Source organism: Phaseolus vulgaris, chromosome 3 (genome assembly GCF_000499845.2).
Source record: "Phaseolus vulgaris cultivar G19833 chromosome 3, P. vulgaris v2.0, whole genome shotgun sequence".
Taxonomy (NCBI): Eukaryota; Viridiplantae; Streptophyta; class Magnoliopsida; order Fabales; family Fabaceae; genus Phaseolus; species Phaseolus vulgaris.
In genome coordinates, this window is record NC_023757.2 from 39,348,911 (window position 1) to 39,493,089 (window position 144,179).

Below are 144,179 nucleotides of genomic sequence, written 5' to 3' on the forward strand. Positions count from 1 at the left end.
ATACTTGTCTTAATTTTTGTGGGACAATCAGGTTTAGGGTAACTCATATTTTTCGTGAAGGGAATGTGTGTGTTGATAAGTTGGCTAATTTATGATTTATTCATAGAGAATCATTTCATTGGTATAATAGACTCCCAGCTAGTATGTTCATTCTTTATGAATAGGTATAATCTACCTATATATCGTTTGTGTTAACATATGGGTTTTGGTCTCGTCCCCCCATATTTTTGTATTTTCTTTCTTTTTTCTTTCTTTTTAATAATTTTTTTTTTCATGTGATGGCATATGATTGTTGTTATTTGAGGTGTCAGCTTAGCTGAGATGTCAAGTTGCATAGTGATGCCTAACACGAAAACTTTATAAAAATATATATATATATGATAACATTTGCTATATTTTACTGTTAAGAATAAAAAAATTACAATATATTTTGCATTTAAATATATAAAAAAGTTTTTGGTCCTTCGTTGCTATCATATAATAGCTATAACTTTATCCTTATATTAATTATATTTTAAGTTTTATCAAATAACAGGCTAGCATTTCATTTAAATTTGATCATTTATTTAATCATATTAATTTTTTAATCAAATATTAATTTATTTAAAAAAATAAAACACTTATTTGTATAATTTTATAAATTTAAAATTAAGTTTGTAATAATCAAATTAAGATAAAAATCTAGCAATGCTTTCCATAAAATAATATTATCCTACTTTCAAAAACTTTTAAAAAATACAATATTTTATTTCCTCCTTTACTACTTCAAAGTTAACTATATCCAATAAATTGTATATTAAGCAAAATTGGTCCTTAACTATAAAGATTATAATGCTGTGTTTGATTCCTCTGGAACGGCACTATCTTTGCAATAACAGTTATTTTACCATTAAATTTTCCTTAATCGGTTATAACAAAAAAAAAATAAGAATATAAAAATATTAATATAATTAATTATGAATGTTTGAGACAGTGTTACAAAAGTTAAAGGATTAAAATTGCTCTTTTATTTCTACCTTCTTTATCTTCCTCCTATGGTTTGTTTCTTTCTTATTCACTCTACACGAAGAAAGAAATGCATAGATTATTCTCGTTTGTTTTTATTGTTTACCAGACATTTATCAGCCAAGAAAACCTGAAGATACGAAGAAAATCACATAGAAAGTGTTAATTATTAATATTATTTTTGATGTTATAAACTTATTTAATAATAATAATAATTAGTTATAATAATAATAAATATAATTATTTATAATAAAAGATAATTTATATAATAACAGCATTATGAAATATTTTTATATATATTTATAAAATTCTAATTTGGTTTGATTTTATGAAAATATTTTTATATATATTTATAAAATTTTAATTAACTAAAGTTTATAAAAAAAAGTCACATATTTTATTATTTAAATATTTTTTAAGAAAAAGATAAATTTATAAACTTCTATTTTACACATTTAAACAAAATAAAATTCTCTTTACAACCATCATATCACTCACAAACTTCAATAAACTTTCTTCACAAATTCACTTTGATATACCATAATCCAAACAACCTCACTTTCTTTACACTTTCCTCTAAAATCACTCCAAATTCACTTTCTCAAATCTTCTTCTCAATCCAATGGTTATGCAATAAAGGAGGGTATTATAATATTTTTGCTTATAGTATGGGTTGTAGTTAGTAATCATGGGGTGCAGTATAAAAAGCCCTATTTAATAGCAAAATTCTCTTCTCACCAGTCCAGACCAAATCTCAATGTTTATTTGGTATACTACAGGCCCATAGAAAAACACAACCCTCCACTTTCAGTATCTATGAAAAACAGTTCAGTATCAAATTTAAGTCTACACCAAAGCTTCTTGGCAGTCACCCTAAGAAGAGATTGAAAAGTGGCGGAAAATTTTGAATGATTTTTTCATATCCTAAAAAGGAAGAAAATAGTCATATGAGGTTATATACCTAATGATGATGATTATAATAATAAAAGCTAATGTAACTAAATGAAAATATAAAACACAGAATGGGTAAGATCTGGTAATTTAATGTAAAGAAGTGACAAAGAGAAGGGAAGGAAGGAAGGAAGAAAAAAGGGTAAACCCTAGAAACTGAATAGCCTTACACAGCATAGGAGGAGTGATGATCCAAAATATGCTTTGAAGAAGTAGGGTCCAAAGGAAGGATCCAAAAGGTACAAAAGAGAATATCCAATTTTCCACAATTATGATCACAGATTGAAAGCAATTTCCCTGTGCCAGGCGTTTCTCAATCTCAACTTGTACAACAAAACAGTTTTCATTACGCTCTTAACACTCTGGATTTTATCACCATATCACCATTCCTCAATAATTTGCACACGAATCTTCTAGAACTACCTATCGTAATCAATTTCCATACCATATAATAATTTACTGGGTTTATCTTCAAAATATGCGAGAACTCTGACACATTCAAGATTACCACTACCGCTAATAGTGTGCACATAAAGTTGCCTTTTCTTACACGAACCATATACCAAAACAACATATTTCTTTGTTTTTTCATTTGTCAAACGTTGACTACAGTGATCTCTTGAATCATCTTTGAATTGAATTTGTATAAGCCTAATCCAATCCAACTCAGGTCATTTTCACACATGAATTTACACTCCAAAGTTAATCCAAACGAACCATTCATAATCAAAATGGGAATTGAATTGTGTAAGAATTGTCTCAAAAATTGCATTGAAGGCGTAGTGACATGTTTTGATTTTGATGTGATCAATAAAAACAAGTAACTAGCATGAATGAATGGAATCATTCTGAGTAGATAAGGGTTACATACCCAAAAAAACTCAAGAACCTTTCAAGGGGGAATGCACCATGTCCACACGTATTCTTCAAAATCCTCACTACCCACTCAATTTGCAACATACAGACAACCGATAACCCTTTCACAATTTCAAAATAAATAATAATTACTATTCATCTCATTTTTCATAAATAAATTGTTTTGGAAGAAGCAGTTTTCTGACGCAAAGTCTGTGGTTGGTTCTCTCAAAACCAAATCTTATCCCCGAATTTCGTGCCAGCACCTAAGCAACGCAAAGTGCCATCATCTACTCATTATTTTATAACGCGATAATGAAAAAATTCCCCAACTGCAACTAAAGATATCATTCACTTCCACCGTTTACTTTTTCTCGGACCAAATTAATAAAACCAGTCTTATGTGAAAATGTTTTTTTACAACAATACGATGTGGTTTTTATCTCTTCGATTATACTAAGATATCGTAAACTTGCGTGGAAGATGTTTCTTTGTTAATTAATTAACAACCGTTTGATTAAAAATACACTTAGCATGTTTTAAATGGCTTTGGCATAGCATTTGGGAGATATTTTAATTTGATTTTGAACGTCAAGTTGGTGGCGTCAATTCGAGTACACATGTTTGGGAGGAGCATAACGTGTGGAATATCTATTGTTCCTAACAAAAGTGTTTTAATATATTAGCATTATCATTAACGAAGGGTTCAGAATATAATTGTGATAAAGTGGTAATGCAAAATTCTTAACTACTATTATTATGTGTGGAATTAATCTCATTAACTTTTTCCTGCAAATCACAATCCTGTGGGTACCCTTTCTAGATCAATCTGCTTCTTTCCTTTTGAAAAACATGTTCTTCGAAAATGACAATCATACCACAATTATAGGATTTCAAGTGCCAGAGAGTGAGAGATAGTTATTGCAGGTACAAAAGGTAAACATGCAACTGAATAAATAAAGAGAAAATGAAATTAAAATAAATTAATTCATTGTTTATAGCCATAGAAGCATAATTAGGTTTAGAAGAAAGTGGAAACTAAATGTGGATATGCTTTTCATTATAACAAATAACATGATTTTTATCTAGTAATTAATTTAATAGCATGTTTCGAATTAGATAACACGTGGATTCAACATAAACCGTACAGATAAGAGTTATGTAGTTATTATCGGTTAAACTAAGTCCACTGACTTATAAAATATGATATCTAACAATTATGCGAATATAAAATTATTAGGAAATTAAAGATTTTGGTTTTCATATTAATATATCATTAATTGTTAATAAAAAATATTAATTTATCTATCAGAAATTTTATTAATTTACCTTATATAAATGTAATTAATTTTATTATTACTTAATAAGTACCTTTTGTTAGCAATTAAATGGTATGCTAATAATTTATTAAAATTACTTAATTTTAAAGATTTAAAATGTATAATTATTTTTTTACAAATATCAAAATTACATATTTATGAAAGCATGAATCAAAAGTATATTTAAGTGCATAAAAACATTTTACTGATTAATACATTTATGAAAAAGTAGTTCATGTATGAACTGAGAGTGTATTATATAGTATAATTAAATCTGTAAACTGCATTATATAGTCTAAACATGCATTTATAGCATTTATTAAATTTAATCTAATGTATTTTTTTATATATGATATATGTGGTAAATTTTCATCTGATAGTAATAAAACTGTTTTTTTTAATAATTTCATGCTTAGATTATTAATGAAAAAAAGGTTAGTGGTTTTTTACTAACTGCCACAAAATTAAACAAATTTACTGATAAAAATTGTTCCCTGTTGTTTTTCTGCAGTTTTTTAATCACTGTATATTGTTATAAGAAGATCTGTTGTTATTTTTACTTTTTAGTTAAAATTTATTAAACTAAATTATCATGTTACTCGTGTTTATAGTGAAAATATATCCAAATATAAATCTTCTAAAATAAAAATCAAGTTGTCACCGCAAATACATGCACATGAAACTAAATTTAATAAGCCTATGAATCTGTGAATTAAATATATTAAGTATTATGAGTTTCAGGGACCAAATTTAGAACCGTCTATAATCCATCTACTCTTCATAATTATTAGTCACTACTGTAATTATGAACCATTATGTTTGCTTTGAATGAGAGAAAAAAAACGATGCCACAGTTACCAGTATTTGTTCTTAATTTTAAATTTTCATTTAATTTTAAATTTATTGTTGAAATTGATTAGAACTAGATGATGAGTGCAATTAAATCTCTCCTAAAAAATCATATTAATTTTTTTTCCTAATAAGATATCCACACTCTAAAAATATCATTTTCATTAAAGATTATATATATATATAATAAATTTCAACTTGATGTTATAAGTTTATTAAAATTATTATTTTAATATATATTCAATATGCATTCTGAATAATACAACCATATTTAAATATTAATTTAAAATTAAATTTTAATCAAAATATAGTTTTTTAATAATTCTCTAAAACATTAAAATTACAATAGAAATATTTTCTAATTGAAAATATAAAGTATTATTATTTTTATTAGTATTTTAATTGTTTCTGCTAAGGAGATGAGACCTATAGAACAATTGAAATCTTGGTCTTTATCCTTCGGTCGGACAGGTTGCTGGGTGCTTGACTGAGGTCCTTCTCATCTTTGTGCTTCTCCTTCAGCTCTCGGTACCTGCGTAAGGCACTCCTACACTCAAGTCAGTAAAGCGGGTGATCAGTATTCGGGTAGGTGCACCATAATAAATGGCGTATCTTTCTCCTTGAGATGTGTGTTATTTATATTATTTTAATAGGCTTACCTTATTGGGCCCGATTAGTGGAATGAATCTCACTTGGGTGTATTACCTAATCCTTAATGACGGATTAGCTTCACTGACCTTGATTTGCATGTTAATGGATTTATGGGTCGGCCAGCTAAGCCGACCGTGGTGATTTCCCTCATCTCGACCAAGTTTCATGGTCTCGACCAGGTTTCTTCGGTCTCGATCAACAAATCCGAGTCACGGTCAGAGTGACCGAATCTTCAGTCTTGCCCATACCAGAACATTGATAATTAACGAATATTTTTAATTAATAAATATAGTATTAGGCTTTAATGAGATCCAGGTTTAAGAAATCTAAATATCATAAAATCCATACTTCTCACTTTCTCTCTATTTGGTCAGAAATTAATGATTTCTATAATTTTGTCTTGGAAAATGTTTTTTTTTTATCTATTAGGAGAGGTAATCAAATTATTTGTTGGAATGACTTATGATACTCTTCTAGATGTATTTCTTTTACTGCAGGAGTTCATTACCATGATAGGATCAGGCTTTCCTCTAAATTGGCTAATGCTTAGGATGGTACTTCTTGGACTTTGTCTTCAGAGCTTTATAGGTTACCAGGTATTGATCAAGATATGGTGATCTTGTGCTTACTCATGATCCTAATTTCCTTAATTGGATGTTGGAGAAAAAATGTGTGTTCAATAAAAAAAATGCTAGTTTTTTTCACTCCTCTTCCTTCTTCTTGTGATTGGGGTCCTTTAGTTTTGAGTAATTTTATCCATCCTTCTAAATCTTTAGTTATTGGAAACTTTTTTTTTGGAAGATTTCCTAATGATATTGTTGTTAAAAAAAGTGGGGTTTCTTTGTGCTCCATGTGTACTCTTTGTAGGAGTCATGAGGAAACCATTTCACATTTTTTTTATTATCCTTCTACTAATATAATATGATTTTGGCTCCATCAAATTTTCACTGATTTTACCCATACCTCTACCACTATGTTAATCTCTCTTCTTAAGTCTCTTGACAACCCTTTAGTCAAGCACACCAGGTTGGCTACTATTACCTATTCACTTTGAATGATTTGGAGGGTGATGAATCATTGTAGATTTCACCAAATCACTACATTGACTCGTTTATCCTTGAAAGTGTAATATATTATCAAATACTCATTTTACACACTTTGATTCCTTGAAAATATTTTTTTTTTAAAAGAGCAAAACAACATAAATTGCTACTCAAAGGATTTTGTTATACACAAACTCTTGATGTAATGTAGCTTTGGGAAAATTTGAACTTGTTTAAAAAGCATTGAATTTTGATTCTACATATGAAAAGGGTTAAAGTAAGAAAAAGAAAAAAAAAACAGAATAGAACAATCTAAAGAAAAAGAAACTTTAAAAAAACATTATATTTTAATTATACATATTGAAAGTGTGAAAGTGAGGAAAATAAAACAGAAAAGAAAAACCTGGTTCCTTGTGTTGGATTCACATGATAAGCGTTGGTCAACTTGACCACCTTTTGCGCTCCTAGCTTGACCCCGAACCCAGCCGAACCACTAGGAGTCATTGACCAAAATAATCAAGAAAGTGATGCTAAAAAGGTAAATGTAGCTCTTCAAGCACAACAAACACCATCACTCCATGCACATTTATTTAAATTCTATCATAATTTTTTTTTTTAAATTAAGAGAAAAGAGTGTGTATAAAATTATCATCATGAAATCAATAAGCATGCTACACGTGTGGAATTACTAAGTAACTTACTAAATAAGAAAAATATAAAACAATTATAAGTTTGAAAAATAATTGCTCACACTTAAAAAATTTGATTGTGAAAAGGTGCCACTTAGGATGGAGTCACCGGCAGAAAACTGTAGCTTACGTACAATTGTCGGTGAGATCTGCGTAACTCTTCAATGCCGGACCTTCCCAACCTAACTAGTTTCCAAATGCAAATACCAAAACAATAAACAATTAATGACGTTATTTTTACGTTACATTCTCACCATTTTCGTTCACAATTTAATCATTTTCATCTCGCTTTATCACATTCTATAGTTTTTCTTATGTAGTGATTCATTATGGTTATCCAATCCAATGAAAACTTCTTCCAAAAGCTTAAAAGAGACTACAATGAAACTTAAAAGATTTCATTTTATGATAATTACGTGGAAAAATTAGATTTACGTTACTCATATTTTTCATGAAGGAAATGCGTGTGCTGATAAATTGGCTAATTTATGATTTTTTTATAGATAACTTTTTTTTGATATAATATGCTTCCACCTTGTCTGTTCTTAGAATTCTTTATGAATAAATATAGTCTACCTATGTATCGTTTTTGTTATATGAGTTTTGGTCTAATCCCTTTGTATTTTTGTATTTTCTTTTTTTTCTTTTATTTAATAATATTTTTTCATGTGATGGTAAATGATTATTGTTATTTGAGGTGTCAGCCCAGTTGAGATTTAAGTTACATAGTAATGTCTAACATGAAAATTTTTATTTTTAAAAAAAAAATCATTTTATTAAACTATTAAATCATATTACAAAATGTATTGACATTAATTAAAGAATATGATATAATAAAATAATTTGGATCTACCTTTAGAAATGGTGAAGGAGAGGTAACAGTAACAGGATAGATGTGTGGGTTTGAAAATGGATAGCAACCTGTGTCTGGTCCCATTCGGACCCTCCACCATCCATGACAGCGCATTCTTAGCTTCACTCACTGAACCCTTTCTCCTTGTGTGCCTGCTGGTAGGTATAATAATATTTTAAGTTGTTAATATTGCTGAGACTTTAAGCATTTAGTTTCATTTGAATAATGAAATACTGTTAGTTTCGTATGGCACACTGCAAAGTACAAAGTGACAGCAAACAAAGAGGGTTTAATAGGGGTTTGATGAAGATACATAATTTACGTGTGGTTAAGCTGTCTTTGCAAGCTTGTGATTTGTGAACAAATTGGAACTGGTGAATGTCTGCACATGATACTAGTGAAATGTCTCTCACTCGTCATTTGGACAATAGATTCACCGTCACTGTCATCTTACTGTTCCACCAATATGTCAACTCATATAAATTAACTCCCAAAACTCTCTTATTTAAATAAATTCGTATTTGGTATATTCACATTCTATTTCGTTCATTATACTCGTAATTTATATTTTTAATGAACTTTGATTAACAATAATTGAAAAATGTCTGAAGAGTAATACTCAATACATGTAGAAACCTTTTTAGTTGGATGACTAATTTCATTGATTATACTCGTTTAACTTTTTAATAAATTATTTGAATTGGCTAGAATTTTAACCTATGGTTTTAAAATGACTTTAATGAAATCCGATTTCAAGACAGTGTATCTGTGTTGTGCTGCTAACCTATCAGTACTTGTTTGTTGGCTTGTGAAGCTATTGATGTTAATGAATTAAAGTATTAATGTTTATAATGTCGTTTTTAGTAAGAAAGTATGTTTCAACTATTAAGATGTTTTAGCCTAATTAAAGTCACTCTTTTATTAATTTTTATTTAAAAATTAATGGGAATCAATTCAACTTAACTATCTAATATTGAAATTTGGATTATCTAATTTATTTGCTATAAAGTGAATTAGATAAGGTTTACGTTAACCTGTTAAAATTTGTGGTTTTGATATTTATTGTGGTAGATCTTATTTCTCTGATATTTTCTTTGATTTGGCACCAAAGAATAAGTATGTCATTTAAAATTTATAATTTTTATAATAATTATTTAAAAATAATAATGTGACCGTATATTATTATTATTGTTATATTCTCTAGGAAATCATTTATATTAGAATTTTAGATTTAATCAGCATTTATTCTTAAAACATTATTTCACATTTGGATGTGACTAATATTTTAATTATTTGGGAGTTATAGTTAGTTTTTGGTGATGTGTGTTATTGAGTTTTCTAGAACTAATAGAGAATATAACAAAAAATTGGAATTATAAGGATTATGTTTTGGGAACCAGGGAATCATGAATGTGGAAAAGGTTGGTATAAGTTGTTTTTTTCCTGTTGTTGTGCATAAAATATCTCTTATAATTGTTGAAATCAAATAAATGATTTGGTCTAACATTTGAATGTATTTATGTATTTGAAAAAAAAAGGGTGATTTTAAGAGAATCTATTTAAGGGTCAAAATCAAGCACAAGGTGTTAACTATAATTTGAGTGAGAATAAAAATATAAGAATGGTGGGTCAGAAAGTAATTGCATGATTTGGTTCATTGGAACTGAATGACAGCGAAGTATCATCAACAAGGAATATAATTATAATTCACAAAGTTTGAATTACTTTGTAAAAATTAAAGGAAAAAGTGGGGAATGGGAAAAAGTTTATTCGGGTACCCAATGCTTCTTTTGAAATACACCAAAGCATGTGTCTACACATATATAACAAAAATAAACTTCAAAACAAACATAGAAAAAGCAATATATGTTTTTACATGAAAAAATAAAAAAGTAAAAGGTGCTTTTGCCTTATGTGGAATATATATGTTTGGTGCGTTTGAACCATCAAAACACTCATCCATTCTCACAAACCTATTCTATAACTATCTTAAAGTATGATTTTTATTTAAAATTGAAAATCTCTACCCAATTTTATTTTGACATTTGAGTGTCAAATGAAATCAATCTTATTAATAATCCACTTTCATTAGGTTAGTTATTATTATTTACAATTACAATAGTAATAGAAAGAGAAATGAGTGTTTCAACATTCTTTATTTTCTTTTATGAATATTAATCTTAAACTCTAAATCTTAAGTTATAAACTCAAAATTTTAAACTTTAAATCTTAAACTCTATACCATATTATACTTAAAAAATACAAATAAAAAATTAAATAAATGGTTACATGGAACATTTATAAGGTTTCTACCTTCTTTTATTTATTTATTTAGGAGTTTAAATAATATCACCTATTTTTAATAAAGTATTATGTTTTTATTATTATAATTGTGTTTATGTTCTTGAATGTAAGATATTAGAATGGCTAATTAAATAATTTTATTATAACTTTTATTTTAATTCGAGGAATAAAGATTTATTGATATTTGTTAATGGGTCAAATTGATAAAGATTATGTACTTAATTAAAAACTTAAAAAAAACTTAACAATTAATTTTGTTTTTCTTTCTAGCACCAGTTTTTATATTTTGTTGCATTATTTTTGTTTTTAATATTTCAATATATTTTTATATTAAATGAAATACAAATCTTGTTTTATGTAAATTTTAAGAATAATTTACATATTAAAAGCTTCTTTGTTAAGATATAAAAATCCAACTATCATAAAACAAACTATTCTGCAATATTTGTTAACTATGATCTATATAACTGTATAAAAGAATACAATTTGTATAATTGTTTTTTCATTTTAATTGAAAAGTTATTTTTATTAAGTTAAAATAATTGTATTATTTTTAAATATTTTTTTTCTACAAAATAACTATAATCCCTCAACTATAAAATAATTATATAACTTTTCAATTTTGATTCTGACAAAATTATTTATATTACTTTTGTGCATATAAAAATACGGACAAATGCAGAACACGTGTATTTCAGTTATAGTTGTTTAAAAATATAATTTTAAGAGTAACATAATTTATTCAATTTTTTTTTTTTGAAAGAGCATACAAAATTGATAGTAAAGTATTGTTGTTTAAAATATTCAATATCTTGATAAAAAAATAAAACAACAGAATAAGGAGACATGTAGAGAAAGAGAAACCAGATATTTTATATAAACTATAAAATAAATAGTTAAAAATATAAATATATAACTATTATAATATAAAAACTAATCTACCAGTAACATATATATATATATATATGTATATATTAAATATTATATAGCACTCTTCAAATTTAAGAAGCATTAGTATAAGTATTTATTATTTATTCAACTTCACTTCATTTAATTTTTAAAATATAGGTTAATATGATATTTCTTGAAATAGATTGTTAATAAAAATATCATTTTTAAAAAAAAAATTACAAAGATTGTTAGTGAAGTATTATTTAAAAAAATATTTAATATAATTTGTAAAGATTTAGAAAATAATATTACAGTAAAAGTGATATATTTTAAATGACACCTAAATATTTTATTATTAAAATGAAAATAATATATAAATAGAAAATTCAGTTATTCTTATTTCATTTTAAAAAACCAATATCTCTCTAAAAGTTTCATTTTCATTTTTTTCTCCTTCTCTCTAAAATTATAACATCCTCGTTCATTAGTTTGACTACTGACATTAGACTCCTCACTTTGAAGACTACAAAACTCTTATATCATAATCTATGATAGAGTAAGTTCAATTTTACTATTTTTTTAATCAAATTTTGAATTTGTAGGTCTGTTTCGATATAAGTTCATGTCTGTGTCTCTTTTAGCTTTAGGATTAGTCTTTGTTAACTAAGACTGTTTATAATTTGTTTCCAATATTTTTTATATATATGTGATTTGGATTTTTATTAACTAAATTCATTACGTTTTATGAAATTATCTAGTAGTCTTTTCTCAACATAATTTCACCTGTTTTAATTCTTCATTTGAAATATAATCATCAATGCATAAAATCTCTGCAAATACTTTGAAACAAGAAAAATGAGAAAATATATTGGGAACACAACAAAATAAAAATAAAAAAATTGAACAAAATATGGTGATTATGTGAACTTATGGATACAAGGATAATACCGAGGAAGTTAATAGGTGTTTGGAAAATTGTGTTAGCATCTTGAGTTGTAGTAATACTAATTAATATAATCCTACAATTCTCAGTTTCAAAATTATTTATAACATCATTGCCATTTTTGGAAAATACAAATAAGTTCACACATTGCAGAGTGGTGATAGAAAAAAAAAATCTAAATTCCCATCTTTAACCTAATTCTAGTGGCTTATGTGTTTGCAATCACTATGCATTATCACACACGAGCTTCATTATCTCTGAATGTATTTTTCCTTTCTCAGTCAATAACATGGCTACAATTATTATTTTAAAAATAAAAAATAGAAATATGAGTGACATAAATAAGTTTTCTTTCAAAATATGATGTAACACTCTTTTTTTAATTAGAATATATGAATGACATTTTCAATAGTTAAAGTTTGATCCTCTATTTGGGTTAAGGTGGACAAAGTCAAACTTATTTTTCTTTATCAAAGTTTTTTTTTTTAATCTTAATAGAACATTTGCATTGCGTAACTTAACTCCAATCACTAATTAATTTATACATCAAAGTTCTATTAGTTAAAATTCTAAATTTTTATATTAGTGTACTGAAATTTAACTTCCAATACAATTATAACATTTTAATTGCTAAAATTGTACAACAATATGTAAACATTCTTAACATGATTAATATTATAATTATAACACCTCAAAATATGCACATTTAAATACATTAAAACCACATATCTTATTAATTAAATTGAATATTTAGTATATACTTATGTTACATATTGTAAGTATAGATATATCTGAAACACAATCTAAACATGTAAATAAAATAAAATATTTTTTTATTGTTCTATATGCTTTTTTACACGTTCATGTGTTAATACACCATTATAAACAATCATAAATGCACATAATAAAAAAATAGACTAACTATTCAGTTACACGTATAATAATTAAAGTTAATACATTAATTAGGTTATATATTTGGTCAAAAATATATAATGATTGGTTATTTTGAATTACTAATATTTGTTTCGTACTCAAAATTTAATTATCAGAGTACTTTTTCTCTTCACAAATTATATTATTTGATATAAATACAATGTAATAACAATAATTTTTTAAACATTTATTTGTGATTTATCATCATACTTTAATATTATACATTTTCAAATCTCTTATACATAATATTTTTAATGTAACTCAAATTATACTTAGAAGAAAAATATTTGTGAAATCGAATTTAGGGTTCGAAAATCAGTTACATGTAGTTGACCTTACTCCTATGTATTTACATTCATTGAAAACCATAATCTACGTAATTCTATGAAAGTTTATATGTATTTACATTCATTGAAAACCATAATCTACGTAATTCTATGAAAGTTTATTTAATTAGTCCGCATTGTACAAGAATTGGCCTAAAAAAATGTATTTTTAAAATTAATAAAAGTAAAATTTTGATTTTTTATTAAATTAATTATTGTCCTTATTAAATGAACTAGGCAGATGGTCTTACTCTCATATTCTTATGACACGTACATAATAAAATGTGGATAAAAAAACTTATTATGATGTTTTGATTTTCGATGAAATTTGAATTTAACTGTACTAATAAAATATTTCATTAAATATATACAATTTTTTAAAATAATACATGTATACACATGATTCCTATTCTAATTAAAAAACAGTATCAAATAATATCTATAATATACATAATATTATATTTAATTTCTATTATAAAAATGACTTATGTCTGATAATTACATTAGATTTGATGACTATTGAAACTTAAACAATATATGCATTTCAAAAAGACAACAAAACAAAATTAAATGTAAAAAGACATCAAATCTTATACAATTTCATTAAAGTGTTATAAATTATGGATTGATGAAAGTTTCTTCCTGCACCCCCATACTTAAAAAAAAAATACTCAAATTACCTTAAGTTAAAATTTGTGTTTCTATTCTAGATTGTATAATCCAAAATACAAATTTTATATTTCGAATATGGAATACAAAATTATATTGGGGATTATAGAATATGGAATTGATTAATTTTTCAGAGAATAATGGTGTGAGAAGAATTTTCCATAATTTTAAGATATGTGGGTTATGTGAGCCAATCCGCCCTGTCCCATACTTGACCTGTACGGATTGCAGGCTACGTCAAGCCTATGCGAGGAAGCATGTAGTCTACCCCTATATTTTTCTTATCAGCTTCGAGTCGGTCTTGCACAATCCATCATACATTTGTCATCTCTAACTTATAGCCATTTAAGAGTCTCCCCTTGTTCCTCTTAGATTTTTATTATTTTCGTTACAATTTTTAGTTTGTTATTTTTTTTAGGTTAAAGTAAAATTGAGAAAAAATATTGTGTTTTTTTTTTCTTATATACATTTATAAAAAAAATGTTTTTAAACATTTGAATTTTTTAATGAAAAAAATACCATTTTTAGTTTTGTAATATTTATAAAAACAATTTTATTCAAATATCTTTATTTATTTATTTATTTTACTTATTATTATTTGTAAAAAAATAATTTTAATTTTCTAACTTTATCCACCCAAATAAAATTAGTTGATGACAACAATATATTATTAGTCACATTTTATAATTTCATAGTCTCATTTTTAATAATTGCATATTATATCTAAAAAAATTCAAATTAAAGCAACTAAACATAAAGAATTAAATTGTAATTTATTAGATTTTAAAAAACAAGAAAATGTCATTTTATTAGTAAGTTAATTACTTAAAAATAATATTTTAGTAAAGTAATGTGCCACCTTATTTAAGTGTCATTTTAACTTTAAAACGATATTTAAGTGTCATTCTAACTTTAAAACGATATTTAAAATGGTTCTAATTGATTTAACATATTCTTTGAGTGATAAATTTGTATTTGAACATTTAATTTTTTATTGAGAAGAAAAAACAACTATCCAATTAAATATATTAAAAAGTTAAATCATATAAACTTATATATTTATTATTAATTTTATAATTAAATAGAAACATTTATCAGTTCATAATACTAATAATAACAACAAGTAAGGATAAAAAATTGATGCATTAATTTGTGCTTCCTTATTGGCTTAATCATTAGTTTGTCCTTATGATTAGAGTAATTATCAAAATCATGCAAATTTAAAAAGGAGAAAAGTCCACCTATTAGGGTTTTGTGTGTACTTTCTTCATGTATATATGTCGTGTCGGTGTATGTATCTTCACAATTATTTGTTACGCGTAGTTTCCATGCACGATTCCTTTTTGTTTTTTTTCCTAACAATTAAACAATATATTGTTAAAAAAATTAAGGGACTTGAGGTCATAATAAAAAAAATTAAACTTATGACCCCACAAACTAATTATTAGTTTATCTCTAATCACTTTAGGTGTTCCTCAGTATAAACACACAAAATATTTCCCCTTTTCAATGCATAATGTTTCACCATATTATTTTCTTAAATTTACTTATTTTATTAGATGATTACACAATAAATAAATAAATATATATATATATATATATATTAATTTTACTATTATTATTATTTTCCATACTATGTTTGACATATGGCAAATCAAGATGTTTAACTCTATTGATGGATACAAAAGTTATGGAGAGAATTTATGAAATACATAACCAATTCTTATATTGACTTTACAGGTTTCATATGCAACATCATCTTTCAAAATTTTATAATTTTTTTTTTGTCTCAAATAATAGCAGTTATTCAATTTTTAAAAAAAGAATCTCACATTCTTAATAAATATATATTTTTATTTATTATAAATACAAACATGTGGTTTGTTTAGAGATAAATTATGAATTAAAAAATATTGTATCCAAAACATAATTATTGTTTTTTAAATTAAAACTGCAGTCCGTGGAAATATATATATAAATTAGTAAAATAGTCTTATCCTATCATTCTTAAGAAATAAAATAAATAATTAATGTAGTATAAATATTTTTAATAACAATCATTATAAGTGTTCTTAATAACATTAAAAAGTAACCTAGTATAATACTTTATTTTTAATTGAAGTTGTGTAGTAGGGGCATGAGATTCAGATACTGCTTTCAACACATTTAATACCCAGTTTTATCCTTGTCCTCTTAATACATAACACCATTAATATATCAGTAGCATAATTATCTTATTTGGCATCCCTTTCATGGTAAAATACTAATTATAGTTTGGAATTAAATTCATCATTGAAGAGAAAAAAAAAATAGTGATATCTCAAATGTTCATTTTAAAATATTAACATATGGGAGACAGCAAACAACTAATTAATATGCACAAGAAACATACTTTTTAATATAATTAAATTTATAATAATTTAAAATTTAAATATGCCGTTATAAATAGAGTGTTATAAATAGAAAAGCTACCAAGAATGTTTCTGAATAAGTATTTGGATAACTTATAGAAGTTTGTAATATTTATTTAAAATATTTTTTTATGTTTTATTTATTTAAAAGACTACAGTTCTTTTTTCATCTATAAATTTTGGTGGTTATCCTAAAATATAATAAGACAAATTACACTCATATATTTTGATGCTTACAAAATCCCTTAATGAATATTTTAGTTCAGTTTTATACAAAGATTTTCATTAGTGGAGGTGAGAATCTAACATTAAAATATAAAATGTAGAGCAAAAAGTACCATAGTAGTCTTATTAAATAGTTTATTGTGTTAATAAATTATTTGTTTAATACAAATATTTTATTATTTCAAGAAAAATATATGAATATTTTTAGCAATACTGTTTTTACCAAACAAACAAACTTTAGACTTTTTAAGAATTATAATAAAAATCACAATTTCTAAGAATAATAATTTTCAAACATGACAAATTTTCTCTCATATTATGTCAAAGGAGAAAGTAAAATCATATAATATAATTTTTAACATATTAACACATTTATAAATCTTCAAAGTAATTACCATTCAATATAAAATTTCAATAATTTTGTTTATTTATCAAATTTAAAATAGTGATAATTGTGAGATCCAATAAATCTAAATCCACTTTATTCAATTACAGTTCATAGTCAAATTGTATGTAATTTGATAGTGATTCTTATTTGATGATTGATGTATTGAAATTGAATGTGTTGAATTTTAAAGTTTAAGTAATGTTAACGAAGTAAAAAAAAAAGGCAAAATGAACATTCTTTAATTTGCATTTTTAATTGGACTATATTTTTGACTTCTTAAAATAATGAATTGGTCAAAATATAGTTTTGGATTGTTTTCCAACTTGTTACATGATTTATATATATATCTTATTTATGTTTTGAGCTACTGCTCAAGTAAGCTTCAATCTTAAATACATAATATTATTTTTTAAACAATCTTAAATCTTAAATCAGTTAAGTTATAATTATCTTTAATTAAATATTAAAAGAGAGTATCAACTTTCTAAACACTATTTGTTCAAGATAGAAATATTATCTGAATTGCAATTCATATAATATTTTATTAAATAACGAATTTCTTATCTCTTATACATATCATCACATATTACTGTTATAAAATATAATAATAATAATAATATTTTACTGATATTGTGAACGGGTACCAAAAAAGATTGAACTCCTGTAGTGTTGGAACGAAATTAGGGTGTCATTTTGATTTGGTTATAATTTGTAACTTATTTTTGAGCAGTAAATAAAGAGAGATGGTAGAGAGAGAGGAGTTGTTAAAGTGAAGGAAGTGAAGATAATTATTAAATAATAATGATAATAAGAAAAAAGAAAAAAAAAAAGAGGAGAAAGGAAAGTGAGAGTGTTTGGAAGTGACCTAAAATTGAGATCTGGCATTTAGGTATAGACAAATTACAGATATTGGTAAAATTTTCATATTGTGAGCCACACACCCCTCTTCTGTCTCTCCAGTCACCATACCATTTACACCCCTATCCTCTCTCTCTGTCACATATAAAACCCTCTCCACCTCTTTCCATTCCCTCATTCACTCCTTCCTTCCTTCCTTCCCTCCTTCATTTTCTCCCTCTACACTCTCTCACTCTTTCAGCCATGGGAGCAGTGATTCTCCCAGATCTCGGAACCGAGATTCTCATTCCTGTTTGCGCCGTTATTGGAATCGCCTTTGCCCTCTTCCAGTGGCTTCTCGTCTCCAAGGTCAAACTTTCCGCTGTCAGAGACGCTTCTCCCAACGCCGCTGGCAAAAATGGCTACAACGACTACCTCATCGAAGAGGAGGAAGGCATCAATGACCACAACGTCGTCGCCAAATGCGCCGAAATCCAAAACGCCATTTCCGAAGGTCTTCCTTTCTCTCACTCTCACTCTCTTTTTCACTATTGGGCCTCTGAGATCTATCCTCGATTCTTGGACCTTTCTCTTTCCCTCTCTCTTTTCCAAAAATGTTTTAAAGATTGGAACTTGTTGTGTCGGCGTGGGTTTCAAATTTCTGGGTAGATCTGGATCTTCTCGTGCTTCGCCCTACAACGTTGTTTGGGTTTTTGTTACAACAGCTTTGTTTTAAATTTTTTATTTTTCTATGTTGTTCCTTGTTCGAGTTTTGTTGTTTGTGAACTCTATATTCCGACTCAGAGAGCTTCCATTGTGTGCGTTTTTTAAACCGTGTTATGTCTATTTTCGGGGCTTTATTTCATGGACTCTAAAACGACTATGAGCTGCTTGGTCACCTGGAATATGATTTGAGCCTCGTTTTATTATTTAACTATTAAAAAATCGATTTTTGGTTACGCGATTTGGACCACACATCCAAGTCCTGTGGTAAATTAGTAATTACCCATGTTTAGTGCCGTTTAGTCTTTCTCTGCTCGTTTTATGCGTGTTTTTTTTGCTCTTGAGGACGAAAGTTTGCTTTTTTACGTTCCATGGATAATCGCTTTGATCTTTCGTCTTTAGTAGTATTTATGTTACTTGTTTTTTTTTGTCTGCGGGTTTAGAGTTGATGCTCTATGACCCCTGTCATCTTATATTTCTCAGTATTTGAAGCTTTTGAATAGTAGGAGATGAAAGTATTTCTATGATTAATTTGTAGCCTCGTGGTCCCTCTTTCTAGTTGAGTGCATTACCATGTTTCTCCTCATTCCCTATATTAGTGTTTTAAACTTTAATAAGCTCTATATTGTTTCTTAAGTTGGACCTTGTCAGTGTAGATGATTTCTCTCCAAGAACTCTGTGATCTGTTTTTTTTGACCTGTTATACTTTATATTAGAGTATAGTTGGTTTTTGCTGAAACCATTGCTTGGCAGTAGTTTTGCATTTTATTTGTCCTTTAATTTTGTTGGATATCCTCTCGATTACTTGCCCTTGTTCCGAATTAGTGCTCATTGGTGGATTCTAAAGAATACTTGTGCTTGAACTTGAACAGGAGCAACCTCTTTCCTTTTTACTGAATACAAGTATGTGGGAATCTTCATGGTGGCTTTTGCCGTTTTGATATTCCTCTTCCTTGGTTCTGTGGAAGGATTCAGCACAAGCCACCAGCCTTGCACATACGATAAAACTAAATTGTGTAAGCCAGCACTTGCCACGGCTATTTTCAGCACCATATCTTTTCTGCTTGGTGGCGTCACATCACTCATTTCTGGATTCCTTGGAATGAAAATTGCAACTTACGCCAATGCAAGAACCACTTTGGAGGCAAGAAAGGGTGTTGGGAAGGCCTTCATTACTGCGTTTAGATCTGGTGCTGTTATGGGTTTTCTCCTTGCTGCCAATGGTCTTCTGGTTCTTTACATTGCCATAAACTTATTTAAGATTTATTATGGTGAGGACTGGGGTGGTCTTTTTGAGGCCATAACTGGTTATGGTCTCGGTGGATCTTCTATGGCTTTGTTTGGAAGAGTTGGTGGAGGTATTTATACCAAGGCTGCCGATGTCGGGGCTGATCTCGTTGGCAAGGTTGAAAGAAACATTCCTGAAGATGATCCAAGAAATCCAGCTGTAAGAAATAGAAACCTGAAATTACTTCATTTTATTTTTATATTTAAACATTCTCTTAATCTTTTTTTTATTTGTCTTATTAAATTATTGTGCACTCAGGTGATTGCTGATAATGTTGGTGACAATGTTGGAGATATAGCTGGTATGGGATCTGATCTTTTTGGTTCATACGCGGAGTCATCTTGTGCTGCTCTCGTTGTTGCTTCCATCTCCTCATTTGGGTTGAATCATGAGTTCACTGCGATGCTATACCCTCTCATTGTCAGTTCTGTGGGTATTCTTGTGTGTTTGATCACCACCTTATTTGCAACTGACTTCTTTGAGATCAAGGCGGTGAAGGAGATTGAGCCTGCATTGAAGAAGCAGCTCGTTATTTCCACTGTGCTGATGACTGTTGGGGTTGCAGTTGTTAGTTTTATTGCACTTCCAACTTCCTTCACTATCTTCAATTTTGGGGTGCAGAAAGACGTCAAGAGCTGGTAAGTTTTATATCAACACCTATAAGTAACCATGTTTTTTGGTGAAAAATTTGTTAAAAGATGGATTCTTAAATATTTATACAATAATACATGGTTGCTTTTTATACATGTTGACTCGTAAGACATTTTTATGTTGTCTTGCAGGCAGCTATTTTTGTGTGTTGCTGTTGGTCTTTGGGCAGGACTTATCATCGGATTTGTAACTGAGTACTATACTAGTAATGCATATAGGTAAGTAATTTATGGTAATGCTTTACCTTTTTTACCTTTGTGCAATCATATCATCTGATCTTTAGCTTGACTATTTGTCTGGTTTTGCAGTCCTGTTCAAGACGTAGCTGACTCCTGCAGAACTGGTGCTGCAACAAATGTTATATTTGGCCTTGCCTTGGGATACAAGTCTGTTATTATTCCAATCTTTGCTATAGCGATTAGTATTTTTGTTAGTTTCACCTTTGCTGCCATGTATGGTATTGCCGTTGCTGCACTTGGGATGCTGAGTACCATTGCCACTGGGTTGGCCATAGACGCATATGGTCCAATCAGTGACAATGCTGGAGGTATCGCTGAGATGGCTGGTATGAGTCACAGAATTCGTGAGAGAACTGATGCCCTTGATGCTGCTGGTAACACGACTGCTGCAATTGGGAAGGTGTATATTTTGATTTTTTATACTTTCTTCAATCCCAATTTTGTAAGTTCACGAAAATATCAGTTTTCTTGCTACTTATCTGATATCTGTATTATTCTGTTTTAGGGCTTTGCCATTGGTTCTGCCGCCCTTGTATCTCTGGCCCTTTTTGGTGCCTTTGTGAGCCGAGCATCTATTACAACTGTTGATGTGCTGACTCCAAAGGTTTTCATTGGTTTAATTGTGGGGGCAATGCTTCCTTACTGGTTTTCTGCCATGACCATGAAGAGTGTGGGAAGTGCTGCTCTGAAGATGGTTGAGGAAGTGCGCAGGCAATTCAATACCATTCCAGGGTTGATGGAGGGAACTGCCAAGCCTGACTATGCTACATGTGTTAAGATCTCTACCGATGCTTCCATTAAAGAAATGATACCACCGGGTGCTCTTGTCATGCTTACACCTCTTATTGTGGGGATCCTTTTTGGTGTTGAAACACTTTCTGGTGTCCTCGCTGGATCTTTGGTATCTGGTGTGCAGGTAATGTTTCATCCACCCCTCTTGATTCAGTAGTTTACTCAACAACGTTGTTCTTTGTCCCGTATATTCTTGCATCTAAGACATATTTCCTTGCGATGCTTACAGATTGCTATCTCTGCATCCAACACCGGCGGTGCATGGGATAATGCCAAGAAGTACATTGAGGTAATTATTTATTGACTTTGAGCTGAATAATTAATCGATCCACCCTGCTATTATAATGGTGTCCCGACTCTTAAACTGGTGATTGTAGTTTTTAAGAGTAATCATCCTAATAGAAATCACATGATATGACTTTTAAGGGTAATTATTATGAAATTTGACCTTTTATAACAACAATATCTTGGAGTTGTGTGATGAATATCTGTAATGTCGATTTGATTGTACAGGCTGGTGCTTCTGAGCATGCAAGAACCCTTGGTCCCAAAGGGTCAGATTGTCACAAGGCAGCAGTTATTGGTGACACCATTGGTGACCCCCTCAAGGATACATCCGGTCCATCACTCAACATCCTTATCAAGCTGATGGCAGTTGAGTCTCTTGTGTTTGCCCCCTTCTTTGCTACACATGGTGGTTTACTCTTCAAGATCTTCTAGAGAGTTGAGAGAAAAGAGCGTCGTTCATCAATTTTCTACTATGGCAGAACAAGGAAAATCCGTCCTTTTACCATGCCTTTACTTTTTTTGTTAGTCTTTAACTCATCTGTCGTGTCGACTTCATTGTTTTTGAAACTCATTTGTAGTTTTAAGACACCTCATTAGGTTGAGTCTGCAGCAAAAATTTCCTTGTTACGTGGAGTTTCACGATGATGACGATGATTTTACTATCTTCGCGCGATCATTTCTTAGATGCCTATCAATTGGCCGATTCTATTACATTTCTTCATTTATTTGTATTCTGTTTAGAAGATTTCTGGAAATTGAACTAATTCAATTAAAACTGAATAATGAATTAATTAATAAAAATGAATATATAAAATAAGTAGTTTAATTGTGTTGACTTGAGCTTAAATTTCAGAGTCTAAAATTCAGATAAAACTTTAAAATATCACTCATGGTTTATAATAGAATGAAGAATTAGAACGTTTATTATAAGCAACACCATTTATTATAATTAGAAAGGTGAGAATCATTATATTGGTTGATTGCAAGCAAGATAACTCATGTTTTTCCCCAGTTTTACATTTAAGAAACATGTAATTATGATAAATCAGGTGATATTGAGTTCTTTTTTTTTCACGTATTGCATTTCCTGTTCAGTTAAAAATACCTCAGTCGTTGGGATAAAAGAGTGTAAGCGACTTCAACTTTAGTTAAAGGTTTGGAATGACTGTTACATTAATGTTAAAGAACGAACGTGAATGTGTTTAGCCTTTTTTTTTGGTCTAACCTTTCCAATTAATATTGTTGCCTTTAGCGATGCTATTAGGCCACTACTGTGTGGATACTTGAAGATTCATCACTGGATACAGTTCTTTCTTGCAAACTATTAAAAACTTCAAGAAACAAAACACAATTCTTGGCTCATTTGTGGAAGTTGAATACTGCGTGCTCGCATATACAACTTGTGAGCTGCACTGACTTATTTACTTGATTAAAGATCTACGAATCTCTTGCTACAGACCTATTTTTCATGTTGTAAAGCCTAGTGCCCTGCATATTGCAATCAATCTACTTTTTTATGAGCGAATTAAAACATTTGAAAATTGATTGTTCATGTTGATCCAACAATCTAATAAGACTTCATGAGATTACTTTCTTCCTCCAATCAGTTGGTAGACATGTTTAATCCAATAAACATTCGTTTAGGATAGATTCTAAAGAACTCTGATATCATACTAAAAAAAATGTAAAGATTTACTTTCATTTATATATTATAAAATATTCTAATCAAATCAGAGTTAACATAAGAATATCAGTCCACAAGATCTAACCCAGGACCATCAAGTTGTTGTTTCGAATATGTTCAATGATATTTCTTAGATATATTTGCAATATGCCCTTAGATGTTAATGTACCTCTTTACTGTTATTGCCTTGTCTTTGTACGATTTTCATGTCATTCTTATCATTAGGAGTTGTAAGGAATAGAGCTTTCTATATGTTGTGTCATTAGTGTTCATTCCATATAGAATATGTAATAAAAGAACTCATCTTTGTCCCTTTTCCTCATCTTCCCATTTTTCTGATAATTAAGATTATAATTTTGTAGATGTTTCCATACTGTGATCTTGTCTTAGACACGAGTGTGGATGCTAAGTATGGAAGTAATTTGTTCCTCATGGATATAAAAGATAGTGGGAAAATTGCCATGAATTTTGGTTGAAAAGATGTATTTAACTGGCCTGGTGCATTTTAATGGCGATTTTAATTTACTCTTTCATATTATTTGTGTGGTGAATTTTGAACTGATTTTTAGTGGTAATTCAAAGCTAGGACTCCAGAAGTCAAGTTAGGGACCACTCTTTAATGTCTAGGTTAACCTAGACAGCAAACACACGAAATAACTTTTCTGTTACCATTTTGAAGAATTGCTATAAAACGGATTGAACTTGCTAACATTCTAAACGAAATTTCATTACTAGTTATGGTTTCAAAGCAACCATACATGTTTATCTTTTATAGTCTGATTTAAATAACGAAAACATCAAAGACTTTTCCAACTAATTCAAATTTGAAAGTCTCACCACCTCTAACTATCTGCAATTTTGAGAGTCTCAAGTGGAATCTTTCCCTCTTGATAGCACTTGTAGTTGATATGACCATAATCTTTAACGCTTCTGTATAGCCTGGGCCGTGACTCATCTATAAGACCTTCTGCAGGTCCAATCTCGTTCCCCGGATCTGGCTCATTGAATATTGCCAAAGACATCCTCATCTTTTCAGTGTTTGTCACAACCCTGTGCATTATGCTCTTGAATATTCCATTACTCATGATCTGCAACAGTGTCAAACTTCATTAACATTCATCAACTAAACACCGATTCCACCTCAAAAACTAATTAATGACGCACCAACAACAAGTAAGCAAGTACAAAAATAGTATTTTTTAAGCTTGGTGAATTTTGATAAGTAGAATGATTTTTTGAGACAGAGCCCAGTTTACCTGCATTTGATCGCCCAGATTGACAACAAAGGCATCAGGCATTGTGGGAACACTGACCCAATTGTCATCTATCAGAACTTGAAGACCTTCCACTTCTTTGTCTTGCAATAGGACTGTGATTCCTGATCTATCTGTGTGAGGTTTGACGCCAAGAACCAAATCAGGCCTAGAGCAACGTGGATAGAAATTGAACCTCGCCAGCATCATTGATTCTTCACCAAACTGGTCCAGGAAGCTACCCTCAGGCAAATTCAGTGACCTTGCCATGCATCTCAAGAGATAATCCATCATTGATTTCACTTTCGTCGAAAACTCCTCCAATTTCTCACTGTATTATAAGAAAGTTGAGCTCAATAATTACTTTAGTATGTACTTGAAATTTCTCAGGACTGGTTGAAAGGCAGTACCTAAAATCAGTAGGATTTTTTGGCCAAAGAGAAAGCCTTCGTACTTTTTGTGGAAAAACTCGAAGTGATAAACGATAGGACCAGTCAAGGACCTGCTTGTCTGAAACTACTCTGTCATTCCCATATCCTTCAGATTCATTAACAGCTCGGCCATATTTCTGCTTCTCCTCTTCTGGGAGTGCAAAAAATTGTTTTGCAACTTCACGTATTTTTTCAAGGTATGAGCTTGACATTCCATGCCCAATTGCCTGTTGGTAAAAAGCATGTCAAATATGCTCACTATTTGAAAGATGAAAGCATTAATATCCCTATCACACTCAGAATAATCTGAGAATAGTGGAAGAGTCCCATTTTAGCATCAAGTTAAGAAGTGCATCACATGAAAGTTATCACCTTTTTCATCTTAATAACTCTTAATTAAAAGGGAACTAGAAGTAGAAAATAGAATATGCAACATATGATGACTTATGGTGCTTTAGACACATGCAAGTATGCAGAGATGAAGTTTTTGTAGATCCACACCTGGAAGCATCCAGCTGAACTTAGAGCAGATCTGAGGTTCTCTAGCTCAGCTTCTGATGAGAGGAGACTTACATCAATGACGGGTATTGGAATCAGTGCAGAAGAATCTTTAGATCCAAAGGTATTTCCTTTAACAATATATTGCGATGGTGGTTCATCACCTTCAATGGACATTTGTTGAACGCCCTTGGACACTGATTTCTCCTCCGAAACGAGTAGATTGCCGGCCATATGTCTTTCTTAATTGCTCATCTACCAAGTGATGGTTTTCTACTTTGTCAAATCAGTCATGGGAAATGATATTTGACAAAAATAAAGTCGTATAGAATTTTTGGGGTCAATCTAATTGATTTAGATATAAAAATATATATAATTAATTGTATTGTACGACACTTTTAATTGTTAAAACTAAAATCAAGTTGAATGAAACTAACCTACCTTTTAAAGGTAATGTAATCATAAGTAAGGTAACTAATTAAAATAATATAAATAGTACACATTTCAAGAAACAAGATATGTCATTATTACGGTATATTTACTGAGTGTCGAACATCCTTTTTACTGACTTGAGTGTCGGAGTGCCTTCTGTAGGTACCTTTTTCATTTGACATTCGTCCCAGACTGGGAGCCGAAGGAATAGCACGAAGGCGATAAGGATTCCAGTGAAACCCTAGCAACCTGCCCGAAAGAACGAAGAAGACTAAAACTTTAATAGTTCTCTAGGTCTCATCTTCCTATCAGTGTATAAATAATAAATTTATGAAAAATAAAATTCTCAAAATTTCATTTCCCATATTTTATTTCATAAGTTAGTGGTGTCAAGATATAGAAAAACTCTGTATTTAATTTGTTTAATGTAATACAAAACAATGTCAGCAGTTTAGTGCAATGGCTATGGAAGAATATGAGCTGTAATGTTAAACTGTTTTAATGAACATGGACTTTCTATTTGGCAGAAAATTTTGCACCTAATATTTTTAGTAACCACTTTGTGTCAGAGAATAATTCTTTTACGGAATGTTTAAAATGTTTTATAATAGAATATACTGTTTACTAATATAAAATAAAGAATTTGTTGAATTTTTTTAGTAATTGAATTATTTGAAATTTAAAAAAATCAGATTCCATTTTGACACTAAAGTTTAAAATTTCTCGTATTATCAAATTTATATTTCCTTTTTTATATTAATTCAATTTTGGATTTTTTATATCAATCCAATTTTGGTTTGACTGGAACTTTACTAAAATAAATATATTATTAGCATAACTAGATGTTAATTAAGTTTTTTTAATTAATTAATACAATTTTTTTTATTGTTGTGAAATATTTTTGTTCGATATTAACTATTTTTTTTATTAATGTTAAATAGATTATTTTTTTAAGGATGTGAACTAAACTTTTTATTATTAATATTTGTCGTAATCTTATTTTAATATATGAAATTATTATTTTCTTATTATTAACATTGATATTATTCTTTGTTAGTAGTTTGTTGTTTTTTTTTTTATTGATCGAGATAACTTTAACAGATCTTAAGTAAAATTATTTTTTTCAATATCAGTTGGGTCAACTAATATCGATCAAACGGTAAAAAAAAATATTCAACCAACAATAATACTAGTATAATTTTGATGAAGGTTAACTTAAACAATTATATTCGACACCAACTAATAACAATTTTAAAAGAAACAAATTCACCAATTCAAATTGAGATTACATTAATTAGGGTTGTTGTAACTATGTAATCTTACACTATAAGAAAATCATTAAATATAAACTTATTTTAGAAAAAAAATAATTAATTGTTATATTGACAAAATTAGATATTACTTTAGAGACTAAAAAAAATTATTGATATCTAAATTAGTTTTTATTATTGATAAATAGTTTATAAATTGACATCTAATTATATACTAAAGTTTTAGATGTCAACTTTAAAATCTAATTGGTATCTAAAACCTTAGTATCTAATTACATATCAATTTAGAAACTATTTATAAATAATATAAATTAATTTAGATACTAATAATTTTTTTAGTCTCTAAAATAATATCTAATTTTGTCAATATAGCAACTAATTATTTTTTGTCTCCAAAATTAGTTTCTATTTAATGATTTTCTTGTAGTGTTAGTTATGAGATTGCTGATAAAAGTCTCATATGAACCTTTGTTGAGAGGTGACATCATGATATCAATAGTTTCCATTGTGCAACCTTAGTTATGAGATCGTTGATAAATGACCTCATATCAGCCTTTGTTAAAAGATGACACCACGACAACAACAATTCCCATATCCTTATTGGTGAGATGACCTTTATTCTGGATCATGCGTCCGCATTGCTCCATCTCTCCATTGTGGGATAGTTCTGTATGTGTGACGTTAAATTTCACATTAGTGTCATCATATTTGCTCAAGCTTTTTGGAGATTTTGGTCACACCGTAACAAAGTTGAGATCGAGTTGTGGTGCTAGAAGCTAGTTATGCTAGGTGTATGAGGAATCCATCATACACCATATATTGGAGTTTGCAACTCAAACTTATTTGTTGCATTTGGTTGGATACATAATTTTTTTCAATAATAGTGTAACATCGGTTAGCGTGTTGTACTTGTCGTTATTTGACAATTTGAGGATGTGTGATGTGTATGCATGGGGAGTTGCCACCACTCACCCTAACGTATGACCAATTGAGTAATGCTTACTTTGCACAACCAAAGCAATTAAGAGGTTATATTACGATGTTAGAGATAGATAATATACATAATTTGAATAATTTAGATTTTTTCAATTAAATATATGAATAATATTCAATTCATAATCGATCAGACGTGAATATATGATCACTTTCCAATGATGGGCATCAATGATATCACTCCACATACTGGAAGCTCCTCTCTAGAGTGTATTGTTATGTCGTTAGATGACATATATTCATATGGATGGTCTTACCCATGTTGTGATGCTCTATATTCCTTACGATGACCATCGATCTAGTCAATCATTTGAGGTGATAATCATGTTTTTTAAATATATATGACTCGGTATATGCTCGCAATGCCATTTTCCCAAGCATGTCTTACCCCAATTTGGGTTAGAGTAGACGATTTTTTGACCTTATACACCTTTTCGAAGGAGGTGTATTTGTTGTCATTGATGGCCAACGGTTGTCCTTTACTTACCATCTTGTTATCGATGTGACACTACCTTCATATCTCTTAGCATGCTTAGTCGGATACATGCATTGATTCAGATGAGTGTCTCATTCTATGCGCTTCCTCGGACGACGAAGATCAACCATATGTAGTGTCACGTTGTCGAGCATATAATCTAGATATGGTCAGGACCATCATCACAACATAAATATGCTTGTCCAATGAGTTATATTCATTATTACGTTACCAAATTTTTTTATTTGTTATCTTTTAAGTGCCTAATACACTAGTTCAATAAATATAAGGTATATTTAAGAGGATCATTGACATTTTGTAGTGTACGATTGACTGCCACATGTTCACAAAGTATTTTAGTGAATATTGTTCTTATTAAATAAATTATTTGTTTTAAAATTCAAAAATACTCTTTAAATAAATTAATTTTATTTGAAAAATAATTAAAATAAAATATAAATACATTTTAAAAAAATAAAAAAAAAACGTATTTTAAAATATACAATCCAAACTACATCTTATCTTGTGTGTACAATTCTAAATATATCTTTTGTATTTTAAATTGTATATTTTAAAAGACATCTTTTATATTTCATAATATATAATTTAAAATATACTTTTGAAAGAATAATTTTATTTTGAGATCATTCGATGGTGCAGATCGTAAAACCTTTGCATAAATCAGAGTCACAATTTGAAACCATTCCACGAAGCAAAAGGAGTGACCCAACTACACTGTTGCGGAATGTTAGGCTCACCTTGCATTTTTTTTTTGCCATATTTTTGGGCACATTCTCCGGACTTGTATACCTTCTTCCTACACTTTCATATTTTTTAATTTCAACAGTAGCCTTCTGCCTTCTAAGTATATTTTAGGATTTTTGTTTTGGTGAAGACTTTGAAGAGCGTACCTACTTCCCGATCCGAAAATATCTTTTAAACTGTAGAATCTAGAACGCATTACAATTTTAATTATGTTTATGTTTTTTTAAATAAAACTTAAGTTAATTTTTGATTATTTATTTTTTTAATAATTTTTAATCTTGTGGGTCGGACATTATTCGATTATGGCTAATAAATCCAAAGTATGGACAAATATATATCAAAAAGTAGATAATTTTTTTGATATGGATCAGTAAATTATGAAGATAGTGAAGATGAATTGATTCCAAAAAATTATGTTAGTCATTTTACGATAAATGAAGTAAAACATAGTTTACAATAAATGAGGTAAACCATATTTTATTGATTTGTATTATAAGTTAGAGACGTGATATTTTTTTAGGTTTTTCTTACTCTGAGATGGCTTACTCAAATGAGTGTGTAGGGTGACATTTGGACATTACTATTTTTTGTTTCAGAAAGAGTGTTTTGAAATTGTTTTTGTTTCTTCAAGATTTTCTAATATGGGAACACTTTTTTTCTTAGGAAACAACCTCCATTGTGGAATGATTTTTCTGGTTTACAGATTTGTGATTCCAATTTCTTTTTCTCTTTAAAATTACCTATTTTGAAAGTCATTCCTAAAATCTGATTCCCAAAAACCTGCACGTCCTATAACCATCCAAAACGGTTTAACACAATCATTTCTTACCTCCAATAGAGCCTTCCAAAACACACCAACATCTCCATCGTAACTCTGCCGAGCTTAACCTTTTGCTACATCAACTGCAACATGTAAACCAAGCACTATCATGGTAGCCATGGAAGCTGCTTTCAAAAAATAATTTAAATATTTCAAAAGAATGGGGTGAGGAAGGAAAAATGTAAGGGTGCAGGAAGAAACACCCCTTTTAAATTTCATATATTTTTTAAGACCTTTCTTTGAATGTTTTTAGAATAGTTAAAAAAAATATTTCGAAATGAAGATATCAAAACACGTCATAAAAAATATTTTTTAATTATTTTGGATTAGTGATTTCAAACACCCTATACTGTAATTTATTTTTACGACTTAACGTGTGTATAACAATTTTAATATATATCCTATAATTCTGAAAATAAAAAAACTCAAAATGTCTGAGAAACTTTGGGTGAACCAGATTTGGACCTGATGATATGGTACTAGATAATTATTTTTTGCTGCCATGGCTTCTTCCTGCACTTTCATGGAAATATTATGTCTGAAATATCCATTCAGAAATATGTTTAGGACTACACCATCCAAAATATATTTATGTATCTAAAGATACATTTTAAATGACATAATTTGAAATATATTTTTTTTGATTTTTTTTATTATTTGTAGATATTACAGATTATATATTTTAAAATATATTTTAAAATATATTTTAAAATTGTATAATTTAAAATTAAAATATATTTCAAGAATTTATAATATATTTATAAATAGTATAATCTAAAACTTAAAAGTATATTACGACTTGTATAATTTGTATCTTTTTCTGAAAGTGGATTTACAGCTTCAAATCTAAAAGAGTAGAGTTGGAGAAATGCAAGAATTTAAACTTTGTTGTTTGCATTTTGTGCATGTTGAGGAAAGCCCTAATTTTGTCTTGATGGCAGGCAAAGAAAAGAATTCGAAACTCGCACGACATAACTAGGAAAGGCAAGTTGAACTTTGGAGATGAAGAAACAATAATCAAATGTAGACAGCAATTGTCCGAATATACATAAGCTTTTTGGTTCTTACTTCTGTTGTAAGATGCTCTCTTACTAAAATACTAAACTATGCTCCCTTACTTCTGTTGCCGTAAACCCCGTTTTCTTTCAAGATTCCTTCATCATGGCTCAACTCTTTATTATTATTGAGTTTACCCACTTATGTTGGATTGATTGGGTTTCAATGAGGATTATGCATTATACCAATTTCAACCTGCATCCTGCTATTTTTAAAAATTTAATTTTTTTATTTATTTTGAATTTAAAAATATGGAATTCAAAAAATATAATTTGAAAATTAAAATTTCATTACAAAAAAATAAATCTAAAATAAAAATATTTTAGAAAAAAATTTAGAACACAAAATCTGGAAATATATTATTGAAAAGAATTTTCAAATTTCAGAAATATATTGTGGAAATCTAAATTTGGAAATGTATTCTAGAAAAGGGATTGTAGAAGTATTTTTTTTATCTGCACCCTCCTTTAGGGATGGCAAAGCGGGCCAGCCCGTCCCACGTTTGGCCCGCAAAAATGCGGCACGGGTTGGCCCGCTCCGCAAAGTTATTGCAGGCTAAAATTCCCAACCCGTCCCGCATAAGAGCTGGCCCGCTGGTTTGCGGGCCAGCCCGCGTTCTTTTTTTAAAAATTAAAAATTTATTTATTTTACATTTTGTTCTTAAAAAATTGTCAGATTAAACCTATATATTTGTTATTATCAAACCTAATTTTTTTTTCTTCCTTTTCAAATATAGTCAAACATCAAAACATTAAGATAAATATCAAATATCACTATTCTTCCACTTTCAAAACATTAAAAATACCTAATTCCAAAACATTAAACATAAATATTAATTCAAAAACATTAAACATAAACATTATTGACATTCTTCCATTTTCAATAACATTGGATGCCACTTTAGAAGAACTTTCATCCATTTTTTCATAATTATAATATTCCCTGTCATCTACATATATTAAAACAATGACAATTAATTAATTAATTTTTCATAAAAATAATACAATAAAAATAAGATAACTTTTGGCTCAATTGAAGGCTTGGTCATGGGTAACTTCTAAAATACCCTTTGTTTGCTTCTCCTTTTCTGACTGGTGTCTTGCTCCTTTATCGTGTTTGAAATCGATTTAATTGGCATGACCCAGTTTAGGGTGATAGGTATCTTTATTTCAATGGTTGTTGGTTTTTGTGGGCTGTTGGGTTGGTGTCTGGGTTGGTGCGATGCGATGGAGCAGCAGTGGCGTGAGTAAGCGGAGTCGCAACGGTGTTGCCGAGAGCGTTTGTGTGTGAACCGTTTGGGAGCAGCAACTGATCCCCTGTGAGATGTGAGCGCTATTGTGTTGTGTTTCTTTCTTTGAAATTTTGTGAAAACCTAATTATGTTACCCTGCGGCTACTAAGTGCCAATTATTTTCTTGCGGGTTTGCGGGCCAGCCCGCCCCGCCCCGCTACTGGTCCACGCAGGTTGCGGGCTAATGCGGGGCGGGCTAATGCGGGTTAGCGGGTTGAAAAGTTCAGCCCGTCCCGAGTTTTTTAACTGCGGGCCGCGGGTCGGCCCGCACGGCCTGCCCCGCTTTGCTATCCCTTTTAAGATAAATTTTGTCATTTGCAGAAGTATTTTCGTTATTTTATTGAAAAATCTAGTGTAGGTTCAAATCGATTGATATGGTGTAGACAAAAATTTGTGAGTATTATGTACTTATGTATTTACCCCTCCTTTTAGATGGTATAATGAATTACTTAAATCCCTAATGTTTTTTGGACTATAAAATTTAGAAAAGTTAGGTGAATGTTTATATAAACATGAGATATGTTTCAAAAGGTTTGGATCATTTAAATGTTTTTATAATAAATAACGGAAAGGATAAAATAATTATTTTAAAACTATAAGGATGCAGATAGTGATAACAGAGTGCAGAAAACAAAAAGCCCGAAACATTACATGCATTACTATATATGTTTTGGAAAAAAAAATTATAAATATGTAAAAGAGTTTCTTCCTGTACCCTTATGTTTTTCTTCCTGTACCCCATAATTTTTAAAATTCCCAAACTAGTCTTGACTTTTTATTTGAAAAGGCCATCGTGGACGAGTTGCTCACTGTTCTTCTTCTTTCATTGGTGGCTCTGATGGAAGCTCATTTTAGCTGCATAGAACAAGATGGAGAAAGTGGGTTGCGTTGCAGAAGTGTTGATTAGCTTTTAATGGTAAAAATTGAGTTTTTTTTAAGAGGTTGGGTAGTTATGGTGTTTTTAGGTTTATGGAAATCAAGGATTATGCTACGAATGGATCAATCCAGAAGTGAAAATATGATATACGGATTAGTCGTTCCATAAGTAAAGCTTTATGTTTTCTGAATGAAGGGGTGTTCTATAAGTAATTTGTTGACTTACGAATTGCTATATCTGGAATGCAGTTTTTTGACTTACGGATTGGAGAATCCATAATGCATTTCAATCTGGATAACTTTCGGACACACTCATCCAAAAAAATTTAGATAACTCAATTCAGGACTATGTTGCAGAATCACGATTCCAAAAAACAAAAACAATAAGAATAGAATGAAGAGACACCACTAAACCACCACCAAGCGAAACACGCCTTATGGTCATGTGGGATGAGAGGAAGTCGCCGTGCACAGAAAAAGACAAAAGTATAGGAAATCTAGTTCTGTGTCTGAGTGAGGAAAAAAAAGAAGAAGAAAGAGTGTGGGTAGTATGTTTTAGGGTTTTGGGATAATTTTGTCTTTAAATAGTGGTGGGGGTGCAAGAAAAAAACGTAAAGGTCCAGAAAGAAACTCCCAATATGTTATGGAGTATGAGTAAGAGTACGCCTTTGTGCATTCGAAATCTCCATTTTGATGTGAGCCACAAGCAGCACCACTTCCGTGGCCACCTCTTACAGCATCGATGTCAATATTACCCACACGCCTCATGTTTTTGTTATGTAATGACACTCCCTAACACCAAAATATTCTTTCTTTATCTTTGTTTTTTTCTTTTTCCTTTGCTTTCTGCAACTTGAATAGGCTATTTTAACCATCATGGCCTGGCTCAAGCCGAGACCAGACCATTCTTGCTTCATCTCACACACTCACAGACCATACTCACACACCCCTTTTATCAGAAAGACATCGTTTCCACCTTTTCACTTCCACCTCTCACCTTCCAACCACACCTTAAGGCTCAGAATAGTTTCTAGCGCTCAACAAAATGCCAAAGAAACCCACAGAGTGGCCAAGGCCAAAGCTCTCACGGACCTTCAAGTGGAAGAAGAGGTGGAGAAGCAGCAAGACAACTTTTCTGGGACCTGGCCACCTTGGAAGAATCTTCCCCAAAGATACAACCTCATCGCCACCACATCTCTCGCCTTCGTTATTTGTAACATGGATAAGGTTCTCACATGCTTTTGCAACCCCACAAAGTAAAATTGCTTCTTGATCACAATTGGATACAACCAAGCAAGCAAATGAAAGCACTTTTTTTGCTTGTTTTTGTTTTTAATTAAAAGAAAGCATTTTTAGAATATAATCAATGAATTGCATCATTAATTATGCATGTGATTTGATTTGATTTAATGGGGTGCAGGTGAACTTGAGTATTGCCATAATTCCAATGTCTCATCAATTTGGGTGGAACTCGACAACTGCCGGATTGGTTCAGTCCTCCTTCTTTTGGGGCTATGCATTGAGTCAATTGCCTGGGGGTTGGCTAGCCAAAATATTTGGTGGCGGGTTAGTTTCCAGTTGCTATACATGTTCTTTAGTTGCTATATTGCTATTTGCTTCCCAAAAGATTTATCTTATGTCTAGACTTTTAAGCACTTGTTGGAGAGAAAATAAGAGAAAAAATAAATGAATTTTTCCATAAGCTTAAATTAGTTTATGTACAAGTAAAACAAATTAGAACAGTTATATAAGAGAATTTCTAAATACTAACTTATACACAAGTTAATTTTAGTTTATGAAGAAGCTTTTGTCCTCTTAGTTTTGTCTCTTACAAGAAGTTTGTCCGAACATAGCTCTATTGTAGTATATAAGGAAATATTTTAGTTTAAAGTGCATTGACATTGTAAATATTCTTTATTCTATTTTTCAATCATGGATTGACATAATAATTTTTTTTTACTTTGTATTATTTTAAAAGTTATATACAAAGCATCGTTCTAAATTGTGGTTTGCAACTGTGGTGTTCTCCACAACCGCAATGACCCTCATTTTCAGTGTGATTTTCGTTCACACAAATTATCACAATATACCTATCTTCAGCATTGGTCTATTTTACTTTTTATCTAAAAAACAAAAATTCAAATTTCAATCTTCTATTCTAACTTCTAAAGTGCCAATGGTAAAATGAATGTGACCATGTGAGATGTTAGGTGAGTACAAATGACACCGCATAGTGATGCATTGGGAAGACATGAGATGTACTAATCCATAATTTGAAAAAATATTGCAACAATTAGAATAATCTATAAAATTCTTATTGCAATCATCTAATAACTTCATGCTGCAGTGGTCACAATCTGTATTGCATCTACAACCGCAATTTATAGCCATGATCCAAAGTGATCCAAATTGTAAAAATCTTTACTCTAACAATGTACTAAAATTAAACTCTCAAAGAAAACTGGAAAAGTACAATACTCCGGGATGATAGGGAGCAGACTTGAGGTCTTTAAATGACTTTTTAAGATGTTATTGGTTTTCTACTTTTCTTTGCCAAAAGAAAATGAAAACACTTGGCATATAAGTTTGAGTGAATACAGAAGAAATCAAGCTGGCCACTTTAATTTGGTCAGTATAGATTTTGTAAAATAATTCTGCTTTATTTTTCTAGTTTACCTCTAATTTTCCCTTCTCTGTTTGTGTACTTAATTTATTACTTTTAAATACGAAAAAAAATGTATACTGATGCATCTGGAAGGAACATGCAAAGCAATTGAAATGCCAAAAGAGTTTAGTGAAGCATCATAAAGTGCAACTATTATGTAGGTTCTTAGTGGCTTGTGATTTCACATTAACTAATAGAGATTATAAAGTTTGGATAGCCCTCATCTTACACATAAATTGTGGGTTTGATTTCGACCAAAGTCTAAATTCTAAGAAAGTGTGGATGTCCATATTAGATCCATTGTTAGTTAGGCCAACTGTATTGCTTTAGGATTCCTGGGTGAGGGGGTGTGGTGTTGAATAGGGCCCTAACTCCAAATGTGAAGATGGTTTATTTTTCAATAGTTAGGCCAGGCCAGCGGCATTGGCATGCTCTAAGGTTCAAATTAAGTTGAACCAAATGTATACCCTTTTGCATATTGCACTGAAGTTTTAGGCACTTTGATCTCAAGTTTTAATGTGTAGGAGTAATAAGATTGGGACTTGCACCAATTTCTGATTATTCTTTTAGGAAGGAAATGGTGGTAAATGATTTGAGTATTATCCAGCAGTATAATGTTGAATTGAAAATGAAACAATGAATCAGTGGTTTGACCGACTTTGAAAAAATCAAATCTTTAAAATGCTTAGCAACAAATATCTTGTCATGTATCTCTTTGTAATCAAGGCTCAGGATAGACATGTTAGAATATACTTGCAAGGCATTGAACTTTAATCTCACATTGGAAATACGAGATTCTTGTATGGAGTTTATAAGGCTTTGGAGTCTCCTACTATCTTTTGTGGTGTAGTTCTCCCTAGGTTCTTACCTATCTGTATCAGAGCTTTTAATCATGTCTCTCAATTGCTAACGAGATGCAGGTGGTGATACCAACGTTGCAATGTTTTCCTAGATTTTCCAAAGGGCTAGTGCATAGCCAGCCCACATGGGCCTTAGGGTTGTGGAGCGTGGTGGGATATTATAATCCAACTGTAAGGTATGAGACTTGAGTCTAACATTGAAGTGTGAGATATTATTGTGGGGTTTATGAGACCTCGTGCTCCTACTAGAATAGCTAGCTTTTGTGGTGTGCTTCTTCTCCCAAGATAATTATTAGGATGTGTCTCTCTCTCTGCAGGTAGGAATTCTCATTTCCATGAAATGGAGGCAGAACTGGAATTATCATTTTTGCATACCAAACCAAGCATTCTCTTAATGATAGTTTCCCAATAACTTTTTATAATTTAATGTCTTTTCTTTTCTAAATCTTTCTTCTTTGTCCTTTAAGTCATCTTAAAGAATACCTTTGTTATTGTGCAATGCATATTCCTCACATTTATATACGTGGTGAAATTATAATTACATTCCAAAGAGAGGTTCAAGATTACACTGAGGTATTTACAAGACGGCATTGACATATATATTGTTAATGAAATAATTTTCTGAGCATTCTTTTATCTATTATTCACAAAGGTATCCATCTATGTCTTCCTTTTATTAAATGGGAGCCAATTGAAAAACTCATGTTCAAGTCCTAAAGAAAGAGATAGTAATTGGACAATTACCTCATTCAGAGTTGGAACTAATATTTCTATTTAGTTTCTGATGTTACACTATTATCTTTCTTTTTCAGAACTGTTCTTGAGGTTGGGGTACTAATATGGTCAGTGGCTACCGCTCTTGTTCCTTCTCTTGCTGGATATATGCCTGGCTTACTATTGTCAAGGGTTTTGGTCAGTAATTTCCTTCAACCACCCAATGCATCTTTCTTTTTTGCCGATTTAAGGTCTACTTACATGCATGATTCCTCGGGTCTTGCGAAATGTTATTGTTTTGATATATTTATCTTTCGACAGGATTTTCTAATCTTCTGTGTGTGTCTATTGTGTTTCTTTTTTTGTACATTTATTGCTATTTAACCTGTACCCTGGTTAACATTTGTTATTCTTTTTCAACACTACTAAGCACTTCTCTTCCATTGCATATCTAGGTTGGGATAGGCGAAGGTGTTTCACCATCTGCTGCTACGGATCTTATTGCCAGGCACGTAAACATCCAAATATGTCAGGATCATTGATTTTCTTCTAATTAGTATTTCTTTTATGATGTGTATTTCTTTACATATTTCTTGTCATTATGTGAAATTTTTTACTATTTGCCTGTTAACTAAAATTATTTATTGTTTTAGTTCCTAGAAAGAAAATTTGGTGGAACTAAATTTTTTGTTTCATTATAAGAATCCTAAGGAACATAAAGATGTAGAACACTAACAGCAATTGTTTGGAGCTGGACAAAAATACTTTAAGTTAATCATTTCATTCACCTAAATCAGCTACCCCCCCAAAAAAAATAAAAATTGATAAAGCATCTTGCTTTATGATTTGAGGGTTAGGTCCTAGGTGAACATACTGTTATTAATTATGAAAAATAAGTCTTTATGCCAACTATGATTTTGAGTGGAAAAAATTCATACTGTTGTAAAATAGTTTGGTTCCTGCCACAGATTTTTGACAAATACTATACATGCCAGCCAATTATAATATTTTTTTTTTATCTTTTCACGTTTTAATTGGTAAGGTTCATTGGCACATGCAGGTCAATACCATTGGAGGAACGCTCACGGGCAGTAGGATTTGTTTTTGGTGGTTTGAGTGTTGGAAGTGTTATGGGGTAGGCATTTTCTAGCTTGTAGTTACGCAGGATTGTAATTTTTTTATTGTCTACTCTCAATTTTAACACTGTAATATCTGTCAGGCTTCTTTTGGCTCCTCCCCTTATCCAAAATCTTGGTTGGGAATCAGTCTTCTATTTATTTGGTCTTTTGGGGATTGCTTGGTAAGTTGAAATGACTGTCTATTCACTTGACTATCTATCAATTTAAAATATTAATTTTCCTATGTCATGCGTTTCAAACATGGTTGTTTGATTCCAATTATGACTTGGTTTATTGACATAATATTTGAAGGTTTTTGGGGTTTCAAGTTCTTGGAGGTGAAACACAATTAAATGCAAAATCTCTTTCATGTGAGATCTTTATCTATTTTAATTTTTTGTGCCTTCTTAATTTGAGCTAAAAAGTATTTTGTTATTAAATCAATGATGATAAATGATGCCTTTCTAGTAAAAGAAGTTTTACGATCTATTAGGATTGATGAGTTGCTGGAATTGATATTTATCAAGTAAATGTTTACTTTATCATCTTATCTGTTGGAAACATTTTTTTCTTTTGAAAAATACTTTGGAGGTCATCCTTACTATGGTACTATCTGCCTGCTTAATCTGGCTTGGTCTCAGTGGAGAGTTGTCACTTTTGCTTTGCTTTTCATCTTCATCAACACTGCTGCAAAATAGAGTTTTTGCATCAACTCATAGCTTGGTTTGCTGTTGTTTTTGTCAATGCTAATCATTTTGTGAATTTGGCTCTTCTAAATTGAAAAAATCACTTTAGAGAGGAAGGTGAGGCAGGCATCTCAGCTATTAATGTTAAAATCAAGGAGTAGTTTCTAACAATCGATAATTTGTTATACATGTGGATGAAATTCTTAATTGATTTTATTGTGGATGTGGAGATCTCTTACTTTTCCTTCCAAAGTGAGAGCTGACTTTAGTGGAGTCAAATTCAATAATAATCATTTAGTAGATGTCCAATGTTACCTGACATAAGATACGAGTTACCTACATATTTACCAGGTTATTCAATAATTAATGTTGAGTAGCCCCCAGATAAGTTCTGAGCTTGCAAGCATTGGTCAGTATATGTTTGGCCCTCAAGATAAAAAAAAAGTGTTAAGATGTAGAAAAAGAGAGAGAATCAAAGAACACCCTAAGGCTTTTTCTGGTAATGGAAGAATCCCCTTTTCAAATGTGAAACAGTTTTATTTCTGTCCCCAAAAAGAATTCCTATTCGTTTGTAAATTATGTACATGACTTTCACCCTCCAAACTCTTCTAACAACTATCTGTTATACCTAATCTAATTTCTAGTATAAGTATATAACCAGTAATCACTTAGGCTGTGTTTGAATAACCGTGTTGAAAGCCAATAAGATGTGAGAGGACAATGTGCTTTGAAAAGTTGGCGATTTTGATAAAACAGACAGTCTAATTGTTATAATCAATCTTCCACCCTCTGCTGTATAACCAGGATCATGTTGCTCCATTTATTCAGTATCTGTCTTCCTTCTAGAATTTACCTTAAGTTTTGGAACCTCTTGCTTCCTAACATCACGTAAGTAGTCTAGTGCTCAGAATCTGTACTTTTAGTTAAGACTTAATAAATTATAAATGAAGATAATATCTTTTACTATTCATTTTTCTTATGTTATGCGTAAAAGGCCGTTTGCATGTTCACATATAAGTTGTCTTTGTTGTTCAGTTCAGGGCTTTCATTCTTTGGTTTACTTATTTGAAGCCTTACGTGGTTAAAGTGGTTGTTTTTAACTTTTGACTTTCACTGTCTCGCTGCAGCCCTAGAACCCGTGACAAACTCATGGAAAACTTCTCTGACAGACTTAAATGGCTCTTTGAAGGTATGAGTAACGAAATTTATGGCAGTTTTGAAGCTCATTCTTTTGTGTCATTTTGAATGACCCTATGAATGATTTGGCAGTTCTGCATAATGGCTCTAGATTTTCTTATATTTTTTTATTGGTTGTTAGTTATTAGAGAGATTGTTCTTGCTTGTTGGACAAACGCCTCTATAAACACCTTAAGGAAGAAAAAATAAGAGGAAAAATTGAAATTAGTTTCTCCATAAACTAAAATTAACTTATACACAAATAATTTGTAAAAGTTCTCTCATATAGTTTATCTAAATTTTTATTTTTAGTGCATGAATAAAATATTTTTAGTTTATAGAGGAGTCAATTTCATTATCTTCTATTTTTTCCCTATAAGTGCTTTTGAAAACCCATCCAAACACGCCCATTATCCTTATCTCATTTAGCTACAATTTAGAATTGTTCAGAATTTTCATGGTAATAATATATATATCTATATGTATGTATATATGTATAGTATGTTTGTTTTTATGAATGGATGGATGTTCATATTTGGAGGTATTTTCTCAAGCAATTCCAAAGTCCAAGTATTCTGAGGAGTTTGATTTTTTTTTTTCCAGTGTGTAAGACTTACACTGGGTTAGATTGAGTGAATGCTTACAATATCTTCTAAGTAACATTGTTTTGTGTCTGTTCTTATAATACAGGATGTACCTTGGAAGGCCTTTTTCCAAAATCGAGCTGTCTGGGCTATGATATATGCTCATTTCTGTGGTAGTTGGGGTCACTATAACTGTCTATCATGGCTTCCCACATATTTTAGGTACCGTGGGAGCATTTAATGCTTCACCTGTTTCCACTTTTTATCTTTCACTGCAACCAAGCCATCAGGGAGTCATTTGTGACCTTTCGCATGAATAATTTGTTTCTTTAATTTTTTTTCATTTTAACATTTACTCATTCGTGAAATTTTGCGTACAGAAATTTAAGTAAATTATCATATCATAAATAAGCTAGAAAGAAGCTGGATTCGCCTTTTATTTACTCTAGTTATATATATATATATATATATATATATATATATATATATATATATATATATATATATATATATATATATATATATATATATATATATATATATAGAACTTGAGGAACCAAACTTATTTATTACATTTTAGAATTTTACACTGTCAGGCAATTTCAATTTGAAATTTATGACTTTACTGTTGAGCCCTGTTGCTTTGAGATGATGCCATAGTGCTGATCATACACTTCGACTGCTTTGTTTTTAACAAAAAAGTTCCTAATGTTAAAAGATTGATTAATTTGGGAAAGAAAGTAATTTTATAAATAATTTAGGGTTTAGCAATTAGATCTTCTGCATAAAGAATAGTAAATTCTATAGTTCTCTCACTTGAGGTTCCCCAGTTATGCTCTGGAAATTTTGAAGTTATAATTTCTTAAGTTTATCTTTTTCTTTTTCATTGTTTGGAGAGAAGCAATTTCAGCTTTAGAATTTTCTCAGGTCAAACAAATTCAGTAAAGAGTTTTATGGTACTTTGCTAATATTGCTTACAGTTTTGACCAATGGAGAAACTAATTCTGTTCATCTGTATGCTATGTAGTGAGGAGCTGAATCTAAATCTGACTGAAGCTGCATGGGTAGGACGATTATTTTTTCTTTCTTGTGTTAGTGTTTATTCATTTTATTCATGTCTTGAATAGGGAGAGTAGCAGTTTTCATTCTCTATGTCTGTCATTGACAATGAAGGAAATGTAGCAGTTTTCATTCTCTATGTCTTACCACTATTTAACAGTACTACCAAATTATGCAATGTCTTTTATTTTTCCTAATACAAATCTTCAGTGGCCTCACACCATCTCCTTTAGGTAGCCCAAAACTTGGCCAAAAAAAAAAAATGTCAGTAATGAAATAGCAAATTATATGTTCAATAATATTAAACTATTTAAACTTAATAAGTAAAAGTTTTGAAGAGGAAACAATCATTACTATGTGATATGTTCCAACCTTACTGTTGTGCCCTGGCTTTCCCTCAATGAAAATAACTTTTTTTTCCAATTCAATATGGACTTTTTTTTTTACCAATATAACCTAGTTTTCAATGGCTTTGCAAGTTCTTGACAATGTCTAATTTTAGAGGGGTGACTGGACTAACTAAACACCAGGCTAGTTGAACCTACCAGTTTAGTCCTTTTTTGAAAAAAAAGTTGATTGAAAGTTTTTATTTTTGGAGAGGGATCGTGCCTAATATTCACATACATAGAGACATAGTAACCATTGGGGATTGTTAATCATTTCAGGTGTCTATACTTCCGCCATTGGCCTCAATATTTGTGACTGGTCTTGCAGCACAGTTAGCTGACAACTTGATTTCAAGAGGAGTTGAAACCACTGTGGTATGAGAGGCACTGAAATGTTATTTGTTATTGTTGTTTATTATGTGAATAATTACTACTTATGTTATTACAACAAATGTACTCAATGGTAAAGTTGACATCATATTTTGTTAAAAAATGGAATTTGATGTTCTGTAGCCATGAGTCCTTCTCTAATGCTAAATTTGGCATCCAAACTGAATGTATACACAATGCATATTAGGGTAAAGACCAGACTACTGACTACACTCGCTGGATGTAGGCACAGTAGATGTTGTGGCTGATGACCCAATGAAGACATCTCAATGACAACTGACAAATTATTTGAACATATCTATCTTGACTTTTATTCTTAATTTCTCAGTTGCCTGAATTTCTTTAAAAATTATGTATAGGTTCGAAAGATCTGCCAATCTATTGCATTTTTGTCCCCTGCAATCTGCATGACTCTTTCCTCAGTGGATCTGGGGTTACCGCCTTGGGAGGTTGTGGGGATTCTCACAGCTGGTTTGGCCCTCTCAAGCTTTGCCTTATCAGGTACTGCTTAATCCAGCAAATATACCTGTTTGATTCATATACTTTTCTTTGCCTTCACTTTCTGTATTTTATCTGCTTCTCCAGGACTATATTGTACGCACCAAGACATGTCACCCGAATATGCAAGTATACTTCTGGTATGTGTGCTTGCACTTCTATTCTTTTATATGAAATTGAAGATTGTGAAATGTTTTTGACAAAACACCCTAAAGAACTAAGGGTCTATTTGAATAAATTTTTTCTCAAGTACTTTTAAGAGGAAAAAAATAATAAGAACCATAAATTAACATTAAGTTATGCATAAACTAATTTGTAGAAACTTTCTCATATTAATTTCTCTAAAAGATGATTTTTAACATTATAAATTATTTCATTTCAAATCTACGTCAGTATTTTCATTCTGCAGTTTCTGCACACATCTTTTGTTATTTTTAAGTCCTTCAACACTCACCCTATAAGAATCTTGAAGAAGGTAGCATCATTCACCCATCAAATTTTTGGAAAAAAAAAGAAGGGACACAGTTATTCTCTGCTTATTTAAAACTATATTGCTTTTATTTTTCTGAATAAAGGATTTCAATCTTTAAGTTATCCGGTTCATGTTAAGGTCTAATGTACTGTTAGTTTTAGTTTGTTATTATAAACTTTTGATGGACTTATGCTCCATCCTAAGTGTGAAGAGTATCCAATTTTCCCAACCCAAAAGAAATTTCTCTTCACCTAAGATGTTGTTGAGGACTAACTTGAAAATGCAGAGACTAAATCATACTCACTTTTTGCCGTTAGAGGTTGGATTGGAGCCATATCCATAATTTTTTGTAAATAAAATAAATATCTGATTTAGTTGCATCTGACTTTCTTTCTTGTTCTGTTTTCTCTCAGGGTATAACCAATACTGTTGGGGCTGTTCCTGGAATTGTGGGTGTAGCCCTCACTGGTTATCTTCTTGACATAACTCATTCATGGAGTGTAAGTAGCTGATAATGCTAGTTGTTTTCTCAATGTATATTGTATATCATCTCATCATGTGAATTTGATTTATATTCCATCTCTGGCATGTAGATTTCACTATTTGCACCATCAATCTTCTTCTATGCGACTGGTACCATGGTATGGTTGGTGTTCGCCAGCAGTAAGCCTCAAAGTTTTTCTGAGCACAACTGATTCATGTTCCAATCACTCTGTATTCGTGTGAAGCGGAATTTTGACACGGGGGCACATCCTTTTGATATATACAAATCAGATCATTTAAGTACAAAGAAAGAATTTTATAGTTATTCCTCTGTATGTATGTATTCTTGTTTTCAGTCGTAGGTTATTATAGCATTTGTACATTTTTCATAGATGATGTTATGGTGGTTGGTCACCAAAAAATGTATTGACGAACTTAAATCCTTGAAAGTCAATAATCAGTTTTCCTCTACCAACTTTTGCTGCTATGTTCTTCTCTTGCAAGTTTCAACCAGAAAGTGACCTTTGAACAATGAATAATTTTAACATTTTAAGCTATTACATCTCTCTTCAAACTCTCCATGCATTTTTTTTAATTTTTTTTTTTTTATGTTTTAGGCCATATTACTTGAGCTTTAGCTGTGAGGTCCACTGATCATTATTGATGACCTGCACCTGCCCTTCTGAGTTTTCTCTTAATCTCATTAAAAGATAGTTTTCAATTGATGATAAAAAATAGATACAAATGTAATTGGATGAAATATATTGGAATCTAAGGAAATAAATAAAAAGTCATTTCTTTATTGGATATTCTATAATGAACCAAAACAAATTTATTTCATTGTTCGGAAAAAAAGATGGAATTTTTTTTTTCTTTCAATTTTTAGATTATGTTTGTTTTGAATATAGTACCCTTAAGAGGTAAATTTTTAAGAATAAAATGGTTATTACATAATTTACAAGTTTTATTTATCATGTGCATTTCAAATTGGAGTTAAAGAAAATTTGGACTAAACAATGGAAGATAATTTATGTTCTATTTTAACAAACCAAACAAAAGATTAACTTTTTCTTTCACTTTATCCCTTTCGATTCCATCTTGAACCATTAATCTAAACACTGTCTAGATAATAGTTGAAAAAAGAGAGAAAATATTAGTGATACACTATCTATTATTATTGGAAATTATTAATAATAAGAAATTTTGTAGGTCTTATTTTTTTTATTCAATTAATATCACTTATGACTTTTTAGTTTTATAATATACTATAATTAAGTTAAAAATCGTGTTTAAGATTTTAATAATTAAGAGATAATAAAATAAATTTAATTAAAAATTGCAATGAAAAATTATTAATATAATTAAATGTTGTAGTTTTTAATAAAAAAATGTTTTACAATTAGAAAGTGGTTGTTTAGATTCATCTATAACAAAGTGATTGTTTTCATTCATTTATTACAAAATTATTAGTAATACCGTTGTTAACAAAGGACCATAAAAGAATACCTTTGAAATTATGGTCTCAAATTTAAAAAACAAGCTATGGGTTGGTAAATTAATAAAACTTGAAGCCTTAAATGTCTTATCCACAAGTGGCAAGAGATTAAATGTCATTTTCAATTTACTTGACATTTAAAATTTGTCATAAGAACTGAGTGGTAGGCATTAGAAAACAAACAACCAGTCAAATTCCTGTAGGGCCCCATTAGGGGAAGAAAAGATAAGATATCAGGAGTAAACTCATAACACAATTTTCATGTATTCATTCTATCTCTTATTATATCAAAACCACCAAGTGAAACCAATTTTCGGATTCACCTATCTGCATGCTGAAAGAAGAACATTTGGTATATGAGCAAATACAATAGATAAAGGACCAACAGTTATTGGTTTTGTTGAGTCTACATATACAGGTTCCAAAGGAGGAATTTCACCAGCTGAATTTACACTTAAAGCTTTTCCATTTAGCAACATGATTTGGCTATGTATATTTCTGTCTGGTGCTGTCAAATGGTATTCTCGTCTGGCTGGTTCATCCACTCTATGGTGAGGTAACTTGTTAAATGTTAAGTCCACGTTGACTTGAACAGAGGTGCTGTTGTCCAAGTTGAGCAATAGTATTGTGATCCCTTTCTGTAAGAGAGTGTAAGGTCAGATTTCAAGTATATCACATCTACCATATACAAATACATACACACAACTTCTTCACTTACGGATTCCTTTGCACAGTGTGCATAACTTCTTATCTTCTTTGTACCGTAGAAGGTGGTTGAAAGGACACGCCCTCCCATGAGTCGGTGCCATAGAAGTGCACTGTAAGAAAGAAAGCACATAACCACAAAAATGTACTTCAAATGGGACCCCACTTAATAAAACCCCTTGTTCTCTATAAGAAATAGGTTCCTTAATAAAGTGGCAAGCAATTAATGAAGCAAATATTTCACACATGGGATCACAAAATCTGAATTATTGATGATGATGCTCATTGTTCAACTATTAAAATCAATTTTTAGTACCTATAGTAGTCTGGATTTGGCATGAAAGTACTAGTATTCAGTAAACCATAGTTTCCTCCTATCAAAGTTTGTCTGCAGTATGTTGTGGTGTCATAAACAGCTGACATGCCAAGCTGGTCCAAATACCTGTGTTTAATATGATAGCTTTAGAAAATAAAAATGTAAGGAATCTCTTTTGATATTGACAAAGCAAGGGGAATTACACTGACCAGAAACTGTTGACAAATGCATCAGACACAAGATGATGACCACTATTATAGGCCCCTCCTGACTCACCAACCCATGATTTTACCTTGTGTGATGATGAACTTTGAAGTATACCTTTGAGCCTGTTGAATGTGTTAGCCTCTCCATCCAGATAGAAAGGGTCAAGAATTCTTTCAGTTATGTGGTCATCAACTCCTGTAAGTAGCTTTGAGTTAGAAATGGAGATTAGGAAAACATGATAAATTTAAATCCAGTTTTGGGGAAGATACCTGGCCCAAGGTTATAAATGTGGTGGGTGATCACATCTGCGGATTTATTATATTTGCTTATAAATTCCTTGAACCAATTGAATTCAAAGAAGCCTCCAGGTGCAACAACAAGTGGCTTTGGCTCAATCCCTCTATATGCACTTTGAACTATATTTCTTAAAGCAACTACATCAGAAGCATATTGATCTGCTGTAACACTTACCCCAATTCCATTTCCACACAGTTCATTCCCTGCTCGTAAAAAAAGGCTTTATTCATCAAATTGCTTATACAACAGCACAGTTAATTCTAAAGAAGCAAAGTTGTCATTTTCTTTCTTTCATAAAAAAAATTGACAATTACAACTATTTATATAAAAAACTTAATTTTGTCAGTTTAACTCATGCCGTGTGATAAAAGATAATGATAGCCTTAACCCTTAAGATATATCCATTTTCATGCCTAGTCTTATTGTTCCAGCTGCACTTGCTACTTTTACATTTGTAATGAGCGCAGCATACTCTTACCAAGTTCCCAACCATGAATGTGGTACTTCTTTCTGACAGTGTATCGTATTAAAGATTCAGCATTGGTGTAGTTCCAAGGTCCAACAGCAAAACCAGACTTTATAGATTTTCCAGCAAGAGCATTTAATCCAAAGATAGCCTTAACCCTGAAATATGCCTATCATTGATGTTAAACTTGTTAAAAACACAGTTGCCAAATCAACAAGTGAAAAATGATTTTACCCTGCTTTCTGGAAAAAGCTGTTTAGCTCATCCCACCTAGACATCGGTAAGCACCCTCCAGTGAAACCAAACATTTCATCAGCCTTAACAAAAGGAGTACAGGGTTGCCGATTATCTTCAGTTCCATATATGACCTTGTCTTGCAAAGTGCCACCTAATCTAAGTTTCAAGGATGAAAAGGCTGCAAAACATTCAAAGGCAATGATACCTTAATAAATTCCCAAAACTACAATGAATCATTCAATAAAAGAACTGAAAAACGAAGTAAATTGCTGCGAAAACAACCCAGATGTGAATCCTCTCATACCTTTTATAGCATTCAACAAAGTTTTGCTGTTGAGGTCCTGCAACAGATAAAAATTATAAGATGTAAATTCCCTCTGACATTTAACAACTATATCAGATTCTGAAGTTTGTGACATGACTGAAACCTTTATTGGTGGTAGAGAGGATAATCTCATCATTGCATGATCAGAAAATTATAATTTGCAAAAATAAATAAATGTTTTTGCAGAAATTACTTTTCAGCTGAGCTAAGACAACCTAGACATGCATTCTAGATAGATTCCAGCATCATTCCGAAGAGGGAAAAAAATTAACCGAGCAGAAAATGTTATTTACAAATTAAAAGGAAGAAGATGCAAAAACCATCTTATTATTCTGAAGAAAAAAAAAACTTTTGGCAGATTCAGAAACCGTAAGAAAAAACAATAAAAAATGGAACTAACCAGATTAAGCAGAGAAGCCTGACCCCAACTACATTTTCCATAGTCACATTTCTGAGGAGGCCACCAATCCAGAGTTGCACAGATAAAATCATTATCAATCCTTCCTATAGCACTTTTCCCATGAACTAAAACAATCCCTTTCTCAACTGCTCCTCCTCTTCCATACACAGCACCCACTCCAATGAAGCTTAAGCTTGCCAAGTACATCCATAGACACAGACCCAGAAGCCTTATCTGACAACCCATTTCCAGATTCAGCAAAATTCAAGATCTTTGTGGCTTTTCTCAAATGGGCTGCTAAGAACTCAGGCTTTGCTACAGCAGCAGAGTTTATTTGCTGACCACAGAGACAGAGGAGTTCTGATAATATAATGACATAAAACTTCCTTCACAGGAAAGTTATGTCATGCCTGGCTGTTGCAAATGCTGTTGGAAAGACACTTCATTTCATGTGTACAATGCAGCACTTATAAACTTCAGAATGCCTACTCCATCTCATCTTTTTACACATATCAGTTTCAAAAGAATCTTTATCTCCATAACCCAATTAATAAACACTCAGGGCTTATTTTTAATAATGCATTAATTATAATATAATTATTATTCCCAAATTAGCATTAGAAAAATGCAAAATCTCCTTTTGCATGCCTTCTCCTCCAGCTCTCTATTTTTCTTTTAATTTCAATAATATCCTTAAAAAACTAAAGTTAACAAAATGCATATTAACTTCCTTTTTTATAAAAATATATATAAACAAAAAAATTTAAAAACTCAAGATGTCTCAAATAAATATTTTCTATAAATAAATAAGTTAATAAGATGTCAAGTTTAAATTAAATTATTTAAGTTAATTTGTGTTATATAAATATAAGTTAATATTGATTACATTATTTCTTTTTGAATAATGAAAAACCTGAATAAAATAAAACTAAAAAAACGTATTTAAAAAATATGTTTAATTTTTTATATATATTTTTAGTTATTCTTTCAATATGAAATTAGAAAAACAGTGAGGTGTAAAAGTATAAAACAAAACTAAAAAAAATCTTTTCTCGTCAACTTTTTCACAACTCAAATGATTGAAATTGTTCTCTTAATAATAAAATAGAAAATATGTGGCTGAAAAATATATGAAATACAATTAATATTATTTAAAAATGTGAGATTATCTATCAATTTTTACAATTAATACAGCATGTGAAGAGGGAGGCATGGAGGTAGAGAAAAAAATTGTGTTAGAAAAATTGAAAAACTCATCTCGTATGAAACTGTCCCTTTTATTGAGCCACTTGCTTTGTTAATGATTAATAATGAGCAAAATTCTACTTATTTTAATTAATTTAAAGTGGTTTAATTTGATTATATCTTTATTTTCGAGACACTGTAATTACTAACCAATTGAACTTTATTGTTTACCATAATTACAGTGATTTATTATTTATTAATTATCATAATTAAACCAGTTGTAGACTTCCTAGTTAATCACTGTAATTACTAAACCAAACGAACTCTATTGTTAAAAAAAAATTATAATTTCCTTTTTTGCTTATACTTTACTTATAAATAAACTATGCGAATACCAGTGGAGAAAACCATCATTCCATCCATGTTAGTGGTATTTGACAAAAAAATTATAATGATAGCTATTTCTAAAAGTAAATAATAGTAGTATTTTCATAAAAAAAAATAAGAAAAGAATGGTAGGTCTATGTAATTTAAAGAAAATATCTACTTGTTTTCAAGTGAAGTTTAAATTTCTAATTTGAGAAATTTATAATTGAAGAACAAATAAACGCAACTTTTGTTGCTAGTGGGGTCACGATCAGGAAGAAAGTACAAAGACGGTGAAACTGCGGACAAAGAAAGTTTCTCTGTTTTCAACCCCAGAGAAAACAACATCACCACTTGCATTCAACAAAGATCAAAAATGGTATCACTTATTTCTATTTTGCACTCCGCAACTCGAATATTGCATTTATTCTATGTTTTGCTTTGATAATTTTGATCATATCAACATATTCTTTATAGGTTATATTAAACAGTAATCATAAATTTTAAATCTAAATCAATTTTATAAAATTAATTTATAAGAAGATATACACTCACATATATTATTAAATATTTTTCTATAACTTAACTCTTTCATGATAAATGGTTGTGTAACGTAAAGATATGGATATGATGGTTACGCTTAACCATCTTCATGTGACATATAATTTCATTTTTTATTTATGTTAAAGTGATTGAGAAACTTTTTAAGCTCTGAAATGTTTGTTTGCTAAATCCTTTAATGTCAATATCTGGTAATGACGGGAACTTGGGATGAACTAAGCGAGGAAGGGTTGATTTGGTGGTTGCATTCAGACATTGCTCTCATGGCCACAACTTGTTCTCTTAGATTGCTATTGGATAACGTTTTTGTGTCAAACAATTTTTATGAGGTTTTGATTACAGTTTAAAATAATCATTTTCTGTTTTTGTTTTCTTCTGACACCATCATGTTGAACGCTTGCATCACCTATATCAAAATCTTTGGTCCAAAAAAAATTATCTGATTGAGTTATATTTTGTTTATTGTCATTAAAATGATTAAAAATATAGGACTGCTACAATCTTCACAAGGAATTTTCAAAACAGATTCTTGCTGGTTCTGTGAAAGTAAAATGGTTAGCTGGCATAAGAAAAAAGAGACCAATGGGTGATGCATATACGTAAGGCTTCAAAATATCAACAAGGCTAACACGAAGTCCTGAAATTGGTGGCGTGCCCACCTACTGTTTGTTGTTTTGCATGATGAATGCATAGATGGTATTCATGAAACTAATATTATGAAAATTGAAAGCCTAAAAGTGTTCCAATTTTATGAAGTAGAAAGTGTCTCTCTCAGTTGTATATTGCCGCATTGAAAGTGCAATCATCTACTCCATTATCAGTATCTGGTGGTCTAGAAAAGCATTGATTTGTTGAGCTACTACTATACCTTCTCATATGCATCCTCCAAAAAAAGCATCTACATGGGTAGGGTTGATGGATATAATTGGTTGATTGGGACCATTTTGAAGTTGCCCTTGTCCATGTTGTTTTTAGTTTTAAAGTATATCCTTCGTATTCTCAATTAGACACTTTGGATTAGGATGAATGGGAGCAGGGCCTACACAGTGAACTACACAAACCATTATTCTTTGTTGTTTTGTTTTCCCTTGTTGTAGAGGGAAAGGTATCATTGTTTGGTGAAATATTAGTTCAGTCCAAGCTGGCCTTAAAAGTTACAATTACAATTCAACAAACACAAATGTGTTACTTTTCCTACTTTCAGTTGTCACCCACTGCGCCACATTAATCTTCATAAATTATAATTAACAATATCGACAACTTGGTATCTTGAATCACAACTTTTTGAAGCTGTCTTTTGTTAATAAAAATATTATTTCAACATGAGTTTTTTAAAGTTGAATATTTTATATATAATGGATTTCTTTTGTATAAAACTAATTGGCAGGGTTTCATTATGTGGTATAAGATATTGTACATTTGAATCTATTAGTAGGTGACGTTTTGCGAAATCCGAAATATATGAAAGAGTGAAAAAGTAATGTGGTGCACACCCATTGTTTCCCCCTTTCTCTAGGATTTGCTTTTCAAACCTTTGACCTAAAAGAGGGAACTTTGGGGAACCACCACGAGTTAGCTACCTTAATTACAATTTTATACACACCTGCCCATAACCAATACATTAATACTTTGATGTTTAGAAAAACAAAATGGGTTTTTTTACAATTACATCCCAACAAACGTGTATAGGGTCGTAGGTTTTAATTTCAGTGTGATTATTAAAAAATTATAATAAAAAAAACTTAAAGGATTTTTGTTGGCCCAGTGTGGTTGTCACGGTTCTGTAGCTTTGAGTTGACCAACTTTGAGTTCATGCAAGTGTGGGAGTTTTGAGATTGATGTTAACTCTTCTTGCACAGTAAATGTGTCATTACAAAGGTTGAGACGACATCTTTAAAATTGTGTAATTTTTTATTAGATAGTCTCAGGTACATTTAAGAAATGTGTTATGTGTTTACAGAGGTTCATATGACCTCTTTAAAATTATGTAAATTTTTATTTGATAGTTTCAGGATACTCAGAAGTCTTTCATCTTTATGGACAAACTCTTTGTCTTGATCTGAAAAGAATAAATGTATATAAAGACATTCCAAATACTCAAAACACTATTCAGAGATAATCACCAATGCAATAATAAAGGTATAATAACCCGATATAAACAAAAATCAACCTCTATTTGGAAAATTCTTCACTTTACATTATTTTTATTGGATTTTTACATATATGGATATTTATGGGTGACCTTAAGTCTTATATAATCAAAGTTTTGTCATTGCTTACACTTAATATTTATCTTAATTTAGCTTCAACCATTTTATGTCAATTTTTTTTATAAATGTGGTACAATTTTATATGTTAATTATAAAAATAAACAAAATTTTTAAAAATTATCATAAGTTGTGTTAAAATATACAATTTGAGTTAAAATCTTATTAAACTCAAATTGTGTTACTTTCACATAACTATAATTCAAAAAGTATCACATTAATTTCTTTGTAACAAAGTAGTAAGCATTGACACGATTTATTATTTTAATAAATTTTAATTTTTTATCCATTTTAGTAATTAAAGTGTAACATTTTACCATGTAAGTAAAAAAATATAGAAGTAGAAGTAATCTAATTAATTAAAGGTAGTTTCAATATCCGTTTAATACAAAATAAAAAAATAATAATATCGAATGGTGATAATTTATTAAGAAAAAAATATATCATTGGATATTTACCTTACTAATGGTATAGGTTTTGAAGATAAAAGAAAATGTGGGAAACAACATTGTAATTACTTTTCTAATCACTTATGTGTAATTGTATGTATTTTTGTGAAATTTTCCAAATAAAAAATGAAATTTACGTAATTTATTAGCTTTTCATAGAAAGTTTGTCAAATAAAAAAAAGTGCATAAAAAATAGGGTTAAAATTTGTTAGACAATATTATAACATTGGATACAATATACTTTAGAAAATACAGCACACTGAAATTCTTGACTGAAAAAATAAAAAATAAAAACGTCGCCAAAACGCAAGGGGACTTTCAAGTTTGAAGTAGGATATGCATTACCCATCTTGCCCCCCCAAGTTTGAATTTGATTTTGACAGGATTAAGTTTGTAAAAATTAAATTTGACATTTTTGAGAATGATTTTAAATTATGCCTTGAAATGTCCTAATTCAGTGTTTTATATTATTTTTAAAATAATTTTAAATAATTTTGTACTAAAAAAATTATCAATATTATGTATATATAACATAAATTTATATTTATAACGATATTTTTCATTTTAATATATACTGTAAAATGAATTTTAAATTATAATTTAATTTTTAATATTAAAAGTCATATGTATATAAACATGAAAATTAAATTGACGTGGTTATCTTCATGTATTATAAATAATATATATATATATATATATATATATTCCAATGTTTTAGACTTATATTATTTTTAAATTATTCTATATAACTTTTTTATCTATCATTTTATTTTTATCAACAAGTAGAATAGTTTTGATAATTTGTTGAAAGTAAAGTAAAATAATTAAAAATAAGTAAAAAAAAAAAAATCAGATTTTGGTTAAGCAACATTAAAAAAATTGTTTGTGGGTTTTCTTAATTGAGTGGACATAATCTTAGAATGATATATGAAGAACAACCTTTGTTTAAGTGTGTTTCTTCATCTTTTTTTATATATTATAAATATAAAACTAGGAAGAGATTTTACGTAATTTTTTAATAAACAAAATAGATTTGAAATTCTCATTAGCCACAAACTTTCATCATTTGGAAATTGTCTTTATAATAAGACAAAGAATAACTAATTTCAATTTTTATGAGGATTGGATTAATGAGACTAAATTAATGTAAACATTTTTTCAAAGGTTTATTTCAATTATACTATTCTTCTATGTTCTTAATATTTGTATTAGTTTGATTACTTTTATTCTTTAATTAAATTTGTATATAAGAAAATATTTTTAAATCGGAGAAAACATATAATTAGAATTAATTATTTGAATAAGATCTATTTAAAAACTCTTATTTTATAGAATTAATTATAGGTTATAATTTACAATTAAAATTACAATCAATTAGCTTATTTTAATTTGAAGAATTAGATTTAAATAATTTAATGAATCGATTATATGATTAAAATTTATTAAAATGTTTTTTTTAGTCATTTATATAAGGAGTACTTGTGTGAAATTCCACCATAACATTACATGTCAGTTTATTACATCAAATCCTTTCTTTTCGTGTGTGATTTTTTTTTTCCACTAAGGATTTAACATGTTTAAATTGTGTGTTAATTGTTCAATAACCATTTAATTTATGTATTTTTATTTTTTTAAGATATATAGAAGGATCTAATATTAATTGTGTCTTTTTTAATTATTAATTGTTTCTCCGTATAGAGGTTAATAATTTCAAGTTTAAAAATCAAACCATGAAGTCTTTGTTATTCCTTCCAACATAACCAGATACCATATTAAAAAATGGACTTTAGGTCTAATTCAACCTCATAAAACCGACTTATGAAATGAGATTTGCACCCACTTATATACAATGAAATATTTTCATCTCTAGTTGATGTGAGATCTCCAACACTTTATTTTTATTATGTATAGTTTGATTTTATTTAAAAATAAAATATTTAATTTTTCAAAAAAAATAAAATAATAAACAGGCGTCATATAGTATGAATATTACATTTCTTTAAATTTTAATATTTAGACTTAAAAATGTATTTCACTATTTGTGAATAAAAAGACAAGAATCATAGGTAAGCAAAGTTATTGTGTTTCTGATGAATCCGTTTTTCAAAAACCAATCAGCACATTGATTGGGCTCACAAAAACACATGTTGGAATGACTCCAAAGATGATTATGAAATGGCCTTACATGCTTCATAATTGTAGCATAAGGTTGCGAAAACCCGCATTCCAAGTCAAAATAATTTTATTCAATTTTTGAGTTAGATAAACATAAAAATAACTCATTCAAACTCGTTAAAAAATAAAATTAACCACACCCAAATAACATCATGATACCTAAAATAATTGCTCATGAAGGTTTAATACCAAACTTCTTTTTATATTTATTGAAAAAAATTATGAGAATATTAATTATTGATAGGTATTATGTTTATAATAATTTCAAGATAAATACCTAAATAGTCTCTGACGTAAATTCTGTGTCACGGTTCTTCTTTTCTGTAGATAAAATTATATATTTATTTTTATCAATAAATAAACTTGTATATAACATAATCTTTATACAAAAAATAATCTTATTCAATCTTGATATTTCTCTTTTTAAATTATAAAACTTAAATACATAATTACATATTTACCTTTGAATTCTGGATTTAAGAAATTATAATCCTTGTTACTCGAACCTGTCAATGAAAAATATACTGTTATTTATCTTTCTTTGTAAATAAGAGCCACTTTCATATTATGTAATATTTTTTACACATCCATTTACCTTCATATTGAAATCAGTACAATTTGTCTTGCACCATAGTCATTGTCAAAATTTTATCACTTGTAACTTTGATAAAGTATAGAATATTAGGATTGAATGAAAACTTAATTTAATATCACTTCTTTAAACAAAATAAGTCAACAAACTAACAATGATAACTTTTATAAGAACACATTCATGATTCATCTATGAAATCATCACTAACACACTTTTACATATCATGAGCTAGATATTGCAAAGAAATATTATATTTCTCTTGGAAATAATAAACAAGGAGTTTTTTTTTTCTTTCTATTTTTATAAGAATATCCCTAAACATACAAATAACAAAACGAAAGTCTTAGATTATTCATATTGAGAGTTTGCCCATTTCATATATAAGAATAAAGAAGATTTTTGTAAGTTAGCTCATAAAACAAACTAAATGAGAATGATTCACACATAAATCGTTTTACTACCTAAAATACTATAATTTATGAAGGAAAGAAGGGCAACAACTAAAATGCATAACACAAAAAATTATTTATCCTAGAGACAATCATTTCCTTCATTTAACAATGTAAACGTAAATGAGAACATCGATTAGAATGGAAATCAAAGAAAAAGTTCCTTACATTAAGTCTTCGATGGATTATTTTTAAATTAATTATACACATTTCAATATGTTCAGAGTGAAAACTAATCAAACCATCTTGAGAAAAATTTGGTGACAAAACCTACTCTCAACATATATAGAAGAACTAATTATCATGCATTTAACAACAAATTGTAGCTATATAAGAACAAAAAACCACACAATCTTGAAGAAAAAGAAGAAGTTTGTCATACTCTAGCCATACACTATGTCTAAATTAATTACATACATTTTAATATGTTTAGAGTCAAAACTAATCAAACCATCTTAAGAAAAAATTGGTGGCAGAACCTACCCTTAGCATTATTATGCATTTTAAAGCAAATTGTAGCTAAATAAGAACAAAAAACCATACAATCTTGAAGAAAAAAAGAAGTTTGTCTTACTCTGGACATACACTATTTCTAAATTAATTATATACATTTCAATATGTCCAAGGTGAAAACTAATCCAACCATCTCAACATGGTGACAAAACCTACTCTCAACATATACATAAGAACTTATTATTACGCATTTAAAAGCAAATTGTAGCTAAATAAAAACAAAGAACCACACAATTTTGAAGAAAAAAAGAAAAAGTTTGTCATATTTGCAACAACTCTTTCTATCTTGACACTTTTCATTGACAAAATTGCTATGCTTTTTATTTTATCATTTCCTGCAATTGAACCCATATATAAGACTTAAGGAATCTTTGATAGCGACAAAATTAACTATTTAAAATTAAAATTCAAATATAACCTTGAACTTACAAAATAAAAGAAATAATTAATTAGTATAGAACGTGTAATCTACCCAAAAAAAGATCAACCTCAGGGAAGTTCTGATGGTAGGCAAAGTCGTCCACATACGCTTTCAAATTCAAATTCAATTTAAACAATGGAACAAAAAATCTCCATTAGACAAAAGAACTTATTGATTTGGTCTGACCTTACCAAAATGGAGAAAGACAATGCATAGGGTTTGCATAGTAGAGTTTGTAGCATATAGAAAAGTACTTTGTTCTTGAGATAGAGATAAACATTTAGGCTTTGTTTGGATTAGGGAGTGGAAATGAGGGAGTGAATTTGAGATGATTTGAAGAGAAAGTGTAAAGAAAGTTAGAGTATTTGGATTAAGGTAAATAGAGGGGAAAGTGTATGAAAAATGTATAAAAGTTGGTGAGTGATGTGATGAATGTGATTGAAATTGTATATTTTTTAATTGATAAAAATGTAACTTTACACATTTGTCCTTATATTTAAAAATTGATAAAAAAATTAATTTGATTGATTATTTGTGAAGTTTTTATAAAGTTTTTTACTTGATTTTAGAAAATTTTAAATATTTTGTATACTTATAATTATTTTATAAATTTAAACTGATATTTATAAAGTTTTTTACTTTATTTTTAGAAAAAAAATATTATACATAAAAATATCAGAAAAAATTTAAATATTAATAAAAAAAATTAACTACCAGAAAACTCATTCAAACTTTCATTAATGAAATTTCATTAATGCTCAATAATATACTCATGTGATTAAGAAAAAACTTTGAAAAATCAAAAGGCAGCAACATTCTATTAACATAAATAAAATAAATTACAAATTCCTTCTTCTCCACATTTCATTCTCAGAATATTACACTGCATGGCACGGGCTGCTATGGCAGGGGTTGTTGGCACATGTTGCTATAGAAAATAGGTAGTAGGTGAGGTATGGGTAATATGGTAAAATCAAAGAGTTTCTCTTTTAATATTCTCAACCCTATTTCACATTCTTCGCTTTTCTTTGCTCTCTATTACCCACAAATTCCCAAATACAAATAAGCTAATTTTTTTCCTTTTCAATCCGGGTGAACAGTAATCACCCGAATACAAACAAAGGTTTAGACTTCTTATAGCATGAATTTGGCAAAGCTTGAGTAGACACAAAAGTGCAGGGTTGTTGCACAGGAGAACAATTAGTCTCTCTGTTTGTATATAAGAAGATAGGAAGATATTGTTTACGCGGATTAAAAAACGAAGATTCTTTGTGTTTGATTCTATTGATTTGCAAGGAAAGAAAAGTGGTGAATGGAAGAAAACGTTACCTTCTACAATGCCAAGAAACAATAAGAAAGACAACTGGCTTTTTTTTTATTACATTTTTATCCTCCTCTACAACAATATAAAAAAATTATCCAAATATATAATATAATATAAATAAAATAGTATTAAATATTCAATAAATTTATATTATTAAAATATTTAATAATATTATTAATATAAATAAAATAATTGTTTATAATAAAAAATAAATTTATATGATAATATTATAATTTAATAAATATATAAATATAAAATAATAGTATTTGTTATATTTAGATATATTATGGATTAATTTTGTTTTAATATACTAAAATTTATTGTGTTTCTATTTAGTATGATTTTTACAATTATGAATATTACATTTTGTAATTTAAAAAGAAAAAATTAACTAAAATTTATACAAAATTTTATTTTTTAATTAGTAAGATAAGGGTAAATTTGTAAATTTATATTTTTAACATTTTAAAAAAATAAAAAAATCTCTAAAATCTATCCTATCATTCACAAACTCTAATAAATTTTGTTTACAACCTGACTTTCTTTATATTTTTCTTTTAAATCACTTCAAAAATTCATCCATCAAATCATCACTCTAATCCAAACAAAGCTTTAGAGAAAGTGTGTGGATTGGTGTTTCACAAAGGCAAAGCGTGGATCATAAGCCTTTGGTGTAGGTTGTCGCAGAGGAGAAAAATCATAAAAGTGTGAATTAGTGTTTCAGAAAAAGAAAAGCGTGGATTAAAAGCCTTTGGGTGTAAGTTTCTACAGAGGAGAAAAATCAGAGAAAATGTAAATTAGGGTTTCAAAAATACTATTTATCCTAGTGAAAAATTAACCAAAGAAAGAACCAAAGGTGTTGAGCCAACCACACATCTTTTGTTTTTGTGCCATGTGTCCGTTTTTGGTACATTTTGTTTTTTATTTTTTTGTCCAAAAATCCTACTAATGACATGTGTCAAAAACTTCTGTTTGTGCTCCTCCAATTCTATTATGTATAGATTCCATTTTTTTATTTATTTATAATGATTGGATTTAGCAAAACTAGCATTTCGTCTATTACTTCAAAGAATCCTTTTCTACTTCCTATAGTAATATTCCAGCAGCTTGCACGACAAGAGAAAGATATTCCTTAAGTTGGTGTTTGGCGAGCCCCGTTTCTCACGTTGGTATTTTTGGAATCCTCTTTCACTTTTTGACTTAAGGTAATGGAATGATTGGTGGGCGAAAAACCTCACTTACTTCTTAGCATAATCTTCAGAAATTAACCGACGCACCTGTGACTCTCAATTAAATACCTGTAGATTTATCTCCACATTATTATTTTAATTTACACAATTAAATCCCGTCATAATATTACACAATGAAGGTAATTCTTTTATAAATGGATTTTGTTACAAAATATTGTCATTAAATCCATTTATGTCTCATACAGTCCAAAATACACATCATAATCATATCAACGGGATTACTCTCAACCTTCTCATATTCATTATACTTTCTATAAACTATACCTATATTTTATGCAGATGGAGACCTTTTCCTCTTCTTATGATCAATCACTTCATATCGTTGTTTACAGAAAAATCATCCAGTCACCACCTCGGAAATCATACGACTTCATCTTAGAAACAGATGACAATATATTAGAACCAGATTCAAAGAGAGACTTGTGACATAACACGAATTTGAGAATGCTTCATCAATGATTTCGTCTGTGAGAGAGAAAACTTACATGAAAAGAAGGATTGTGACGAGAACTTACATGAAATGTGTTATGTGAGATTACTGAGAGGGGAAAGGAGAGAGCAAGTCTAAAAAAATGGAAGAACAGTCAAGCCGAATGCTTGTGGCCAGAAATATTTTTACTACTTTTAAATGAGTACTACGTTGCATAAATATCCCTATCCCAAATTAACTGAAGTAAAACAGCTTAATGAGTTGTTGTGTAAATTTAGTGTAGTTTTTTACGCATTTTAACTATAAAGAATTGTTAATCCGTTAGCAGATCCCAAATTTTATATATAGACACACTCGAGTATTAATGAATACTTTATATATTTGTTTTTGCCTTTTTGGCATACTACCTGCTACAAGATCGATAGATCCATTGCACACAGTTATACCGTCTCCATAAACTTGGTTAACAAATCTGCAGCATAACATTCACGATATAATTATGGATTAAGCAGTTACATTTTCAACTGCACATACTTATTTTAATATATATTCATGCCCCCTGGATATGATTTTCGGGGTTGAAGGTTTAAAGATTTGGATTGGAAATGTAGTCATTTCCTAAGAGCAATGATGAAACAAATGTGTATGGCGGATCATTCCTTGGAAAAATCCTTTCAGCGCCAGCATGAGTTACATAAAAGAGCGCATGCGAGGCCTGGTTATAGACTGTGCCCCATCTACGTATATGGTTGTTCCAGTCATGTAGCAGGATCCATCACTGATTAGATAGATGACCGTAGAGGCCAGATCATTCTTAACATCAAGCCATCTCTCAAGTGGTGCCGCCTCCTTCACCAATTTCTCTGCTCTTTCCCTTCCCACGGATAATGGGAATTCATCCTGCAGGTGCAGACCTCGGGCAATAGCATTGACTCTGATCTGGTACTTCCCTATCTCCAAAGCCGAAGCCTGAAGAGAAAAAAGTAGTATTAGAGAGGGATAACATCAAAGTGTACCAACCAGCCTGTCTAACATTTCCAAATGTGATATGAAACTGTTGGATTGTGTGGTAGCCTTAGTTTAATTATTCACCAGTAGTAAATATCAGAAGTTCTGTGCAGAAGAACAGGAAATTTTAGCATAGTGTACTACTGGTATGGGCCTTAACTCTAGCCAAAGTGCAACAAGGAAAGTTCATGGTCGACCAAGAACACATAAGCTGAAGTTTATCTTGTCTTGTAGCACTCTATTGTAGCTACATAAATTTGTTAAGCGGCCAAAAGCATTCCAATTTGGCTCACCTCTTTTCTCTTGCTTTCTAAAACAGAGCAAAATAATTCAATAAAACAAGCACCACATTGGAATCGGTGCTTTCATTTTTAAATTTGATCACATCCTTATCATCCAATTCAATAACCAAATCAGATCCTTTATATGCACGAATTTTCTACAGAAGTTTAGAATAAATAGCATATTTGATGTATAAGATAGAAAAAATGAAGGTAAGAGAATTACAAAAATGATGGGGATATATTAAGGTATATGAGACTGAAAGGGGATCAGAAGTTTTTATAGTAGTCATGAGGAGAACATAGGAAGTTGCTCAAGGAAGTGGATTGACTATCTCAAGCTTCAAGGTTAGAATCCATGGTTTGGTTGTAGGGTTTTTATTGGTTCATTCTTGATTGAATCTTGGAAGGTTTCTTGATGCGTTCTTTGTGGGTCTTTGTAAAGGTTAATACGGAAGCTCAAAGTAGAAGATGAGTTCATGAACTCATGGTAGGGAGGGTGTTTAAGGTAGGATTGGTGAAGGGTTTTTGTCGCATGTCAAATCCAAGTAGGTGGTTGGTGTTTTTGGGTGGCCAAAGTATGGCTATATTATGCACACATTCAAACAAAAAGAAAGAAGACAAAGAAAAGGAGAGACTAAGAAGAAAACGAATGAAAAGAATAAGGAAGAAATTACCTTCCGAAGCTAACCAAGATTATGATTCAAAAAGAGGCTAGGAAATAGAAGAGTCTTGCACCACTCCAACTGGAGAGATAAGCAAGTATAATGATCACTATTTAAGACTAAACTCTCAAGATAAGAATGCTAAGGAGAGAAACTCTCTACTTCTCACAAGCTCTCAAGCTTAAGTACAAATGTTCTCAAATTACTTTTTATTCAAACCAAACTAAAAGTATTTACAAAGTGACCTTAAGACACTCGTTATATACGAGGCATGTGGGAAGGGAAGGAGGTCAGACACTTCCTTTCTAATACATGTAACCAAACACAAGGTTATTAACTTAGAAGTCTTTCCTAGCTAACCTTATACCTAAACAAAGAGTTTATTACACGTTTTTATCTACTTTCTTTAAGATTTTTTTCACTATATAGAGCTCTTCCTTTACCTCCTTCTCTTTATCTTCATCCATAGTTAGAAGTGGTCACTCCACATCCATGATCACATCAGATTAATATATTTTTATCCTTCTACAGGGTGAGATAGTGAAGAAGGGATTGCAATTGAATCATCCTTCTGAAAATTCTTATTTTTTGAATAAGCAACTAAGGCATAAAGAGTGATTGGGGTGTAATTAGTTTCAAATTGCATAGAGAACCACGTTCTCTGAACATAATGTCAACAAAATTTTGTAAGAAACTCCATTACACTAGGACACATCGTATCTCTAAGTCATGAGAATCTTACTTCCCTTTTCTTCACACACTAAAATCCTGTTTGCATAAATCTTTCTATAAGAGAAGAATACGAAAAACCAAAATAAATCTAACTTTTCCTGCAAAGTAAAATGCACTTCAAAAGTTAAGCTATATATGTTTATTTGAACTTACGAGAAAAGGTTAAAATTTTTCTCTTTTTTTCTCTCGCTTAATTAATTATCGAAAAACTTATGCAAACAAAACCTAGATATAAAATACACGAAATTCGATACACTATTAGACCATATCAATCACAGGGATAATGATACCTATAACACTTATACCATCACATTACAACCTCCAATTTTATTATTTTAATATTTTTTTATATCATTTAATTACAAATTTATCTTTTATTATATATATATATATATTTATATCTAAACCCGTGAGAGAAAGAATTGTATAGAACTCTCTCAAAGGATATCATTTCTCCAATCACAATTACGAGGTGATATGTAGAAGGAAAAACTAAACTAAAAAAAAAGTTATAACTAGTCTTACCCTCACTAACTGCTGCACTCCTGCCAAGACAGAGGCATATGCAGCAGCTCCCGGATACAACCCCCTTTCAGCGCCAAGTATGGAAGTTAAAAAGACGATGGAGCCCCCGGCGTTGAAATCCCGCATCCTTCGGCCAACAGCTTTTAACAAGAACCATGCAGCCATAAAATTTATCTTCACTATTTTCTTAAACTCACTCTCAGCCAACTCAATATGCTCTTGCATTTTTCCTGTCAAGAATTATCAGAAGCCCAATTCAATTAAGCTCAGAGGTCCACGCTACAGTACCTCATTCATCAATAATAATATCACTCTATTAATTTACCTTCGTAACTGTAACAGTTGACAAAAGCATCCAATTTCCCCAAAATCTGGCATGCCTTATCAACAGAGTGATGGAAAACCGATTCGCTTTGGTCTTCCATGTTCAATTCAACGACCTGCACAGTGCCTCTGTCGGATAGGGAGAGGGAATCCATGATTTTGCAGGCGATGCTCCGCAGGCAACTCTCATCTCCCAGCAAAACCAACCTGAACGAATCGATCATGCATTAAGAAAACAGAAATTAATTAAGGGAGAAATAACAAAAAGTGATTGGACGCGGGAGATTTCACCTGCACCCTTGCTTAGCTAAATGGAAAGCGATGCCCTGCGAAACGTCGTCGCCATTTGAGGTCAGAAGCACTTTCTTCCCTGACTTCTCCATTCTTCTTCAACCACCTTCTGCTCCAACTATCTTTCTCAATAAAATCCTAATTAGCACATGAAGACTTGTTGATACCAAACTCATCAAAATTATTAACCGAACAAGTAACTTGCATTGTTAAAAGGTCATGGAAAAATAATTGACAACATGAAAAATGCATATAAAATAATATACAATTTTTAAAAATAAAAGTGAAAATTTTGATAATGATACTTAAGCAGAAAATAAAAAAGAATTCATTTAATTACTACATATTATAGTTATGAATCAAGATTTTCTTATAACGATATTAAAAAAATTCGTTTAATTACCACAAAAATACTCTGATTAACATTGAGAAAAAAATGATGAAAATACATACCATGACAAAAATTTATTCTTTCAAAATGTTAACTTTATTTAGAAAGAAAACATAAAATTAATTACAGACAATAATTAATATCGTAGAAAATATATTTATATTACATTAAAAAAATACCACACAAATGGTATTGAAAACTACATTGGTGCTTTTACAAGTTTATTTAATATTTTGAAATCATTACTTTAAAATACACTTAATGAACAATAGTAACAAAAAATATATTTTATTATTTTTGTATGTTAGGCTTAGATAATCGATTATTATATATTTAAATAGTTCTTATTAATTTTTATTGATAAATATTAATGCATTCATTCTCAAGAAGAGAATGGGAGGGCATTTGAGATAAGACTATTTCGCATAGGAAAAAAATATAACATATAAAGATGTAAAAAGATATAGATTTTTAAGGTGTTATGATCTGATGCCAAGAGAAAGTGTCATTTTGGCTCTAACAACAATGGTAGGGAAGCCCGTGAAGGTTGATATTTAATCCATTGATGATGCCTCCCAAGGTAAGTTCACAACAGTTTGCTTAGTTTCTTAACTATTTGTTCAAGATGACTACCAAGGCTTTTACACTTTGAGCACAGCCATCAAGAATTTGCACCATGATGCACTTGGATAAATGCATGTCTTTGTAATCCTGTGTCCTTTCTCCCTAGGCTTATTTGTGTCACCTCAAGATGCTGCTGTCTCACATTAATCAACCACCATTAGACTTCTTTTCGTTCAAAAACTAGAATCATTCTCAAGAATCCTAGCTCCTATACCAATTGAATATAAATCAGAGTTATAAAAAGAAAATTTTCTGTTAACAATAGTGTTCAAATAGTTCCAAAACTCTAGATCTAGAATCTCTCACAACAATCTAAATTCACTCTTAAATCACTTGATATAATACTTTCTCATTGCCTCTTCGTATTTATATAGATCACAATGCATTACTTACCAACCTCTAACCAATTAACCTATTATAACCTGCTAATAGATGTTACCTAACATGAATATGTTTGTGCAATGAGCAGTTTGGACAAAGTGCTATGCCATGGCAAGCTATGACAGCTGCAATTAACGGCCATGGCTCTAGCAATGTGAAGAGAAGAAATGGCATATTTGAAACTCCGACCAAAAAGAAAGGGAAAAGGAAGTAGGTACCATGACCTATTTCTTTTGGCTCAACTCCTAATTAAGTGATCTACATCTTCAGGAACTTCCATTCTTTGACAACCTTACTCTTGGGGTGAACAAACATTTACTCGTACTTTTTGTTTTCTACTGTGTTTCCTTTTCAAACAGCCTTTACCCCTCATTGTCACTTTTTTATCATGATTCTACCATAGACTGCAATGACATCCACTGTAAATGATAATGATAGTGTAACATGAGAATACATTAATGATAACGTCCATAAATTATAATATTAAACCACAACAACATGGCGGTGACAGGTAAACCTTTGTCCTAATACCTAAATTTCACTAAAATCTAGAAAGCACTAACAAAGGCAGATAACAATTTGTCTACTAGTATAATTCTCATTTCCTCTTCTTAGTAGGTGGTTGAGGAGATTTCTCCTCGTCTTCTTCCTTCTCATCTTCATCATCTTCTTCCTCATCGTCTTCATCAATATCATTATCATCGTCGTCATCATCTTCATCATCCTTGTCATCTTTTTCACCTCCAAGGTTGGCCTCGGGATCATCATCAGAATCATCTTCCTCCCCCGCTTCATCACCAGAGAAATCCTCGTCATCATCATCGTCATCTTCTTCTCCATCATTTATGTCATCTTCATCATCATCATCATCTTCTTCTGTATCACTACCATCCTTATTTTCTTCAGAAATATGTTTTCTCTTGTATGGTTGGTCAAAGGGAAACCTAACCAAGAATTATTAAAAATAAGTATAATTGGACATTCCAAACGAAAACAACCACAACACCATCGAGGAATATATGTTCACTATTACCTTCCATCAATTGGTGACACTAAGTTAATTACAGCCGTAAGAAGAGATCCAGTCTGAGGAAAAAAACAAAGAAATTAAGAATCTTTACATCAGCGCCAACATAACAGATTGTATAGTGAAGAAGTTACAATTATGACATACAAAAAGCATACATGCAAGTATACTTAGATCTCAACATTGCAGTTTGACAATCTGTACACAACTTCAAGCAGATGTGCAATGACACAGAATCAGTACCGTGAATACATGTTGCAATACATTTTTTGGCAGAGCTCTCTACTTTGAAAAGGAGAAGAAGAGGGACCGCAGGACAATCGGTACAGTGAATTACAGAGATTATAAAGAAGCTAAAATTTCACGTTTTGACAAGTTGAAACAGCAAAACCATCAAACATATGGTGCAGACATAATCAAAGCAATACACGATTTAGCCATCCTTCTTGACATCTTGCTTGACAAATTATTGGTGATAAAGACAACATTGGAGATGAAAAAACAGTATATTAGTTATAGCTAATACTAAGACATATCATAAACCACATAAAAACATGTTGAGTAGCAGCAGTACGTAACTTTATGTAAAACATCACGGAAAGCTAACAAAAAATCAGCAGCACGAGTGGTGTCAGAAACACAAAAGAGCTAGCTTCATTCAGCCGTTATTCATTGGAATGAAAAATGTGGTCTAACCCCTTTATAGAATACGAAAGTCTCATTCATGAAATTACACATAACGGACTGTCATCTGTCATTCTCTGACACCCACCACCGAAGAGAATGAAGAAGAATAAGTATATTGAGAGCAGTTTTCCTCCACTGTAACAAAATACTATCTCATTTCACCAACTCTTTTTCTAACAAAAACAAAGTTCTACATTTTACAAAAAAGCAAGCAAAAAGGTTTCGGGAAGAGGTGAACAACCGTATTATTCTTACAAGAGGCTCTAAAAGTATAAGGAACATTTCAGTAAAAGACTTGAACTAGAAACTAAAACACATGGAAAAAATGATGCAATCCCACATAAGCAAACAAAACTTGTACAAAAGTTGTAGCAAATATATATAAGTTGAAGGAATTGTGAACTTCTGATAATGAAATTTGAAAAAAAAAGGTTTTTGAAAAGTAATACCATGGTGAGAATAGTGAACAGAGATTTGACAGTGGTAAGGAGAGTATGAACCATCAAAGCCTCCCCCAACGCATGCTCAAAGGTGACAGTCTGAACCTCCATTGTTTCTGCTACACCTCAAATCTGCTATAGCATTTAACCATGAAACCCAAAATATATAGAGACAGGTGACAAGAACTATCTGCGGGAAATGAGGTTGGTCCCTTTAGGGTTTGAGATTCAAATTGAGGTTGCAATTTTCAATTATTACTTGCCACGTCATCTGTATTACCATTGGATAATTTTAAAGTGATATACAAAAATATATTATAAGAGCAAATTAAATTCAATAAATGCATTCAAATTTTGTATTAATTATTTATAATATTATATAAATATATATATAAAAAAAATATTTCAAATTTACTTTCATTGAGAACTTGATGATAATTTTTTTTATTGTAGTTTTAACAATTTTGATTAGCCATAAAATAATTAAAATCATTTTTCTAAAATAAATAGCATCCAAGATTAAAATAAAATTATAAGTCTTTTAAACACATTTAAAAAATCCAAAAAAAAAGTTATTTTGTTATTAAGGGTTAAGGATATTGTATAAAAAATACAACATGCAATGTGGAAAATTGCACAAGCAAATAAGTTCTTAAATTAATGAATACATAAAATAAATCAGTTATGAACAAACAAATTGTTTCTTTCAAGAAAATAAAAGAACAAATTTAGGGATTTATGAGGAATTTTTTTAAAAGATTGTTTTAATTTTACTGTTATTAATTCAGGAATATACCTAAACCAATAGGTTTATTACGGTAGAAAACAACATTAACAACAGTTAAAAAGAGCATATAAAAAAGGTTTTACAATCATCGTTAATTTGGATGTAATTATAAATCAAGAATTTATAACGACGATTTTAGACCCGTTGTTAATTCATAAAATAATAAAAAATAAATAAAAAGTTGGCGCGGAAATGGAGGGAGGAACTTTGGTGGAGGTGGTTGGGTGCAAAGGTCGTGGTTTGGGTGGTGTCGCATAGAGCTAGACCGCGGAGCTTGTGTGTTTTTGGTGCGGTGCAACTAGAAGTGAGAGTGAAGGTTGCAGTGTCGAGCGAGCTGGCGCTTTTTGGGTGTGGTGCGGGTCGGGTCACGCGGTTGGAGTGATGGAGGTTGCGTGATAACGTTTTTGCGGTGTGGTAGAGGTCACGGTGTCGCGCGGTTGGAGTGAGGGTGAAGGTTGCGGTATCGCGCGACTGGAGTGATAGAGGTTGTGCAACAATCAATTGCACGATGACGATTTCGTGGTGTGATGGAGGTTGCGGCTGGAGTGTGGTGGCAGAGAGACGAGTATATGAGAGTTACAGTGAGAGAAGTGATATTGAGAAGAATGAGCGTGAGACAAACTAAGAGACGGAGACGCGCGATACAACATTTTCATGAATTTTTTTGTTCTTTCCAAAACCATCTTTATATATCTACAAAACAATTTTTAACGACGGTTTTTCAGAACCATCTTTATATGTCTCCAGAACCATTTTTAACGGCGATTCCCCTTAAAACCATCGTTAAAAACACAATATAATTACGAAATGATCATTACCTTTTTTTTACGACAATTTTCTACTAACTGTCTTTATATGATATCGTGGTTTTGATATTTTGTACTTGTGGTTTAAAGAATTATTCAAATCAAGATTAATTGGCTTAATTTTAAAAATTATTTGTCTTGTAATTTATTAATCTCACATATGCATTGAATACATATTTTGATAGCTAATAGAATTATGGTAACGTAGTGTGTATGAATTATCGTATAAATTTTATTTTCAGAATCATTTGATGCAGTGTAATATGTTGAATTTATAGCAAATTGAACAAATAAATTATACATGTAATGATTATTACAAATATTTTATTCAAAATTACAATAATTGTCCTGTTAACTAATATTTAATTTGATCAATAATTAAAATTACAATTGTATAACTTTGAAAATTAAAAGAATTATAAAGAACTTCAAAACCTTGATGAATTTCAACAATTTGCATTTAATTGAACAGGCAATTATAAAGTTAAATATGATAAACAAACAAATAACAAAATTAATATATTACAATTACAATAACATTTGTTTTTTTTTTTTTATACTATATTTCCATAAGTTAAAATAAAGAAGTGTTAAAAAAGACTAAATAAACTGGAAAAAATATGGAATCACTAAATTTAAAGTTTGTTAATTTTAAATTCCTTTTTATTGATAAAAATAAAATTATTTGAGTATATTTTCTAATTCACTTCACACGTTTCATCATAAATTTATTCATGTTACACTTTGAGAAAAAATATTTTTTACTAATTTCACGGTTTGTTATTTTATTTATTTACTCTTCTTTTTTGCATGACTTAAAGTTACTTTCATTCTTTGTATTATTCACTTAAATATTGTTACACTTTAAATACTTACACATAATATTTTAGAATTTGAGCCTACTGTAAACTTGTGTATAAGTCAATATAATAAATTTTAGAGAGAAAAAAATCTGTTGTCTCTTAATAGAAGGCCATTTAAATCACCATCAAGAAAATGTGATTTTTTTTTGGGCATTACTTCCTTATTTGTTGCTCCTAATTTTATTGTTGATTTTTTATGAATTTTAACATCTTTACTCACAATAACTTTTTTTTTTTGTCATTTAGAAATTTTGTATATTTTGAAAATGTTGTTGTAGCCAATAAAAACTTTATATTCAACCTTGTCAATTTTATCTCTTTTAACATGTGGAATATCATATAAAGAAACACCTCAAATTTTGTAAATTTTGTTTGCAACCAAATCAACCTACAACCTACTAAAAAATACAACAGTATTTGCCGTTTTTATCCATAACTTTCTTCTTTACTTTACATCGTTCAAGAGCATAAACTTGTTAACTCCAAAAATATTTTTCATAACTGCAAATAAGTCCCTAAAAATTCTTAAAATTACAAAATCAACCTCTAAATATTTTTTAATAACTAAAAATTGGTCCTTACTTTGTTCTTATTATTTTCAACTTAGTCCTTTAATACTTTAATAGTTGCAGTCTGGTCTAATTGAAGTTTTAATAATTTCACTAAGGTTGGTAATGAGCTAATTAAATTGATTCTAATAAACACTTTTAAACTTCAATTATTTATTTGAGTTACAACTATTAAATTTAAAATAAAACTTTGTTTCATAATGATTTCCAGTATGAATATAATTAATACAAATATCTCAACTAAATTTCATACTGATTTTGGATTCCATCTAGAAAACGGATAATAAAAAATATACTATCAATAATCCATATAAATAGATGTTAGAATACATTAAAAATTATTTGAAATGTTTTTTAATTGAAATACATAATTTTGGGTTTAATAAGGGTTAAAATAGGATAATTGTGTATTGCAAATCCATGAATTGTTTGGTTCCAATTGAAAATAATAGAAACAAGTGATTTCTCGCAAATTTTGTACACCCTTCATAAGAACAAACTAAGAATATTTAAGTTTAATGTAAAGGATAATTTGGAGAAGATTTTTCTTCTTCTATTTCAATTACAACCTTCCAAATATAATTATTTCTTTTACAAATTATCTTTGTCCTTTTATGCAAAATTTTGCCTATAAACACAATAACATCTCTCACACCTTCCTCACAATTTCCAGAGAAAGAAATGTGTAAGGTAAGTTTTTTTTCTCCTCTCCTCTTATCTTCTTCTTTTAGTTATTTAAATTCTTAGTCATCTAGTTTCATTTCATTAATTATTTATATTCTTCTTTAAGTTTGACTCTATAAATATGATTTTTTCTTTTTTTAAAGCTTATCGTTGGACAACTTAAATAGAAAAAATACATTATTTTGAGCTTTCAATCTTAAAGTAACATTTACTTTATTAAGGTAAGAGGGTTAACCTCAATCTCGAACTCTTTTTTTTAAATTTTGTTTGACAAAGCCTTCTTAGCTCAGTGGTAAAACGCGTGACTTTTAACCACGATTTGTGTTTTATAACTTTTATTGATACAATGTAGTGAGACTTTCTTTCTCAAAATTACAAGCTAATTACGTAGGGATTTCATCAGTATTAAGTTAATTGTATACAATATCGTACAATAAAAGTATTTGCGAGTTGGTATTAACTATCTCAATGTTGTTTTGTGCGTTCATGAAATACTGAGTTTGTTGCTATATGTAATGCCGCTTGATTGTCACAGAAAATTTGAGTTAGCAAGTTACATGTCACATTTAAGTCCTGCAACCAATATCGCAACCAAACTATCTCCAATCCAAACAAGTATTGGTCATCGCGCGGTATTCTGCTTTCACTGATGATCTTGATACGTTTGTCTGTTTTTTTGACTTCCATGAGATAATAGAAGGACAAAAAAAATGCAATACCCAGATATTGATCTCCGAGTTGTCTGACAACCTTCCCGGTCTAAGTCACAATAAATTGTCAATGTCAGATTGTTCTCGACGGATGACAATAACAATCTTTGTCCCGGTGATCCTTTGATGTACTTTAGGACTCAAATTGTGGCATCCCAATAAGGTTTATGTGGAGCCTGTATATATTGACTTAGGGTCTGAACCGAAAATACTATGTCAGACCGAGTAACTGTGAGGTATATCAGTGGTCTCATGAGTCGCCTGTATTTGACTGGATCCTTTAATAACTCTCCGTGTGGTGTGAGTTTTAGGTATTGCTCCATTGGAAATTTGTCTGGACGAGTACTTGTTGTGAGTCTTGTATCTTGCAAAATATCAAACGCATATTTTCTTTGTGACATGTAAATACCAGCTTTGGAACGGTAAAATTCAATCCCTAGAATCCAAGATCTTTAATGAGAAATTGTTGTAATAGACAATCTTTAACATGCTGAATTTCTGTCAAATAATTTCCTAACAAAAGCATATCATCCACAAAAATCAAAAAGGCAGTAAATGATGAGTTATTATGTCCTGTGAATAGAGAGTAGTCTGTCTTGGACGATTGAAATCCTGCAGATTTAATCACATGAGAAAATGATGAAAACCATGTTTGGGATACTGTTTGAGACCATAAAGGAATTTGTTGAGTCGACATACAATGTTCTCCCCTGTCGATGATGCCCAGGTGGCAAGTCCATGTAGATAATTTCATGCAATGTGCCATGTAAGAAGGCATTTTGCACATCTAGCTGGTGAATAAACCAATTTCTGGCTGCTGCAATAGTCAGGAGACACCTCAAAGTTGTTTTAATTTTACTGTTGGTTAAAAAGTTTCACAATAGTCAACATCTTCCATCTGAGTGTATCTCTTTGCGACAAGGCGCGCCTTATATCTGTCGACGCTGCTATTTGAGTTGTACTTTATTTTATAGACCCATTTGCAGGCGCGCCTTATATCTGTTGACGCTGCTATTTGAGTTGTACTTTATTTTATAGACCCATTTGCATCCGATGGGTTTCTGCCCAGCGGGTAATAGTGTCAAGGTCCACGTTTGATTTAGCTGCAAGGCGGAAAGCTCTTCGTCCATTGCTTTTCGCAAATTTGGATCAATGATAGCTTGAGCATAAGTGTGAGGTTCTTTGGTGGTTGTGATATTAGCAAGATATGCACTATGTGTAGAAGAAAATTGTGAATTAGAAAGAAAATTGTGCATAGGATACCTGGTTCCATTCAGCCAGTCTTGGGCAGTGGTCGAATGATTGGATTGAGATCCCGTTACGTAGTCTTGAAGCCAAGAATGTGGGGTTGATGTGCGACTGGATCGTCGAATAGGAAGGGTGGTTGGAGAAGGTTCAATAATGGGTGCTAGACTTTCTGACGTTGGAGAAGAAGGCTGGTCTGCTTGAGGTTTAGGTGCATTGTGACGAGTAGGAGAAGAAGGTTGGTTTGTTGGAGGTTCAGATGCTTTGTGACGAGTAGGAGAAGAAGGTTGGTTTGTTGGAGGTTGATCGAGTGAATGTTGGACAGGAGTGGTAAGTCAATGTTAGGACAAAATACCTTGTAATGGAGGCGAGGATTGCGTTTGGGACTATTGGCAAAATGGGAAAACACCTTCATGCAAGGTGACATACCGACTTGTAAAAATAGTGTCTGCATCTATATCAAATAATTTGTATCTTTTTTTTATTGAGAGGATAACCAATGAAGATGCATTGTCGAACATGCGAATCAAATTTTTGCTTAGGTGAAACAGCAGTTGCGTAACATAGGCAACCAAAAGTGTTTAGGTGAGAAAGTGAATGTGGAAGATTATATAGCATCTCAAATGATTTATTTTTTAGTAAAGTGATGACAAGCAATTAATTATATATGTGGCGGTTAAAACGCATTGCCCCCAAAATTATAATGATAAATGAGACTGAAATAGGAGGGTTTGTGTTGGATTTAAAATGTGTCTATGTTTGTGTTTTACTACTCCATTTTGTTGAGGAGTATATACATAAGTGCGTTGACATTCAATACCTTTTTTGAGAAAAAAATTACGCATTGAAATAAATTTCAATACGTTGTCAAGATGGTTTTAATAAATGCTTGAAATTGATTTTGTGTAAAAGTAATGAATGATTCTAATAAATGTTGGGTTTCGGAAGACTTGTGAGTCATAAGAAATAACCAACTACATATAGTATACTCATCAACTATAGTAAGAAAAAAACGATTTCCAAAATGAGTTGGGGTTTTATGAGGACCCCAAATGTCACAATGCAATAGATTGAATGGAGAATGAGATTTTATTGTGTTTAAAGGAAAGAGTAGCCTTGTTTGTTTACCTTTGGGACAAATCCTACAATTATTATGAATGGAAATGAGATTTTGATTGATAGGTAGTAATGAAGATGCAAGTTGTAGATGCGCCGGAGAAGGATGTCCGAGGCGCTTGTGTCATAAATCAGGGTCGGTCGAAATTTGAGATGTGTGGGCTTGGTTTGAGATGCATGTTGTTTACCCGAGCCAATCATCCTCCCCGTAGCCAAGTATTGTAAAACGCGCAACCATGTGGAAAAAGACGACACAACAATTTAGTGAACTGGTTATCTTACTAACAAACATGAGATTTAGATTAAAGGAAGGAACACAAAGAACATATTTGAGAGTGATATTATCATTGAATTTAATTGTGCCCGTAGATGAGATGGACACAGTTGAGACTGTGGGCACATTAATACTTGGAATAAATGATGATGAAGTGTGTGTGAAAAATTGTGAATCAGATGCAATATGATTGGCTGCTCTGCTATCCAAAATCCATGGTTTCGTAAAAGCAGAATTAATAGATGAGTTATGGGAAAGCAGACTTGCAGCACTAACGTGTCATTTTTACGGTTATTGTTGGGTGAGTAAATAGTCTTTGTCAATTGCTGAATTTGCTCAACAGTAAAGCCTTGTACAAGGTTTCTATCAGACTCGTTGGTGTCTTCTTTGCCAGACATGATCTCTTACTTAACGGATAAAAATTAGAGAGGTTGTCAGAGAGCACCGATCTGGTGCTCTAATACCATATAAGAAAATTGTATGTAAGATGATGGTAGTAAGAAGAAAAAAGATGTTTTTTTTATTCTCTTGTGTGTATTTACATCACTCCATACTCCATGTATACGAAATATATATTAGTCATGCTAATCACAAGCTAATTATGCTAATTATGAAATTCTATCGTTATTAAATTAATTGCGTATAATTGTGTACAATATCGTACAATAATTGCATAACTATATTTTCTACTTCATTTCACATATTTCCTTGTACATTTCATTATAACAAAGGTAAGAGGGTTAACCTCAATCTCGAATTCTTTCTTTTAACAAATTAAATTTTTGACAAAGCCTTGTTAGCTCAGTGTGGTAGAGCGCGTGGCTTTTAACCACGTGGTTGAGGTAGTGTGTAGTAACGTGGTAGAGCGCGTGTTTTTTAACCACACGTGGTTGAGGGTAGTGTAGTAACGTGGTAGAGCGTGTGGCTTTTAACCACGTGGTTGAGGGTAGTGTAGTTCTCTTCTCTTCCTTTCTTAGTTATTTAAATTTTTAATCATTTAGTCTCATTCCATTAATTATTCCTATTCTTCTTAAGTATGACTCTATAGATATGATTTTCTCTTCTTAAGAACAACATTTACTTTATTAAGGTAAGAGGGTTAACCTCAATCTCAAATTCTTTCGTTTAACAAATTTTTAACAAAGCCTTCTTAGCTCAGTGGTAGAGCGCGTGGCTTTTAACCACGTGGTCGTGGGTTATTGTACGCAATTAATTTAATAATGATAGAATCTCATAAATTTTTAAATATATTAGGTAAAAAGTTGAATCAAAATCTCTATTTGAAATATTTTAATTCAGTCACATTTTTTTCTTACACTCAAATACAAAAAATATCATATAAATAAAGAGATGTATGGTTTAAGAAAAATATAATAACTAATGGAACGGGTTAAAATAAAGTAGAGGATTGTTGTGTCGTTTTTACTCCATATGGTTGCGTTTTGCAGGACTTGGCTACGAAGAGGATGATTGACTCGAGTAAACAACACACAAACTTATACTACATGTCCCCTCTTCCAAACTAAGCTCACGCATCTCAAATTTCGACCGACCCTAATTTATGCGTGTCTACAACTTGCATTATACTACATGTCCCCTCTTCCAAACCAAGCCCACGCATCTCAAATTTCGACCGACCCTAATTTATGCGTGTCTACAACTTGCATCTTCCTTACTACCTATTAGTAAAAATATCATTCCCATTCATAATAATTGTAGTATTTGTCCTAAAGCTAAACAAACAAGACTACCATTTCCTTTAAGCACAATAAAATCTCATTCTTCATTTAATCTATTGCATTGTGACATTTGGGATCCTCATAAAACCCCAACTCATTTTGGAAAACGTTTTTTTTTTCTCACTATAGTTATCCCATGATTAATGGATCTCTACCTAATTAGCTTGTAATTTGGAGAGAGAAAGTCTTTCTATACTTGTATATATTTCCTATACATGAAGTGATGTAAACACACATAAGAGAATAAGAAATATCTCTTTTTCTCACCATTCTCTTATATATCATTTTCTTATATCTGGTGTGTGGGTTTTTTCGTTCCGCTTCAGTTCAACTCTAGATCTGGAGATCTCGAAATGTTGAAGATGTTGTAGAAAATTCGGTGTTGTTTGTGGAAAGTTGCAGAAGTATAGTATCAGATGATTGTCTCCTTTATCCCGCAACAGTTTAGCAAGGAGAATGGGGTTCCGCTCAACAAGGGTTTGCAGTTTCCTCCTTTCCAGCGGCCTCCTCCATTTCTAGCAGGACAACGCTTAAATCTGTGGAGCAGTTTCACTGTTTCTCCATCTATAAATATACGTCTCTTTTGCTCTAGAGAAACATCAACACTCACGACCTCTTCCTATTTTTCTCTTATTTTTCTTTCTCTTTTCCTTTCTATTTTTTTCGCTATTTTGAGTTCTTACTATTTTAAGAGTTGCTTGCTAGTTTTCTTATCCTTAGTATTTTTTGAAAATTTATTGTTGTATCTTAGGGACCTCGCAATACACTGCCGATAAGTTCTTACGGACAGTGATCACTCAAGCCTCAAGAAATCAATCATGTTCGCGTTTTTAACTTTTATTTACTACAATCGCAGGAACTTAATTACAACAACTCTACACCGGAGACGTCAAAACAATGTTTCTACAACTCATACTATTTTTGCGAAACAGTTATGAACGTCTCAAAAATTGAAGTTTTAACTGGTCATAATTTTTGACACTGGAAAGAACACGTGTCCACCTTGTCGGACATGTATGGAGTCACTTTTGCACTTACGATTTCTAAACCCGACTCAAGCACACTTGTGAAACAAATTGATGTTTGAACTCATGCGAATAAAGTATGTTGTCACACCTTACTCAATGTATTATACGATTTGTTAGATGTTTATTGCTCTTACAAGGAAGCAAAAAGATATTTGTGATTCCCTTATTCCCAAATACAACGTTGAAGACGTAGTTGGACAAAGGTTCGTGATTGAATACGATAACATCAAAATTCAGATAAACAAATACCACAAGTTGCTTGAAAATATCAAAGTAGAGAGCATAACCTTGTCTGATGAATTCGTGTATGAACTGCTGATAGAAAAACTTCTGCAATCTTGACCTAACTTCAAATAACAACTGAAGCATAGGCACAAAAAAATGTCACTGCCAGATTTGATCACTGACATCATCATTGAAGACACCAACATAAAGGAGGAGTGTGTTGCTGCAATGGGCCAAAGCCTTGTATGCCAAGGTAAACATGGTAGAAGACAAACCAACTCTACAAAGGTACTAGAAAAAAATGATCACAAAAAGAAATCTAATAATAAATATTTTCATCCCAATGGAACTACCCCCCACCTTCAAGAATAAGAGAAATTACTTTATATGTGGAAAGCTAGGTCATCATGCACCTCAGTGTAGACATAGGGCCAAAAACGACAATCCTTCTAAGACAAATATAACTGAAGGGGAAGATATCATTGTTGCAGTCGTTTCACAAGTAAACCTTGTGACCAGTGTGAGTAAAATGGGTGGCAGACTCTGGGGCTACCAGACACATTTGTGCAAACATAAATGTATTTACCTCCTACACAAGTGTGGGGAATGGAGAAAAACAAGTTTATCTAGGTGATTCTATGACAATTCCTGTCCTAGGAAAAAGAAAGGTTCTTCTAAAGCTCACTTTTGGTAAAACTTTGGCTTTAAGTGATGTGCTACATGTGTCATCGATTAGAGTTAATTTGATCTATGTAGCATTCTTGGGCAAAGTTGGGGTTAAAATGTCATTTGAATCTGACAAGATTGTTATGATAAGAAAATAATGTTTTTATGAGAAAGGGATATTGTGATCAAGGTCCTTTTGTATTAAACATTTATGAAGTTATTAATGAATATGGGGTCTTATGCTTATATTGTTGATTTCATATGATATGTGACATGCTAGATTATGACATGTGAATTATTTGTATGTTAAGAAATTGCAACGTAGGATTAATCAACTTGGATGACAAACAAAGTAATAAATGTGATATATGTGTAAAATCCAAAATAATAAAGAAAACATATCATTCTATAGAATGTCAAACTCAATGTCTTAGTTTCATTTATACGGAACGTGCTAATTTAAAACAAACCATGTCTAAGGGTGGTAAAAGTTACTCTGTAACTTTTTTAGATGATTTTTCAAGATACACCAATGTGTATTTAAATAAACATAAGGATGAACCTTTTGATATGTTCTTAATTTATAGGGCAAAAGTAGAAAATCAAATGGAATAGGAAAATTAAAAGGACTAGGTCAGATAGAGGTGATGAATATGTTTTGTTTAATGATTATTGTGTTAAATAAGGCATTATTCATGAAGTAACCATGTCATATTCACTTGAATCTAATGGAGTAGCTGGAAGAAAAAAAATTGACTCTTAAAGAAATGATGAATGCGATGCTTATTAGTTCTAATGTTCCTAATAACCCTTGGGGTGAATATATAATTACAACATGTTTTTTGCAAAATAGGATACCATATAAGAAAACTGGTAAAACAACCTATGAGTTGTGGAAAGGTTATCAACCTAATCTTAAATACCCAAGAGTGTGAGGGTGCTTAGCTAAAGTGATGTTACCTGATCCTAAGAAAAGAAAAATAGGTTCTAAAACTTTTGATGGTATGTTCTTATGCTATGGGGAACATAATGTTGCTTATAGATTTCTTGTTCTTAATAGTGATATAATTGAACGTAACACGTAACATTGTAGTAGAGACGAAAAATGTCGAGTTAGTTTAAAAATGATTAGCTTAATTAAACGAGGAGGTGTGAGTGACCTCTAACAAATGATATGGATACAAGCCTCTTAGGAGGAAGTTAATATTAATTTTGTCTTTTCTTATTCTAGCATTTATTGACTCTTTGTTGTATGTTCGGTCTCTTTGGCTAGACATATGATGAGTGTACTACTTGTATATATTCAGACTCTCTGCTTTTATTTAAGTAAGGAAAAGAAAATAGAAGAAATATTCTTTCTCATATTCTTTGCATTCTTTTTTTCTTTTTTGTTCATCTCAGTTTTTTTTTTATAATATGATATCAGAGCTCTGGATGCTACATTTACTCATGAGTGAAGTTCTTGATCCCTCATAAAAATTTTGGTCTCCTTACCATGTTAATTCATTTGATAATATTTCCTTTCTCATTGTCCCTATTATTCTTGAGGGACCAAACTATCATCATTGCTTTCATTTATTTCAAATAAGTTTCATTTCAAAGAACAAGATATGTTTAATTGATGGAATCATAAAAGCTCTCACTCATACCAGCTTATTGTTTCCAGCATGGCAAAGAGTCAATATGTTGGTTGTTTCTTGGATGCTCAAGGTTGTCTCTCCACCCATCATATAGAGCATCATTTGTATTGAATGATTGAAGGGAGATATTCTCACAAGGAGAAATTATTCATGTTTTTTATCGTTAGGAAATGATTTCTTCTTTCAAACAATATTCTAATAATGATGAGCAAAATCATGAAGGTTCAAAAACCAAAGTGCAGTCTCAACAAATTGGTTTTACTCTTGAGCAGTATCAAACATTGTTAGCTCTTTTACAACAATCCAAATCCAATGACAATCTTTCTAATCAAGTCTCTAGTATTTCTTCCAACATGACAACACAATCTGGTAATAAAATTATTTTTTCCTTCAGTTATTGGATTCTTGACAGTGGTGCTACCGACTATATTTGTTCATCCTTAACTCATTTCACTTCATATCATCAAATTAATCATATTTATGTCAAATTATCATATGAAAATAAAGTCATTGCCAATTATTTTGGATGTTTTTCTCAATCAAAATCATGTCATAGACAATGTTCTGTATATTCCTTGTTTCACTTTTAATCTTCTTTCAGTAGCAAGGATGACCACCATAAGGTTGTTTCTTTCTCTGGCTTATATCTATAATTGGGAATAAAAACAATTAGACATAAACAATGTTTTTTTACATGGAAAGTTCAAAAAGATGGTTGCTCCTCCTAGATTGACTTCTATTCAACTAGGACAAGTTTATAAATTAAAAAAGATTTCATATGGCCTTAAGCAAGCCAAAAGAGAGTGGTTTGTCAAAGAGTTATCTTTTTTGCTTTCTATGGGATATACTCAATCTACAAATGATCATTTCTTGTTCATTCTTCTGAAGGATCTTTTACAACATTATTGGTGTATGTGGATGATATAATATTGGCAGAAAATGATAAAGAGGATATTGGGCGAATCAAACAAGTCTTGAATCAGACATTCAAGATTAAGGATCTTAGGGATTTAAGATATTTTCTTGGTCTTGAAATAACAAGAAATAAGAAAGGGATAATGATGAATCAAAGGAGATATGCACTGGAATGGTTAATCGGGACAAGTCTTTTCGCCTGCAAACCTGCACTTTCTCCAATTGATAATCATGAAAAATCATATTCTATTGGAAGTGTTCTTTTCACAGATGTTCAAGCCTACAAAAGATTGACTTGAAGGCTCATGTATCTCACTAATATCCGACATGACATAACATTTTTTGTGCAATAATTTCCTCAATTTCTTGTTAAACCTACAATTGCTCAATATAATGCAACAATTAGAATACTCAAATAAATTAAAGAAGCTCTGAGTCTTGGTTTATTTTTCTCTTCCAACACTCTCATTTAAAAGCCTTTTGTGATAGTGATTGGGGAACCTGTAAGCCAATCAATGATTATTTTTAGTGTGTAACTTGGAAATTCTCTCATATCCTAAAAATCAAAGAAGCAAGGAACAATATCAAAGAGTTCATGTGAAGTTGAATACATGACAATTGTCACTGTTACATGTGAAATTCAATGGCTAACTTATCTTCTTCAAGATTTCAAAGTTCCTTTTAAGCAATCATCTCTTTTATACCGTGACAATGACTCAACAAGAAAAAATTGCAACAAATCTAGTGGTTCATGAGTGTACAAAACACATAGAAATAGATTGTCACATTTTTAGAGAAAAAATGAAGAAGGTTCTCATACTTTTGCTTCCCATTTCTACCACAGAGCAACCAACTAACATTTATATCAAAGTATTGAGTCCTCAATCTTTCAAGAGTATTTGTTCCAAGTTGGGTCTAATCAATATTTGTTCCCTAGCTTCCGGGATAACAAATGATATAGATACAAGACTTATAGAAGGAAGTTAATATTAATTTTGTCCTTTTCTTATTTTAGCCTTTATTGACTCTTTGTTTTACATTTTGTTTCTTTAGCTAGACTTAGGAAGAGTGTATTGCTTATATATATTCAAAATCTCTGCTTTCTTTTAAGTAAGGAAAAGAAATATTCATTCTCATATTATTTGTCTTTTTTTCTCTTTTTGTTCATCTCAGTTATTTTTTTTTATAATAGCTCCTTTATTCACATGCCTTTAAAAATGTGTTTATGGAGGTTTTAGATATGTTTACTTTGTAGACTCTGATATATTAAAGTTATATTATCCAGTAATCAAATTCCACATGTATTTTTTTTTTTAAATTATCAAAATGGATAAGTTAGACTTCTTCACAATAAAGTAGTATCTATATGATATGATTTTAGTGTATTCAAACTGATACGATTTTAATATAATTAAATTTTAACTAAAATCGTGTCACAACTTATCCATTTTAATAATTTTTAAAAGATTTACCCATTTCAATAATTAATAAATAAAATTGCACGAAATTAGTAAAAATCTGATGTTACACCTCTATTACGTATACTATTTTTTATCATACATCTATTTACTCAATTTCCTTAACATTTCCCTTTAATAACTAAAATACTTTAAAAAATATAAAACATATAATTTTATTACGATTAAATATTTTTTTTTATATTTCTATAATTTCCTTAGTCCAAAATTTAATTTTTTTAATATTTATATTAAAAAACTATTAAAATAATTTATTTTTTATTTTTTATAATAAAATATGTTAAAACTAAATTCATATAAATGATATAATATTATAATACAATTATTTTAAAAATTCGTTTATTATATAAAAAATTCCTACGAAAACATATTTAACTTTTTTTCATTATTATTACTACCCAGACGTGACCCGACCCGACTGTGAAGGCTAATAAGAACAGGGCCTAGTTTACTTAAACGGCGGAGAAAGAGAACGAGATAGAGCGTTTTGCAAGTTAGAAAATGCTGAGAAGAAAGCCAACAAAAATCGAAGTCAAGATCGAAGACAAAGAAGAACTCGAGGAAGCTCGTCGCCGCAGCGCTTCCCTCACCACTGCCACCACTACCGCTCCTCCTGGCACCTCCTCTCTCCTCCGTCAGCTGGACCGCGGCGGCGAAGATCCCTCTTCCAAGGCGCATCGCATCGGCCTCTCTTCGTAAAACCCTAACCTCAGTCTCTCTCCTTTCTTCCCCAATGGAGATCGAAGTGAAGCTGCGCCTCGCGGACGCCAACGCCCACCGCCGCGTTACCACCCTGCTCTCCCCCTTCCACGTTGTCACCCACCTCCAGCAGAACCTCTTCTTCGACGGCGCTGGGTCCGAGCTCTCCGCACGCCGCGCTGTGCTGCGCCTCCGCTTCTACGGTGACAACGAGCGGTGCGTCGTTTCGCTAAAGGCGCGGGCGGTGCTGGTGGACGGCGTGAGTCGCGTGGAGGAGGACGAGGAGGATATGGACCCGCGGGTCGGGCTCAAATGCGTTGCGGAGCCTGGGAAGTTGGGATCGGTGGAGTCCAGGGTTTTGCGGAGGGTGAAGGAGGAGTTTGGAACTGAAAAGGGGTTTGTAGGGTTTGTAGGGTTGGGAGGGTTTGGGAATGTGAGGAATGTGTATGATTGGAAGGGATTGAAATTGGAGGTGGATGAAACTAAGTTTGACTCTGGAATTCTCTACGAGATCGAATGTGAGAGTGCTGATCCTGAAGGAGCTAAACGGCTCCTTGAGGAGTTCTTGAAGGAGAACGAAATTGATTATTCTTACTCTACAGTCTCCAAATTCGCCATCTTTCGATCTGGGAAACTGCCTTAGTCAGTAAAATTTGTTTTCTTCTGAGTTATTCCATGCTCTTGCTGTTAAAGAGGTTAAGAATAAAGCAAACTCGTGTCTTCTGAGTTGCTAATGTTATGAATTTGAAGTGCCTAGTTCTTTTGTTTATGGATGTTTGATTTATTGTTTTTATATTGCAATTAGATTGGTCTTTCATTGGTTCTAAAATGATGCTAACTCTTACGTAACTAGTAATTTTGATACGCATCATTACCGCAATTTATGTTAAGACAAATCTTCTCCTTTTGTTGTTGAGTTGAAGACTGTGTTTATGTATGTACTGCGTAGTTCTAAGAAAAAGATAGAAGGCTAGAGGGAAAATAAACTAATTTACCATTATGTATTTGGGATTTAGAATGGTTAAATGCAAGTTAATACAATTATTTTGCTTAATGTTTAAAGGCAAACTTAATGCTCAATCCTAGGATATAGTCTTTCATTGCCCATCTAAGTAAAGATCATGATCTTGATAGTAACAGGAGGAGAAGAGCTATTAGTATTGTGCTTCTGTGATGTGACTTGTCTTAGGGGATCAGATTAATAACAAGCAGCTAATGCTAACAAAACATGCTTGCCATTGGCGTCAAATTTACCTTAGTCATACTAAGGAGTAATAGAAGAGATTCACTAAATAGGAGTAGAACTCGAATAACTTGTAAGATAATTTTTGTGTAAAATCATGTTATTGTTACATAGACTACCGAGGGATGTGATAAACAAATTATATTGTTAAGTGTTCATTATGAAAATAAACTAATTTACCATTATGTATTTAGGATTGAGAATGGTTAAATAAGACTATACAATTATTTTGCTTAATTTTTGAAGGCAAACACAAACTGAGAAGATGCATGGTCCTTCTGTTTTCGTCTTGTGAAACAATGCTTAATCCTTGGGTTTATCATTGCCGCAACTAAGGAAAAGACCCTTGATTATGCTATATTAGCGATGGATGCTTCTATGCATAGCTCTAAACCAGGACAATTTGTTACTTCTGTCTTTTCTTTCTCTGTTTCAGAGCTTTGCCTCAGTGTCCTAGTCAGAAGAGGTAAGGGCAAGAGGGAGACAACAGAGGAGTTAATTTTGCTGATCAATGCAGGAGGACGGAATGGAAAAAGAATGTAATAGGATTCGAGATTGTTCTGAGCCTATGAGAAACTGCTCTGCACAAGCTATTCTTATCTACTAAGCTGGGTTTATAATATCAGTACGAATAATGTGTTTGACAATGTGTGGCAGAGAAGTATTTGTAAGGAAATGCATGCACATTTAGTCCGTGGTGAGCAACTATGAGACCATGTTCTTTTTCTTGTTTTTATGGTCCAGTAGGCAGTGAAGAATATCAATTGGGTGGGGTTTTGTAGCTGCTCTGCTACTGTTGACAAAGTGTTTTTCCATTTGAGGTTGAGGACATAACATATCATATTCAATATAGCCTGCTTGTGTCACGCCAATAAGTTTTTCAGTGTTTGTAGTATCCAAACTTATGGTTATGCAATATTAGCGGTTACTGATATTATAATGTTAGGATTATTCAAACTTAGTAGATAGTCTGTGTAAGCATGTAAGTATAAAGATACTGAGGGGTTGAAAGGGGAGTGTCAGACAATTTAGATCTATAGCTAAGGAGTTTTGTTTATCCAAAAGTAATCCTTTCTTGGCTTTATGTATTATGTGCTTATAGTTCTTCTTGAACCATTTAATGATATATCTTTTGCTTGGTGATAAAAAAAAGGAGTCCATAACAAAATATCTTCAGTGAATTATCCATCACAAATTTAGGGATATTGGGTAAGGAGAAAATCTATTCTGCTCCTTCCATGTGTATGTTCTGCATGACTTATTTTAGGGAGGTGATTTTTCATGAATAAAATGACTGTATTGGGATTCATCTCAACATATGGAAACGATTAAGATAATTTAAGCAAATATTCTTTTGATGGTTTTTACCTAAACACCTTTTCAATAAATATGTTGCAATCAAATTATTTTTATTTGATATTTTTCTAGTTGGATACTTAATTTTCTTCATAACCAAACTATTGTGGACAAGTTTCCACCATTTTCTAATCATTATTAGTACTTCTCAAAATTGCAGTTTCATATTGCTATGAGTTTAATCTTCCGGTAGTTTTCCGGGAAAAAGTTTCCACCATTTTCTTAATATTATGTTTCATAATTTCATGGTAAGAGTTTTTAATTTTATCATTTAGTTTTTGTTGTAAAAATTAATTTTAAGTTTTTTAAGTGTGAAAATATTCTTAAACACATGATACTTTTTTTTTGGGGGGGGGGGGGGGGGTGAGTGAATCTAGTTTTATGATTCTAGCTAGCATTGGTGTTACTTTGTTCATTCTTTTACTTTTACTTTTTAAAACTATGTATTATGGGCTTACCTTAAGACCTGTTTGATTTTATGAAGGTATATTTCTTATTTCTTATTTAAATGAAGAGAATAAAAAAAAAAGTCAGCTCAGCATTAATTTTTTATGAATTTTTTATTTAATATAAAAATTTAATTAAAATTTTAAATTTATTAATATTTAAAAAAGAATTTTTAATTAACTCTTTTAAATTTATTAATATTTAAATTATTTATTTTTATATAATTTTTATATATATAATATATAAATTATTTTTCGTTAAGTAACTTGTATTTTTTTAAAATTTAATTATTGAATTATATAAAAAATAGGAAATATTACAATATAAAATTTTGATAAATAGATATTCACAATTTTGGAAATAGTATATATTAAGCATACAATAAAGACACAAAACTTTCTTAATTTTTTCTTCTCTTTCCTCTCATTTAATAATTTTTATATTGATTCTCATTACTACAGCAGGAACTTAATATATAAGTTTAAATAATATAATAGTTAAAAGAATTTATAATTGAAGGAACACAACATATATATACAAAAAAAAGTATTAGATTTTTTTTACATAATAATTTATTGTAATAAAATATTAAAAAATCGTTATTCCATTTGGTTTCTTTATATTTTAGGCTAACTGGACAAATGCTTTATACTATATTATAGAATTTACGTTTTTTTTTCTTCAAAACATCAAATAAGTGAGACTGTTATGCTAAATCTATTATTAAACCAAAGAAATAACATTCTAATACAAATAATGAACTTATTAATTTAAAATAGCATTAATAATGATATTAAAAGTTGAAACGAAAGTGCTTCTCAAATTATCACATTACTTCAAAACATTCATAAATTACTCTATGTATATATCACATAAATTTAAAAACATTTCAATAATGAAATTGGTAAAATACTTAACTTAATTACTTCAAATTCAATCCTATACCATTAATTTTCTTTCTTGTAATTTTCTTTTGACTTTTCATTGTTTAAAATTTGATTGTACTTTTTTTTTGTTAGATAATTTATTTCTTCTGTAGCTCTTTTGTCCAGATTATTTAAATCCGGTTCATATGCTCTAACAAAATTTTAAGCATATGGACTCATGAGGAAGTTGGATAGTAGAATACTCCCTCAATATTCATCTGGTTTTACTTTTTATACAATTGGGTTTCAATAATAATAACTATGATACCACTAAATGATGTAGGCAAAAATTAACTCAAATAACAGACAATACATAAATTGAACTTTTATATGTGGAGACGGCTCCACTTGAAAGTTGAAAGAAACTTTTGTTCCGAGAACTAAGATTGGCTAGGACATTATATGGCAGAAAAAGAAAACACTGTACCATCTACAATTTTACTTCCTCTTCTTAGCAGGTGGCTGTGGAACCTCTTCTTCATCTTCTTCATCTTCATCCTCTTCCTCATCCTCATCTTCTTCATTATCTTCATCACCATCATCATCATCCTCATCATCTTCACCATCACTTCCACCTGCACCATTGGCCTCAGGATCATCCTCAGGCTCAGCCTCTTCCTCACCTTCACCTGATAAGTCTTCGTCTCCTTCCTCATCGTCCTGATCATTTGCGTCGTCATCATCTTCTTCCTCCTCCTCGTCTTCATCTGAATCACTAGCATCCTTGTTCAAAAGGTAAGTGTGTTTTCCCTTGTAAAGATCACCAAAAGGAAACCTGAGAAGAATCGGCATACATCAGAACTGCAAATGTTTCCAGACATAAAGCATAACTATATTTTCCAAAGTGTTGCTTAAACTTATTTTCACCTTCCATCTATTGGGGTCAATTCTGGGGTGATGTCAGTCAGCAGAGATTCGGCGGTCTGGTAAACAAAAAGACATAATCATTTGTACCCACTACTATATGAAAGCTTGAACTACACTAATGTGTCCCATAAAAATGAACCCAAAGGTAGAACACAAACCAAGCTCATGACATACACAAATCATAACCTGTGGCCTAATTATTGTATGGACTTATTATTACAATAAGAAGCTTTATCAGTAGCTTCCCAAGCAAGCAGTCATGATGCAAACTGAGCTCCGGATATCACAGTTCCCTACTGGACACAAATCATGGTCATACAAAGACAAATACAGTAAAATATCCATGTCTATTTTCACGCACAGAATGCAGAATATAAATTTAGCACAATTAAAGGAGAAGAAATTTCAAAACAGAAAAATATAACTAGTGTAGGCACACCTCACATGAAACCCCACATTAACAAACTGTCCTACTGTTGTTAAGCTTTGTAAACGTATTGCTAGAATCATTGGTTAATTTTATGAAGGAAATGTATAGTCCATGTGATGTTTATATGGAACATCAGGTTCTAAGGTATCGGTGAGCATGATAGAAATAAGTAAGGCTTTACACACAGACAAAGGCACGGAACACTTAAAGCCAATCCAGCAAAAAAATAACCAATGCATAAGACATGTTTAACGTAAAAAACTATCTTAATCAATTAATAATAAACCGATTGCTTTTAATTTGATCTGAACAAATAAATGACAAAGATGATATTTTAAGCACTCCGTATTAACAATAAACAGCATTGGCTTACACGAAACAACAAATAAACTGTCATTCTTTCGCACCTGACTAATTTTTTTTGGTTTCTGAACACAAATAAACTGAACAACCGCTGTAACCAAACACAACCAGCAGTCTAGCTGCATCAAGGAACAACAATTATGAATAGGGTTTAGCTACAACCAAATCAACCCCCAATCCGCACAAAAAAAGGTACTTTACACGCTTTCCCCCTACCCGAATGAAAAAAAAAATCACTATAAGCTCCCATTGACTTTGACCACAACATATAACGGTATGACTTCAGAAAAAAAAATCCCTAAATTCCTCTGAAGACAAAAAGTAAATGAACGAAATAGATGTTAAAAGTCATGCCAGTAGAAAAACTTTTGATGAAACCAAAAGAAATATGAAAGAGGATGCGAATTATTGAATAGAAATACCAATTGTTCACGGTGTTAACGATAATTACACAACACGGATTGGGCATTATAAGACTTAAAATTAAAAGGAGAGGGTTTGAAAGGAATACCAGAATAAGAAAGCAAAGGAGAGATTTGGCGGCGACAAGAATTGTGTCCACCGCTATGGCCTCCACGGCAGAGGCGGTGCGCGTACTCTTCTCCACCGTGATGAGAGAAGATAACTCCTCCATAGTTGTAAACTAAATATTCAGAAATAAAAAGGAATGAAAACGCACAGAGAGAAGAACAATCTGAGAGAGAGTGATGAGAATGGACGAGGTTACGTTGGAGTGTCTGACTCTGAAAGTGAGAGACTCGAAGTGGGGAAAGGAGTTCGGTCCGGTTAGGATAAACCCTTAGTTGGTCCAGTTAGGGTTTTTTATTACAAAAATTGCTTATGTCACCCCCAATGTTAAATAAAATAATAATTGGCTAGGGTTATTTTATTATACGAGAAAAATAAACTTTTTAGGTATTTAAATTTAATATAATATAATTATTAAAATTCCAAATTCAATTATATCAATTAATTCGCATACTGTGAGGAACTGAAATGCATCTTTATATATGTACATATAAAGAATATTAATTGATAAACTAATATTAATTAAACAGCACGATCCTTGGTAAAAAAAAAAACAATAATAAAAGAAGTTCTTTATATAAGGAGAAAATGTATTTGCTTTCCTTTGATTTTGGTCTCTATTTAATAACAATGGAAAATTTTGTTTCTTTGTATGAAATCTACCATATTTAAAAGTACAGAGCACTATCCACTATTTTAATGTATGAATAACATATTTTACCTTTATTATTTTGGTGCAAAAAAAATAATTTTCATAAAGAAATTATACGGAAACTAAATTTAGATTGTAGTGAAAGTGATATTGAAAGTATTTATAGAAAAAGAAAAGTTTAAATAAACTTATGGCTAATTTGAATATAATGGTTACTAAAAATATGTTGATGATTAATGAAAAAAAGAGGGTTGATGAATGTAAAGTAAGATGCATGAAATGAAAGAGTTTGGTTAGAGAGAAAAATGGGAATAGAGGGAAAGGAAGGGTGAATAAAGTTAAGAATCGAGGGAAGAGAATCGAGTCACAATCAAACCAGGTGGCGTGGCCTGGTATAATCATATCTATCAATAGACTCTTCGCTCTCAACAAATCTGAATTGCTATTGTCTCTTCGATTCCTCTTTGTATCGTCCTGAGAGGGTCAACAGGGACGGCCATGACCCAAACCCTCTCTTTCTCTCTCCTTCGCTCTTCTTAGCCTTCGCAGAAAAACCCTAGAAATTAACCAGCCAATCCTCTATTCTCCATTCCCCGATTTTCATTTATTGTATTATTTTGCTTCAATCGCCAACCCCTCCTCCAAGTCAACGCGGGAACCCCTCAATTTGCATTCCAAAATCTCGATCTATGTCGTCCGAGATCGAGGTCGTCGAGGAGGTGTCGCGCGATGAGCAATCGCCGGCGGCGGGCGTCGGTGATGGCGTGCCGGAGGAGAGCCTCCGTAACGACGTGTACACGGCGGCGGCGTACGGGGATTTGGAGAAGCTGCAGAGATTGGTGGAGCAAGAGGGTTGCCCCGTCACCGAGCCCGATGGGTTGGGTTACTACGCGCTTCAGTGGGCTGCACTTAACAATCGCACTGCCGCTGCTCAGTACATCATTGAGGTTCTTTGATCGGTTTGTTGAATTGCGTTTGCTTACTTTTGCTTCTTGAGCTTGTCCATTGGTTTCACCCTTTGTGTCCTTTATGCATCCGTTGTTTTGGCATTTACTGAATTAGTGTTTTTTACTCCAACAAAAGAAAATAAAATGTAGGAGTTAGTTACTCGTTGTTGTTGGTTAAGGAGGGGTGTAGATGTAGAAGAGAAGATGATTTGATGATGAGGATGAGGGTCATGCTTTTGGCTTGAATTTTTCAAAGTAGCTTAGCGCAGCTCGTCTTGGCTTGTTGGTTATGTTTATGTTATGAAATGGCTTCGCTTGTTTGTGGTGGAACTGCATGCATGAATGGAAATTTGGCTTCATAAATCGTGTGGAATTAGACCTTTTTTCTTTCTGTTGATGTGGCGTACGAAATTGAGTGGTTGGTTTGTGGTTGGCAGCATGGGGGAGATGTGAATGCAACGGATCATACTGGCCAGACGGCCCTACATTGGTGTGCAGTTCGGGGTGCTATCCAGGCTGCGGAGCTTTTACTTCAGGAGGGTGCTCGAGTGAGTGCTGCCGATATGAATGGTTATCAGGTTAGATTGATCTTGATGTTTTAATCTTTATTAAAGTGATTGCTGGTGGGGTAAGGCAATTGAAGTATGTTTTTAGCTCTTATACCTGGTTGTCTGCATCTGGTTACATCTGCGAAATTGGTAGTTTAGGGTTCTTGTTTTACTCGAAGCACATGCGTGCAGCTGTAAATGTTGTTTACTAATTGTGATGTGCTTGGACTCAGACAACGCATGTTGCTGCACAATATGGTCAGACATCTTTCCTTTACCACGTTGTTTCAAAATGGAATGCTGACCCTGATGTCCCTGATAATGATGGAAGAAGCCCCTTGCATTGGTAATAAAAGATCCACCGTTCAACCTTTCTTTCTATTGAAATGGATGTTTTCCCTTTTCTATTTGTTCCTCATTTCTCTGTAATCAGGCGGCCAATACGTGAACTGATTCTCTGACATATTATTTGTTGAATGTGTCCTTTGACACTATTTTTACCTATTTATGATGCCCAATGTTTACCTATTTTTACGTATTTCGTCAAGTAAACTGGCAGTGTTGTTGGTTTGTTATTTTAAAGCAGACCATAAACCTAAAAGTGTATTTGGTAGAGTTAAGTCAGAACACTATGTAGAGAGCTGTGCCCAATTAGCCCAAGTTGAAAAATCTTTTTAGCCTAGAGGGTCTTAATTAATTGTTCTAATAAGTAAATGCTTCTTATGAACATTGTGAAATTTCTCTTGGCACATTTTCCATGTAAAATAACCCAGTATGAAGGATTATTTTGGAATTTAAAGGCCAATAGATGGACTACTTCATTTCTGTTACATTTGTAAGCATGTTCATTACATTTATCCTTGGAATTCTCTCAATAATACATTGGTCATATTTTCATCCAATTTTTTTTGTTTCTCGGCATACAAAGTTGCAGTGTTACTGAATTAGTTTCCTCCGTGCTATTTGTTGGGTTGCACATTCGTATTTCCCTTCTAAATAAATTTTGAATTGTTCCGCTTCAGTGAAATTTTTATATAATTCTTCAATATTTTAGTGCTATACTTTATGCTTCCTTTCTCACTTGAATTTTAGGGCTGCTTACAAAGGTTTTGCCGATTGTATACGTCTTTTATTATTTCTCGATGCACATAGGGGACGTCAAGATAAAGAGGGTATGTTTTAATGCTCTATCCCGAACTCCTTTTATTCTCCTCTAACTATCCATTCATTAAATGATGAATTTATCTTTTGATTTTCAAAGCATTATTATAGTTTTTTTTATTATTATTATTATTATTATTTTTTTAAAATTTTTTCAGGTTGCACTCCTCTTCATTGGGCTGCTATTAGGGGCAACCTGGAGGCTTGTACTGTGTTAGTGCAGGCTGGCAAGAAGGACGATCTGATGGTGGCAGATAATACAGGCCTTACACCAGCACAACTTGCTTCTGATAAAAATCACAGACAAGTTGCTTTTTTCCTTGTAGGTGTTTTATAATCAACACAGTTTGATTTGATTAGTAGTTTGCTTTCCATCTTTTCAAAATATTCCCACCCCTTGTCATTTGAAAATTGGACTGGCTCTGGCTTATTTTCCTGAAAAGCATTTGTGTTCATTGAATTTATAGGATAGGTGCTTGGACTATGTATTTTTATATCTTAACCATTTATGGATATCATCTAGGGAAATGCCCGAAGGCTGCTTGACAAACGCTGTGATGGGAACAGCCGACTTGGAAGAATTTCCAAATTAGGACTTGCGCCCATCCTTTGGTGCATAATTTTTGTGCTCTTGGTTACTTATATTCATTCGGTCATCTTGGGTATCTATCTTGGCTTCCACATATGGAATCAATTATGTCTGCATGTGAGCACTTGCATGCATAATTTATTTTTTGCTTTGATGGTTGTCTCACTATCATTTGTATCTTAACTTTTCCTGTAGCAACAAAAATGCCAAGGCTTACAGCTGCAGCTGGTCTTCTTGCATGGTTTGGAGTTTTGCTTGCAACTGTTGGTTTGGTTATGTTTTACAAGTGTAGCTGGTAAGTGATGTGGTCTTAAATTTTACAACTTCTTGAGAATACCCTCTACGCCATTACATACAAGAACAAGATCTTTCTTGAAGAGACCTCTCTAGGATTTTCTTACTGCTGTTATGTAAAATCTCTGTATTTGGATCAGGATTATTGGTGGTTTGAATCTCTTGTTCTCTAGCAATATGTAAATTTTGCAATGTGTTGTCCACAATTGCTTTGATGGTTCTAATCCTCTTTTCTATACAAATTGTTTAGAGAAGTAGTGGGAAATTGAAGTGTAAACCATAGGATTTGAGAGGGATGTATGCAAAGAAGAGTTTTCAGGTGTTATCTCTGACTGTGACATTAAGGTACAAGTACAATTATAAGACCTGCAATGTGGTATAATATTGGGTGGGTGGTAACAAGACAACACCAGAAAAAAATCATTGTGGTAGAGATCATAATGTTGCATTGAGTGAGTGGACATACATGATAATATAGGATTGGGAAAGAATAAAATCTTGCCTTAGGTGGTTTTGATATATGTGGAGTAGACTCGTAGCTCCCTAGTTAGGAAAATAGAGCATTGATTGGATGAAGGGTAGTTCTGATGCTTGAGGCAGAATGAGATAAAAAAATTATATGTCAATAGTTTGTCCATACACTGTAGACATCAAAACTTTTTGGCATTGTTTGAATCATGTTGCAGAAACTGGTTTCTGAGAAAAGTCTTGGTTTCTGTTACCAAAATCCAGATTAATAAAGACTATTATGTGTTATTTTATGGTACAACCAAGTCTAATCTAAGAATCTCTTTCCTTGCTACCTAGGATTGCTAGATAATACGGTCATGGGTCTCACAAGTATGACTGAAACCTGTATATTTACAACATTTCTATTCACTGATGCCAACTTCTGGGTGTATATCCTTAGTAGCTTGTCTTTGAAAGTAAATTTAGTCTAACTCAATTATAAAATCAACTTATAAGGTGAGGTTAGTCCTCACTTATATGTAGGACTCAACAACACAATTAACGCTGATGACTGAACATCTTGAGCACGATATTAGATATTTGTGGGTGGTATTAGACTTTAATACCATCTTAGAAAGTGAGGTCTGCCCTTGCTTATATATATATATATTGTATTTTGACTATCTCTAATTGATGTGGGATCTTTAACATATATTCTCACTTAAGTACTAGACATCTCAAGCGTTTGACTAGATCTTTGTAGGTTGTCTTGTAGTGGTCCGATAGCGATATCGAGTGACATGATAAATCCAATAAACATTGTTAGGATATGATTTGATAGCATCTTAGTAGATTTAGGCCTAACTCAACTTTACAAGATTGACTCTAAGGTGAGGTTTGCACCCACTTATACACTATGAGCACTATTTCTAGTGGGAATTCCAACAACTCCCTCATGTTGAGGACTGAACACCTTAAGCCTGAAACTAGATATTTGTGTGTGGTCTGATAACGGTTAGATAGCAAGTAGTCTAACTAACCTTACTAGTTAGAAAGTTGATTTAGGCATAATTCAATCATATAAAACCGGCTTGTAAGGTGAAATTTGCGCTACTTGTACATTGTAATTTGTTTATACTTCTTCTAGTTGGTGTGGTATCTTCAACATTTCATTGTTAAAATGTTTGATAAATATATGGTAAGTGTCTAGTAGAGCTTCTCAACAACTCTTTTCGTAACCTTTTTGTTTGACCTCTATAGATAACAAATCAACGACATTCAATCTAGGGTGGTATCAATCCAGAAATAGACATTCTATATATCATATTTAATTTTCACTTGCTGATTCAGTGAATATCCCGTTTCAAATTGTTTGTAGATGCCTGCCGCATTCTATATTGAAGCTCTCTATCATTTGTTTTATAGTGTTATTTTATTTTTTGTTTTCTTAATATCTCATTCCCCCCCTCTTGCAGTAAGGATCCTGGTTATATCAGAATGAATATGCATGACACTCATGAGACAAAAGATGATGTGAGTTTTTTTTTCACCTAATATCTACTTCAATTTTGTCAACTTCTCCCTCAGATTTTATACAGTATAGTATATGGCATTGTCTTAAAAGATTGGATGATTGTGACAGGAGCCTCTTTTGAAGATTGAGATAAATAATCCTGCTTTACTTGCTGGAAACTGGTCCCAGCTTTGTGCAACTTGCAAGGTTCTCTTTGCTTTCTTTTGATTGTCTTACTCTGAAGTCTATAAATGTCTTGCAATCATAGACTACAAGTGCCCATGCTTCTTTGCATTGAATGGTTTCTAACAATTTCATGTTGCCTTTTCTTTAGATTGTCAGGCCTCTTCGAGCAAAACACTGTTCTACCTGTGATCGTTGTGTGGAACAGTTTGATCATCATTGTCCCTGGGTGTCTAATTGCATTGGCAAGGTACTTCTGGATGCATTTTTGTTTTACATGCATTGCATTTGACTGCTAATTGAATATTTTAAGCTTTTTCAATGTATCATTTACTTAAACAATCTGGGACAATTTGTTAAATTCTGTCCTCTACCTTTGGTATGGAGCACACCTAGTGAACCTCTAGCATGTGGCATGCCATTTTTTAATAAATGCACCTTTTGATATCAAGGGACACTCCTTATTTGGTGATCTACATTACGTATGGGGATTTTTATAGTGCGGACAGTTAATCTTCTAGTGATTGTTTAGTTTAAATCTTGCGATATAGCTACAAATAAAATTGTTTCTACTTTATTTGAGTCTGTTCATAAAAATCAAAGTATGCCATTTATATTCAGTAAATAATAAGTGTTGGATAGGTTATACTATTAATATTGTCTAACTTTGTTGCTAGAGCTATGATGATTACTAATCCTACTCACTGCGACGATTTTTTTTTTTGTTCTTCTCATTATCTTTAATTTTGATTGAGCAATTATTCTTTTTTTTTTCTGGCTGGTTGAAATAATCTGATTTGATCTGATTTTGTTACAATTATTACTTCAGAAGAACAAGTGGGATTTCTTTGCTTTTCTTATTCTTGAAGTTTCAGCTATGTTGGTTACTGGTGGAGTTTGTCTTACAAGTATGTGTCTGCACTGAAATTGAGTTACTGAGTTATGCAGTTCATTCAACTGCTCTTTAAACTGCTGATGAAAACTAAATTTGTGTGGGCAGGAGTGTTAACTGATCCACTTGCACCTCATTCATTTGGGGCTTGGATTCAGTATGTTGGTAAGAATCACACTGGTGCAATATCATTTCTAATAGCCGATTTTTTCCTCTTCTTCGGTGTGTTTGCTTTGACTGTTGTGCAGGCTAGTCAGGTACGTCTTATTTTTTGTGTGTACAATTTTCTCCTGATCCTATGCACGTCTTTATTCATATGTTTTCATTCGTGACCTAGATATCTCGCAATATTACAACAAATGAGATGGCAAATGCAATGCGTTATAGTTATCTCAGAGGTTCGGGTGGTAGATTTAGAAACCCATATGATCATGGGATCAAGAAAAACTGTTCGGATTTTTTGATCAATGGTTACAATGAAGATGTGGAGTGCATTGAAGAATTAGGTCGGACAGAGGAAGGTGTAGGAATGATGAACATTGGAAGAAGCTCAAACTTAGCAAATGGAGACTCGCATACCCGTGGTGAATATGCAAGGGGCCATGGAAATGGACAATATGTCATTAATGTGAATTCCAACAGTACAAATTCCAAAACACATAATGGTCATGTTCATTCTTCTCATTGTAGTCATAATAACCATGGCAAAACCAGAAACGACAGTGCTCCCTTGGGCTTAGGTCTTGGACTTGGACGGAACAGCAGATCTGTGACATCCTCGTCTTGATATTTTCATTTCATGGTGAACCTAACCTGTAATGTATTATAGGCACGTGTCTGGGTTGGTTGGTTGGTATGTTTACGGTAATTCAATCTATTTGTGGCTCTTGTCTACCACACCCCCTGCAATTTTTGTGCTATTACATTTAGTCATCCTATTCATTTTTCTTTTCTACTTCTGTATCTAATTTAAAAGCTGATAAGTATCGCCTTGAAAGCTATATATGAATGAAATTTGAATGTATTTGCCAGAGGTTTTAACCTCTCTTAAATTGCAAATGTTATGAGAAAAGTTGTTCTTTTCGATAACCTTACATATCTACTTTATTAATTCAACTGATTAGTTAAAATTTCATAGAGCCAATTTTGTTTTGTAATTTTATATACAATTTAAAATAATTAAAGATTTAATATATAGAAGGTAATGTAAAATATTGAATGATTGAATTAAAACTATGTATATACTGTTAGCACCGAGTAATTTGATTTAAGAATAAGAGGTTTAAAGAAGTACGAATATTTTATTAGTTAAAAGTTTATGAAAAGAAAAATTAACAATTTAAATTTTATTTCTTAAGAATATTTCTTTTAAACCAAATTTTTTATACCTTTTCTCTTAAGATTTTAAGTTAATTGTTTATAATTTTCTAGATCTGAATTTGTTACAAGGATGTTAGCAAGGAGGAGAGGATGATCAAGTGATTAGAAACTTTCTTTGTCTTTTTTTTGGAATATTTGTTTGTTGGATTTTTGCATGTATTTGACTAACAAAGATGAATCTCTACTACTTCTTGGTTGTAGTATTATATTCTGCTTGATGATTAGAGTTCCTTGTGGACAGATTTGAGCTCTCTTTGAGCCAATGACAATGGGTTTTCTAGGTAAGGAATACTATTTTGGATGATCTTAGTTGATGAATATGAAATATGCCTATTTTTTTATGAGTGAAAGTTTCAGTAAACTAATGTTGTTTTACATGTCTATAATTTTTTTTATTTTATCAGAATCTGAAATACTTTTGTTGCATTTGTGTATGGTGTTCTTTCGTGCGTGCATAATTTGAAGTATTTTTGTTGGATATGTAAGTTTGATGTTCCTTATATGCATGTTGAGTTTCGATCATTGTTTTATATGTTGAACTAAGGTTCTTCTTTATATGTTTAATTGTAGTTTTCATTTTATTTTAGTCTTATAAGTAAGAAATTTAATGTTGTGTCTAAAAGAGTGGGATAGGAACGTGTTTTGAAGTAACGAAGATAATTTTGTTTATAGAATTATTCTTTGAGTCACTATAGTAAGTGTTTTGTTTGTTATCTTCATTAAGCGAAAACATATTTGGTTAAGTGCGGGTTTCGTTTGAGTCACTTTAGGATTTGTTTCGTAGGATATCTTCGCTCAGTCTACTTTGCAAAAGCAAACGCGCCTAAGCGAAGATATCGTCTAAGTCACTCCAATGAGTGTATTATCTGATATCATCATTTAGTAGAACTATTTTCGTTCAAATAGAGATATTGTTTAATGTTTATGTTACATATATGTATGTTTGTATGCAAAAATTATTGAATTGTATGTTTGAAAGATTTATTGTTTTAGTTAAGTGAATTATAGTGTACACATATAATTTGAATGTTGACATGTATACGTGTGAATTGAGGTCACAAATCTAGGATGATATGTTAATCATGAATGAAACATGGTTTAAGAAAAAATCTAGAAATTCTTTAATTTCACTTATGGTCTAAGTCACGTAAACTAAAACATCAAGTTGTGAGAATTTGAAAGAGAATTTATTGTATTGTTAGAACACATGTAAGGGTTTAAAGAGTGAATTAGAATACATATTAAGGTCAAGATATGGATGTATCTTAAACTTGTCTTGATTCATCTAGTCGATATCTGCATATATGAAAGTATTAAAATGTGTCAGGTGTTAAATCTTGAGTTGAGAATGTTTAACACAAAGCTTTCGAAATATGTTCTTTTAGAAATTTAAAATTTATAACTTTTTAATATTCTTTTAGAAATTTATATTTGTATTTTGTATTTGTTATTTATGTGTTAACCTCTTATAATTATAATTATATTGTATATACAAACAAAACTCATGTTAGAATTATTCTGTTTTAGTTTAACAAACTAAATTTATTATATTTTTTTAATTTGCTTTGTTTATATACAAGTGATAAATGTGATATTTTAAATGATTAGGTAACTAATGCACTTTATATACTTTACATATAATAATTGCATGATTATTATTATATAATCACGTTAAATTTTGATCATATTATATACCTTAAATCCATTTTCTTATTAAAAATAAAATTATAGTATGTATATGTTTTTACACTAGATATGTGTCCCACAAGTTATGAATTTTCATTTATAAATAGATGTAAATTGTAAAAGCATATTCAATTATTATTCAGTTTTAAAAAAGATAAAGTTTTATCCTTATGATCTAACATGATAACAACATTATTGTATTTTTGTATTCATAAAAATAGTTTTCTTAAGAAAGTTTAGGTTAACTATAATGATCTATTAAGAAATTAACTCAATAGTTTTATTTTTCAACTTTTTTATAAGAAAAAATATAAAAAGTCAAATTAATTTCTTTGTGAAATAAAATTATTTTTTATAAAAAATTTGTACAAGTTTTATTATATAGTTTCTTTAAATTTTTATTTTTAATTTGTTTATAGGATAATTTCAACTTCTAGAAAAATCAATTTTTGTTTTTAAATCCTTATAAAAAAGTGTTCAAACAAATTTTAAATGAGTTTTTCCCAGGTAATTTTTTTAAAAGTTTAAATATTTTTGACAAATTAACATTTGATTTTATCTGAAGAAAAGGATAATGATATAGGACATTTAATGTGTGAAGAGACAGATGGAAAAGACAATGAATGGGAGGTAAGCTGTCATTGTTTTTATAAAGATATTTTGAGCATATTAAGATGAAAATGACATGAATATTTTTGGTGCATTCATGAATTAAAATTAGACATTGATTTTGATATCATGCTTAATAAAAAAATACACTAAGATCAATATTGTTAATATGAAAAATATGTATAGAACTACATATAACTTTGGTCCATATTTCTTCAATTGGGGGAGATCTGTTAATTGTTACAGAAAAAATAATACACACTTTACCAATACCAAAATAGGATGAAGGATTAAAGGTGGCGCACCACATGTATCAAGATTCATATATAACTTATTAACATTTTTTTTAATAATACAATGATAGTAACATCTAAAACCATCAATAATATTTTAAACACTAATTAAGTTGTTGTTTAACTAATGATCAATAAAAAACTTATAAGATTCTTTGAAAAATATTTTAGAATAATTATTTTAATAATTAAATATAAGATATATACGGTTTTTTATAGGTGATAAGATTTTGTGTGCACATTACTAGTATTTTTCAGGCTCCCAAATATTTAATACATGTTTAATTATTGATCGAAGTAGCATAGTACAAAAGATATTTTGATTCATACTTAGCATTTGATTATTACAGATGATAAATACTATTAAATTTATATTTTTGGTGTTGGTAAACCTATTGTGTTAATAAATCTATTTATAGAAGGAACTATTATATGTTGAATGGTGTATCCTTAAATATATATCACAATTTCTAGTAATTAAATGTAGAGAATATGTTTTTTTCTTTTTAACATGGGGTAACTATTTTTACATGGAAATGAAACATTTTAGGCATGCCAAAAAAATAGGGAAGATCATGGTGATTTGGATATAATTTTCTGTATTTTTTTCAAATTGTATATTTTAGAATTCATCTTATATTATATCCTAGAATATTTTGAATCAAGATTAAAATTAAGAATAAATAATGTATATCTATGTAGATATTATTATGTTGTTGCAGTAATTAGTGTATTGCTTAAAATAAAAATTTAAACATAAAATCATTTGAAATAAACAAAATGAATCTATAGTTATCATTCTCTTAAAATACAATATTAAATTAATAAAATAATTACTATAAATAAGATAATAGTTATAATAAATAATACATTATAACGAAGAGAGTGAAATAAATTGTAAACTCAATTTAATTTAAATAAAAATTGTCTTTTTTATTGAGTTAAACTCAATTAAACTTAATACAATTCAATCCTGTATAACTTAAGTAACAACATATAAATTTTTAATATAAGATATATATTTAATATGATAAAAAAATATTTCTATTAATATTAATTATATTAATATAGTTCTTATTTAATTTAATCAATTATTATATTAATTAAATGTATATTTTTTAAATATTAAATTATTTAAATAATAATCTATTTAGAAAAAGAGATTTAATTTTTTTAATAAAAAAATGGTATAAAATTAAAACTAATGATCCAACACAATCGGAGTTTGATAAAGGATAAACGGAGTTGGATTAAGTATAATAAAAAATAAAATAAAATTTAACTTAATCCAATTAAAAAAAATAAGATGACGAGTTTGACCGAACCTAACTAATGTGGTAACAAACTAATTTATTATGAATATTTTAAATGATTTTTCGATAAACAAATATAAAAGTCAAATAACTTATTTTTAAGATATAAAATAATAGTGTGAGCTTAAATTATTCTTCTAAATTTTTTTAATAACTCAAATATTATTATCAGTATTGGTCATATTTTTTCTCTGAGAATTACTTATGATAATAAACATTTTACTATTCTCTTAAGATTTAGGAAAATTACGTGAATAATGTAGTGGGGTTAATAAAAAAAAAAAAGGAAGAAAGAGAGTGAGAGAGCGGAAGGGGTGGACGTGGGACCCGCATGCACGAGTATGACCCCACTCTTCTCGTCTATTCTTATCTCTACACTCTCTCACTCCGCTCTTACTGCCACGTGTCTTCCATCACCCCTTTTTCTCCTGCTTCACTTCCGCACGCTTTTCTTCTCTTTTCTTCTCTTCCCTTCTCCTCTGCTCTCTGTTTTTCTGTTTCAAAGGTTCCTCATCAAAACCTAACACAACAACATCACTTTTTTTTTTTTTTTGTATTTCCTGCTTTCAAGAACGCTTCATTAATCAATAAACCTTACAATCGCTTTCTCTTCTCCTGGAAGAGAGGTACAGTCTCTGCTTCTGTACAATAACAATAATCAAATAATAATAATAATAGAAACAATCTAAACGGAGGAGTAATCTTGATCGTTTGAAGACTTAGGTTTTTTCTCTTCGTGGTGGTGGTCACTGAAGTAGTACCGTATGAATTATTTTTTGAATTGCCATAAAAGTTGATCGACGTGCTTTTTTTGTTGTTGCTATTAGTGTTTTGTGAGTTTGCTGTTATTCTGTTTGGTTGATATTAATTGTGTGATGGTTGCTTGATCATGATCACTCATCAATATGAATAATTCTGCGATGATCTTTTTCCCACAAAACTTGAACTGTGGTTAGTTTGACAGAGTTTGTTTTGTTTACTTTATTCGTTTCTTCATGCAGTTCAGTCCAACAACACCAGAAAATCGTTGAAGTGGGATGGGAGCTTGAGTTTCTTTGGCATATTTCATATGCGTATGTGATCAAAGGGTATCTATAGGCAATTGAGTGATGGGAGGTATCTCCTCTAGGAAGAGAGATCAACACGTGGTGGAAGATGATTTACAGAGAGGAATCTCGGGAAGATATTTTAGAAGTGGCAGAAATTTACGTTCCAAGTCCAATCAATGTCCCGGACGGGGAACCTGTCCCTCCCTCATGGATTTGTGCATAAATAGGATACGCGAGGTGCATGCATCTTGTCACCTTGTTTGCTTTTGATTTTTGTTATTTTTTTTCCCTTACATGGTTGCTTGATTCACATGTTTTGAGTTATAACAGGATTTTCACAAATACAATTCCTTTTCTATTCTTCCGAGAGACATTAGCCAGCAGATCTTCAATGAATTCGTCGATTCTCACTGCCTAACAGAAGCTTCTCTCGAAGCTTTCCGAGATTGTGCTCTTCAGGTACTGTTTTAGATGCTTGGTGAAATTGGAAGCGTTGCCTTGATCCTAATTTTCTTCTTACGAATTTCTGTTACAAAGATGACCCTACTTATGTTTTTTGTTCTGCATGGCAGGATATTGACCTGGGTGAATATGGTGGAGTGCATGATAACTGGATGGATGTCATCTCTTCCCAAGGGTTGTCTTTACTTTCAGTTGATGTTTCTGGTTCTCAGGTGACAGATAATGGACTACGACTCCTAAAGGATTGCTCAAATCTTCAAGCATTGACTCTCAATTACTGTGATCAATTTTCAGAATATGGGCTCAAGCACATTAGTGGTAGAGTTACAATTCTTATGATCAGTTTTTCTGACCAGAACACGTCTAGTTTATGAACATAGGAAGAACATACAAATGATTGAAATTAGTTATGTAAGTTTTCTGTCTTTTATTTTGTGTCTTTGCTTGTGGTATACAGTGCAGAATTATTCTTAGATTAAGGTTGTTTTTCCTTATTGTTGCTCTAAAAGAAATATAAATAATGAAAAGAAATCCTAACTGAACATTATGTAAAATTGGAATTACGAGCTATGGTTTTTGAATAACAATATTATTTGTTCTGAATCTTATGGTAGCAAATGGGTTAGGTTTACTTGCTAAAGGTGAAAGAGTTCTGTCAGATTAACATAAACAATTAAGAACCCAATTTGTTTCTGTAGGTCTTTCAAACTTGGATTCCTTGACTATCAGGAAGAGCAGCAGTGTCAAGCCTGATGGAATGCGTGCTTTCTCCAACTTATTTAATCTGGAGAAGTTGGACCTTGAGAGGTGTTCAGAAATTCATGGTGGATTTGTTCATCTTAAAGGTTGCTGCTATCCTTCATTCTTGCTCATTTATATGCAAGAAGTTAACTTATTTCTAATGTAATTGATATTTTATAACCAATCTCACACGACTTTAAAGTTAATGTGATTATGGATTTTCATCATTATTGGTTAATGGGGGGTGGTTGCTGTTGCCTGTGCTTAATGGTAATGATAAATTAGGGGTTGCCAATGGAGGACTACCAACAGGAATTGATCCCTGGACCTTCGAGTCAAGAAGGCTAATTGATCCTACCAGTCCTCCCAGCCTTCATTAGCTTCTTTAAGGGGCTCATTATTTAGATATTATCCTGCTTAGGGTGCTCTTTTATACAGCATAATTATGAAATTACTAGGTTATAGATTTAATTTTTGTCTCAATAATACAGGTTTGAAAAAGCTTGAGTACCTCAATATTGGATTCTGTAAATGTGTTACGGATTCAGACATGAAGTCTATCTCAGGTATTGATCATAAGATGATATGGTTTTTATCGTAGTTATTGCATTTCAGGTTTATTTATGTTGTACAAAGGCAGTATTACTGTGTCTCTGCATTGTGTCTCATTCATTTGTTAGTTATCTGAGATCAGCTTTTTTATGACATTGTAATCTAGTGTGTTGCATTTATTCTTATTCCTAGTTAGCAAATAACAAAAAACTGGGTGGGGGCAACACTGTTCTCCAAATTTGACTTTCTAATTTTTTGTTTTTTGCTTTCTTTCTCAGGCTCTCCACTCACTCTACTAATAACCCCCCTTAAAGAGTAGCCTTACACAAAAACCTATCTATTATGTGTCTGCCTTTTTGTGTGATTAAGAAATGTACACATAAATATGAGTATTTTGCTTTAACAAATACACCAGACAAACTTTTAAACTGCACATGCCGCAATTTTTCTTCGGAAATCTTTGGTCTAGACTTCTAGAAACTTTAACTCTGACGGGTTGGTTGAATGGGACAGCACGAGGTTTTGCATTTGACTAGTTCCTGGCTTAAGCATCCACTTGTCTCCTTGGGTTGAGGTACTTGTAAATCTTTGCAAGTGCTGAGTTAGGAAGCTTGCCTGTCTTGGGTTGGAGGGTGAGTTTTTTTATAAAAAAAACTTCTAGAAACTTTGTTTTGTCTTTGGTTATTGGGGATGCATGTGAAACTATCTTCTGAAAAATACTATCCTTCACCAATGCATAACTTCCGAATAGGGATGACAATTGCACCCAAACCCAACAGTTACTTGCAAAATACACCCGTGAGTTTATACTGGAACATGTGGTTTTGCAACTTAAATCAATTGCTGCATTTATCATCAGTTCTTTTTACTTCTAGAATCAGGAAGCTAGGTCTTAATATTTTTGAGCTGACTGTTGGCATATAACGTTTCAGAGCTTATAAATTTGAAGGAGTTACACATTTCCAACAGCAGTATTACTGATATTGGGATTGCCTATTTAAGAGGTATATTTCCAGTGTTTGGCATCCATTACAAGTGTCTTAAGACTCTATAACTGTTGCTGCTATTTTGCACACATGCCATATCTCTATTGGTCAATATCCATTGTCAAATAAAAGTATCATATAATTACTATCATCAAAATAGGGTTTCAGTATATTGAATAAGTTCATAACTTTGTTTGCTCTAGGTTAATTCTGTTTTCCCCATTATACATTGCCTGGGTATTTCTTTCTGGCTTACAGGTTTGGGGAAGCTTACCACATTAAATGTGGAAGGATGCAATATTACTGCTGCATGTTTGGAGTCTATTCATGGTAAAAATCAATTCTGAACTTATCTTTTTAGTGCCATTTCATTTTATTTTTCAATTTTAGACAGCTGTTATGTTTTCTGGAAGTTACTCTGCAATTCATGAGCTTCCTATCATTTTTATTTGGATAATTAAGGATTTGACTAGTCCGGCATGCAATCAACTGCTGCTAAAGTGGGCAAAGGCTATGTTTTAACTTGGAAACTCATTTTCTTAGAATTCCAATGGTTAAATTCTCCTAGTTAGTTCTTTAACACATTTTTTTTATACAGCCTTGGCTTCTTTGGCATGCTTAAATCTCAACAGATGTGGTATCTCCGATGATGGATTTGAGAAAATCGCTGGTAATTTTGATATAAAATGACCCAGTTTGAGGACTTAAGAGTGTCATGTTCTTACTTCTTGCTCTAAGGATGGCAAATCATTGGATTCTTGGTTTTACAGCATGTTCTTTCCTGCAGGTCTTAAAAGCTTGAAGAGGTTAAGCCTGACATTTAACAGAATCACTGATGCATCTTTAGTTCATCTGAAAGGTACTTAAAACATCAATATCTCATAAGACTGACTATTTTATTCACATGCTGCTTTCCTAAATTAATAGAAACTCTTGTTTTTTTTTTGCTGTTTTTACTAATTCTGCAGACTTTTCCCTTTGTGTTTTAATTCCTTTTACTTTCAATAGTTTTACATGAACATCATAACGTGATTTTCATGCTTTTCTATCTGCAAAATGTCCTGATTGTTACAAACTAAAAGGAGAGGTGAGAAACCACTTCTACATTATAAATTTTCCTGAAGAGTCCTTCCTTAGACGCTGACATGTCTAATGAACTAATTCAATTTTTGAAGTAAACGTATTGGAAATAAAGGATGTATGAAAGTCCAATCTTAATATCTCTTTTCATTACTCATAGAAATTACTCATATAAAAGGGCACACGAAACTGAAAAATTGGAAAGAACCTAGAAATTATCAGGTGCATAATATTTATATGCTTAAAATAAATTGCCCATCTGGTCCCTAAAGCCCACCAACTTTTAACATGTTTAAGTGCTTGTGGAATTACAACAACTAGTTTTTATATTCTACAAGTTCGGGTCATTATTGCTACTGGGATGTTGACTATCATCAATCATCATTTATACGACTTGTTCACTATCACTAAATATTTTTTTCTTTTTACAGGCTTAACAAATTTGGAGTATTTGAATCTGGATTCCTGCAGGATAGGTGATGATGGGCTTGCTAATTTGACAGGTTTGCACTATATTTAAGTAACCATTTTCCTTTTGTTAGATTTAAATGGTCATTACATTGTTCAAAGTTTGAATAGATTTTTCACACTAGTTAAAAGTTTTATTGATCTGTGCCTGGCGATTTGACACGAGGCATTGAGGTTTTATTTGCCTTTATGCCATTTTTAGCTGAATGTTGAATGTCATGATTCTTAAGACAATAAAAATTGAGATGGAACAGAGCCATGTGAAACTTGGCTCATTCCAACTTGAATATCTGAATTGCACTTATAAAATTGTCGTGGGGATTTAAGCAAGCATTTAGCCTTGACAGTGTGTTTGGAATGTATATATATACGTTCTTGGTCTTGGTCACTGGTGGCTTTAATTCAGTTTTGCGTATATAATATTTTTAAATTTCCTTAATTTGTTCTATCAAAATGCTTTCTGAAGGTGGAAGAAAATGAGATTTTAGGAATTAAATAATTTCATTTGAAGTATCACCTATGGTGTGAAATTATAGTTATTTGTTCTTTCAGGCCTCACACTCTTGAAAAGTCTGCTGTTGTCTGACACTGACATTGGGAATAGCGGGCTGCGTTATATATCAGGTTGGTTATACATACCTGTATATATGGTTTTTAAATAAAAATATAAACTTTATTTTTGAGTTTTTTGGCAGACCAAATTCAAATTAGATTATTGGTATGTTACTATATTTGTTGGTTATGCTTCATGGTTAGAAAATATTGGCTTGCTAAGGCTATGTCTATGAGGTATTCTATATATCATAGCTCCTTATTTAGTTTGTGGATGTCAGATATTAGTAAGAAAATTGAAATTGTTTGCTTTTTTACCATTTTTTGCATTAAATCATCATAGACTATTGTATTTACCCAAATATGAGTCATTTTTTCTTAATTTAAATCATAAGTGTTATCAATCTGGCCCGGCAGTGCTAGGATGAGGTTGCTGTTTATGAGATTTTAATTTGATTCAAAACATTATGTGGTTTCAGGACTTCTTTCATTAAAACTAAACATTGTCAAAATATGAAATTTATCTGTTTGTGTAGTGTTTTGTAGTTACATCTACAAATGCACACTTACACTAGTGTGCCGTTGGAGATCTTTACTGACGCATGTATTGATTATGTGGTTCTTGCTTTTATCCAGGTTTAAATAAACTCGAAGATTTAAATCTTTCATTTACTACAGTAACCGATAGTGGCCTGAAAAGGCTGTCAAGATTGACACAACTTAAGTCACTTAATCTGGACACCCGACTGATTACCGACAAAGGACTTTCAAATCTTATCAGTAAGCATTTTTACATTCATTTATCCACTTCTTTTTTCTTTGGGTTCTAGTACACCCTTATCCATCTAGTTTAGATTGTGATTTTAGTTTCCCAGGACTTTTCCAAGCAAATCTGGTCCCTCTAATTTTAAAACCTAAAATCCTCAAAATCTTATTTTCTATTAAAACAGTTGGGATATTTGACGGATTTAGGATATTTTATATTTAAAGCTTTTGATGTCAGAATATAGAGGAAATTTGATAAACATATAAGGACTAGTAAGGGGATATTAGGGTTTGAAGAAAAGGAAGATTTTGGATTTCTTTTTGTTTTTGGTTAAATTTTATATTTTAGTTGGCTGAGTGTGGAGCCAAAAATATTGGAAATGATTTATTTGATTCAACTTGTAAAGAGTTTGAAAATTTTAAGTAAAAGGAAATTGACAGAGGAACTTAATTGACGTAATTACAAAAATTGGGAAATTAAATTCACTCTAAAACTTATTTGAGGACCAAAACCATACATTAGCTATAGTAGAGGAACTAAAAAGTAAGTGCAACTAATATTTTTTAGTCCCCTTTTTATGCGGCTTCACCCGAGATAAGTTTTTTAAATCATTTGTTTTGTCATATGAACAGTTTTGCGTATTTATAGAGGGTACTAGCTCCTAATTGTGAGTAATCATCAATGTTAAATATTGCCAAGGTGTGATTCTTCTACTTAAACCTATTACCAATCTCTACAGTTTAATCACCTTGCCCGGGCACATATTGCAAGTGAACATTAGATCTATGGTTTAGATTGTTGATTGAAATAGAGGTTTTAATTTTGACACTACCCTGTATACAATGAATACAATTCAAAACTGTATCAAACCAAGTGGGGACGGAACCAGCCTAGAGTAGTACGGGGGCAACCAAAAAAGTTTAAAGTAATAAATATATATACACAAAAATTTAATACAATATTTTTATAGATATAATTAAAACATCAACTACATTAGTAATTTATTAAAATAAAATATATACACTTATACATAAGATTACATGTTTTGAAATAATAAGATTATAAATGTTAATAATTAGAGTTATATGCTACTATTTTTTTCTTCTAAAAAGAGATATAATAATTATGGTTCAAAAAAATATAATAAATCACAATATGTTATTTTACTTATCATACATTTAAGAATAATTTTCTTTTGAATTTTTGGAAAATGAGAAAAAAGTAATGTTGTCAGTGTCTTGAAAGCAAATTTTGTCAAAATTTTGGTATATTTCAATAACTATTTATAAAGAAAAACATTAAAAATAAAAATGAGTAATTCTCAAATAGTTCATCTAAAATATTAAAGAACAAAATTATCTTCACAAAAAGTATAAAAAGTAGAATATTTGGTTAAAACAAAGAATGTTATTGTGTTTTATTTAAACTATAAAAAGAAAATTAATAAACTAATTATCTTAAAACTAAATTACTATATTATATATTATGTTATAGTATGTTATATTAAAATAAAATCTGAAAAAAGTAGGGGGGGATGTCCCGTCTCTGAAACCAATCATGTATTGATCCTTTTGTATTTGGGGGCTATGTGTATATTTACTGTTTGATTGTCCATACTGCTATGTAATTAATTTCTGTGGAAGCTATGATTAATTTTTCTTGTACCGATTGCTTCAATTCTAGCTGTCTCATTGGTCTTGTATTTAACAGGTCTGAGTGGATTGGTAACATTGGATCTCTTTGGAGCACACATTTCAGACCAGGGAACTGCATATTTACGATGTACGACTGTATGCCATTCCTAACAGTATAGTTCTCTAATCTACCTTATTGCTAGTTGACTTTGTTAACTATCTTTATAACTTAGTAGTCTACATTTGAAATGGAAGTGCATCGATAATAATAGGGGTTTTCTTGCCATTTTCTTTTTAGGAAATCTTATGCTTATCACGTAGGTATTGGGCTACAAACTTTGAATTTTTCATGGAAATGTTATAATCAGTCCAGAAAATAAATTTAAATTTGTTTAACTGGAGAAACGAGTGGTGCAAATTCTAGCTATCTAGTGCAAGTGGTTTATTTTTTATGACGTTTTCACTTACACTTACAAATTTGATGTTGAATCTTTTCTCTGCGTGTAGACTTTGATGGCAACCTTATTTTATCTGACCCCTCTAGAATTAATGTAAAATAGAACACTGATTGGTTTCTTTATATGTGTGTGTATATATATTAATTTCTCTTCTTTTAGCTAGCATAAGGACTTAGTGGAATCTGCAATAAGTCCGTGTTTATTTCTTTTTGCCTGTACTTTGAGCAAACAGTGTAATGACCCAATACAAAACACCAATAAATGGAGGCAGTACTACTTGGCAACACCATTCAACACCAACTCACTCTTTTTTTCATTTGTTTCTGTGTATCGTAAGAAATGAGCACTGATTAAAAATAATGGGAAAATACGGGTTTATGACCCTGTGACTAAGATTACTGGTTATCTTGCTGGCTTAAATTTTAGTTCCTCTTTTGTTCTCCATCTTGCAGCATTCAAGAACTTGCAATCCCTTGAAATATGCGGTGGAAGATTAACTGATGATGGCGTAAAAAATATAAGAGAAATTGTCTCCCTGACACAGCTAAACCTGTCCCAGAATTGCAACTTGACAGATAAAACTTTGGAATTGATATCTGGTATTTTCTGCTTCCCTTCATTACTTTATATACCCCATAAAACTTCTTCCAAAAATAATTGTTTGGCGGATACAGACACAGCTGTAACTTGAATGGCTAGTCAATGATATATTACCTCTTGCAAGTTTAATTTGGATTTTAATTAAGCACCACATGTAGCGTGCAATTGGCACGATTCGCTCAATTTTTGTGCAGAACTGTTGTTAGCTCTAAGCACTACTGGAACACCTAATTCATACCATTTATCATTGGCAACTGAGTGCCCGGATAATCATAATTAAGTATGAAAATGAAAAAAGAGAAAATTAGATGGGGAATATTGTCTCTATTGGTTTTTAATTCCTCCCCTTGCCCTGTAATTAGATCAAATACAAATTTGTCTTGCTTTGTTAACACATCTATCTTATGTTTCTTTATATCTGAATACAGGCATGACAGCACTGAGGTCGCTAAATGTTTCAAATTCTCGTATAACCAATGAAGGACTACGGTATCTGAAGCCTTTAAAGAATTTACGCACTCTTACCTTGGAGTCTTGCAAGGTTACTGCTTCTGAAATTAAGAAGCTTCAGTCCACTGATCTTCCAAATTTAATAAGCTTTCGGCCAGAATAAACCAGGAGGAGAAAATTCTGTTATCTATCTGGTGAACAACTTTCTGTACATATTTATGGCCAGTGTTCCAATAGTTAAGAAAAATGTACATAAAATTGGCATGCAAGAATGTAATTATACTCTATTTTGCATGCTAGTATGTTCCCGTCTAAGAATAATTGTACATATATCTTTCTTTCCCCCTTTCTCACCTGGATTTATATGCCTGATGGGGCTATCTATGTTGTCTGTGTATAATATGATAACATTCTCACGCATGTGTATGTTTGGACCAGTTACTATATCCGTAAAGTAACGAACTGTAACTGGCTTTTAGTTACTGGCTAATGTTTGTGGGATGCATTCCATATTTTATGATTCATTTTATTGTTTCATCGTCATACCATGTCTCAGGCCGCGAGCATAGCAATGTTGGAATTACCACTGAGCAAAAAGAGAATTCTGCTTGTTACGAGGCTCGTGTTGTCAACTTAACCCAGTCAAAATCAGTTATTCGATGCTAGTCTTTTAGCACGCATACTTACTGATGAGGGAATCAAGTTGCATGTCACTTAGTTGCACAACTGTGGACCAGTAAGTGGATAATTTTGTTTCGAAGTGTGAACTCAGAGGCCTAGACTCTTTGGGTAAAACTTATGTTTTGAAAATCAGTATCGAACTGATGTATTGATAATACTAATAGTTAGATTATAGATAAAACAACAAAAAAATGTAATATTATAATTTAATACTACTGATAACAAAAAATCGCGAATTTTATCATTTTTTAATATTAAAAGTACACGTAAAAAGTAAATTTTTTTTTGAAAATAACAAGTTAAAATGATAAATAACATACTTTAGGGAAAGAATCAGATTAATATTTAAAGAATATCTTTATAAATAACCATGGATAAATCATAATTAAAATCACCCTTGAAGAAATTTGAAACATATGTATTTAAGTAGAAAAGGCACTGCAACCGGTAAGTTTAACACACTAGAAGGAAAACTGAGAAAGAGACTACCTCAGCAAAGATCAAAGAGTAGATTACACATCGATAAATAACAGAATAAAAAGGAGCATGCATCTCCCGTTGCTTGATTTTGTAACAAATTTATCATCTTAAAAATCTAATAACTAATTGAAGGGAAGGTGAAATGAGCAAAAGCAGAAACTAAGTAAAAGGTAATTCCTGCTAAGCCTTCTTCCCAAAGTGTAAAGAAAACTTGTAGACCCTTGTTTCTTGGAAATGTAAAGACCATTAAAAGAATATTTCTAGTATATTGGTGAACCCACATTCTTAACAGTAGCATGAATAACCTGCAGCATAGACAAACCAAGGTTGTCATCAAAGATGGCTATAATGATATTATCAACAGGGTAAGCAGAAAAAGAACTCAAGGAGGATAAATAATATAATTAAGCTATGACAAACATGTACAGAAGTAAAGCTTTCTCTGTGAGCATTAACTTGCAGTGGAACAGAAAACATCATTTTTACAAACATGATGTGATTCTAGGACCAGATTGGAGAACTTCAATGTATATAGTCCTTTAATAATTGGTCCATCTACTACGACAAACAGGGTCATAAGCAATGACAACAGTACAAATTGACAGTGTATATGATAACAGTATTTATCTAGACTTTTATTTTGCGTGAAGAACATATTTATCAGAAATATCATCTAAAACCTTTTAAACCCTTTTTCAACCATTTTCTACTGCTACCAAGCATGGATACCCTGAGGAGCTTATGTGCTGTGAAATGTATTTGCAAAAGAAACTGCTCCAGTAAAGTTTACGCAAGTAAAAATTCAAACCATTAACAGCAAAAACTTCATGTAGGTGCAAATGTTTTCTACAGCTACTTATGAATGCTCAAATCTGTAAGACACTTTTGAAAGATGCAGTCATAACATATAAGTAATTAATGAAGCAGACATGGATAAAACGAATGCTGTTAGTATGGGCGTCAGATTCTCAGTTACCTTCTGATGACAATAGCATTTCTGGCACAGAAGCAGCGTTGGTCGTGTAACTCTTCAAGTACTTGAAGAAACATATTCAACTCATGCAAGCTCAAAGGCATGATCAGTTTTTGAAACTCGCCTTCTAAATAAGGGTTCCAAACGAAATGATAGAACTCCACTCTTCCACATTTTAGCTTTGTACATCTCATTCCATGCCTGTACTATTTCATCAATTTTGAAGGCAAGACCTGCCAGTGAAAAAGTTAACATATATGATACATCATTATATCTAAGTAGCTATATCAATTTCAAAGACGAGACCTGCCATTGAAAAAGTTTCCAAGTATCTTGAAAACATACCATCTACTGCAGTCTTATTTGAACAGTGGTTCTTCAAAATTACAGCTATATCTGTTGGAGAAGCTCCTGCAAATTCAAATTTCTCAACTGAAACCGCAAGAGTTTCATGCCACATAGGTAGCCCTGATTTGAACTCCACAATTGAGCGTTCATATAGAATGGTACCCCATAGGAGATTTATTTGAGACCTCATATGTGCCTCCTGTACTGCAAGTTCATCTAAGGACATAGTTTTAAAAAGCCCATCCAACCCCATGTTCTGCAAATCCAATATAGCACAGTTTGAATTAGACGTTTTACTCAAGTTCTGCTTTTCAGATTCTTCCCATATCTGCATTCCTCTCTCAATATTTTCTTCAGCATTGTTGTAAAGATGAAGAACCTCAGCGGAAGGCCATGTTAATAAGTCTGCATTACTACTGAGTGCATGATACCACGAAAGTTTTGCTTGCTCAAACTGCTGCAGCCCCAGCGCCAAGAAGCCTTCGTGAAAATCTGACTTCATTTTAATGGCCGAATCATATTTTTCTCCTGCCTTTAAATACTCTTCCAGTGCCCATTCATATGAACTTTTTATCAGTTCGCATAGATGCTCTTTAGAAGAGTCTTCTGTTTTATATACCTTTTTCCTTGCCTTAGACATATGCACATTTCCCCAGTTGAACAATGCAAGGGCAGTCATCTCTTGGAACTTATCTCCTGCCATGTCAAATAGGCCTTGTGCTTCTTCGCTTGTAACAGTCTCCTCCAGAGCCTCGGAATAGAGCTTCATACCATGTTCGTGAAAATCCAAATATATGTCAGATTCAAAACCAACTAGGTTCTTGAACAATTTGGCAAACTGAATTATCCAATCCTCAATGCAAGAAGACCTAACAATTCCATTTGCTTTTCCCACACAACCATTCTCATGTGCAATGTTAATGCCAACCACTTCCGCCTCCTTCACTTTAAATTTCTCAAAAAGTGGATCCTGCTCAGGAGTGGCTTCTACTATGTACAGTCGTATAGAACTATGAGATCCTGTTTCAGCCCATCTTAATTCATCATCAGAAGTGATTGTGACTAAATCACCTTCTTGGTCCCTGTATTTGACTAGAACAGCTCCTAGGCTCGAAAATCGGTCTTGAATAACTTCTCTTAACTGGAAGAGGCTATAATTGATAGGCAGTTCAGCACATCTTATATCATCACCAAAAATAAGTTTAACTGTTTTGTTAGCAACGTGTTCCCTTCTACCATTACTTCTTTCCTCTATAACTTCCTTTATATCAGCCTTCTTCTCATCAATTTTTTCCTTGGCCTTCTTCTTCTTGGATCCCTTGATCTTCTTCTCAACGACCACAATACTGCCCTCAGCCTTCTCCTCAGATTTCTCCTCGGTTTGCCTTTCTAGAATTTTGTCATCAGGAGCCTTCTTTTCCTCTTTATAGCCCTTCTTCTTGCGCATTTTCTCTTTCACTACCTTTTCTGGAGTCAAAGCACTAGGAGGTTCGACATAATCTGGAGGCAACTCAATTACTGTATCATTAACTCTCAATCCTTTCTCCTCAAGTGCATTTTTCACTTTTTCTGAGATCTCTAATGCCATGACATTATTTGGTTCCATCTTCAGAACAGTATTGACATCTCTTAGAGCTAAATCCAGCCTATTTAAAGCCTCATAGCACCTTGCTCTCTTCAACAGTGCTTTACCATATTTGGGTGTCACTTCAAGAGCCAAATCACACTCATGAATAGCCCTTGGGAACTCACTGACCCCCTTCTGCATATAACATGCAGCCATGTTGCTCCGCAGATAGGACACATCAATATGATTTCCCGGAAGTAACTTGAGGGCTTTCTCATATTTGAGTATAGCTCCTTCTAGATCCCTCTTTTGGAACAGCTCGTTCCCCTCATTCTTCAATTCTTGAGACATGGATATAAACACCATAGTATCATTATCATATGCTTTGGGGCTGCTATCTCCCATTTTACTATCCTCCCTTATTTCTCCTATTTGCTTCATTTTCTTTCTCATTTTCCCACTCTTACACCACACTAATTTATTCCAGTCAAACCAAGAACACAATAAAACCAATAACAAGGCCTTCCAAAAAGAAAATAAATATAAAGGCAATCTAACATGAAAGACCTTCGGATATAATTAACATGGCATCATCCAAAAGCCAAGGAAATGGTGGACAAGATAACAACAAACAAGCATTTTATCATAACCAAGGTGACCAGGCTCATGGAACATAGCCTCCTATGTGAAGCCCGTGTGAAAGTTGAAGAAAAAAATCTTTAATTGGAACAAGTTCAAAATCTCAAAGTGGTGTCCGTGAAGATTGACTGGGTTGTCCTCTTACCAAAATGGTTCAAGTGACACAAAAATTCACCACAGACGTATCCTTCTCTCTAAATTATTATTTGTTTGAGCTAATGCAAATCCTATTTCAGAGAGACTTCAGAAAAGGTGAAACAAAACCCAGAATTTGGGAAGAGAAATAAACTTATCTGGGTGACGAGTTATGGGAAAAAGCTTCGAACTTTGCAGCTGCAAGGAAAACCAAAACACAATGAAACAGCAAGGAAGTTTGAAATGGAAGAAAACGAAGTCGTGTTGTTGCTGTTCTTTTGTAATGTGGAAGAATGGTTTTTCATAGCCTTCACGTTAACGCCACAAAAGCATTTGACAAAAGAAAATCACATAACGTGAGCTTCTTAACTGAACTCAGAATCTGATATCACATGGCAAAGTATTTTTCTTTTTTCTTTATTTTTTTAATATGGTGGGTCCATTCTATATTCTTGTGTTGCTAATGAATTAACCATTAATTGACCACCTTCATAATCATGGGAAGCACATAAAGTATACGATTGTTCTTTTCCTCATCCAATTTAATCTGCAATAATGATTTCACGTGGTTCTCATCTAATTTTGGTATGATTTTCGGACAAAAATATGATCACAACATCATTTAACTAAACACTCAATTTGTCACATCTAGATAAGTAGCTAGCAGAAGAAGGATAAATAGTATGCGGTAGAAAAAGTGTTATGGCCCAAGAGGAGGGATAAGAAAATCATGATGAAACACCAATAAGTAGCCCAATAGCAAGGAGGCCGAAAGAGAAACCACCAAGTCTAAGTATTTTGAAGATTAGACAGAATAGTATTTTCTCAAGTTGTTAGGATTCCATAAATTTGTTTTCTGTTGAGGCATATCCTTATTCTGTTTTGTTGAGATGGTATTTGCTGTTTTTTGGCTATATATATGAAAACTTTGAGAGTAATAATAACATAGATGTGAGTTATGACTCATTATCTTGGCATAAATGGGAGGTTACTTACTATTTGACAATTAATTGTTATTAAAGGGAGGATAATTGCCACAATCAATGGAAGGTTAATTGTCACAATCAATTGCAATCCATGGGAGGTTAATTACCACAATCAATGGAAGGTTAATTACCATTAATTATATTTATTATTGTTGTCTCCTAGAACCACTATATATAGTGATTCCTATACTCTTTATTTCTGCTTTTGGGTGTAAGTGTATTGCATTTTGGTGTTTTCATTGAGATTGAGAGATGTCATGCCTACTTCAAAGAGTGAAGAGAAAATAGATTTTATTTTGCGGTTATTGCAGAGCCAAAGAACCTTCCAAGAAGCAATGAATATTCGTATGACCAATTTGGAAACTCAGATAGCACAAGTAGGAAAAACTGCAAAGAACACCCTTCAATATTTTACTCGAAGGTCCTTGAAACTGGATATGCCCCGTTTTGATGGGTCTAAACCATTGGCATGGATTTTCAAAATCAAGCAATTCTTTGACTACCACCGCACTCCGAATGATCAACGGCTTCAATTAGTTTCTTTCTCCATGGAAGGAGAAACTCTCGCTTGCCTTCGAGGTTCGTTTCGTAAAGACTTTCACAAAGAAGCCCTCTTCAAACTATGTCAAACTTCAACTGTGCGGGGATATCAGTATTTCTTCGAATTGCTAGCAAATCGTACCGTGGGACTACCTCCTTCTTCCTTAGTTGCTTCGTTTCAGGATTCAAAAAGAGGTGCAGGCATTTCAACCGATCTCAGTCGGAAGCAGTAAACTTAGCAAAACTACATAATAAAAATCTGTAGAAGCTGAAAAAGAAAAAGAAATACTGGTAACTATGTCGGCGTTGATGTGTTGTGCATTTGTGTGTGTGGCAATGTTTGCTTGCTCCTAAAGTAATAACTTCATTCTTTTATTCATAAAACTTAAATATAAAATAAGACAAATCTTCATCTACGTCATTCTTGACAGCTCTACATCTTCCAACTTGTTTCTGCACAAAGAAAAAAAGAAAGAAAGAATGAGAAAGGTATATTAGTATATTACTGTGTTCATTCAAAAGCATCATGTGACTTAATAACTTGATCTAGGGTTTTTATTTATTAGAGTGAGATCGCTTCTTTTTTTTCTTTGGCCTAGATTCTCTATCTACACAATAGGTCAAACATCAAACAAAACTAAATATCATGAAAAGGAGCATTAGTCTCAAACTACTACTTCGTCATCTCCGAACGTTGCAGGCAAAATGAATTGCACTCATGGCCAAACTAATATCAATTAGGTTTATTATGCCTTCAACTAATCTTTGTGCCTTTTTTTCCTTTTAAATAATTATGAGGACTTTGCAATTTGTTCTCTGTCGAAGTTAAATATGTTGTTCTTTCCTTCTTTTTAGAGTTTAAACTATGCTTCTCTTATTAAAGATGGGAATAATTTAATATTGCCCTTTATCGTAGTTGGTAACATGGATTTTAAATTCACCCGTTGTCTGTCAAAATATTTCATAATTTATTAAGTTTTGGAGAAGTAAAAGATAAAAAAGAAACAAACTACAAAGTATCGGATTAAGTTAGGTCTCACTCTAACATAATCAATATAGTTCAAATTTAATATTTCATAATTTATATTCAATTATTTAGTTTATTGAATTAGTTATATATGGATTATTCAAATTACAAGCTAATAACATATCAAATTTAGTTCATATTGAATCAATTCTAAAAAATATATTTTTACTTTAGTTTTAAAAAAATATAATGAATCTTTAAAAAAATCACTTGTATAGTTTTAATAATTATTTTTTATAATTAACTATAATATCGAGTTTTGACAGATAAAACTATGATGACATGTAAATAAATAAAATATAAACACATAAATATTTGGGCTCTCAAAACATATTTTCTTCCTCACAAAGAAGATTAAATATGATTTTAGTTTCAAAAAATATTATGTTCTTCGGTGCTAGTTTGTTAGCACAAGAAAAAAAAACTTCATTACCGTTATAACTTTAGTAAATGTTTGGAACCATTTTATAACAGTTTTATATAGAAGCTAAAATGCAGCTACTACCTACCTAATAAGAATTTAAGTATAAGAACAAAATTATAATTTTTTTAATTAAAATGGTAGATAAATATTTTATTATTAAAATGAAAATAGTATATAAATAGGAATTGAGCTACTGAAGTTTTATTTTAAAAGAATCATAATCTTTGTTGGAAGTTCCTTTCTTTTTTCTTTAAGATTTTAACCTCTTTACTTATCAGTTTGACAAACGAAGTCTGCCATTAGTATCAACTATCTCCTGTAGATTAAGTTCAATTTTACTTTTCTCTTTACATCAATTTTTTTTAACATGTTAGATTTATTTCAAATTTTAATTCCCTCAATGATAATTTCAATTTTAGTAATAATAATAATAATTAACCAATACAACGTTACATAAAGAGTTTTAAAATGTCTAATTAAAATTAATTTTTGCTCCATTAACTTTAATTAAGTTTTCTTAAAATTTTAGGTTTAAAAACATGGTTAAATATCAATCAAATTATAATTAATCAAGTAAGAAGTCGTCAATATAATTAAAATAAATATTTTTTAGATTTCAAAATTTTCATGTGTTGAATATGGTTACATCTAATTATAACAAAGGTATAGTAATGACTCATATTCTCACTAAAGTATATGGTTGTCAATCATTTCACTAAAATTTATAAATTTATTTTTCATGCTCAAAGTTATAATAATTTAAATGGATCCAAATAAAAGATATTTATGGGTTTTTTTATTTTTGCAGTCCATCACTTAAGCAATCAACTTTACTTAGACGAAGATAATGTTTCATATCTTATCAAATTATGCTTGTTTTCGTAAGAAAATCTATGTTTTAAGCAAATATTTTTTTAATTTTATTTAATCAATTTTTTTCTGGACCTAATTTTAACTATTTTATCTCTCTCTCTCAACCAACCATCAAAATTACTCTATTTAATAACAAACATAAAAACTAAAATAATATGTGCACACAACAATCAAATATCCTAAACATAAAAATTTTGCTTGCCCTCAATGAAAAAGAACATTTTTTACATAAAAAAAAAAAAATCCTTCATCTCAAAACAACAATTTTATGCAAGGACCATCAATATCTTTCTGGATTTATCATGTTTAATTTAACAAATAATATTCTTTTTTATAATCAACTGCACCATTTGAAAACGAGAGAGCATTAATGTTTCTCTTAATTTTTTTCTCAAAGCATACTTTATGTATACTTATTCTAGAATTTTTTTATTTCTAATATTTTAACTACCTTGAACAATTTTTTTAATTATCTATAGGATAATAATGTTAATCTCTCTCCAGTGTTAGAGATACTAACATTTTCTTTTATTGGTGAATATAATACACACTATTTTCACTTATGTTTCCTTGTTTAGCAATGTGTGGAAAACACTTATTTTTCAATTGACTTAAAGGTCCTAAAACAAAAATGTTTTGTTTGGTTCAAATGGATAATAAAGGATAATTTATGTTAGGTTGACTTTTTAGTTTAGTAGTTATAACTGAAAACAAAAATGTTTTGATGCTTTCCTCAAACAAAATAAAGAGATTGAAGCAAAATCATTTATTTAACAAACAATCTCAATACTTAAGTATAGAATTACTAAACTTTGACTATATTTTAAGAGCTTAATTTCTAAAAAATACTCACATCCATTAATCATAAAGAAAGACACGCTTCAAATTAATTTTTGAGAAATGCATTCACAATTCTTAAAATTTTCATGCTCAAATAATATGCCATTTTTATACTTTTTAATGAAATGCGGAATATAAAAGAAAGAAAAAAACTAATTAAAAAAATAAAAAAAGTAACAAAAAATGTTTGAAAATGAAAGATTGATCATTCAACGAGTTTCACAATTGAGGTTATTTTTTGTGTCTCTAATTTTCAAATCTTTTGTTAGTAGTGAATCTTCTTTTGTTTGTTGGCTATTTCTTTTTGCACCCATCAATATTTAAAAATACGATTTTATCCCTTTTTCAAATAACTTCTGAATAAGTTTTTTCAGAAATTTTCTGAACATCCTTTTTAGAATAGAATTTATAAGTGTATTCTGAAAAATAATGTTTTTCAAAATTTTCAGAAAATATTTTTCAGAATAAGATTTCTGGAATATGTATAATAAATTCCGAAATTTGTTTTCCAGAATAGCTTTCTTGGAATATGAATAACTTTCTTAGAATATATATAGAACTTTCCGGAATAAGGTCAAATTAAATGGGGTCATTTTTGTCATTTTATCTATTTGATGGTTGCAGGAAGAACTTTGACGGGTGCAAGAAGAACTTTGTAAGTGTTTGTGGTTAAATGTGTGTTTAGGGTGCTGTAAAGGTGAATTAATGAAGGGTGGATTAAATAAGAAAAGGGTGTTAGGAGGCATAATAAAATCCCAATGAAAGATACTCACAAATCCAAAAATAGACATTTGATTTTAACATCTCCAATCATGGCTACAAAATATTTAAACAAATGGTGAGAAGAAAGTGTGTCTATTATTGCACATGGAAGTATCCAAATCCAGCCATTATAATCTATTTTACCTCAATAAGAGGGACAACCATCACGTAGGTCCTTAATTTCTAATATGTTTTCTCCATCTTGGCAAAGTCAGTAGCCTTTAAGGGCGAATTTTCTTTTGTTGATTTGAAAATAAAACTTTGCAATTACCCTTCCTGATAAATATGAAGGCAAAAAGAGTAAAAGTTTTTCAGTAGAAGAAAAATATATTGCTAAACACAAATTTTTGTGTGGTCATTAGCAATCTTGGTTCTGAATTTTAAGGACCGTATAAACCCTAAAAGCCACTTAACCAGGGATAGAACATAACCACATTCAAGATCAATAGGAACCTAAGAAGGTAAATTGTCACCAAGTTCACTGGAATAATAACATAGATGTTATATAAAGGAATAGTAGAAATAAACTCCCAAAAGATATATCCAGAGTGTGTTGCAATTAAGTGATACTTAAATCGTGAGTATAACGAAACAGTATAAAAAAAAGAGTACAAACAATAGCAACTTACTCGCTAACTATGTAGACATATGAATCGTCATCCTCAAAAGCATTACAAAGCTAAATTACATTTTCATGGCCTATAAGTTCTCTCGATATCTTTACTTATTGCTTTAACATCCTCAACAACAATGGGGAAAACTATTTGCTACTAAATTCAAATGAGAAAACACTGGGAAAGAGCTTAAGTAAAACTTTATTAAGTAATGAGACACTTAAAGCTACCTTGTCAGAAAAATTGAACGCATTAAATGATGACAATTTGTTTTCTGCGAAGTAAGAATGTAGAAAACGAAATGGACGAGTTTCCACACCCGGTCCTGAAATTGTGTTGCTCGTAGAACGACACAGATTGACCTGATCCCAATGAATTCAAATGCACAATATTTCTACCAAATATCTGAAAAAGAAGCACCAACCTAACTAGGATTCGTATTTCAACCTAACGAACAAAAACAAAAGGAAATGTTATCCTTACTTTTATAAGACATATTTTGTATAGTTTCTTCCCTAAAAATCTTGGGGCACTACAGTGCAAGTCTTTATGGCGACATTGATTGCACTTGTATAATTAAAATCAGATTTGACCACCGAAATTGGTTTCTTGTTATCTGTGTATGGAAACTATAATCTCTAGTATTTATCACTTTAAATACAGCAGTAAACATCCATTTTGATCTTCCAAAAAGATACCATTGTCATAACTCATCAGTTCGGTCCTTTAAAGATAAATACCCAGAAATTGTTCAACTAGATGTAAACAAATTGATAGTAAGGAGCATTTTTATGTTATTTATACTAGAATTTTGCTAACGCCAGAGGTGGCACCAATATTTTGATTTTACCATTGTATCATCTTGTTACCTATTTGTATTTGTGTATAATTTGTTAGAACTAGTTCTGATATTAAGGTTTGACAGAATTGCTGAACACTGGAACAGTCAGGCTCTGAAACTAGAAATAGATTACAAGGGATATTATTAACTTCTTATGGATATGTCTTTTCCTCGTTAAAGTAACTATGTACTACCAGTACCTTCTGAAGCCATGATACTAACAGATACTGTCAATACCTCTAAAACAATGAATTCCACTAAATAACTGGTAATCCAGAGTGAATCCACAAACAAAATAATAGGATTACAGTGATTACTTATTATTAAGGTTGAAAATTGGTAATGCTTGATCTTTTGTGGTACACTTGAAGACAACATCTATATACAGCATGTACACATCCTTCGGAATACAACACCTCTAAGACCTTGTACAACTTCAAGAACAAATGGCCCGTGCAAATTCCAAATAATATGCTTAACAAACTGTTTAACCTACTGAGCCCTCAAGCTTCAAGCTCATGAGTTGGTTCACCTCAGAACCAAATTCATCAGGAAGCTCATTAAAGACATCACGGCAAAATCCAGAGATCATTGCGGCCATTGCTTTTTCATAGTCTATTCCCCTTTGTTGAAAATAGAACAGTTGATCTTCTCCAATTTTGGATGTACTGGCTTCATGTTCAATTCTTGCCGTTGGATTTTTCACCTGCAAAATAATGGTGATTTCTTTAGCAAAAGAAAAGTATCACGGCAGACATGGAAACAGGGAGAAAATAAAGAAAGAAAAGAAAATGGGAAGTAATGCGGGTTAGGTGACGCAGGGAAACTGCATAATAATGCTTTTAAAAAGACAAGAATAACTCCAAAAAAAACCGATGACCTGTTGTTTGATATTCAAACCAACAACAAAGAGATACACCAAAACTCGGCTTACAAAACCTCTCTCTACTGTAATTTGATTATATCAAATCTCCGGCACATCCCTCTCATTGAGGATTCAACATTTTTTGAATGTGACATTTCACAAGACCATTAGTGTGGGTTCTGCTAACGGTATACGATGGATTGAACAACAATCTTAGTATAAACACTAATACCATCTAGGCCGAATCCTATCTTAAATTCTTAAGTCCAAAATAATGATTTCCTTAGTTCTAGACTAGTGTTTATCCTCTTGCATTCACCCCTTCCTATTATATGTAAAAAAAAAAACATTTTCTCTGATTCCAACCAACAGCTACAACAAAAGCCTATTCCAGTAGGTAAAGTCAGCTACATAAATCACAGAATACCACTTTGGTTATCAAAACAAAGTACCTAAAATCATTCCAGAAAGATAAACAAAACACACAAGAAAAGCAAAAAGGCCTGTACACACCTGGATGTAAGGATAGGTATTGGCAGCTGCATTGTCCCCAATAAGCATGGAGTCACACTGCGATGAGTTTCGCGCATTGTCCGCCTTGGAAAGAACCTGAACCAGCCCTCTATAACAGTTCCTGGAATGTCCAACCGATATACCCTTGGAGATAATCCTACTCCTTGTGTTCTTCCCTTTGTGTATCATCTTGGTTCCCGTATCAGCCTGCTGATAGTTATTCGTCAAAGCAACAGAATAAAACTCTCCAACGCTATCATCCCCCTCCAACACAACACTTGGATACTTCCACGTGATCGCAGAACCCGTCTCCACCTGCGTCCACGATATCTTCGACCGCGCCCCGTCACACACCCCTCTCTTCGTCACGAAATTGTAAACCCCACCTTTCCCGTTCTCATCCCCAGCGTACCAATTCTGCACCGTGGAGTACTTTATCTCCGCCCCCTCCCCACAGTACAACTCCACCACCGCCGCGTGGAGCTGGTTCCGGTCATAAGACGGCGCAGTGCACCCTTCCAGATACTCCACAGCGCTCCTGTCGTCGGCCACGATCAAAGTCCGCTCAAACTGCCCCGTTTCCAACGCGTTGATTCTGAAGTAGGTGGAGATCTGCATCGGGCACTTGGTGTCTTTGGGGATGTAGCAGAACGACCCGTCGCTGAAGACGGCGGAATTCAACGCGGCGTAGTAGTTGTCATCGGAGGGCACGACCCTTCCTAAGTACTTGCGGACTAACTCAGGGTACTCCTTAATGGCCTCGGAGATGGAGCAGAAGATGACGCCGGCCTTCTCGAGGGTTTTGCGGTGGGTGGTGGCGATGGAGACGCTGTCGAGGACGGCGTCGACGGCGACGTTGGCGAGACGCTTCTGCTCGTTGAGAGGAACGCCTAGCTTGTCAAAGTAGCGGAGGAGTTCGGGATCGGCTTCGTCGAGGGATTGCAGAGAGGGTTTCTTCTTGGGAGCGGAGTAGTAGCAGATATTCTGGAAATCGATTGGAGGGTAGGTGTTGTCGGACCAGGTAGGGAGTTTCATGGAGAGGAATTTCTCAAATGCCTTCAAGCGGAATTCCAGCATCCATTGCGGTTCCTCTTTGAGGGATGAGATAACACGGATGGTTTCTTTCGACAGGCCTTTGGGGATCGAGAAGGAGTCGATATCCACGCTGAATCCGAACTTCTTGTCGTAGTCGCGATTGCGGAGGATTTCGCGGATCTTCTCGTCGGAGGTTGTGGCGGTTGCGGCGGTCTCTTTAACCTCGGCGCGCACCGTGAAGTGGCGTGAAGGTTTTGGGGGTTTGATGTTTAGGGTTGGGGGGAGAATGAATTTGGGGTGGCGCGTGGGTTGCGGAGGTAAGGGAGAGAGGGAGAGGCCGTTGCAGCGGAGAAGAGAAGCCATGGATGAGGTTTCGTTTCGCACAGATAATCAAAGGAAATTTGGAATTTGCTTCCTTCCCTACTTGTGGGTATCGTGTGTCGTGTGTTCTCAGCGTGCGCTTTCCTTTTCCAAAATCATTATTTTCCATTTTCTAAAATCATAATTTTCCAATTTCCAAATTTTTTGCCATTCACTCTTTTTCTGTCTTGTGAGCGCCACGCATACAACTATAAGTGCTAGCCAAAGATTGTTATTTTTTTTATAATAGATATATTCAAAATTATACTAAAATGAGTTTTAATTGATCGATGGTTAAGGAATAGAGAAAATAATTCAAAATATCTATGTTACTATCATTTAGAAGCAGAAATTGCTTGTTCTTGTTGCAGACAACTTTTAGACAGTGGTCACATTTGAAACTCTATTTGGTCCATGGTTTCACCTTCTTTTGCCTTTTGCTGAATGATAAAGAAACAGTGAGTTATGAGTTTTGTTGCATTTTGAGCTATAAGTTTATTGGACATATTTAACCTTAATATTCTGAATGTATTTTTTTATCAGTCAGATCGGACGACCGAGTAAAATTACGTTTATAATAAACAAATGCATAGTAAAAAATCAATTCTAATAGTAAAGAATCAATTCTAACTGCTAAGTTAAAAACATTCTTCAAGATACACTCTTATAATATCAGGAAGTCATTACACACATTCTGAGGACCATTATATACGTTTTGGTGAACTGATTATCTAGTTCACATAAGTGAAAGTCCAAGTCAACCTATAAATAGAATTTCTAAAGAGGAAAAAGATACGTTCTTCAGATCCTAAGAGAATACACCCACTATACTAGCACTGACTTGAGTGTCAGAGTGTAATCGCAGGTATCCGACTGACGGAGCACACAGCGAGAGAAAAAGTTTCGAAGGTTTAAGATACTACCAACAACGAATCGTGTATCAGTGGATAAATATTACCTAGGTCCATCCATAAAAGGTATCTTTTTATTTGTTTTAAAAATACTCTTAAGATGTAGTAGTTTTACGATAGTGTGTTGTTTTTCTTGTTGGTGGAGATAATCATTTTATTTAAATTTTTACGGCAAAATCTTCAATGCAAAAGCTGCACATATTTTCTTACAAAAGAAGAAATTCATGGAGATGTGGACGAGAATTGCGAAGAGTTAGAAGATGAGAGTTTCTTCCACAAAAATAAAAGGTTTAAAATAAAATATTTTAAAAGAAAAAAAATGAGCAGACGGCGGTGAAATTACATGTATTTAAAACATAATACACTTTTCCTACAAGTATGAGGTTATGAGACGATATACTTAACAATCACAATTCATTTAGGATTTAAGTTAATAATATTTTAAATACATATATTTCTTTTAATTTATGAAAAAATTCAAGAATAAAATTGTAACAAAATTCTAAATTTAACAATGAATAATAATTTTAATTTCATAATCGACTCAAATTCTATAAAATAAGGCTCGAATTTCAAGGCATGTAATTTTGGTCTAATTTTTCTATTTTATTTTGTAACTTTTTTTAAATGAAGGCAACATTTTAAAAATAATGAATATAAAATTTATAATAGAAAGTATAATTTTAATTTTGAACTTATGAAAAAATAAAATAATTACAGTGGTTTAAATAAAATAAATATTATTTTGAATTGTATAAAATAAATATAAAATATTTTTTAATTTAAATTTTTTTAATTATCTATGATAATAATTACTTTTTTTTTACTAATGAAAAAAAAATAAAAGGAATTTTTAAATTTTTTTTATAATACATTCGGAAGGTAAAATTATTTCAAATGATTATTAAACTTTTTTTTATTTTATAAATTTAGTGATAAAAGTTAAAAGTGATTAATAATAATTATAAGGTTAAAATTGAAATATATAATTAAAAAATAACAAATTATTTGTGATTTTCATGGAATAGTCATTTAATATAAAGACTATTCTATGTATTTATTGAAGTATAATAATACATTTACATAATAATATTTGGAAAACAACATATATAAATAATATATATATATAGCCTTATACTTAATAAAGAAAAAGTTAATATTTAATAACAAGTAATTGAATTTTAATTTATTTGAGAGTTAATGGTGAACAAAAAGAATGAGCATAAGACTAATAAAATATGGCTATAATTTAATGAAACTGGTACATGTTTACTTAAGTGTGGATCTCTTTATGTCATGTGGATTAAGTACTATCTTGAAAGACATAAATAATTTCATCAGGTGTTCTCGGAATAATTTCAAAGTTTAAACTAGAGTAATGCAAAGTTACATTTTGTGAAGATTTGGGCAAAGATAAACTTTTTAAAACTCTTCCATAAAAAAGTGAGGTTTGTAGAAAACTTATTCACTCACGAAAGTAGATCGAGAAAAATATGAGACGTAAACTTGTTAGTTTTTTATTTTGAATTTTAGAAAGATACTTGCAAATTTAATTAATATTTTTCTTGAATTAATATTATGTTTTTCTAGTCAGTACTGCTATGATATAATCAAAATAAAATTTAAAAACTTAAAAGACTTTTGATTTTGACATCTTTAAAAATATTTTTCTTCTAGAATTAAAAATCACTATTTTTAATTCCTACGAAAAAGAAATAAAAGGACGAACGACACCGTATCATTGTGTGTGAATTATAGGAAATTGTCCTGGTGTTTGTTTGAGATTTGAGGTGTGAGGGATGAGTTTTTTTTTTAAGTATTTAAAATACGATTAGAGAAAAAAAATTAATTACAAAAAAGTATGCATTTTTATTATGTCTTAACTTTATTCTATTAAGCTATATTCATGCCCTACAATCAAATTATTATTTTTTCTTATAGTAAATATATTGTGAAAAATTGTCACTTAGAGAAAACGTTGTTTATTTATCACATGAGTCTTTATGTCATTAGTTTAACTTTAGAATTTATGAGAATAATTTAAAAGACCTTAACTCCTACGTATTGGTTCGTAATTAATGGGTAATATTTTCAATTATGTGATATGATGTCTTTCTATTTCTAATCAGCTTATATTAATTAGGAATGTCTTTATTTACTTTCATCCCATTATATATTGTTTTATCAAAATAAGTTTTATTTAAACATTTAATCTATGTTTGAAAGATAATTAAGAAAAAAATATTAGAAAACTCAATTTTGAATGTGGATATGATTTTTAATATGATTAGTGGTTCAATACCTGAAGAGAAGAAAATTAGATATTTTAGTGATATAAATCATTAGTCTTTTATATTTATACGTGAATAAAATAAAAAGATACTTTAATTTTATAGAACAACAAATTATAAAAATCATAATGTTTCAAAGATCATAATCATTCATATGAAAAAATCTCAAAGAAATAAATATTTGTTATGATTATTAAACGTCTCGTCTTAAAATATTTTATATCTTACGTACAAAATTATGTCATTACATATATAATTTCATCTAAAGGTAATTAGTTGGTTGTCTTTATTTGGACATGAAGAATACGCGATCAACAACAATTCGGAGTTTTGGATCTGCTTGCCTTTATTTCGTATCCGAGTAGTTCGATAAAAAAATCTAGAATTGAATTTGGTTGTTTTCATTCGGACACGAGAGTCCGCAATCAACAATAACTCAGAGTTTTGAATCTGGTTGTCATTACTTTGGACCTGAGTAGTTCGATCAAAAACAACCTTTTGACTTTCGTTGTCTTCATTCGGACACGAGGACTGCGCGATCAACAACAACTCAGAGTTTTGAATATGGTTGTCATTACTTCGGACCTCAGTAGTTCGATAAAAAAACAACCTAGAGTTTTGAATATGGTTGTCTCCATTCAGACACAAGGAGTCGCGATCAACAACAACTTAGAGTTTTGAATCTGGTTCTCAGACCTGAGTAGTTTGATAAAAAAACAACCTAGAGTTTTGAATATGGTTGTCCCCATTCGTACACGAGGAGTCCGTGATCAAAAACGAGTTTTGAATATGGTTGTCATTACTTCAAACTTGAGTAGTTCGATCAAAAACAACATGGAGTTTTGAATCTAGTTGCCATTATTTCGGACTTGGGTAGTTCGATCAAAAACAACTTAGAGTTTTGAATCTGATTGTCTCCACTCGGGCCCGAAAACTAACTCAGATCAAATATGCAGGCCTAAAAGGTTTGACTTTAAACTTGATTTATTACTTAAAAATATATTGTGTTTTCAAAGATGGATCCAACAAGACCTAACTAACTACAAAAGACTTCAACGAAATGACAAGAGCCGTGTACGGAACAAGTTTGACTTTATAGTTGATTATTACTTGAAAATATATATTTTTTTAATAAAGATAAATCTAACAAGCGATCAAACTTAGCAGCAAACAACTTCGACAACTACCTACACCATGTGTTGATCAGGTTCGACTTTAACTTGATTATTATTGCATAAAATTTATATTACTCTTTAAAATAGATGTATTGAATGATTAGATTTTTCCGTAAACAACTTTGGCAACACAAGGCCATTTGTTTCTATGAAAAAAGCTTTCGGGGCATGTACAAGTCTTTTTGGAGATGTTTTCGACAAGCCTTTTCGCCTCGCTCGCTCGGCTTAAGGCTAGGGGGTTGAGTAGCGTTCCGAATTTTATCGAACATATACCGATCAAGCCTAAGTCGAATGTATTCCATTTCGTCCTAAATTGTGAGAAAGCCCATGACGAAGTAAAATTGACCATTATTTTTGGGACTATTATTATAAACCCCCACATAATTACGTTAGTGCAATAATATTAATTTAGATAAATATATTATGGGAATCAATCTTATTAATGCACAATTAACGTGATATTAATGCACAGTATTCCGATCTCTTTGAATACTCTGATTTACCTTCACGATGTCCCTGATTATATTGCATAAATGCTCTTATCTACTTACGCAATATACTTTATTATATTACATAAATGCTCCGACTATATTACAAAATACTCTAATTTATATACATGATATTCAGATTTTATGAAAAGATACTATAGTATGCCATTTTAAAACCTGGAGAAACCAGTGTCAAAGATCCAAACCCAAGAAGACTTATAAATAAATGACGACTCACAAAGTGTATCTGAACTCGAATGTTAGCACTATATCCACTATATACACAAAATTTGATGCTCTTACTGACTTGAGCGTCAGAGTATTTTCTGCAAGTGGAATCCCCTCGTTCCCTGGAAACTGAATCACTAGATCTTGAAGGGGACTACTCGGAGCCCACCCAGATTTTGACCGAGCTCTTCTCGACGATAATAGTTTTCATATTGTAGTACTTCTAGTATGTTGCAACATTTGTAGGTTTGTAACCATCTTGACTTTTCATTAAGGTAACTCGTTAGGTAATATTTTTGTTTTTAGGAGTAAATTATTGAATATGTTGCACTACGTGATTTTAGAAACCTCATAATTTGATGAAGTCTCTTTCTCACCTAGAAACTTGGACAAACCCCACAAAATTGACTTACGTGAATAACAAAGTGAAAATTGACTAAAAAAACACAAAGTGAAATATATACTTATAACATTTGAGCGAGCACAAACAGACAACTTTCTACACGTGTCGCTCTCATGAATTTTTTTAAAAGTAAACAAAAAATGAAATTTACCAGAAGAAGAATGTTTTACACGTGGCAGATTGTGAGGCTTTAGCTGGGAAGAAAATGAGCCCATGATTCTGCTGGCCCAAAATGAGTGAGCATGCCCAATATGCATAGGTGGAGGAAAAATTAGGGTTTTTGAATGTGTATTCTGTGTGCCTATGGCTTTTCTAAAAGCATGTATGGCTGTGCAAATGTCGATTCCAACAGGTGTTGCATAACAATGACAGAGCACCCTTCAGGTAATGGTTTTTGAATTTGAATTTCCGCTTTCTAGCATTTTTTCCGCTTTCCCCATTCTCTCTGTCTCTAAAACCTAATTACTCTCCTATACTCATTTTCACCAATTCGGCAAATTCAAAGATGTCGTATTTGAAAGCATTTTTTTTCCCAAAAACACCATTATTTTTCACTATATATACATTGTTGTATAAAGCCATTATTTCATTTTTCTTCGGTTTTGTTCTTTTCATTTGACATCGAACGATGTAATCTTTATACCGTTTCTAGGGTTGAGTTCGTGTTTTAGGGTTGTAAGCATGTGTTCATTTCATTTCTCTTTATTTTTGCCTTTTTGATATTTTGTTATTTTGATTTGTTCATCTCATCAACTTTTTCAGTGTATTTTACCTCCTTTTTGTTGAGTTTGTGTTCCAAGTTTGTAAGCATGTGTTCATCTTATTTCTCATTTTTGGCTTTTTGTTCATCTCATCCAACTTATTCAGTGTGTTTGTTTTTTCATCATTACTGTTGAGTTCAAAGATGGCAAACAGTTCCTCCATGCATTCAAACAGGCCCTGCAACTGTTCTGGTTGTATTCTATTCCCTTTTTTTCTATTCTATTAGTTTACTTTTTGACATGCAAAAGTTTTTTTCATTTTTTTTTGTTTTGTTCTCTGTTTTTTTTTATCAAGTTGCAAACTTTGATCTTCTTTGCCATCCTTTCATTTTTTGTTTGTCAATATGTTTTCTCATGCTTTTTCTCAATATTTTGTGGTCTTTGGTTCTCTTTTTCTGATAAAAAAAAAACTTTCTTTCTAACATGCAAAAGTTTTCTTAAATTGATTTTTGTTTCTGTTCTTTGTTCTTTTTATCAAAGTTCTTCTCTGCCATCCTTTCATGTTTTTTCTCAATTTGTTTTTGGTTCTCTCTGTTTCTGATCAAAGTAATTTCTTTTTGAATTTGAATTGTCTATTGTTATTGGTTTTGACATTTTTCATATTGGTTACTGCTTATATTTAGATATTGTTTTATATTGGTTTATTAGACTTTATTGTGTAGGCTGCATTTGAAGAAGAAAAGTCTGAAGATCAGTTTGAAGAACATGTTGCTGCTTATTGTGTAGGCTGCATTTGAAGATCAATGTGTAGGATCAAAGAACTTTCAGATGTAGGATAGATACAAGGATCAAAGAATTCTGTAATTGTTTAAAGACATATTTTTTATACTCTGATGAAAGAAGTCTATATCAATGTAAAAAGACATTTTGTATACTTTGATGAAAGAAATCTATATGAATGTAAAATTAAATTTTGATGTAAACTATTTAGATTATATCCAAGGTCATTTCCTTTGTTTTGTGTATAGATATGAATATTTTGAGATTGTTAGAAAACTATTTTCTATTGCATTGTGTTTTGGAAACCACAACATGTTAATAACATAACATTACATTTAGATTATATAAAAATAAAAATATAATGACATTGATTTTCATTCAATATTATTTAAATCATTTTATGAACATTGAATAAATTAGAAGGCCTGAGAATTAATGAATAATAAATAGTAGTATTGCAGTTATACCAAATAGTAATATGGAAAATATTTCTAAGTATAGATTCATAACTGAACTTAAGATGAGTTATACAAAATAGTAGTATTGCAGTCAATCATTATCTCTTTTGAAGGTTAATAAACTCCATCTAATCATATTTCTCAACTAGTATAAGTATAAAAGTATTTGTTATGTGCATAATCTATTTCAAGATAGAAACAACAGTATAATATATTGCAGTAGATTTGAACTATTCTGCAATATATTATACTTCTTTTTATATTATTGTACTTATATATTGATGTTATTTATTAATGATTACTCTTATGAATGACATATTATGTATTGCATTCTATAGTTGTGCATTGCTATTTTAAAGGTTTGTATCTTTTGATCCTTAATTTCTAAAGTAGCAAAAATATAAAAGTATTTCTTTTGTGCATAATCCATTTCAAAATAAAAACAACAGAACTTCATCCATTGTTCTTGGTAAATTGTTCTTGAAATATGGATTTTCATTCTCTTTAGTTTGTATCTCTGCACTGTATTGTTGGGTTTGGGCTCACTTCCTATGTGGAGGCCCAGCCCACAGTGAAATTATGTTAGATCCCTTTTGGTTTTCATTCTTTCAATGGATGAGTGAGTGTTGTCAAGGTGCAAGAGAGAGAGCAGAGAGAGCCATCCAGAAACTCTTGGAGAGAGCCAACAGTGTGCCATCCATAGAGAGTGATATAGAGAGTGAAATAGAGGGTGATAGTGAAGCAGAGAAAAGGAGAAAGTTTCGTCAGAAACTTCCGACTACCGCCGCCAATTTGTTCACCGTTGGATCTGGCTGAAACTTTGTCAGCAGGTTCATACTGTGTGTAACTTCAATCTGACCGTTCGGATCTTGCAGAAGGTGTTTGAGCAGAGAGAAATTCATCTCACACTGCAGCAGCATTTTTCAGCGTTTCTTTTGAGAATGGGAATTTTCAGATTGCTGTTGTGGTTTCGTCCACCGTTGGATCGGGCTGAAATTTTGTCAGCAGGTTCATACCTTGTGGTTCTTCAGTTTGACTGTTAGGATTGTTCAAAAGTCACTGGAACAGTGACATATACGCCGTGTACGGTAACTGCAGTTTGTGAATTTTTCAGGTTCCTTGTTCTCTGTTTTCATCTCTGTTGTATTAGTATTTGGCTGGTCATTGAGCACAATTTGTGCTGTGATTTGAGTCTCTTGTAACCATATTTTTTATCATAGTGGAACCTTGATTGACTGGCTTGTGCCCGTGGTTTTTACTTCTCACATTGAGAAGGTTTTCCACATTAAAAAGTCTTCTTGAAGTGTGTTTTGTGTTGCTGTCATTATTTGCTATTGCTCCTCACAGATTCTTGCAAGTTGGGGAAATTGTTATCCGCTGCGTATTGCTTTTGATGAGATATTATTGTTATTGTATTAAATTTTCCATCATGCATTTCATATATTTGTTCTTCCTAATTGTTTTGCTTCTATTGGATTATGCACTTTAGATTATGTGCATATTATGGTTTTTAGATTGATAATAATTCTATCACATGTATTTTGCACTAATTTCATATGGATGTTCATGTTGTTTAGTTTTCATATGGTTTTTAGATTATTCTAACTAAAACTACTTTGTTATGTGTAGGCTATATCTGAAGAACACTTTGTAGTCATTGCGTATTAAATTTTATATTTGTAGAATTGATACGGGATGAAACAAATATGTAATTATGTAAATACACATTTTGTATAGTGTGATCAATCTCCATCTCGGATGCAAGTCTTTATCTATGTAAACTCAGATTTTGTATAATCCCAATTTTGCTTAATTAGTCTAATTAAGATAAAGTTATTTTTCATAATCTGCACATAATAAAATTTCTAAGTTTTTAAAAATCCTAAATAAATACAAATCCTAAATAATTTTATTTCATACTTAAAAATAATAATCTAAAATAAATACAAAATCTAAATGATACTTAAATAAAAATATGAAATAATTTAAATTTCTAAATTATTCAAAATCCTACATATAAAATCCAAAAAGTTTTAATGTCATTCCTAAATAAAAATAGAAAATCAATATAATTTCTAAATTATTCAAAATTCTAAATAAACTCATATCCTAAATTATTTAATGTCATTATTAACGAAAAATCTAAAATTAATAAAATTTCTAAATTTTTCAAAATCCTAAATAAATACAAATCCTAAATTATTTTATTTCCTACTTAAATAATAACCTAAAATAAATACAAACTCTAAATGATTATATGTTCTACATAAATAAAAATATAAAATAGATTCAATTTTTAAATTATTCAAAATCCTAAATCAAAACAAAATTCAAAAAGTTTTAATGTCATTCTTAAATAAAAATTGGAAATCAATAAAATTCTTAAATTATTCAAAATTCTAAACAAATACATAACTAAAAATCTTAATTAATTAAATTTCTAAGTTTTTCAAAGTTTTAAATAAATAATAATCCTAAATTATTTTATTTCCTTCTTAAATAATATTCTAAAATAAATAAAAAATCTAATGATTTAATGTTCTACTTAAATAAAAATCTAAATTAATTAAATAAACACAAATCCTAAATCATTTTATTTCTTACTTAAATAATAATCTAAAATAAATAATATTTTTAAAGAAATTAAAATCCTAAATAAATACAAAATCTAAATGATTTAATGTTTTACACAAATAAAAATTTGAATTAAATTAAATTTCTAAATTATTCAAAATCCTAAATAAATACAAATCGTAAATTATTTAAAATTATAAATAAATACAAATGCTAAATTATTGAATGTCATAAATAAAAATTTACATTAAATAAAATTTCTAAATTATTCAAAATTTTAAACAAATACAAATCCTAAATTATTTAATGTCCTACTTAAATAAAGTATATGAAATAAATAAAATTATTAGTAATTCTAAATTATTTAATGTCCTACTCAAATGAATATTTGAAATAAATAAAATTTATAAAATATCCAAAATCCTTAATAAACACAAATCCTAACTTATTTTATGTCATACATAAATAAAATTTCAAAATTTTTAAAAATCTTAAATAAATACAAAATCATAAATTATTTATTTTCTACTTAAATAATAAATTTTAAAATAAATAACATTTTTAAGTTTTTGAAAATCCTAAATAAATAAAGATCCAAAAAAATTTAATGTCATTCTTAAATAAAAATAGAAAATCAATAAAACTCCTAAATTAATTTAAATTCTAAATAAATCCATTTCTGAAATTATTTATTATCATTTTTAGATAAAAATATAAACTTAATAAAATTTCTATGTTTTCCAAAATTCTAAACAAATACAAATCCTAAATTATTTGATTTCTTACTTAAATAATAATCTCAAAGAAATAAAATTTATAAAATTTTCAAAATTCTAAATAAATACAAAACCTAAATTATTTATTTTAATGTTCTACTTAAATAAAAATTTGAAATAAATTAAATTCTTAAATTATTTAAAATATTAAATAAATAAAAATCTAAATTATTTAATGTCCTACTTAAATATCTAAATTATTCAAACCTCTAGAAAAATAAAAACGCTAAATTATTTAATGTTGTACTGAAGTAAAAATGTGAAATAAATAAAATTTCTAAGTTATTCAAAATCTAAAATAAATACAAATATTTTACATTTACATTTAGATATATAATTTTTAAAATGCTATATTTAATTACATATTTTCACTATAAATTATGAATGTGATGCATGTTTTGAAACAAATGCTAGGTCTTCAACACGAGGAGAAGCAATTACATTATCTTTGCCTATTAAAAGTGCAAGAGTTATTAATGGTAAATGGGTGGCCATTACAAGAATTTGTTTGTTTGCCTCAACTTGACTATGTTTTCCAAAATCTTAAATAAATACAAATCCTAAATTATTTGATTTCTTACTTAAATAATAATCTCAAAGAAATAAATTTTCTAAAATTTTCAAAATCCTAAATAAATACAAAACCTAAATTATTTAATGTTTCACCTAAAAGAAAAATTGAAGTAAATTAAATTAAAAAATTATTCAAAATCCTAAATAAATACATACCCTAAATTATTTAATGTCATACGCAAATAAAAATTTCAGGAAAATAAAATTCTTAAATTATTCAAAATATTAAATAAATACAAATCTAAATTATTTAATGTGCTATTTAAATAAAAATTTACAATAAATAAAATTTCTAAATTTTTCAAACCTCTAAAAAATACAAATGCTAAATTATTTAATGTTCTACTTAAGTAAAAATGTGAAATAAATAAAACTTTTAAGTTATTCAAAATCCAAAATAAATACACATCTTTTACATTTACATTTATATATATATATATATATATAATTATATAAATTATATTTTTATACAAAAATAGTGAAGAAAACGCGCCAAATAAATAAACAAAACTTGGAGCGGGATGGAAAAATTTAAATATGTGAAATGATTTCAAAGAAGGCGATAAAATTGTTTTTTAAATAGAGGTTAATATACCCAATAATAAAATTCGAGTTATTGGCCTTTTATGATGAATGAATCATTTTTTTACATAATTGTTTATTGTTACTTATTTTCCATAAAATTTGTGTCAGTTTGTTGATACTTGAACAATTTATTTATGTGTATTATTTATCTTTATGCATTGTATATATTAATTTTAATATGTTTAGTTTTTTTATTTATTCGTATATGTTGATGTTTATTTCTTATATATTAATATCTGCTTTGTAATTCTTTTATTTATTTTCTTTACTTACATTTACATTTATATATATTTTCTTTACAAGCTATATTCATGCATTGTTTATATTAATTTTAGTGTATTTTTTATTTATTTATTCGCATATGCTAATGTTTATTTCTCATATATTAATATTTGCTTTGTAATTTTTATTTATTTTTTCATTTAAATTTACATATATATATATATATTTAATTATATAAATTATATTTTTATATATAATAGTAAAGGAAAACGTGTCAATTAAATCAACAAAACTTGGAGCGGGATGAAAAAAATTTTGTAAGTTAAATGACTTCAAAGAAGATGATAAAATTGATTTTTAAGTAGAGCTTAACATACCAAATAATGAAATTCGAGTTATTCGTCTTTTAGGATGAATCATTTTTTTATATAACTGTTTATTGTTACTTACTTTCCTCAAAATTTGTGTCAATTTATTGATATTTGAACAATTTATTTATTTACGTGTATTATTTATTTTTATGTATTGTTTATATTAATTGTATTATGTTTAGTTTTTTTTATTTATTTGTCTATGTTAATGTTTATTTCTTATATATTAATATTTTAGGTGAATTTATTTATTCATATATGTTGATATTTATTTCTTATATATTAATATTTAATTTGTAATTTTTTTTATATACATTTACATTTATATATGTATAATTATATAAATTATGTTTTTATACAAAATGGTAAAGAAAATATGCCAAATAAATCAACAAAACCTGAAGGATGATGAAATAATTTAAGCATGTGAAATGATTTCAAAGAAGGCAATAGTATTATTTTTGAAACGGAGGTTAACATACCAAATCATAAAATTCGAGTTATTCACCTTTTAGGATTTTTTACATGACTGTGTATTGTTACTTACTTTGGTCAAAATTTGTGTCAGTTTGTTGATACTTAAACAATTTATTTATTTACGTGTATTATTTATCTTTATGCATTGTTTATATTAAATTTAGTATGTTTAGTTTTATTTATTTATTCATATATGTTAATGTTTACTTCTTATATATTAATATTTAATTTTTTTTCTTATTTACATTTACATTTATATATATATATATAACTGTATAAATTATATTTTTATACAAAATAGTGAAGAAAATGCGTCAAATAAATCAATAAAACTTGGAGCGGGATGGAAGGATTTAAGCATGTGAAATTATTGAAATGATTTCAAAGAAGGCGATAAGATTGTTTTTGAATGAGAGGTTAAAATACCAAATAATGAAATTCGCCTTTTGGGATTAATCTTATTTTTTACATAACTATTTATTGTTATTTATTTTCCTCAAATTTTATGTCAGTTTGTTGATATTAAACAATTTATTTATCTACGTATATTATTTATATGTATGCATTGTTTATATTAATTTTAGTATGTTTAGTTTTTTTATTTATTCAAATATGCTTATGTTTATTTCTTATATATTAATATTTCTTTGTAATTTTTTCATTTAATTTCTTATTTACATTTACACTTATATATATATATTGAATTAGGTAAATTATATTTTTATACAAAATAGTGAAAGAAAACGCGTCAAATAAATCGATAAAACTTGGAACGAAATGAAAGAATTTTTGTATGTGAAATGAGGACCTTTAGTAGCATTCTTCATAGTTGAATGGTTCATGATGTTTACAGCACACCCTACTATAAACAATATAAAATAATCATTTACATTTAGTTTAACTTATTTCTTCTCTAATTTGTTCGTAGTAGATCTTACAACAATACCTTTTACCAATGTTTATAGACGGTCTATACACCCAATACACTTTGATAATCAAATGGAAAGATTCTTAATTTCGTTCCATATCACATTACAACCACCATACTTTGATTCTAATGACCATCCACTATAACAACAACCACAATCACCATGACACAATGCAATTAAATGATATTCACGGTTAAATTAGTCACCGTTACATAAACAAGTGTTGCCATTATAATATAATTGTTTTATAAAAAAAATCAACTTATTAATGATAAATATTCCATTTTAATGTTTTTATTTTTAATTTAGTTTCAAATAAAATTTAAAATATTCAAATATGTTTTCCCACCAAACTAAATCAATATTAACTTTTTAATTCTAAATTCATCCTTAGTATTAACTATCATTACATCACTTGATTATATACCATTATTTTAAACAATTTAATAAATCATAATAATGCCTTAATAAAATATTTTTAATTTATTACTTTTTTTATGTTAATTATATTTATAAATATTTAAATTTGTCCACTTCATAATTAAACAAAAAAATAAAATATAAATTTTAAAATTATATTTTATATTTTAACTATTTTATATTTATTATTGTATTTTGATTTTTTTTAAATTATATAAATAACTATAATAACAAAAATAATGATATTATTATTATTATAATTTTTTTTTTAATTTTTTTAATCTTTCATTGAATTTTTATAAAAACTATTATAATAATAGAAAATTATATTCTCGATTAAATTACAAAATCAAAGTTGAAATTATATTTTTTTTCTAAATTTTGCTATACTTAAATTCTTTTTTATTTTGTTCTCTCCTTTAAACCAAACTAAAATTAATTTTAACATTTTTAATTATTTTTTAATTACTTTTCTGTATTATAATTTTTTTATTCTTGACCTTCTTTTTATAAAAAATAAAAAAGTCAAGTAAGAATTTCGAAAATCGAATACTCATCTCTTTTCCATAGCAGGAAATACGCTGAAAATTTGACTATATGGGAGGGGTTTAAAAGATGATTTTTGACTAGTTCTCGACCTCTTCATCATTAATTTATTTTAAGGTAACATATTGACTTAACAACCTATTGGATGTTCATTAAGGTAGCCTTTATAATGTTGACTTGAAATGGTTTAAATTAGTGTAGTAAGAATAAAATTAAATATGAATTATTTATTAATTAATTATAAATTAATAAGAATAAAGTTTTGACCTAGTCATATAAATACTATAATGATATTTCTTCATGTACTCTAAGTTTTTCTTCTTGCACCCATCCAAAATGTGAATTGAAAAAATTAATTTAGAAGGTTTCAAAATCTAAGCACAACGTCTCATTCTTCTTTGTCGTTTTTGTTGTCACTGTTCAGAGCAAACGTGAGTGAGTATTCTCGGTGTTTTGGTGATTTTAGTGCGTTCTCAGTGAACAAAAATAAACATGTGTGTTTTTTGACGGTATTGCGGTGGTTAGTGGTTGATTTTGGAAGGGTTGTTAGTCGAAGAAGAAAGATAATATTTGTTTTTTATTTTGCTTCTGCAATTGATCATCCATAATATTTGTGAAAATGAGAAATCCTAAATGAAATGGGGGAGTGCATGCATATTGTATTTTGGAAAGAACAATTTGTAACCTATTTTCAGAAAGGACATTTTGTAACCATTCCAGAAAACCCTTTTCGGAACACATTTTATGAACTTCAAATTTACCATTTCGAAAGTCAAAAAATGTGTTTTAGAAAGAGTATTCTAGGATGGTTTTTTTGTCTTTCGGATTTCCTATTCCGGAAACAACTTTTACTTACGGGTATTCCAAAATCACCCAAAACTATCAAGGGTAATTTAGGTATTTTAGAAAACATAAGAATGAAGGAAGAAAATATAGGAGTGTAGAAAGAAACACTCATACTATAAATAGCTGGCCCAATAAAACTAACAAAACTCGTTGTGTAATTGTATAAATAGGTAATGAAGTGAATAGATAGATGAATTTCATTTATGACACTTTTAATATTCAACTTACTTGTCGAAGTGTTTTTGCTTAAAAACTGAATAGCCTTGGTAAATAACAATTGAAGACTGAAAGAGAATTTATTGTTGTCATATCAAAGTAAATAGTTTAAGAACGATTTAATTTTGGACAAAATTTAGTTTTATCATTTTGGTATATTTATGAGATAAATGCGAAGAAAGATTTAGTGGATCATTTTGTTCTTGGTAGAAAGATTTTAGTGGATCATTTTGTTCTTGGTAGAAAGAACTAAAATGATAAGGTAACAACCTCTCCAAATTTATGAAAGTTAAGTTGCAAACTCTACTTGAAAAAATTCTTTAGGTTTTATACCAGCTGAGCTAAAGGATTTGTCTTAAGTTTGATTTTAATGATAGTTGTTGTTGGTTAATGTGTTGTATATGATGTTGGGAATGACAGTGAAATTGATTTTAACAATGAGATATTATTATTTATTATTTAAATATTTGTGAAGGTAAATATTGATGAGAAGTTGCTAAAAAAGTGGTAGTGAGGACTAAAAATTAACATTGAAGAAATCAGGAAGAGAAGAAGTGGTGAGTGATGGCCAAAAAGCGGAAGGCGAAGAAAGCCCTGAATGTAAAACACCACCACCATTTCCAAACCCAAAACCTCGCCGCTTTAATCTCCCAAGTAACACACGCATCGCACTCCTTCCTATCCCACAACGACGTCGTTCTCCTCCCTTCCCAATCCCTCCGTCTCGAATCCCTAATATCATCCCTCATTTCCCTCTCTCCACACCCCAAACTCTCACCCCTTCTCTCTCCGCCCCACCGCGACTGCTGGTTCCGCCGCTTCTGCTCCCTCTCCGATTCCAGATGGCTACACGCCTTTCGCATGTCCAAGCCCTCCTTCTCCCACCTCCTCCACCTCCTCTCCCCCTCCCTCGCCCCATCCTTCCCCCAC

The 144,179-nt window shown here is 30.8% G+C and overlaps 13 protein-coding genes and 1 long non-coding RNA gene across 16 annotated transcripts in view; 6 read left to right on the plus strand and 8 right to left on the minus strand.

Annotated features, from left to right (window-relative positions):
- Positions 1-1,400: 1,400 nt before the first annotated feature.
- LOC137805921 (uncharacterized) lies at positions 1,401-2,990 on the minus strand. Its single transcript, XR_011080278.1, has 2 exons — positions 2,127-2,990; positions 1,401-1,929 (listed from the first exon to the last, which is right to left on the minus strand). It is a non-coding gene; the product is annotated as an uncharacterized lncRNA (long non-coding RNA).
- A 15,108-nt stretch (positions 2,991-18,098) lies between these two features.
- On the plus strand, positions 18,099-22,834 carry LOC137807596 (pyrophosphate-energized vacuolar membrane proton pump). The gene is made up of 8 exons (XM_068608314.1): positions 18,099-18,656; positions 19,738-20,312; positions 20,412-20,791; positions 20,936-21,022; positions 21,113-21,443; positions 21,549-21,959; positions 22,065-22,124; positions 22,349-22,834. Exons 1-8 carry the CDS (start codon positions 18,407-18,409, stop codon positions 22,553-22,555), a joined length of 2,301 nt encoding a protein of 766 aa, XP_068464415.1. The 5' UTR covers positions 18,099-18,406; the 3' UTR covers positions 22,556-22,834.
- Positions 22,835-24,503: 1,669 nt separating this feature from the next.
- Positions 24,504-26,408, minus strand: LOC137807597 (protein LATERAL BRANCHING OXIDOREDUCTASE 1-like). The gene is made up of 4 exons (XM_068608315.1): positions 25,993-26,408; positions 25,471-25,718; positions 25,064-25,391; positions 24,504-24,895 (listed from the first exon to the last, which is right to left on the minus strand). The coding sequence occupies exons 1-4, from the start codon at positions 26,221-26,223 to the stop codon at positions 24,650-24,652; spliced, it is 1,053 nt and encodes a 350-aa protein (XP_068464416.1). The 5' UTR covers positions 26,224-26,408; the 3' UTR covers positions 24,504-24,649.
- A 7,629-nt stretch (positions 26,409-34,037) lies between these two features.
- Positions 34,038-45,533, plus strand: LOC137807595 (probable anion transporter 6, chloroplastic). The gene is made up of 15 exons (XM_068608313.1): positions 34,038-35,194; positions 35,388-35,533; positions 38,305-38,404; positions 38,662-38,714; positions 39,267-39,341; positions 39,426-39,506; positions 39,637-39,695; positions 41,138-41,199; positions 41,877-41,992; positions 42,798-42,834; positions 43,495-43,590; positions 43,965-44,106; positions 44,191-44,243; positions 44,989-45,075; positions 45,169-45,533. Exons 1-15 carry the CDS (start codon positions 34,844-34,846, stop codon positions 45,268-45,270), a joined length of 1,560 nt encoding a protein of 519 aa, XP_068464414.1. The 5' UTR covers positions 34,038-34,843; the 3' UTR covers positions 45,271-45,533.
- Positions 45,534-46,793: 1,260 nt separating this feature from the next.
- On the minus strand, positions 46,794-50,206 carry LOC137807598 (heparanase-like protein 3). Its single transcript, XM_068608316.1, has 9 exons — positions 49,507-50,206; positions 49,086-49,122; positions 48,779-48,959; positions 48,557-48,702; positions 48,051-48,281; positions 47,784-47,976; positions 47,575-47,700; positions 47,272-47,371; positions 46,794-47,191 (listed from the first exon to the last, which is right to left on the minus strand). The coding sequence occupies exons 1-9, from the start codon at positions 49,750-49,752 to the stop codon at positions 46,877-46,879; spliced, it is 1,575 nt and encodes a 524-aa protein (XP_068464417.1). The 5' UTR covers positions 49,753-50,206; the 3' UTR covers positions 46,794-46,876.
- Positions 50,207-61,951: 11,745 nt separating this feature from the next.
- On the minus strand, positions 61,952-65,499 carry LOC137807600 (uncharacterized). The gene is made up of 4 exons (XM_068608317.1): positions 65,315-65,499; positions 65,025-65,230; positions 64,700-64,929; positions 61,952-62,457 (listed from the first exon to the last, which is right to left on the minus strand). Exons 1-4 carry the CDS (start codon positions 65,404-65,406, stop codon positions 62,179-62,181), a joined length of 807 nt encoding a protein of 268 aa, XP_068464418.1. The 5' UTR covers positions 65,407-65,499; the 3' UTR covers positions 61,952-62,178.
- A 1,613-nt stretch (positions 65,500-67,112) lies between these two features.
- LOC137807601 (uncharacterized) lies at positions 67,113-69,082 on the minus strand. Its single transcript, XM_068608318.1, has 3 exons — positions 68,874-69,082; positions 67,744-67,796; positions 67,113-67,654 (listed from the first exon to the last, which is right to left on the minus strand). Exons 1-3 carry the CDS (start codon positions 68,973-68,975, stop codon positions 67,309-67,311), a joined length of 501 nt encoding a protein of 166 aa, XP_068464419.1. The 5' UTR covers positions 68,976-69,082; the 3' UTR covers positions 67,113-67,308.
- A 14,953-nt stretch (positions 69,083-84,035) lies between these two features.
- LOC137807615 (triphosphate tunnel metalloenzyme 3) lies at positions 84,036-85,137 on the plus strand. Its single transcript, XM_068608337.1, has one exon. The coding sequence runs from the start codon at positions 84,343-84,345 to the stop codon at positions 84,949-84,951; it is 609 nt and encodes a 202-aa protein (XP_068464438.1). The 5' UTR covers positions 84,036-84,342; the 3' UTR covers positions 84,952-85,137.
- Positions 85,138-88,570: 3,433 nt separating this feature from the next.
- Positions 88,571-91,354, minus strand: LOC137807603 (uncharacterized). 2 transcript variants are annotated; one of them, XM_068608321.1, is made up of 4 exons: positions 90,452-90,733; positions 89,985-90,059; positions 89,148-89,203; positions 88,571-89,055 (listed from the first exon to the last, which is right to left on the minus strand). In XM_068608321.1, the coding sequence occupies exons 1-4, from the start codon at positions 90,572-90,574 to the stop codon at positions 88,719-88,721; spliced, it is 591 nt and encodes a 196-aa protein (XP_068464422.1). In that variant the 5' UTR covers positions 90,575-90,733; the 3' UTR covers positions 88,571-88,718. The 2 variants fall into 2 exon arrangements, with proteins under 2 accessions (XP_068464422.1, XP_068464423.1); XM_068608322.1 differs by lacking the exon at positions 89,985-90,059 and having other exon boundaries at positions 90,452-91,354.
- Positions 91,355-91,809: 455 nt separating this feature from the next.
- LOC137807602 (protein S-acyltransferase 24) lies at positions 91,810-98,749 on the plus strand. Its single transcript, XM_068608319.1, has 13 exons — positions 91,810-92,067; positions 92,505-92,645; positions 92,849-92,961; positions 93,708-93,787; positions 93,935-94,098; positions 94,300-94,438; positions 94,561-94,660; positions 96,585-96,642; positions 96,752-96,829; positions 96,957-97,055; positions 97,635-97,713; positions 97,806-97,954; positions 98,035-98,749. Exons 1-13 carry the CDS (start codon positions 91,810-91,812, stop codon positions 98,482-98,484), a joined length of 1,908 nt encoding a protein of 635 aa, XP_068464420.1. The 3' UTR covers positions 98,485-98,749.
- A 4,624-nt stretch (positions 98,750-103,373) lies between these two features.
- On the plus strand, positions 103,374-113,266 carry LOC137807604 (F-box/LRR-repeat protein 3-like). 2 transcript variants are annotated; one of them, XM_068608323.1, is made up of 16 exons: positions 103,374-103,604; positions 103,980-104,264; positions 104,358-104,486; positions 104,600-104,807; positions 105,188-105,334; positions 105,722-105,796; positions 106,715-106,786; positions 107,027-107,098; positions 107,367-107,438; positions 107,556-107,627; positions 108,280-108,351; positions 108,869-108,940; positions 109,505-109,648; positions 111,345-111,416; positions 112,179-112,325; positions 112,755-113,266. In XM_068608323.1, exons 2-16 carry the CDS (start codon positions 104,088-104,090, stop codon positions 112,937-112,939), a joined length of 1,716 nt encoding a protein of 571 aa, XP_068464424.1. In that variant the 5' UTR covers positions 103,374-103,604; positions 103,980-104,087; the 3' UTR covers positions 112,940-113,266. The 2 variants fall into 2 exon arrangements, with proteins under 2 accessions (XP_068464424.1, XP_068464425.1); XM_068608324.1 differs by having other exon boundaries at positions 103,374-103,483.
- Positions 113,267-113,925: 659 nt separating this feature from the next.
- Positions 113,926-117,957, minus strand: LOC137807605 (protein PHOX1). The gene is made up of 3 exons (XM_068608325.1): positions 115,256-117,957; positions 114,914-115,143; positions 113,926-114,242 (listed from the first exon to the last, which is right to left on the minus strand). The coding sequence occupies exons 1-2, from the start codon at positions 117,276-117,278 to the stop codon at positions 114,995-114,997; spliced, it is 2,172 nt and encodes a 723-aa protein (XP_068464426.1). The 5' UTR covers positions 117,279-117,957; the 3' UTR covers positions 113,926-114,242; positions 114,914-114,994.
- Positions 117,958-124,740: 6,783 nt separating this feature from the next.
- LOC137807606 (iron-sulfur cluster assembly SufBD family protein ABCI8, chloroplastic) lies at positions 124,741-127,513 on the minus strand. Its single transcript, XM_068608326.1, has 2 exons — positions 125,885-127,513; positions 124,741-125,212 (listed from the first exon to the last, which is right to left on the minus strand). Exons 1-2 carry the CDS (start codon positions 127,280-127,282, stop codon positions 124,994-124,996), a joined length of 1,617 nt encoding a protein of 538 aa, XP_068464427.1. The 5' UTR covers positions 127,283-127,513; the 3' UTR covers positions 124,741-124,993.
- Positions 127,514-143,744: 16,231 nt separating this feature from the next.
- LOC137807607 (protein ALP1-like) overlaps positions 143,745-144,179 on the plus strand; it is a 1,491-nt gene continuing 1,056 nt past the window's right edge. The window contains exon 1 of the mRNA XM_068608327.1: positions 143,745-144,179. This exon is cut by the window's right edge and continues 1,056 nt beyond it. Coding sequence (XP_068464428.1) covers positions 143,814-144,179 — 366 coding nt within the window. The 5' untranslated portion in view covers positions 143,745-143,813.

Excerpts from the sequence above, each read along its gene's own strand:
- LOC137807596 (XM_068608314.1), top strand. The coding sequence starts at position 18,407 with ATGGGAGCAGTGATTCTCCCAGATCTCGGAACCGAGATTCTCATTCCT. Across the intron at positions 21,023-21,112 it reads TATACTAGTAATGCATATAG|TCCTGTTCAAGACGTAGCTG; the intron begins GTAAGTAATTTA and ends CTGGTTTTGCAG. Across the intron at positions 22,125-22,348 it reads ATGCCAAGAAGTACATTGAG|GCTGGTGCTTCTGAGCATGC; the intron begins GTAATTATTTAT and ends TTGATTGTACAG.
- LOC137807597 (XM_068608315.1), bottom strand. The coding sequence starts at position 26,223 with ATGGCCGGCAATCTACTCGTTTCGGAGGAGAAATCAGTGTCCAAGGGC. Across the intron at positions 25,392-25,470 it reads AAAAATCCTACTGATTTTAG|TGAGAAATTGGAGGAGTTTT; the intron begins GTACTGCCTTTC and ends CTTATAATACAG. Across the intron at positions 24,896-25,063 it reads ATCTGGGCGATCAAATGCAG|ATCATGAGTAATGGAATATT; the intron begins GTAAACTGGGCT and ends ACACTGTTGCAG.
- LOC137807595 (XM_068608313.1), top strand. The coding sequence starts at position 34,844 with ATGGCCTGGCTCAAGCCGAGACCAGACCATTCTTGCTTCATCTCACAC. Across the intron at positions 39,342-39,425 it reads AGTGTTGGAAGTGTTATGGG|GCTTCTTTTGGCTCCTCCCC; the intron begins GTAGGCATTTTC and ends AATATCTGTCAG. Across the intron at positions 39,507-39,636 it reads GGTCTTTTGGGGATTGCTTG|GTTTTTGGGGTTTCAAGTTC; the intron begins GTAAGTTGAAAT and ends TAATATTTGAAG.
- LOC137807598 (XM_068608316.1), bottom strand. The coding sequence starts at position 49,752 with ATGGGTTGTCAGATAAGGCTTCTGGGTCTGTGTCTATGGATGTACTTG. Across the intron at positions 49,123-49,506 it reads AGGCTTCTCTGCTTAATCTG|GACCTCAACAGCAAAACTTT; the intron begins GTTAGTTCCATT and ends TATCTGTTGCAG. Across the intron at positions 48,282-48,556 it reads CATTCATGGTTGGGAACTTG|GGAATGAACTGTGTGGAAAT; the intron begins GTAAGAGTATGC and ends TTTTACGAGCAG.
- LOC137807600 (XM_068608317.1), bottom strand. The coding sequence starts at position 65,406 with ATGGAGAAGTCAGGGAAGAAAGTGCTTCTGACCTCAAATGGCGACGAC. Across the intron at positions 65,231-65,314 it reads TTAGCTAAGCAAGGGTGCAG|GTTGGTTTTGCTGGGAGATG; the intron begins GTGAAATCTCCC and ends CGATTCGTTCAG. Across the intron at positions 62,458-64,699 it reads GAGTGCAGCAGTTAGTGAGG|GCTTCGGCTTTGGAGATAGG; the intron begins GTAAGACTAGTT and ends TTTTCTCTTCAG.
- LOC137807601 (XM_068608318.1), bottom strand. The coding sequence starts at position 68,975 with ATGGAGGTTCAGACTGTCACCTTTGAGCATGCGTTGGGGGAGGCTTTG. Across the intron at positions 67,797-68,873 it reads TGTTCACTATTCTCACCATG|ACTGGATCTCTTCTTACGGC; the intron begins GTATTACTTTTC and ends TTTTTTCCTCAG. Across the intron at positions 67,655-67,743 it reads GTGTCACCAATTGATGGAAG|GTTTCCCTTTGACCAACCAT; the intron begins GTAATAGTGAAC and ends ATTCTTGGTTAG.
- LOC137807615 (XM_068608337.1), top strand. The coding sequence starts at position 84,343 with ATGGAGATCGAAGTGAAGCTGCGCCTCGCGGACGCCAACGCCCACCGC.
- LOC137807603 (XM_068608321.1), bottom strand. The coding sequence starts at position 90,574 with ATGGAGGAGTTATCTTCTCTCATCACGGTGGAGAAGAGTACGCGCACC. Across the intron at positions 90,060-90,451 it reads TCCTTTGCTTTCTTATTCTG|CTAGACTGCTGGTTGTGTTT; the intron begins GTATTCCTTTCA and ends TCCTTGATGCAG. Across the intron at positions 89,056-89,147 it reads TTGACCCCAATAGATGGAAG|GTTTCCTTTTGGTGATCTTT; the intron begins GTGAAAATAAGT and ends GATTCTTCTCAG.
- LOC137807602 (XM_068608319.1), top strand. The coding sequence starts at position 91,810 with ATGTCGTCCGAGATCGAGGTCGTCGAGGAGGTGTCGCGCGATGAGCAA. Across the intron at positions 96,830-96,956 it reads AGCTTTGTGCAACTTGCAAG|ATTGTCAGGCCTCTTCGAGC; the intron begins GTTCTCTTTGCT and ends CCTTTTCTTTAG. Across the intron at positions 97,714-97,805 it reads TGGTGGAGTTTGTCTTACAA|GAGTGTTAACTGATCCACTT; the intron begins GTATGTGTCTGC and ends TTGTGTGGGCAG.
- LOC137807604 (XM_068608323.1), top strand. The coding sequence starts at position 104,088 with ATGGGAGGTATCTCCTCTAGGAAGAGAGATCAACACGTGGTGGAAGAT. Across the intron at positions 107,628-108,279 it reads ATCTTTAGTTCATCTGAAAG|GCTTAACAAATTTGGAGTAT; the intron begins GTACTTAAAACA and ends TTCTTTTTACAG. Across the intron at positions 111,417-112,178 it reads GGGAACTGCATATTTACGAT|CATTCAAGAACTTGCAATCC; the intron begins GTACGACTGTAT and ends TCCATCTTGCAG.
- LOC137807605 (XM_068608325.1), bottom strand. The coding sequence starts at position 117,278 with ATGAGAAAGAAAATGAAGCAAATAGGAGAAATAAGGGAGGATAGTAAA. Across the intron at positions 115,144-115,255 it reads AAATAAGACTGCAGTAGATG|GTCTTGCCTTCAAAATTGAT; the intron begins GTATGTTTTCAA and ends TTTCACTGGCAG.
- LOC137807606 (XM_068608326.1), bottom strand. The coding sequence starts at position 127,282 with ATGGCTTCTCTTCTCCGCTGCAACGGCCTCTCCCTCTCTCCCTTACCT. Across the intron at positions 125,213-125,884 it reads ATACCTATCCTTACATCCAG|GTGAAAAATCCAACGGCAAG; the intron begins GTGTGTACAGGC and ends ATTATTTTGCAG.